The sequence below is a fragment of the Cimex lectularius genome, unplaced genomic scaffold, assembly GCF_000648675.2.
Source record: "Cimex lectularius strain Harlan isolate CLEC.00 unplaced genomic scaffold, Clec_2.1 scaffold74, whole genome shotgun sequence".
Lineage (NCBI taxonomy): Eukaryota > Metazoa > Arthropoda > Insecta > Hemiptera > Cimicidae > Cimex > Cimex lectularius.
This window is the reverse complement of record NW_019392795.1, coordinates 766438-867980: the sequence shown is the minus strand read 5'-3', so window position 1 is coordinate 867980 and position 101543 is coordinate 766438. Positions and strand designations below refer to the sequence as shown.

General features: G+C 33.8%; 5 protein-coding genes across 6 annotated transcripts in view; 4 read left to right on the top strand and 1 right to left on the bottom strand.

Annotated features, from left to right (window-relative positions):
- Nucleotides 1-2938: 2938 nt before the first annotated feature.
- Nucleotides 2939-7274, top strand: LOC112127283 (eukaryotic translation initiation factor 4E-like). Of its 2 annotated transcripts, none has more exons than XM_024227986.1 (5): nucleotides 2939-3346; nucleotides 5844-6010; nucleotides 6095-6272; nucleotides 6787-6923; nucleotides 7004-7274. In XM_024227986.1, the coding sequence occupies exons 1-5, from the start codon at nucleotides 3323-3325 to the stop codon at nucleotides 7119-7121; spliced, it is 624 nt and encodes a 207-aa protein (XP_024083754.1). In that variant the 5' UTR covers nucleotides 2939-3322; the 3' UTR covers nucleotides 7122-7274. The 2 variants fall into 2 exon arrangements, with proteins under 2 accessions (XP_024083754.1, XP_024083753.1); XM_024227985.1 differs by lacking the exon at nucleotides 2939-3346 and adding an exon at nucleotides 3382-3628.
- Nucleotides 7275-17683: 10409 nt separating this feature from the next.
- Nucleotides 17684-43088, top strand: LOC106667476 (sensory neuron membrane protein 1-like). The gene is made up of 9 exons (XM_014395437.1): nucleotides 17684-17969; nucleotides 22826-22983; nucleotides 23047-23194; nucleotides 23253-23510; nucleotides 32085-32302; nucleotides 41731-41894; nucleotides 41950-42068; nucleotides 42125-42250; nucleotides 42308-43088. The coding sequence occupies exons 1-9, from the start codon at nucleotides 17712-17714 to the stop codon at nucleotides 42803-42805; spliced, it is 1947 nt and encodes a 648-aa protein (XP_014250923.1). The 5' UTR covers nucleotides 17684-17711; the 3' UTR covers nucleotides 42806-43088.
- A 3421-nt stretch (nucleotides 43089-46509) lies between these two features.
- Nucleotides 46510-67729, top strand: LOC106667607 (sensory neuron membrane protein 1-like). The gene is made up of 9 exons (XM_014395660.1): nucleotides 46510-46621; nucleotides 59058-59215; nucleotides 59274-59421; nucleotides 59527-59781; nucleotides 59845-60059; nucleotides 62070-62236; nucleotides 63220-63338; nucleotides 63397-63522; nucleotides 67364-67729. Exons 1-9 carry the CDS (start codon nucleotides 46514-46516, stop codon nucleotides 67574-67576), a joined length of 1509 nt encoding a protein of 502 aa, XP_014251146.1. The 5' UTR covers nucleotides 46510-46513; the 3' UTR covers nucleotides 67577-67729.
- Nucleotides 67730-68898: 1169 nt separating this feature from the next.
- On the bottom strand, nucleotides 68899-87611 carry LOC106667475 (pinopsin-like). The gene is made up of 7 exons (XM_014395436.2): nucleotides 87533-87611; nucleotides 82465-82611; nucleotides 76278-76437; nucleotides 75775-75970; nucleotides 74503-74635; nucleotides 72146-72373; nucleotides 68899-69326 (listed from the first exon to the last, which is right to left on the bottom strand). The coding sequence occupies exons 2-7, from the start codon at nucleotides 82588-82590 to the stop codon at nucleotides 69147-69149; spliced, it is 1023 nt and encodes a 340-aa protein (XP_014250922.1). The 5' UTR covers nucleotides 82591-82611; nucleotides 87533-87611; the 3' UTR covers nucleotides 68899-69146.
- An 8071-nt stretch (nucleotides 87612-95682) lies between these two features.
- Nucleotides 95683-101543, top strand: part of LOC106667639 (armadillo repeat-containing protein 2) — a 6970-nt gene continuing 1109 nt past the window's right edge. Inside the window, exons 1-12 of the mRNA XM_014395715.2 lie at nucleotides 95683-95894; nucleotides 96245-96446; nucleotides 96501-96649; nucleotides 97292-97331; nucleotides 97454-97878; nucleotides 97950-98137; nucleotides 100316-100418; nucleotides 100478-100650; nucleotides 100726-100922; nucleotides 100974-101142; nucleotides 101235-101393; nucleotides 101450-101543. The exon at nucleotides 101450-101543 is cut by the window's right edge and continues 29 nt beyond it. Coding sequence (XP_014251201.1) covers nucleotides 96250-96446; nucleotides 96501-96649; nucleotides 97292-97331; nucleotides 97454-97878; nucleotides 97950-98137; nucleotides 100316-100418; nucleotides 100478-100650; nucleotides 100726-100922; nucleotides 100974-101142; nucleotides 101235-101393; nucleotides 101450-101543 — 1894 coding nt within the window. The 5' untranslated portion in view covers nucleotides 95683-95894; nucleotides 96245-96249. The remainder of the gene's footprint in view (nucleotides 95895-96244; nucleotides 96447-96500; nucleotides 96650-97291; nucleotides 97332-97453; nucleotides 97879-97949; nucleotides 98138-100315; nucleotides 100419-100477; nucleotides 100651-100725; nucleotides 100923-100973; nucleotides 101143-101234; nucleotides 101394-101449) is intronic.

Genomic DNA, 101543 nt, shown 5'->3' with positions numbered 1-101543 from the left:
TAATCAATTAATTGCAAGATATGAAGTTCAACTTATGTAATACTATTATATTTTGTTATTTTCCCAATTGAACGTAAATAAATGATTCAATTGTTGTAAATATATGTGTATTTTATTAGTTTTACTGCTTAAATCAAATTTAATATGGAAGACCAAGTCAATACTTTTTTTAAAATCACTAACAACTTCTTTAAATTGTTTGGCAGTGTTGAATTAATAATTTGCTTGAATGTTTGAAGAAACTCATCCTTTATACATTCTTATTGTCTTTCCTTTCTCATTTATGCCTTTGTCTTGGTCTCTCTCTCTCTCTCTCTCTCTCTCTCTCTCTCTCTCTCTCGCTCTCTCTCTCTCTCTCTCTTTCTCCTACGTGTCATTTTTTTCAGTCCTTTCTCTCTCTATCTCCTTTTTATTCCTATTATATATTTTCTTTTCGACTCACCATTTTCCTTTCTTTTTTCTTTTGTTCTCTTATCCGTTTATGACTTCCTTTCACTTTTGTTATACCTAAGCCCTTTCCAATTGTGCTGTCAATCACTGATGTATTTGTAATATACAATTCGGACAAATGAATTCTAAAAATCGAAAAATAAAAAAGCTATATTTAAAATAAAATATTATGTTTAGACAACTTCATTTTCATTTTTCAGCTAAAGACTTTTATTTACATCAACTGTGACTTAATAACATTGAAACAGAGTATGTTTTGTATGAACATATTTAAAAAAGTCTGTGTACACTTTTAACAAATATATTTTATTGAGTATCAATTAATCAATCCGCTGCGAATTCGTTCCAAACGAACTTGGTCATTTAGCCATCCTCAATTGTGTAAAAACCATAGTTATAATAATACAGCAAAAATGACGAAGAGGATTACAATTAACGTGGTATATTTCAAACAGTATAAATTACTTTACTGAAATATATTTTATTAAGTATCAATAAAAAATTATTTTTGGCTAACAATTGCCTGAAAACGTTATAAGTTTTATGGTCAATATTAATCAATGTGCTGTGGTGACTACGTCAAAAACTGACGTGCGACGCCGTTGCGGTTATTGCGATTGGGAAAAAACATAATTATATTAGTACAGCGAAGATAATGAACATAATAAACCTATATCGTGCTATAATTCAAGGAATATGGATTTCTTTAGTCAAAAATATTTTATTAAGTTTTGATAATAATAAAAAATATTTTGGCCAACCGGCCTGGAACGAAGTCATCACTTTTATGGTCAATATTGATCAATCTGCTGTAACTGAATATTAATCATAGCAAAACATGTTTTTGTGAACCGCGTAGTAATCAGTTTTAAGGACAATATTGATTTTTATTTTATGATCCAAAACGGACGTGTGACGCCGTTACGGTTACTGTAATTGTCAACAAAGTATAATAACATAATAAAACTAAATCGTGCTATATTTCAATGAATTTGAATTTCTTAGTCAACAATATTTTATTGTTTTGATAATAATAAAATGTGTTTTGACCAACCCACCTGGAGCGAAATCATCATTTTTATGGTCAATATTGATCAATCTGCTGTGACTACTGCTAAAACGAACAAAGATAAGAAAGGAATGAAAAATATCGAGGTATATTTAAAAGAATAGTTTTTTTGTAATTATATTTTATTAAGAATTATTAATAACAAAATATATTTTTGTTAACTCCGTGAACCACAGTCATAAGTTATATAGACAATATTGATCAATTTTGCTATGTAAATGTCCAAATCGGACGTAATGAAGCATCTAGTATTCCTTAATTGTTGAAAAACGTAATATAATCTAATAACAAAATTTTAAATAAAATATTACTTTATTCAAATAAATAATTTTATTAAGTTTTGATAATAATAAAAAATATTTTGGCCCACCGGCCTGGAGCTAAATCATCAACTTTTTAGTCAATATTGACCAAACTGCTGATTAAGCATCAATAATAATGAAATGTGACGTCCTGGATCCATTATTATCAATTTTATGTCAATATTAATCTATCTGCTTTGACAACGTCCTAAACGAACAAAGATTCGAAAAGAACAAAAATATTAACATATTTATATTTCAAAGAATATGCATTTTTATATCAATATATTTTATTAATCATAGCGGAACATGTTTTTGTGAACCGCCTTGTGATCAGTTTTAAGGTCAATATTGTTCAATTTTTCTGTTAGTATGTCCTTTTTGGACAACGAACCCATTTAGCCATCCTTAATTGTAGAAAAACATAATTATGTATTTTGCACATAAAACAAAGCGAAAAAAAACCGTAAATATAAAATATAATGAATTACTTTATTGAAATATATTTCATTAATTAACAATAAAAATGAAATGTGTTTTGGGCATCCGGCCTGAAGCCAAATCATCAGTTTTAAGGTCAATATTGATCAATTTTGCTGTTAATATGTCCTTTTTGGACATTGAAACCATTTCGCCATCCCTAATTGTAGAAAAACGTAATTATGTATAATACACAGAACAAAGCGACAAAAAAACCCGGTAAATATCGAATAAAATGATTGAAATATATTTCATTAATTAACAAAAATGAAACGTGTTTTGGGCAACCGGATTGGTGCCAAATCATCAGTTTTTGTGAACCACGTAGTAATCAGTTTTAAGGTCAATATTGATCAATTTTACGATCCAAAAGGACGTGTGACGCCGTTACGGTTCCTGTTAATTGTGAAAAAAAGCAGAATTACATAATACAACTAGATCGTGCTATATTTCAAAGAATTTGAATTTCTTTAGTCAAAAATATTTTATTATTCTGTAAACATATTACAAAATGTGTTTTGGTCAACCGGTCTGGAGCGAAATCATCACTTTTATGGTCAATATTGATCAACCCGCTGTGGCTACGTCCAAAACGGACGTGATGACGCAATTTTTATAACCCTAATTTTGCATGGTTTTCAACTCCAGATGAGTGAAAAACCACTTGCTTATATGACATTTTCATAAAATCGAATTTGAAAATCCTTTTAAAAAAATGGATTTTCCGAAGTTCCGTCTGAAACTTTGTAAAACGTCGACTCGAAAGTACTTGCGGACTTATTAAAGAAGGCACTGTGTAGACTTCGCCTACTTTGATCGCTCAGCCCGACCACCAAACGTACGTCCGGGTCGAGAGAACTCGTCAGGAAATTTTTTTCGTTTTTCTTCCCCTTTTTTTCCGTTTTTTCAGGATCGCGTCTTCAAAATCGCGGCCGGAATTTCCTTTCGTTCACCGGCATTTTCCCCCCTGTCTTATCGGTTAATTTCAAGGCGGACCTTTTACGAACAAAGCGAAGGAAACATGGCAGGGAATAAAATTGAAGAGGTAATCCTTTAAATCCATTATTTTTAGCTTAGGGTTTTATTTTTCTATGGAGTGAAAGGTGGATTAGTCGGTGAGACCCTTTTTTAACGTCTTACCTACCTGCCGGCTTATAAATAAGACCCCGATCCATCCGCCCACATGTTTACTTTTTCACCGGACTTACTATTCTCAACATCTCTCCCAGGCCGCTTTTAGCATTTGTTTTTACGTTGTGTACAAAATTCTAAGTATAACGACAAATACACTACACCAAAAATGACTTCGTCCAAATTCGAAAATCAGGTATGAGGTTTTCATCAATATTTACTAATCTTAAAACTTCTCTTCGGTCTGGTTTCGTTGACATATGGAGACAGAAACACAGCTCTGAAACAACTTTTATTTAAACTTTAAATTGATTTTCAATCTACATCTTGAAAGTATTCAACTTTTAACATCCCTCCAATTTAGCCGGATTAGACGTTTATTCCAATTTCTCTTGTTATTCAGCTATTGCTAACCCACGTTTGACATGTGTTTACTGAAAATCTCAAACGTTTCTCTAATAAACCGTATCCAAAAGTAAAATTTGATTTTGAAAACTGTTCAAATTCATGTGGGGACTAACGCTGAAACATGGAACAGTTTGCCTGATTTATTTTAAAGTTTCAGGGCTCAAAAAACCACAGAATCTTAAAGTTGCACAATCTTATTTTTTTCTTAAAAGCTTTCAATTAATAAAAAACTAATTTCTTTTTCTTTATTTGTTTAAATCATTGTCAGTTTTTAAGTTTCAATTCAGCTTGTCCAAAGTGGACCATGATCTGATCAGCTCAGTTCATGTCATTTCATCATCTTGCAATCAATTTATACAGAAAGACAGTTAAAATTTATCCAATATTTAGTCACTCTAGTTAATAGGAGGCCAATTTCTTGTCTTTGACATAAAAATCCACATCAAATTTACGAAATAACTGTAACTTGTATTGTGTATTGTGGCTCCACTTTCCAAAATGAATCAGGATTCATGATCCGCTGTTCATCTCAATCCGTGTCATTTCCATCTTACAATTAATTATCTAGAAAAACCCTTATAATATAAGCTAATTTTAAGTCATGTTAAATAAGAGGCAAAAGGCTTGTCTTTAACATAAAAATCCAAATCAAATGCAATAAATAATTGTAACTAGTATTTTGTATTGTTGGAATGGCTCCACTGTTCACAATGAAACAGGATATCACTGTTCGGCTCAGTCGTTGGTAGTTCTTACCTTTAATTTATTTACAAAAAGAAACAATTTTAAAGCTACTCAATCTTATTTCCTCCCAAAAGAAAAATCAATTTATTATTTTTTTTAAATCATTGTGAGTAAGAAGTTTGTTCTTATGTTTCAATTCAGCTTGCCAAATTGGACCATGATTCCTCAGCTCAGACCATGTCATTTCATCATCTTGCAATCACTTTATATAGAAAAACACTTAAAATTTAACCAATTTTTAGTCACTAGTTAAATAGGAGGCCAATTTCTAAATTGACCAAATAACTAACTTCTGTTTTGTATTGTTGTAAAGGCTCTATTGTCCCAAATGAATCAAGATTCATGATCTGCTGTTCAGCTCAGTACATGTCATTTCCATCTTACAATAAATTTATCTAGAAAAACCCTTATAATATACGCTAATTTTAAGTCAATCATGTCAAATAGGAGGCAAAAAGCTTGCCTTTAACATAAAAACCTACATTAAATTGACTAAATAACTGTAATTTGTATTTTGTATTGTTGGAATGGCTCCACTGTCCAAAATGAATCAGGATTCATGATCTGCTGTTCAGCTCAGTCCATGTCATTTCCATCTTACAATAAATTTATCTTGAAAAACCCGTATAATATATGCTAATTTTAAGTCAGTCATGTCAAATATGAAGCAAGTGGCATACATAAATACCTACATTAAATTGACTAAATAACTGTAACGTGTATTTTGTATTGTTGGAATGGCTCCGCTGTCCAAAATGAATCAAGATTGTACTGTCTGACTCAGTTGTCTACTCAATCTTATTTTCTCCCAAAAGAAAAACCAATTTCTTTTTCTTTATTTGTTTAAATCATTCTGAGCAGTAAGCTTGTTTTTATGTTTCTGTTCAGCTTGTCAAAATTGGACCATGATGTACTGATCAGCACAGTCCATGTTATTTCCATCAATTTATCAAGAAAAACCCTTTTATTATTACAGTAGTAATACTTTCTGATCTACCCTTGCTAGTCACACATGGGGCTCATGTTTCTTATAGCATGTAGTATACTATATCTCTTATAGCCAATGATACTTTAAAATGGCATATAATATAATGCTAGATATCATAGAAGTTTGCCCCTTTCATGTCCGTTATTTTAGACCTGTAGAAAGGGGAGACCACGGTGGCCAAATGGTTAGGGGTGTTGATTCTTACTTTTAGATTGTTCATCTTAACTTAAAACTAAATATATGTATGCTTAATTAACATCTCTTTTTCCAGGATACTGAAAAAACTTCAAAAGAAACCACTGACAAAGAAATCCAACACATAAAGCACCCATTACAGAACAGTTGGTCCCTTTGGTACTACGATAATGACAGGAAAAAATCCTGGCTCGAAAATTTAAAAGAGATCACCAGCTTTGCGACGGTTGAAGACTTCTGGAGGTTAGCGGGACAGTTCAAATTAACAGCCAGACTTTTATATCTGGGCGATTTTAATCTTATTAAATTTTTCTTTTTCTTTTACAGCATTTATAACCATATTAAGCCAGCGAGTGAGCTGAAGATTAGCAATGATTATTATCTATTCAAAACTGGCATAAGCCCAACGTGGGAAGACAAAGCGAATGAGCATGGCGGCAGATGGGTTATGAGCATAGACAAAAAACAGAGAGATTATGAATTAGATAGTATCTGGCTTGAAGTGGTGAGTTGAGATTTAAATTTTTATACTTCATATAATTTATACATAGACTCGGCTTTTAAGTTTATTTTACAAGGGAGTTATATAGCAGATTTTTCTTCTTCTAACGCTTGGATCATATTCCGTAATTTTTATTTTATTACTTTTTAGCATTTTTTTAAAATTAATTTCTTTTCACTGTGTTCATAAATACTGTTTAATTGTTCAAGATCAAGTAACTTTTCATTTCTGAGTGAAAATTGTACAATAAATTAGTAAATAATGGAAGATCTGTTGTGTTTGAGTAATTTATTCTGTGTTAACTGTATTATTTTGATTGATAATTGTGTGTTTGATAATAAGAGTCTTTACAAAGGATAAAAAGGAGATAAGATGGTCTAGATAAAATATTTTTTATTGCAAGTCTTTCTGCAGTATCAAAAACTCACTTTCTTTTGAAATGTTCAGCTCTTTCAGTCAACATAAAAAAATGCATATTTCTACCTTTTTTATCACATTATTCTTGTTTGATTTTTAGATGCTCTGTCTAATCGGCGAATCTTTCGAAGAGCATACAGATGAAATTTGTGGCGCCACTGTCAATATAAGGGCGAAAGTAGATAGAATTAGCGTATGGACTGCACATTCGGATAAACCGACTGCAATGGCGATAGGGTGAGTCTCGTCATTCCTAATTCGCAACGTCTATCATTATTAACAGTTTTATTTAATATTTGTTTTTCTTGTTTTTCTAGGAGGATATTGAAAGACAGGCTAAATCTCAATGGGAAACAGTTAACATTCAGCGTCCATCCAGAAGCTGTAACCAAAAGTGGGGCAACAGGGTCCAAGAACATCAGCTATGTTATATAAAACAACAAACTATTAGGTACTATTTTGAAATAAGAAAACAATTGGAGAATGTGAAAAAGGTGAAAGAATCACGATATATATATGTACTATATATAGATTGTTATATTATTACCAAAACAGTTCAATATTATACACTGTATATAATTTGTTTTATTCCTTTCTTTTTTTGTTCGTGCATTTACCTGATTAATGGTTTTTGTTGCAAATTAAGTTAAATTGGTAATTAATTTATGAATAATTTGGCTTTTCTTAGCCAATTTCCTGCGTCAACTTTTTTTTCTGATTCAGTTAAATTTTTCTCCTGGTTCACATACTAATAATGAACTTTAAAACACTTTCTCTTTGTTTTCTTTAAACAAAAAACAATTAAAAACTTGAATTTTATTATTATTTATATATGAACTAACATTTGAGTGAGAAAACAAATCACTCAGAACACTTTGCAACTTGATATTTTTCTTATTGAATAAAATATGTTTTAGCATTAACATAACTTTGTTTTACTTATGTTACTTGCCAGATTGCATAGTATAATTTTGTGAAGTAATTTGTTTTCCTTATTAGTGACAAATGATCTTTTCTGGTATAAAAGAAAAAAATGTTAAAAAAATTGGGTTGTGTTCATTATTTATACTTATTAATTAGGTTTTTTACATACATAAAAACATATTAGATATGATAAATTGTGTACATTGTCTTTGTTGCTTTGTGAAAAAAATGTAAATAAAATGAAAATATATTTAAAAAATGAGGGTTTTTGATATTTTATTAAAATTAACATAATTACCATTTATTCCAATTTTTATAGTTGTTCTAATTAATTTTTGCATGGTGAAAATTATTTGAGTCACAATGACACTTTTCTGGGTCGATTATTTTTTCCCATCCTACAGTAGCCTCGCTGTTCCATACAAATAGACTGTTTCTAGAGTGAAACTGCCTAGATGCTTGAACACAGAGGTCTTTTTTTTCCCCTTCAGGGTCACTGGTGACCAAATTCTCCCTTTAACCTTTTTGATACTAGGGTGAGATATCTTTCTAGTCCTTCCATGCTCCCTTGGCCTAGTGACAAGTTATCTTGTCCTCGCGGTTGGCCATTAAGGAGCTGTAACGTGAAATGGCATCTATTAAGCTGGGAACACACCCGATGCTCCCCGACGCCTTGCCATGTTTTGGTAGGGTGTGCACATCTATGCGACGTCAAGCACCTGCCACGTACAGTCACACAGCGTGTGTATCACAATCGCAATGCCTCTTTTGTTCTTCATTCATTATTTTGAGCAAAACCATCTAATAAATCGTAAGTTAAATTTTATGAGTACAACCATGTAATAAATTGTTAGTTAATTTAATTGTTAATAATAATTTAATTGTTTTAATAAAGTTATTCCGGTGTTTTGATAAATTTTCTGCCTAACCATCATATTTAAATAATTTTTGTAAAAACTCAAGAATTTTTGATCTCGTTTAATTTGGGTTATATTAAAATAAAAATAAAATAAAATAAATTAATATAACGACAAAATCACATATGCATAGTTTGAAATATACTACAAAAAATGGGTGTCCTGTTCTGATGCTACTCGACGAAAATGGTGTAATTTTATGAGCAAAACCATGAAATGAATTGTTAGTTAAATTTTATGAGCAAAACCATGTAATAAATAGTTAGTTAAATTCATATCAAAAAAATAGTATTCTGGTGTTTTGATCAATTTTCTACCAAACCATTAAAATTATTAAAAAAAAATAAAAACATGAATTTTTGATCAAGGTTAATTTAGTTTATATTAAAATAAGTATGTTGTAATTAATATAAAGGCAATAATACATTTAGTTTGAATAAAAGTATGAGTGTCCGGTTCTTTTGTCTTCGACTGTACTCTACGCAACCCGACGAAAATCTGGACAGTGGGGATCGCAGAGCGTGGAGTAGAGTAGCATAGCATAGCATTGGGCAGATGTGCACGGGGGTAGTACAATTTTATGGAAAAATGGACTTTGGAATTGCATCGGGTAAGTGTGTTCCTGGCTTTAGGCTGAGGTTGTATCTAATGATTAACAAACATGGTAGTGAATAAAGACCTCAGACACCTTCTTTCTGTCATCATCAAAGACTCGGCAGCTGTATAGCCCCCCAGCCTAATTTATTTTGTATTTGTATTATGTGTTGAATTTCAAAGTATTTGCTTTGAATCATTTGCCATTTTTATATTGAACCAATTCCGATCAACTTTTGACAGTACATTCATTGTTTTTTTTTTTTTTTTTTTTTTTGTAAGTATGTCGGGTTCGAATGCAGGGCTGCTGGATTCGAACCCGGGACCTTTACCTTACAGTGATGAGCGCCGTGTCAAAGACTAAACCTTGCGGCCACCGTCGCCCCCATTCCTTGGTTATTGTAAACTTTACAATGGAAGAAAGTAAATATTAGGAGAAGAACCAAAACAAATATATATTTATTGGGTTGTACAGAAAATAATGCAGGTTTATGTTTATAAAATAACAATTAAATGACACTAATTAAACAATTAAACGTTTTTTGTTAATTAAAATGCTCTCCATCACAATCATTACACTTCTCCCAACATGATGACAACTTCTCTACATTTTCTATGCATTTTTGACTTGATCAATAAATTTTTTTATGTTGGAAAAGTCCAGGTGTCTGAAAAAAATGGTAGTCGTAGGTGAGAGGTCTGGAAAATAGGAGGGTGAGGCAGAACCTTAAAACCAAGTTCCAACAGTTTTCGTGTTTTGTGCGTTGTCGTGTAACAGTATTGGCCTTTTGATTGACCAGAGACGGCTTCAATAATCCCAATTTCTGGTGCATTGCTTCAATTTGAGAGCGATACATTTTGGTATCGATTGTTTCTCCAGGATTCAGGAAGCTGTAGTAAATCAGAACAAATGAAGCCCAATAAAGAGTCACCAACACCTTTTTTTGATGAGTTGGGGGCTTTGGAAAATGTAGTGTTGCTTCTTTGTCGAGCCAATGTCCCGAACGTCTGCTGTTATTGTAGAGAAACCACTTTTCATCACAAATAATTCTATCCAGAAATATTATTAGAAATAATATTCGGCAAAGAAGCGTTGTGCAAACATTTTTGGCAGTCGTTTAATCCATGAGGAACCAAATTTTCAATTTTTTTCTTCTGTACAATTAGAATAAGCCTATTAATCTATTTTATTAGCATGAATGGAGGGCTTATTCTCAATTGTATTAAGGTGGTCATTCATTCAATGCTAACTGAAAGATTCTCTGCAATTGTTCTGGGATTTCTTCAACCAAACTCGCAGAACATCATCTATGGAAGAATCTTTCCATGACCTTTGTCTTCAAGGCTAACGTCTCCCTCTCAAAATTGTGTAAACAATTTCTGACTGGTGCTCTCACTCACATTGCCATTGCCCCAGACTTCATTAATATTTCTGGCCTTTGGGCACCGTTTTAAAAAGTTTAAACTTTTAAAAAAATTTGTTAAAAAAATAAGACAACTTAGAAAAATAACTCCCAAGTAATGAAATGCTACAAGTTTAAACAAACATTGTTTGGATGAGGATTAAAATGTTGACATTTGTATAAAAGAATAATCCATCAAATATAAACAGTTTATTATATAGAAGGTTGAATGAAAGAAAACATAAAAACTTGCATATGTAAAAAATATATATTAAATAAATATATATAAATAAGGAAAATTAATCCTGTGTCTTCTTTTTTAATGTCTAGCCATACTAGACCATTAGGTAGTCACATGTGGCCAGAGGTCTAATCATTGTATACATCCATTTATACCCCATGTTTTACTACAAAATCTTTCGAAAAAATAACTCCAAGGGATCAAGTACTCTGGGGTAGTGTAAATGGATTGTTGTGAGTGAATCTATTTTATTAGCACGAATGGAGGGCTTATTCTCAAATATCCTGAGGAATATCGAGCACTCTGGGGTAGTATGAATCCTAACCGGACAATCAAATTTTATCTTGTTTCTATTTTATGTGCATTTGTTATAAACCATTGCTCCACCACACCACGCTTTTGGCAACTTGAAATGACGCTTTCCTACCTTTATACCAAGCATAATTGATCATTTAATGTTTTATTGTTACCATAACATTTTTATTGCTAGTGTCTACCATAATTAGTTTATAATCATCACAGTCATAATTAGACATCAATTGACCAAATTACTTCTTTCAATTAATTATTCTTTGTGTGTAAGGTCTTGGTAAAATGAAAAAGTTAGTGTCACAAGCGGGATTCGAAGGTCTGAAGGTCATCCTGCTCGTGACATTAACTTTTTCATTTCAACCAAGACCTTACATACAAAGAATTATCCAATTATGTACTAAAACACAATTCCTTTTTCCACTAGTTTTGGGCTAAAGTTGAATTTCTTTTGTATGGTCTTTTTTATCTGTTTTTCCTTCATTATTGAAATCTAAATGTTTATTTTATAATAGAAACACTATTTTGCTTTTATGTTCTATAACTGAACACTCGAATTTGAATGAAATAAACTTGAATGTATTTCATGAAAACAAACGACATTTACCTTCTGTATTGATCCCCGATTCATATTTTATCTTTAAACAATGTTGGCATTGACATTTTTGTATAATTTACACTGAGTGTCATAAAGCTACGTAACAAAAGTTGAACAAAACTTTATTAATTTGTAATAAACTATTAATCAAAATAGCTATTTTGTAAAAAAAGGCTACTAGCATGGAATTGTTTTTTCCGAAGTAAAGTCAATTTTATGTTCTGTTAGTAATTAAAACAAGCCGTTTAGGACTGGAAAAGGGCTTGGATAATTTGTTCTAACCCTGACCATTAAACTTTTCAAAAGCAATTCAGAACCACCACTCTGCCTAAGGACTCGTTTTCTGAGTAGGATCTTTTTTTTCCTCTCCACTTGTACTGTAAAGAAAAGGTCAGGGAGAAAACAGGTGAATATGGACGATTCATTTTTAAATACTACAATTAAACACAATTGATATGACATATTCTTACAAAGAAGCTAAAAAAAAAAAAAAAACTTGAAAAATTAAACAGAAGCAAACTGTTTATCAATAACACCGGGTGGTTGATGTAAGAACATATTACTTATTTCTTATACATAATGGCCTGTAATTTCCTCTCAGTACTGTGTTTATTTAATCTGCCCTTGGGCTAGTGATATTTTTTGTGGGTGTACAAACAGGATCGATGCCCTTGTAAATTTGTTTTACGTAAAAAATTTGTAATATGATCGAGACAATGATTATTTGAGATTGTGAGATGCGGTATGGTGTGACGTAGGTTTTAGAAAAACGTTTTCTTTATCGTGCAACGTTTCAATCTTTATTTAGATCATGATCTTTATTGTTGGCATGATAAAGAAAATGTTTTTCTAAAACCTCATCTCACGATCTCCAAATAATCATTAACTAATGGTCACTAAACACCACATATATTTCGATGTTAACAAATGTATACGTACTTCTATAATCAAACTGGAGCTGTAATTTTCGTTAAAAGGTGTTAGAGAAACAGATGGTATATTATTATCAATTATAATTTGCTTGATTCACTCAAGAGTAAAACTTACGAAATCTTGGACAATTGGCTGAAATATTTGAAAGTTCTCAACAGAGGAAAAACAAAAGAAACCAAGCAAACAATTAAATGTGTAATTTATACTTTAGACATTAATTTAATTATCTTCTTGTTGTTGGTAGTTGTTAAATAAATATAAAATAAATTACAAACATTTTAACACTTAAACTTAGTAAAAATTGTTAAATAATGACATATTTTTAACTACATATTTCGGTAAATATTCGGCTATGCTGAGTAGGTGTGGAGATTCAAGGAATTTTGAAAAGTGGAAAGAGTGTGGTTTTTTATTAAGGAAATCATTTGTTCTGCCGAACAATACTCCAACATAATTTTTTTTGTAACAACATAAATTATACAACATCAAAGAGAAAGAATACAGTTCACCTTGAGCCCAAGTTCCTTCAGCGTATACGGTTCACTTCCTACACGTACAGATCACCTTGAGAATGACCTCGACAATTTTCCTTACAATGACCCTCAATCCTGGACCTGTACAGATTTCTTGGCTTAGTAGCAGAAGAGATCATCAGGTTGGGTATGTTGGCTGCTGATTGGAAAAATCATAACAATCAGGAGTCGGCTTATTATCGGTCACTTGAGGAAAACATAGCATGTCAACTGGAAACAATACTGGTTTATCATCCATCAGCATGTAAGAATTTTATAGTGGTGCATGAACTACATACTACTATGTATGTGCAGGATGTAATAATTATGCTATTGAAAAATTTATTCATAGGAGACGGTTTGTGTAACGGGACCCATTTGATAGCAAGAAAAATTGATAGGATGACATTACAATGCGAAATATTAACTGGGAACAAAAAGGGAGATATTGTGAACATCCCTATAGTATGATTAGAGAATGAGGTGATACCGAAATGTGCTTTGAAACGGTTGCAATTACGTCTAATCAATTGCTATGATTATAAATAAATCAAAAGGACAAAGCTCTCAGAAAATAGGTTTGATTATAAATTCAAAAAACAATATTAACACTTGGACAATTGTATGTACCCCTGCTTAGGACAAAGATGGACATTAAAATATAATGCAAAATAAAAGAAAAATGCATAGCTAATATTTTCCATGATGCGTTGGAGTAGTGTTTGTTGTATTTTTCCTAGAATTAAGAGTCGTGGGAAAAATAAGTTTTTGAGCTTATTTATTTGGAGTTGTTCTTTGAGGGATTTGACTTATTTTTGAAAAAATGTGATAATATTTGCTTCATGGCAACTAGGGCCTGCTAGCTTTTTCTGGGCGGAGCCCCCTAGTTTCATTTAAAACAGTCAAAGAAAGATGAAGATTAAAAGCTTTGCATGAAAACCTTTTTGGCAGGCGCAATGCAGTGATGCAGATTTTCTCTTTTTGGTGAAGTATCCATCTCCAGGCAGGCCCGTAAAAATAAAAATAATTGTATACATGAAAACCGAGTAAGAAATGGCAATATCTTCAGTGGAACCTTAGACCGGGTCATAAAGGTGGAATAATTTACTTGAAATACAAGAACTTTGTAATCAAAGGGTTTCTGAGAAAAAACCTGCTTTTAGAATAGAATATTTTTGCATTCCAACTATGTACAATTATATAAAAAAGGGAGATCTTTTAGCCATATAAAATACTAAAAATCCATTTTACCATGAATAAATGCTAACTATGTTCTAAGTTTCGAACTAATAAATTATTGTGGTTTGGCACAGAACAATATAGATAACAAATATAATATTTTTCCGATCGTATTTTGCCCATATTTGCAACGTCTGAGAACACAAAACTTTGTTGTCATCGATTAAATATTTGTTCGAAATTAAACTTTGGATAGACTATATAAATTATAATTTTTTAAATTAATTTCTGATTTTTTGCCGTAGGTATTTTAGCCTTTTGGTATTAATAAATGGTATTAATAAACGTTGAGAGATCTTTGACATGTTATTTGCCGTTCAATGCTGCCTAGATTGGGAAAATTTGGTTAAATGAATGGTCATGAAAAATTAAAATTCTCTTGTCGACAAGTATTAATTTTTGCTAAGAAAAACGGCGCCGCAATTATACAGTTCTTACATGTCAAAATGCTGTGAAGGTTTAGTATCAGGTCGCGCCGTTAACTGTGGGGTAATGGTATTCTAAAAATATATTTTATATATATTTTGGTATAATAAAATACTAAAAATTCAAAGTACCGTGAATAAAATCTTTACAATTTTATAATTTCTCAAACTAATAAATTATTGTGGTATGGCAGAATAATATATGTATAAAAAATATTTTTGAAAAGAGTGGGGATGTTTTGAACGTATAAAATGTTAAAAAATTCAATGAAACGTGAATCAAACTCTTATAATTTTCTAATTTTCAAAGTTTATGGATCGGCTAAATATTCCAATATTGAAAGATTACAAAGTTTTCAATCCAAAATTTTAAGACTAATTATTTCTGCCTCTTTTTACATAAACAATAACACACTTCACCGAGGTCTTCACTTGCCAAAAGTTTTTTCATCCATCAAAACATATTAAAGAAGTTTTTATAGTAAATTACAAAATCACACTTTCACATAAATACTATCACACTATCCCACAATTACCACGTCTACGTAGAAGAAAATATGGATAAGAGACCTCTTAAATGATTAAAATCATTTTATTAATCCATAGCAACTGTCAATGGGTAGCTTTCTCTATAACACCATTAATGCCACAAACTTTATAAATTATCAAATCCGCTGGTTGTATATAATACATGTACGGTTGTAGATACAAATGAATGAAGTAAAAAAATCAAGTAGTAAATTATTGCCGTATGGTAGAACAATAACCATAATATTTTTGAGAAGAGGTGGGATTTTTTCACCATATACAATTCTACAAATCCAGTTAACCCTGAATTAAACGTTTATAGTTTTTTTAATTTTCAAACTAATAAATTATTGTTGTATGACAGAACAATATAGATAATAAATATAATATTTTTCCGAACATATTTTGCCCGTATTTGCAACCTGAGCAGACAAAACATTGTAGTTGTCGATTAAATATTTTTTCGAAATTAAACTTTTGATACACTATATAAATTGTAATTTTTTAATTTTAATTTTATTTCCGATTTATTGCCTTTTGTAATGGCATTAATAAATGGTATTAATAAATGTTGAGAGATCTTTGACTTGTTATTTGCCGTTCGATACTGCCTGGATGGAGACAATTTGGCTAAAACTGACGTGGTTTAATACGAAAGGGATAAAATCTCTATTTTGAGGCTGGCGTGAAATAAAAATTCCCTTGCAGACAAGTATTAATTTTTTGGTAAGAAAAACGGCGCCGCAATTCTACAGTTCTTACATACCAAGATGCTGTGATGGTTTAGTATCCGGTCGCGCCGTTAACCGTTGGCATTTTTTGACAATATAAAATATTAAAAATCCAGTGTACCGTGAATCAAACCATTATATTTTTCTAATTTCCCAAACTAATAATAATTATTATGGTATGGCAGAATAATATAGATAAAAAAATATTTTTGTAAGGTTGTTTGGACGTATAAAATGTTAAAAAATTCAATGAACCGTGAATTTAGCTCTTATAATGTTCTAATTTTCAAAATAATAAGTTATTGTCATATGAAAGAACAATACAGATAATTAAAATACTAAAAATCCATTTAACCGTGAATTAAAAGCTTACTATTTTCTAAGTTTCGAACTAATAAATTATTGTGGAATAGCAGAACAATATAGAAAATAAATATAACATTTTTCCGAACATATTTTACCCATATTTGCAGCGTCTGAGAACACACAACTTTGTCGTCGTCGATTAAATATATTTGTTATGTAATATTATGTTATGTTATATATTTGTTATTTTTGTTTGAAAGTAAACTTTGAATATATTATGTACATTATAATACAATTAATTAAGGTTTTTAGTTGAGATAAAAAAGTCAATGGCACGAGCGGGATTCGAACCCACGATCTTCGGCTAGATGCGCCACTGCTCTACCACTTGAGCTATCGTGACTTCGATCCACTCGGACACTGACTTCCCATCTCAACCACACCTTTTGAATTTTCCGTCCTTTTTGCTGATTGAATTTAATAAGTACATTATAATTTTTTAAAATTTAATTTCTGATTTAGCCGGAGGGATTTTAGCTTTTTGTAATGTTATTAATAAATGTTGAGAGACTGACAGGTTATTTGCCTTCGATTCTGCCTGGATCGAGAAAATTTAGTGAAAACTGACTTGGTTTAGAACAAAAGAGATCGCATCTCTGTTTAGAGGATGACGTAAAGGAATTGGTTAAATTTCGACCAGCACCGGCAAACTCAGAGGGACAAAGTTTGTTTGAAAGAGTTTTATCGATTTGTTAAAACTGTTTGTTAAGTACGTTACAAATATTAAAATATTTTGCTGAAAAATATCAATTTTTTTTAAGCAGTACAATTAGTTTAAGTAAAATTAAATTTGATTGGGAAAAGTCCAAATGGTTGTTATGTGTAATTGGAGACTGCATACGCTCTTCGTTATCAGAGGAGTTTTTTTTTGAAAATTTTTTGAGAAAAATCGGTTGTGAAATCTGATTGTCCCTCTAGCGAGCTGATGAAATGTTGACAGTTGGATCGATATTAAACAAATCCCGGTCCTCCTGATCTCGCTTCTGGCTGCCGTCGATGTTATTTAATCTTTAACCCTTTGGGTGAACTTGGCTGGCAGTAATGTTTTCATTTACAGGCAATTATTAAAGAGTTTACAAGTTTATATTGCGCAAAAAATTGAAATTTTGTCAATGAATAGTGATGATTGTTTTGAAAATAGGCTATAAGTGTGAGAAAGGTGTTGCATAAATTCTAAATAAGAGGTGGGGACTGTCACGTCATGACGACTATCATTATCGACACACGTGTGTTTCAGATTGTCCCCCATAAATGATAAATGGCCCTATTGGCCGAGATTGACGAGTCATACGTCGCCTCCCGAGAATGTCGGATCGTCGGGGATCAAAGGTTCCGTCGCGGTTCTCGCACCCGGGCACCGGGATGACGAGCAAGATGAGCAAAAAAATTACAGACGATTTCCCGCAGTTGGCCAATTTAATGGAAAGAGTGAAACAAGTGCCGGACCAGATCAGCGAGGCACCTCCCGCCAAATTTGGCAAATTTGGTGCCGGGCTCATTCTTGGAGGGATTGGGTTCGGTTGGGTAGCACTGCCCTACATCATATCCTTCGCTGTTCAACAGGTTCAATTAAACAATTATTTTCAAAAATTAATTTGCTTTAAAAACAATTTAAAGCAATATATATAAATTTAAATAAAGAATATCTTATGCATTCAAACGGAACTACAAATATTCATTAAACCAAACCAAATCGAATGCCAATAAAAAGCTATCCTTCGGGTTGCCGGTTATGGCAAAAAAAAAATCATTTAATTCCCTAATTTCGTGGTCCGCTTGACCAATTAATATATTACAATTAATTAAGGTTTTTTGAGATAAAAAAGTCAATGGCACGAGCGGGATTCGAACCCACGATCTTCGGCTAGATACGCCGCTGCCCTACCACTTGAGCTATCATGACCTCAATCCACTCGGACACTAACTTCCCATCTCAAGGAGCGAAAATTCAAAAGGTGGGGTTGAGATGAGAAGTTAGTGTCCGAGTGGATCGAGGTCACGATAGCTCAAGTGGTAGAGCAGCGGCGTATCTAGCCGAAGATCGTGGGTTCGAATCCCGCTCGTGCCATTGACTTTTTTATCTCAACTAAAAACCTTAATTAATTGTAAATTAATTAATTTGTTCGCCTCAGCCTCAAACCACAAGAGAAATCCTTATTTAACGTTTAGTAATTGAGACTTTGTCTAAAATAGTAAAAAAATGTTAATTGCTAAGGAAAATGAAAAAAATCATGGACAGTTAAAATTTGTTTTAGATTTTTAATTAACATTTCTATATCGCGTATTTCCTCCTTTTTACTTAATAACATCTCGAAGACGCCTCAGCATACTTTTACCAGTCTGGAAATGTCTTTTTCCTAGAGGTTAGCCCATTTTTCACGAAGAGACCTTTCACGATCAGGAAGTGATGGACGTGCTCTTATTCGTCTTTTGAGATTATCCAATAAATGTTCAATGAGGTTCAATCCTGGAGAAGGGGCTGGCCAGGCTAAGACCCTGATGTTATGCTGTTGAAGGTTTGTAATATGCGAGCGAAATGTGGACGGGCATCATCGTGCATTAGAATAGGATTGTCGCTGATTTCTTTAAGAATAGGCAACGCATGTTGTGCCAAAATTTCATCCACATAGCGAGTGGCCGTCAAGGACCCTTCACGAATAACAAAAACTCTGTGCGACTCTCCCAGATGCGACCATCACTGAGCTACGTTGAAAAGGTTGGCTCTGGGAAAATTACAAGCATCGTACTTTCATTTCGCCTTCTCCACTTTTTCAAGCCCATCTGGAGAACGTAGAGCAAATCTACACTCATCTGTAAAAAATATACATCAGACCAATTGAACGAAGACCAATGGCTGTGTTTTCGAGCAAATGCGAGGCGTGCAACTCCGCGTGTTTTGGTCAATTCTGGTCCTCTTCAGAATTCAAATGAGACGGAATAAACATTTGAAATTCCGTAAAAAGAAAACATTGAAATTTTTTTATCCTTGTTTTGGATTAAAGATTAAGTGTGTTTACCTCTAATTGGTATTCCGAATTAAAACATAGCATAAACAAATATTTATTGGTAAAAACAATGAAACAAATTAAGGGCAGAATATCCTTTTATAGAGAAAATGAAAAAAAAAACCAGTTGCGTGGATTTTTTGCCTGTCAGTATGTTGAAAAACAAAATGAACCGTGAATTACCTTTTATAATTTTCAAACTAATAGATTATTTTAGTATGGTAGAACAATATAGATAATGAATATAATACTTTTTAAAACAAATATTGAAAGAACAAAAAACTTTTTTGTCGTCGATTAGTTATTTGTTTGAAATTAAATTTGTTGAAATCGTGTGGAGCGGTCAAGAATGAAGTAGTTTAGAAAAACACCTTTTTCATTTTTTTACCGACGTTTCGGTCTTTATTCGGGTCATAATTGTTTTAATTAATTTTCCATTTATACCCGGAGAGATTTTAGCCTTTTGCAATGGTATTAATAAACTTGCGATCCCTGACAGGTTATTTGCAGTTAGGTAATGTCTGGATTGAGAAAATTTTGTTACAACTGACGTGGTTTAATACGAAAGGGATTAAATCTCTATTTTGAGGATGTCGTGAAATAAAAATTCCCTTGCCGACAAGTATTAATTTATTGCTAAGGAAAACGGCGCCGCAATTATACAGTTCGTACATACCAAGATGCTGTGATGGTTTAGTATCCGGTCGCGCCGTTAACCGTTGGCATTTTTTGGCAATATAAAATATTAAAAATCCAGTGTACCGTGAATCAAACCTTTATATTTTTCTAATTTCCAAAACTAATAATAATTATTGTGGTATAGCAGAATAATATATATAAAATTTTTTTTTGTTGAAAAGAGTGGGGATGTTTTGTATTAAATGTTAAAAAATTCAATGAAACGTGAATCAAACTCTTATAATTTTCTAATTTTCAGTTTATGGATCGGCTAAATATTCCAATATTGAAAGATTTCAAAGTTTTCAATCCAAAATTTTAAGACTAATTATTTCTGCCTCTTTTTACGAATAACACAATAACACACTTAACAGAGATCTTCAATTGCCAACAGTTTTATCATCCATCAAAACATATTACAGAAGTTTCCATAGTAAATTAGAAAATCATAAAACTTTGTTGCTGTCGTTTAAATATTTCTGTGAAATTAAACTTTGAATACACTATATAAATTATAATTTTGTAATTAATTTCGGATTTATTACCGGAGAGATTTTACCCTTTTGGTATTAATGAATGCTAAAAGATCCTTGACAGTTATTTGCCGTTTGATACTGCATGGTTTGAGAAAAATATAATTAAAACTGACATGGTTTATTACGAAAGATATTGCATCTTTGTTTTGAGGTAGATATGAAGGAATTGGTTAAATTCATCATCAGCGGCACACTTAAAGAAATAATGTATGTTAAAAAGACTGCTATCGATTTATGTAAATTATTTGTCGAGTACGTTAAAAATATTAAAATATTTAGCTGAAAAACATTAATTTCTTTGAAAAAATATAGTTAATTTAAGTAAAAATGAAATTTGATTGGGAAAAAGTCCAACTTGATTCGGAAAAAGGACAATTCTTTTTGAAAATAGCCTAATTCGGTCAGGTAAAAATTAAAGTTGATTTGAAGTGGAAAAGTTAAATTTCATTAGGCAAAAATACAATTTGATTATGAAAATCTAATTCCGTTTAGTCAAAAAGTCAAATTTTATTAGGGAAAAATTGAATTTTATAGAAAAAGTTTAATTAGATTTGGTAAAAATAAAATTTGATTAGGTAAAACTTAAATTTGAATTGGAAAGCTATCTCTTTTATTTAAAAAATTCAGTTTGGTTTCAAAAACAAAACGAAACCACTTTCATTTGCAAAAAGTGCAAATTGTTTTAGAAAGATCTTATTTATTTAAAAAAAATTGTTTAGACGTGTTGAGAAAAATAATTTGATTAAGGGTTAGTCGAATTTGGTTTCGAAGTTATAATTTTAATTTGAAACAATTAAATTTATTTGAAAAAAAAAGAGTGAAAAAAATGATATTTGTTTGGAAAACACTCCCCATGTTTTGAAAATTAACATTATTAATTTGATAATTTCTTTGAAACATTAAATAAAATATAATATAATAAAAATCAATTAAAAAGCAAATAATAAATATAATAAATAAAAATTAAAAATATAATAAAAATCATTATATTCGTAAAAAGTCCAATTAAATTAATAAAAAGTTCAATTGCTTAGGGAATTGTTTAATTTGATTAAAGTTAAATTTGGTTTAAAGTTATTATTTTAATTTGGTTTGGAAAAAAGCTTAATTTGATTAAATAATATATGTGTGTGCTTTGCCATATTTTTGATCTAAGCAAGATGGGCTCAACTCTGAATTCCAATTATTAGAACAGAGCTCTAGAGGTCTTGATCAGATCGGATTACAAATGAATCAGATTCCTTTTTATAATTGAAATTAATCAAATTTCAAAACTATTTTAATAAATCAACAAGAAAATAATAATAAAAGTAAATTAAATGTATTTTCCTTTTCTTCAAAAATTCTTGTTTTTAATTTAAGCAAACAGTAATTTTATCTCACAACAGATTTGCTGTCTGCAAAATTACTGTATAAAGGGTGAAAAGTACAGTTTTAAGGCAATCCAGTAGTAAACTAAGACTTTTCTTCTGCAATTTTTTTATGATCCTATTCTTTAGCCCTCTCATTCAAGAATAAATTAGATCTGATATAATCTAAAAGTGAAGATTCTTTTTTTTTTTTTTTTTTTTCAAACACTGTAAGACTAATCGTGAAGTATAAATCACAAAGTTCTCCCTATGAAATAATAAAATAAAGGGTCTACATGTCTATATGTTTTTTCAAATTTTCTCTTGTCTTGTCGACTTGATTTGAGTTGGTCCAACAGCGTTTTTCTTTTCGAAATTATAAAAGAGGGTATTATGTATTGAACGAACTGGTTTAATTCCTTTTGCTTTACCTAATAGCACGGAGGTATAAAGTTTCTTTCCGTCGGTATTATTGATTTGTAAAAATTATTTCTCAAATCCGCATAAAAATATTGAATCTGTTTAAAATGTTAAAATATAAAGCTTGGCCAACAAGGAAATTGGTTTGTAATTGACCTCTGGTTTTAATATAATATATTGATCATTATATCAATAAGAAAATGTTGACAGTTATTGAAAAAAAGGTTTAAAAAATAGTGGACCATTTGTAATTAAAAAGTTCAAACGGGGTTTACGTACATATGCTCGATATTTGTCTGATTAAATTACTACTTTATAATGTTTTTATGATGGTAATTTTTTCATATTTTTCAGAGTGGTTTTGTACTAAAATTGTCCGGTTTTGTTGTAATTTTTATTTTGCCTTATGACAATAGCGAAATGTGTTGTAGATCGTCCACCTTGAGGAGGGCTCCGACATCAGAAAAATTTGGAATAACATACCTCAGGCTTTCGATTTTAAAATTTGGGTGTTTAACATCACAAACCCCGACGAAGTGCAAAAAGGCGGGATACCGGTTGTGGCCGAAATCGGCCCTTATTATTACAAGTAGGCGTGTCTTTTTTCATTAACCAATTTAAAAGGGAATTATGATTTTTGTTTTGTTTTCAGGGAGTGGAAAGGAAAGGTTGACCTCGTGGATGATTTTGAAGAAGACACGATAACATATTCTAATAAAAACACATGGTATTTTATGGAAAAGGAGAGCTATCCTTTAACAGGAGAGGAAATCGTCACAATCCCTCATGTGCCACTTTTCGTAAGTCTTCTGACTTTTAATCATTCGAAATTTAATCTAAAAGCGATTATATTTTCAGAGCATGCTGCTTATCGCCGAAGCGGATTTTCCAGCACCCATGTTGACGGTGATCAACGCAGCGATTCCAAAGATATTCGGAAAACTGAAGAACGTGTTTATGAAAGCCAAGGTTCGCGAGCTCTTGTTCGACGGGATATACATCGACTGCAGAGCGAGAGACGTCGTCGGAAGGACGGTCTGCGTCGCTTTGAAGCAGAACAGTAGGCCCTTAGTCAAACTGCCCAACAATCAATATCTATTTTCAGTTTTTGGGGTTGTAAGTTTAATATTTTTTATGCTTCAAGAGTTTTTTAGTTTATTACCAAAAGAATAATTTACATAATTTACAAGAATTGACTTACAAAAGTTGATAATAGTTAAACTTCAATGTCTGAAACTAAGGGAGCAGTAGTATTACAACTCAGGGATGGAAAAAAATAGTTATTTTTGGTGAGCTTATTTGTCAAAGTTCATTAACAATGTGACGTTTGGCTTTTGCTGAATAAAGCTCAGGTAGAAAGAAGTAAAGGGTGATCGAACTGCTGACACCAGTTGATTCTGATTTATCACCAGACGAAACTTTCACCAGACATTGATCAAGTCCTTTTTTTAGTTTTGACTTTTAAAGACTCTTATTTTTTATCTTGACATTTTTATTCGCTTATTATCACAGTTAATATAAGTTCACTGTTGATTGAGATGTCTTTAGTGTATCAGCTGAAATTACCATTAAGAAAATTTTTATAATTTCTTCAAATTGATGCCGGATGAATCGATCACGTGGTTTTGGGCTTGAATTGACTTTGGCGTAAAGTCATATTTGTTTCGCGTTTGTTTTCTTCGAATGTTTTCGTAGTCATGCTCCATCGCATTTGTTTAAGGTTTCTATTTGTAGGGCGGTCCGTTTGTTTTAGTTTTGGATAGAAACAGTTATTGCAACTCTATTTGCAAAGTTTAGAGATAAGCTTTGTCTGTGTTATCGTATGAAACATGAATAAACCATCACTAGAGATACATTATGTTTAAAACTATGAATACTTTCAAACAGTAAATTGAGACTGGATGAATAATATTTATTCCTTTATTCAATTAATCAAAATAATTATATTACCCAAAATAAAATTATCTTGTCGATAAATATCAAGTTTTGCTATGAAATACGGCGCAACAATCAACAGTTTTTACATGTCAAGTTGTTGCGCTGGTTTAGTATCCAGTCGCGCCGTGAACAGTGGGCATCTTTTGGCCATAAAAATATTAAAAAATCAAATGAACCGTGAATTAAACCCTTATAATTTTCTAATTTTCAAACTAATAATTTATTGTGGTTTGGCTGAACAATATAGATAATAATTATAAATTGTTTTAGAACAGTGGGTGTATTTTGCCCATATAAAACTTTAAAAAAATCTAGTGAACCGAAAAATAAACACTTACAATTTTGCAATTTTCATTGTAAAAAACGAACGCACGTATGGTAACAACAATATATCGAGTGGTAAAATAAGTCCGAAGGGTTTTCTGACGGTGAACTACTTACAGATGGTGCTTCGTCCTAAAGCATGCTGTATGTATTACTTGTCAATCCAATGATGATGTTATTTCAAATATATTCTTTTTGCCGTTTTATTAAGTATACGATAAGTGGATAATAGATATATATATTTATTTATACAATGAATGCTACCTTTGACCAGGAAGAATTAATGTAAAAGCGGGCTGTTTTTATATTTCACAGGACTCCTTGCAGTCACTAAAAAGTGCACAAGGAGAAAAAAGAAATTACCCATCCTTTATGAATTTTTCTAAAAGCCGATAATTTTCCAATAATCCATAACCCATGGACCAAAGGTTTCCCGTAGATATAGGAGAACGTGTGGGAAAAAATAAAAATAGACCAACTATGAAATACGCGGAAAAAAACGCTCATGACAAACATTTGAGATTTATTTAACTTTGAACATGTTTGATACACTTGGTGATTAAAGCATTAAAAACTTTATGGTTGACTACATGGAAATGTAACACTGCAACAGTAATAAAAAAATGTCTCGAGCAAAAGTTGGACGTTTTGTATTATTCATAAGCAAAGATGTTCTTTCTTCCACCACATTGATTTATCTGGTTTGTCTCGTAAAAATTATAAGTTAAGAAAAAACATGATAATACTATAAAACATAGTACAACAACTGAGAGGAACATGAAGTATCCATTTTTCACAACAGTAAATTAAAATTTTCATCATTCCATAAATTCATTAAAAATCTAAAAAAAATATCGCTAGTTTTGTTTTGCTTTATGAGTAGAAGTACCTATTAAAAAATATACCTATTCAATTTTTCAACCTGGCCTATCAAACCCGATTTATTATACGATTTTTCCTAAAAAAAAGTTTGCTAATTCCTAATTTACACCCTTCAACGTATTATAGCGATTAAAAAGAAAAAAACGTAATAAAAGAAAATTGACTTCAGTGACCAAAATGTTTGATAACGACCACCTATTAACGTTCATCACCCCGCAGACAATATGGAGAAATCACACCAAATCTGATTCGTTAAATCTATTGAGAAATAATATGAATAATATATTGTTGTACTACATTTTGTATTTTTATACTTCTGCCGTGAATTGTAATTGGTCGGTTCTTATGTGGTTTATGTTCTTGTTGACGTCTACTATGGCAAGTATGTCATCAACGTATCTGTACATCTGTGGGGTCAGTTTCGGCATGATTTCGCGGAAGAATTTATTACCAAAGTTTTGTAAAAATACTTCTTCGATTATGACTGAAGTTTGGGTATTCCAAGTCCGTCTTTCGGTTTGTGTACTTTTAAGTTGATTTTTCATCAAGTATTGAGCAGTAATTTAAGTCCGTATCTTTTTCGATAATTTGATTTTATTCCACTTTATTTGGAAGCAATACTTAACCATTATTGTATGCACACTCTGAAAAGGAATTAATTTACGGCGCCCAACCGTGGATTTTATAAACAAAATGATTGTTAAGAAGTCGTCAGTTTTTAAAAAAAATTTACGTTTATTTGATCGTTGAAGTCGCAAATATATTTGTATTGGACAAACGAGAAATCAGAGGGATGGAAGAAAGAACGTAAATACTTGAAGAACAATATGAAACGTCCAACTTTTACCTATGATCAATCTTTTTATTACTGTGATAGACATAAATCAAAATTGTTACATTTCCACGTTTTTAATGTTAAACCTTTTAATATTTTAATCACTAAGTGTACCAAACATATGAAAAGTTAAATCAATTTCAAACGTTTACCACAGGCGGTTCTTTTTCAGCATATTTCATAGTTGTTCTCTTTTTTTTGCCCACTCACTCTGAGGAAGACAAATAACTTTCGGACCACGGGTGAATTATTTGTTTTTAAAATTATGAAGAGTATTCTATACGTTTTTATGGATCCTTTGGCTGCAAAGATTTCGTAAAGGATGGTGTTCGGGCGCGTCTACGTCACCGAAGCGCCCGATTTGCGACGTAGATTGTACCCCTCTATCTACAACCCCTATTTTCTAGAAATCCCCCAATCGTCATATACTTCCCTCCTTTTTCCTCCAAACCTCATCCCTTCCAGCCCTCTCGGGCGCTCTCTCTTCTCCGCCAGCTCTCGGAGCGAGCACACGTCCTATCCGCCCTATCCCGCTAAAGTGTTGCGCCATAGCAATTTGAGTCCGTGTAAGATCGTCGCTTCTTAAAGTTTTCCTCACCCGCGAATCCCCAAGGATTCTCACGCAAATCGCCAAACGATCTTCACCTCCGCCTGCGTCCCATCTCACGACCGCATGGTCCGCAAATCTATCATCGCCATTTTCCCTTAATATATCATCTCCTTCTTCCATCTACCATCATTATAATCCCGCGAACGCAACATCCTCCATTATCCCACGAAGACTCCATCATCTCACTGGCTACTAACTGGATTGCATCGTCTCATCCTCACCGCTACCGGATTACATCATCCATCATCATCATCACCAACGACGCTGCAGGAGCCAGGTCGGTATACCGGCCTAATCATCGCCAAACAACGCACGATATCGCCAAGGAGACCTTCACCACTTCCCGGTCTCCATCGCCTTCAGACCGTCATCGCCTTCACATCTCCAATACGATTATCTGCCATTTTGTAAGCCATAGAAACTTCATTAAACAGTGAGTCTTCAATTATCCTTTCGTTCATTATTCATTCCTAAAACCTTAAAGTTAACCATTCCTAAACTAACACCCCTCTTAAAATCGGGAATCTTCAATTCCCGTTGGTGCCGAAACAATCCTCTTATTAATTTCGTTTCCTCTCTCCCGGTGGTGTTCGTCGGCGCCATTTAAAACTTGGCTGCTGGCGAACAGATGGGTTATATATTTTCTCCCTCTTTGTGCTCTTTTTATATTAAGCTGCAAAGGGGTCATCCTTTGTTGGTTTCCTCTTTACTGCAAAATATAGAAACATACCGCTTATTCTTTGATTTTTCCTGATTTTATACTATATATTGTACTAAATATGCTACTAGCGGGGCCGCGGTAGCCGAGTGGTTAAGGCGTCAGACTCTCGGCTAGTAGATCCCGCGGTCGTGGGTTCGATCCCCACCGTCACCTCTGGACTTTTTCTGACGCCTGAGAGGACCGGTGGCCGCAATTGAAAGAAATTGTCACGGCACTCATCAATGGAAGGAGCGGGATCAGATCTCAGCCACTCTGAATTTGGTCCCAACCCCCTTAAAAAATGAGTTTCTTTGATGGAAGAACACCGGGGGCTGAAAATTCACACTTGTGTTGCGAGCCCCAAAAAATGGAGCCGGGGATAAAGTACAATAAGCTGTACAGGGAACTACTCCAGTTCCTGGTATCCATTTAAAAAAAAAATAATAATGCTACTAAACAACCCACACATTCAGTTTCTTAGACGCTCTCCATCACATCATCTTCATTGTTGGATTGGCAATTAGTAGTAACAGGAACGTCCTATTTTACTGAAATGCAGATAATGCTGGAATGCTCAGTGGCTTGTATTTGGGTTGTCCATCTGGACGGACGCAAATGAAGACTCTTTTACATCCGGAAAATATCGATATGTTAATCAACCTTGTAAAAAATTTTCCGTCGATACCATGGCAACCGCGACGTTGAAAGGACCCCAAGCTACCTGTTAAAAAACTGTGGTGCACTTATTCGCAAAAGATAAATTCCTTGACGAATAGGTACTCACGGTGTGCTGTAGGTATGGAATGGTCCCCAATTCGTCAAAGAGCGTAGTATGCCAAATTGCCCTGAAATTTTACATCTGCACCTACATCATCCCTTAACTGTTCGAAGTAATGTTATTATTTTGCTTCGTTCTATTATATTTCTGGCCTAGTTTTAAAGTAGAAAAGCAAACTTCGTATGAGGTTATATACAGATACACGTTTTTCTTAGGTTCTACACCCGTTTTGCTCTTGAGATTCTGCTTGTCTTGCTGTTTGAGTCGTTGTTGATGAGGTTAATTTTTACCCAAATCAAGACGCAGGTAATTTTGATTTTTGCTCGGTTTGATTCGTGTTTTTTGGACTTTCAATATCAATATACGCCACCTGCTAAGGGCTGTGTTGAAATTTCTTTGGTGACACTCTTTGATAATTAATTGATAGCCATTTTCTAACGATTTCTTATTCTTGTGTGCCTCTCAATAATTATGAAGTGGTTGTCGAGAAAAGCCAAATATTTTACTCCTTTTTATAACAATAATTTTAAAACCCAATCAAACACTAATTTAAAAAAATAGGTCCTAATTCTTGTGGACACTGGGTATTTTTCTTCTGACTCAAAATTAGTCATAATTTCATAGTTATTTTTGTATTGGAAACCTTACATGTTGGTGTGGCCCTTCGGATCGTCTCGAATTTTATTTTACCGAACTGAAATAAAACCAAAACTTAAAATTTACTCTTCTGTGAAAAGATAAAAACAAATCAAATAAAAATAAACGAAACAAACTTATTGCATGCAAACTCATAACAAAATAAGATAAAAGAATAAAGTAAATTGAAAATTGTTTACAAAAGCGAAATTTTTTCAATCCCAATACTTGTTTTATATATCATATATATACAATGTATAAACATATATACAAAGTATATATGTTTATAATTTTGAGTTAATTAATTAGTGGTAAGAGCAAATATATATAGTCAAGGTATGCAAGGCATTACAAACTGATCGGGATCTCAAGGACCTCTGAATTACGTGGGATAGGATCAATCATATCAACTCCCCCTCCCCCATAATGATTGTTGGGCAAAAATTATTCATGTCTAATGATTAATGATTGATCACTCAAACCGTTAGTCATGATTGGTAGTAAGTGACTAATTAGTCTCCATATGTGATTGATGGCTAGTAATTAAATACTAGGCATGACTAATTTAGTCACAATATAATTAGTCATGACTAAATTTCGATAAATCATGTTCAAATGGGTGCTCAAAAAATGAAAAATACACAACTTCATCATTTAAAAAAAAAATTCTAACATAAATTTATTTCATCAAAACGAAAATCCTTCAACACCTTATTTAACAAAAATCAATCTTCCAATTATAAGTAAAACTACGTCGTTATGAAAAGCCAAAAAATAATGATAATAATAATAAAATAAAATAAATCTTAGAACAAGCTACGCTTTGAAAAGTAAATATGTTTACATAACCGATTAATGGAAAAAATATTTCTTTGAATTAAAATTTATTCCACTTGAAAGGAGAGATTTTTACATTATTTGGAAAATACACCATCTAGGGGTCTTGACTGTAATAAGATAGACATGTAGAATAATTATGTAACTTTGGTTTTCGTTTATGATAACACTTTTGAAGGTTGGCCTTGAGCACGACTCTCATCTCAAAATTTTTATCCGGAGTCTGTTGGATTTGGAACAAAATCTAACTAATTCAATCATGATTAACAATTTTGATTGAAGTTTAATCATGATTGAATTAGTCATGGGTAAATTAATCATTGTATGATTTAGTCATACCTCATGATTGAATTAATCATGACTAAATCATATATTGATTAATTTACTCATGACTAATTCAATCATGATTAAACTTCAATCAAAATTCTTAATCATGATTGAATTAGTTAGATTTTGCCCTTCTCTGGTTTATAGATCATCTTCGGCCAACGCGCGACAATATAAAACTTTATTGATTGGATATAACTGAAATCAAAGCTCTCATGAACGATCGAAATACCACGAATCAATAAATTATCGATGGCATAATAATAAAATGCCCATTAATGATTCTCGTGTTAAATAAATTAAAATAATCAATCCATCCAAAAGAAAAAAACCCGTTTCGATAATTATCAAGTATTGCCGAGAAACACGGCACTATGATTATATAGTTCATACATGTCAAGAAATCGTCCAGGTTTAGCATTCTATCGCGCCGTGAATACGTATATTTTGGCCACATAAAACATTAGAAAAACTCCAATCATATTTTTCATTTTCCAAGTAGTCAAGGAACAAAAATTCTCACGAAAGATCTTATCACCAGAAACCAATAAATAATCATCGATGGAATAACGAAAATATCCAGTACCACTGCAATGCCCTCATTTTGAAGAAGCTCTTATTGAAAGCCTTTAATCTCAACCCATCTTTTGTTGTTTCATTCTCTCAAAGAATTTTTTTAAATATCTTGGAGAAGCTGTACAATAATTTATAGACAGTTTTATCTATTTATTTAATTAAAACTGCTATTCTTAGTAAACGTTGCTATTCTTATTCTTTTTAAGTTTTGCGATAGAAATGTATTAATTGTTAGAATTCTTCGGTTAATCTTTTGTTACTAATACTTTTTCCTTATCTACCTCATCTCCGTACCTAGTGGGGGGATTAAAGCTTAAAGCTAGATTATATTTTTAAAAATCCGACCTATCCTAGTAGGTTTTCTCTTCGTTGGTTACACTTTTTCCGTATAATTATTACTACAATAGATAAAGAAACAGTTAATAGCAAAGAAGATCTATGAGGACTATATTTCCTTAACAAAATATGACAGTTTATGTTGGCTTAATCAAAAATCAAGCCGTTGGCTAGATGGCGCACTACAGTTTTTAATATATCGAAGTTACCCTTTGTTTGAATAAGGAGTCGGGGCCAAACTTATTGATAGAGGAGCTGAAGTGTTGCCCGTCGTACTAAAAAAATTACTAAACTAACTGAAGTCAAAGTACATGTGTTTGACGTCCATATTAAAGGCTGAAGACAAATGTTTGCTTTTTGAACCGGTCGAGGAATTTGATGAAATTATTATTGGAATTTGGGTTATCCGAAAATATTTTTCCGATGGTTTTGTGTTAGCCTAATTTTTGTTGTATTATCCAATCTCGTAATTTGTCAATTTTATTTACGAGGAAATTCATTCTTCAAGCAGTCTCTTTCAAGCTTCCGGGGCTAGAATTTTATCTTATAAACTGCTATCTTGCTTTGGAGAACAAGGTCGATGTCTGGAGCGGAAGCTCGAACTTGAAGGACGTGGGTAGAAGCTGCCCTACAAGATTTAGTCAGATTTGATCGGTTTTATAAAGTTTTACTTTTCTAATTTCTGTTTTTAAATGAAACTCTCGTTGATACATTATTTATGAATATTTTGATCTAGTAAACTGCTGGATATTGTAAAAAAACAAAGCTTATTCTTTGTTTCAAAACAGAATTCAATGATTTTGATGCTTATTTATTTAAAAAAATTGATATTCTTCTCATTTTGAAGGTCAATTTATGCTTTTGTAAAATATCTTTATACTTTTTCAATGTCTTTTAAATAACGTTTACAGAAAAATGCAACCCCTGAGGACGTCAGGATCACCGTAAAACGAGGAGTCAAGGATTCCAAACAGATCGGCAGTGTCGTCAAGTTGAACGGCAAGAGTGAAAACTCAGTTTGGCTAGGAGAAGAGTGCAACAAACTCACCGGGACAGATTCGACGATATTCCCTCCATTCAGAGGACCTGACAACATGAGCATAATCGCCTATTCGCCTGAAATATGCAGGTACTTTGTCATATTTTGACGATGATGTTAAATGTCAAATTTCTCCCAATTTCGTCATTACGCTGATTACACTCATGTCCTACTAGCAACCTCTTCTCAACCGTGATCTTCATTCCCCCAACCAATGGTCAAGAAATAACGGCATTTTTTAAACCCTAAAAAATCCCAGTCTTTATTAATTTCAAATAGACTCTAGTAGTATAGATTGCCTATCCCCTCCTCATATCAACGGCTCTCCTATTAATTTTTGTCCTAAAGTTAAAAATCTCGCCTTTATTGTTAACTGCAATCTTATATGACATAACCATGTGAGCTCCATCATTAAAAATATCCACTCAAGCCGCCATTCTCTTCGACGCCTAAGCTTTTTCATTCCACTGACTAAAAAAACTCAAGTTCTCCTTATTAATCCCTAATTATTCCTTTATTCTCTTACTGTAATGATATTTTTTCACTTTTCTTAGACTTCAATCTGCTCATTGCTTTCAAATTGCTTATCATTCCTGTATTAGATACTCTGATGATCTTAAACAAACCATATTTCATATTACATTAATGCCTTCAGCAACCCTTCTAAACATTTGTAAACGTAGAGATTTATATATTTAAAATTAAATCAGATATGTGTGGTGATTAGTGACCGTTAATCGATATTTATTTAGAAATCGTGAGATGCGGTCTGGTGTGATGTAGGTTTCAGAAGAACATTTTCTTATCGTGCCAACGTTTCGATCTTTATTGAGATCATCTTCAGGGCCTGGGATTTACAAACATTGTTTACATATAACAATTACATTTTGGATGTGGAAAAGTGAATTTATACAATGCAAAATATATTTTTTATATATTCAATCAAAGTATTTCTACTCAACACTCAAACACTCAAAGTGTTTGTCTTCTGTGTAATTGTGCCATTCTTGCGTGTCGTGTTGAGAGTGCCAGTGAGATTTTGCTGTTTTATGTTTCCAAACGTTGGATTTTGAAGGGGTGGGGAAGGATGTCGGTATAGAAATGACATTTTTGTATAAGGCGTCGGCTTCTTTGAGGTGAAAAGAGCCGACGAAGGGAAAAAATGTGTTGGTAATGGTTCGGCCAGATTATCCCTTCAGGATTATATAGAAAGGGATAAATAGGAAAAGGAAAGCTAAATTGTTGGGAAATTAGACTATGTGAAAAATATTTGATGTGTGGAATGTAATGTGATGATATAGGTATGTTATTAATGATATTGGCGTAGCTGCGACTGAGTTTACATGTATCTGTTCTGTAATTGATGCTGTGTTTATCTCTGTTGATATAAACCATTTCTAAGAAATTACGTTTATGTTTGTTTTGTTCTGTGAAATGGCACAATTACACAGAAGACAAACACTTTGAGTGAGTAGAAATACTTTGATTGAATATAAAAAATATATTTTGCATTGAATAAATTCACATTTTAACATCCAAAATGTAATTGTTATATGTAAACAATGTTTGTAAATCCCAGGCCCTGAAGATGATCTCAATAAAGATCGAAACGTTGGCACGATAAAGAAAATGTTTTTCTGAAACCTACATCACACCAGACCGCATCTCACGATTTCTAAATAAATATTAAATCAGATAAATGTCCTCAATGTCAATTATTTTCCCTTATTCCTTGTCCAAACGCCCAAGCCTCCAACACCCCTCTTTAACTTTAGAATTATCCTTCAGAATTGCAGCAAGACTGTGTAATTTGCTTCCATGGAAAGTACGTTCTTCTTCATTGCTGGCTTGTTTTAAAGTCCATGGCATCTGAATTTTTAAAAACGACATAATCCATCACCTTTTCTTACCTCTTCCTTTTCTTTTTTTCGTTTCCTTTCCTTCTCTTTCTGTTTTTCTTTCCTAATGTAGTTTCATTGTTTGATTATAAATAATTAATATATTAAATAAGTATTATTATTTTTATTAATTTTTATGGGCGTTTTAACGGCTGAGGTCACACCCTAACATTTAAACCTTACATATTTGGTATATCCCTTCTGAGTGCTATAAAGCCCTGACTCCAAAATTCACTCATAAATTAATCTATTGCCATCCAAGGCATTAATTTATCTTTTTAAAATATTTAATTTGGAAGGCCAAATGTATGCACAAATCCGTTTCAAATTATAATTTATTCCTGTTATTGTTCTATAATTTAAACATTTCTCATAATAAAGCCTATCATGGATTAGCCCGATGTGACCTATTCGCAATCTAGAGAGAATCACAAGTTCTTTTCTCTCAAGTTCTTCAGTTGATCACCTTGCCGCCCAATGTCGTTTGATAATGTTTTTAACATAAACGACTATATCATCTGGGTGAAGAGGAAATTGATCTGTTCTTTGTGGATGGTTTGCAACGTTCCTTGCCTGTTGATCAGCTTTTTCATTTTTAGAAATGCCGACATGACTAGGAACCCAAACGAATACCACATGTTTGTTAAGTGTTCTGATTTCATAGAGATATTTGTGAATTTCTAAGATGTATGGGTCAACCGAGAAATTATTTTTGATGGCTTCGAGACTACTTTTCGAATCAGAGCAAATAATGGCATTCCTTGCGATTCCTTTATAATGCTCAATGATCTTCTGATTGCATGAAGTTCAGCTGTATATACGATAGCCTCATTCGATTGACACCAGGAAATATCCCACACCGTACACCAATTTAATTTTTGGACCCATCGGTATAAAAAACTTTATAATTGGGATAGCTATTTAAAATTCGCAAGAATTCTGCCTTGATCATCAGAGAAGGTTTCTCTTTTGTTCAATAAGGCCAGATCTTTGATAATTGTGGCAGTAGGTAATGACCACGGTGGAATATCTAGCAATTTAAAACATTCTAATTAATTAAGGTTTTTAGTTGAGATAAAAAAGTCAATGGCACGAGCGGGATTCGAACCTACGATCTTCGGCTTGATACGCCGCTGCTCTACCACTTGAGCTATCGTGACCTCGATCCACTCGGACACCAACTTCCAATCTCAACCGCACCTTTTGAATTTTCCCTCCTTTTTGTCATTTTTCAAATGTCGTGTAATCGGATTGGATTCTCGACGACAAATGAAAAGGCCACGGAGAGCTTTAGTGGAGTGTACTTCATTCCAAATCTTTAATTCACTAATTTCGTGGTCCGCTTGACCAATTAATATATTCTAATTAATTAAGGTTTTTAGTTGAGACCAAATTCACGAAATTAGTGAATTTAATGATTTGGAATGAAGTGTACTTCACTCAAGCTCTCCGTGGTCTTTTCATTTGTCGTCAAGAATCCAATCCGATTACACGACATTTGAAAAATGGCAAAAAGGAGGGAAAATTCAAAAGGTGCGGTTGAGATGGGAAGTTGGTGTCCGAGTAGATCGAGGTCACGATAGCTCAAGTGGTAGAGCAGCGGCGTATCAAGCCGAAGATCGTGGGTTCGAATCCCGCTCGTGCCATTGACTTTTTATCTCAACTAAAAACCTTAATTAATTAGAATATATTAACTGGTCAAGCGGACCACGAAATTAGTGAATTTACAAATTTAAAACCTTCAACCACCGGCAAGGTATTCCCTCCTAATCTCAACATTTCAGTACCGCAGATTCCCAAAGGTTTGTCCTAGTTCTTAGGAACGAATACATATACAAGGGTTACGGAAAACTGAAGGAAATAGACGGAGAGGCTTAGAACAAAGTCTAGCAACAAAACTAAGAATTGCCTCCTCCCTGAAAAGATCCGGAGGAAGGACACCGGCATCATTGCAGATACTAAATAAAGGGCATGTTCTAAACGCCCCTGTTGCAATCCTGATAGCTTGGTAATAAATCCTATCAAGCGGTTTTAAAGTTGATATTCGCACTGAAGAGTAACCTGCTGCTCCATATCGAAACTTTGCTCCTAAGTTCATGCTGAATATTCTTAAAAGAATGTCTCTATTCGCTCCCCAATTATAATTAGCGAGAAATCTCATCAGGCCTAGTATTTTCCTTCCTGAATTAGACAATTGGGCTATTTGAGATTTCCATCGAAGGGCTTTGTCGAAAGAAACGCCCAAATATTTGACAACGAATAAGCTCATCGTTATCATTTTATTCTTCCATTCAAACACTATAAATACACTATAATGCTACTTAACAATAATAATAAAACAAAATCACAATAACTCTTCTTTTTCTTTATGCTCTTTTTTTTTTGAGGGGTCTATTTTTCCTTATTTAAATTGCGATTTTGGGAATTGTAGCTTGCAATACTAAACGACTAAATTTCTTTCCGCTCCGGCAGGCTCAAAAATTCCTGAAAAAAAGAAAGATATCTTGCACGCAGAACTCTCATTCAAGAAGACAAACCTTCAAAGGTGTAAGAATTTAGGAAAAGGCCAAAATCTCATTATAAATTTCAATAAATTTAAGAAAGCTAAAAAATGCTCTTAGCAACAATCACTGGGGACTAGTAACTCCTTTAAATCACTCGAATATTATTATTATTATTATTGCTGTTATTATTATGTTTATAAAACTGAATTTTTTTTCTAATATAAGCACATGTAAGGGGGCATAAAGCCCTATTTGTACTTTTAAAATAAATAAATACATATGTAATGAACGACGGCTTAGGAAAGCAAAACAGGATTAAACGCGTCATAAATATTAAAAAACACACAGATCGAATTTTTGCAGATCTAATACCCAATTGAATATTAATTTTACCTCTAATATATTATAATTTGGGGACTGCGGTGGCTGAGTGGTCAACGTGATTGACTCTCGCAACTCTTCCTCCTAAAAAAAAGTACGCAAAGTTCATAAGGCCGTTTAAAAAGAGAATTGTATCTCGGGAAATTACTTACATTCAGAATATGCAGCAAAACTATAGGTTTTTAATGATTATTCGGAAATCGTGAGATGCGGTCTGGTGTGATGTAGGTATCAGAAAAACATTTTCTTTATCGTGCCAACGACACAATTACACAGAAAACACTTTGAGTGAGTAGAAATACTTTGAACGAATATAAAAAATATATTTTGCATTGTATAAATTCACTTTTCCACATCCTAAATGTATTTGTTAAATGTAAACATTGTTTGTAAATCCCAGGCCCTGAAGATGATCTCAATAAAGATCGAAACGTTGGCACGATAAAGAAAATATTTTTCAGAAACCTACATCATACCAGACCGCATCTCACGATTTCTGAATAATCATCGACTAACGGTCACTAATCACCACACACATAGGTTTTTATTTGAAAAAAAAAAGTTGAACGAGGTATCTTTTGTATCTGCGGTAGAAAAAGGGTTTTTAAATAGAAACAAATCCCTTACAGTAAATAAAAGGGGATTATAATTTAATTTTTCTTTAACTTGCTTTGTTCCAATAAGGGAGGCTGGAATGAAAAGGTACACGCTATTTATAAATTTTTTTTTTTTCAAGTAACAGTGACCAAGGTAATATATATACAAAATTAAAATCAAGAGTGGAGAAAACACCCATCGGTATTACTGCAATGTTACAATAATATTGTTTGTTTAATTGATACGTGTGTCATTATCAGTTTCACTATCATCATCATCTCTCCGAGAGATCGGCCATTGTCTCTTTAGTCGACGGGGAAAGTTTGAGTGGATTCGTCGGGATGCGAGGTTTCTGATGTGCTGATTTACGTTAGTTGTGAGGTTTTTATGGAATTTACGGTAACGGGAACGGATTTACATCTTGTATGTGTAGTTTGGTTCGATACATAAAATGGAGCATCCAGTATTTTCCGTAATATTAAATATTGAGGAGTTTGAATGCGGTGGATGTTGGAATGTTTGGTTGAACCCCACACTTCCAGTCCAAAGTCCAAATCGCCTTAAACCAGCCTTTTATTTTTGAGAGGTAAATTAGAACGTTTGTCAAGAAGTCGTGCAAGAACTGTATATCGTGTCATAACCTCCTGACGTTTCAGTGTGAGGATTCCACGTCAAGCGTTTGTCGATGTACAGTCCGAGGTACCGCACGTTGTCCGCAGTTGGGAGAGGAATATTTTTTAAGAAAACAGGGGGGGGGAATCTTTTTACGAAGAGTGAAGGTAATGCGGGTGGATTTGTCTGTGTTAAATTTTATTCTTTGCTTTTTACACCAAGACTCTAGTAGTATGAGGTTTTGTTGGAGGTTTCGAGTGGAAATGACAAGGTCGGAGTTACGAGAGAGAATTGCCGTTTCGTCTGCAAATGCGAATGTGAGGTTTCGGGATGAGATGGCATGTCAGCTGTGAAAACCTGGTAGAGTGTAGGGGCCAGAACGCTACCCTGAGGAACACCAGCATGGATAGGAAAATATGCAAGGAAAAATTAAAGTTGAAATGTGACATGACCCAGAAATAATGACCCCCATTTTTTTAATACAAATAGTATAAACTGTCATTACAGTTAGCATTAATATTTTTCAGGCTACACGGTTCGACGAGACGGGTCGTCCGTGCATGAATAAATCCTGAGCGACGGTTCTCAAGCTATGATTGAAAATCGTTAGAAGCTTTATAAAAAAATCAATCCGCCACCTTATAATAAATTCATCGTTGATACACGAGTCCTTAGACTTGGCCCGACTCCCGCCCTTTTGCAACAGACTGAAAAACGTCTAACGAGAATAAACTGCGACCTCTTTTCTGCATCATTTCCCCCCCAACGTAGCCCTGTCGAATATTAACTAGACTTTTTCACCTTAAATTTGTGGCAATAAAAAAAAATCATTCGTGAAAATTTAATCATACTTGATTAAAAAAATCAACTCTATCGAACATATCGGTATTTAGTAGGAATACAATCCATCGATTCTGTGTTATAAAAAATCTTTTGCCGTAGAGCATTACCAGAGCTTTTAGTACGTCGTCTTTTTTATTAGATTTCCTTTGATTATGTGTACCCTTTCTTGCAAAGCTAATATGATTATCTATAAAAAATATTTAATTTATGATCAACTAATTATATATGCACATATTAAATTAGCTTCATTAAAAATATTACATCAAATAAAACGAGCCGAATACAAAAATGTATCTACACAATGAAGGATATTACATACGTTTTAGCAGCCATTTGAATAAAAGAACCCCTTTAAACAGCATTTTTTTAAATTAATGAAACAGTAATTATAACCTAATATGTAAAGGATGTTTTATATAATCAACTTTGTACCATTTTTGAAAAAAAAAGTTTTTAAATTTGTTTAAAAATAATTCATAACGTACGTGCTTCGGGAACGTCAATGCCATATAAGCTCTGTAAATAAACCTTAAATATTTATAACACATCTTATAAATTATGACTTGGCATGTCGTTTTTTTTTTAAATGGAAAATATTTTTCTCAAAGAACTGTAATAAAACTGTACATTAATTAATTATATATTAGACTTGTACGTTAGTGTAGGTTTAGGATTTTTAGCCCAAAATTGGCCAAAATGTGTGGTGATTAGTGACCGTTTGTCGATGATTATTCAGAAATCGTGCGATGCGGTCTGGTGTGATGTAGGTTTGAGAAAAACATTTTCTTTATCGTGCCAACGTTTCGATCTTTATTGACATCATCTTCAGAAAGATACATCACAGACCGCATCTCACGATTTCTGAATAGTTAGCCAAAATATTTTCCTATAGTGTTGCTCTTCGGGAAATAATATACGTTATTTTCAAAAATCAATAAACTTCATTCACTTTCTTAATGTCTTAGTTATTTTACTTGTAGTACAGTGGATGTAGAAATGGATAAAGAATCCTTTTCTTCTTCGGCGCGACGAAAGGAGCATCGGTAATTGAATTGGGCCTAATTTTAAATCAAATTATCAAGCTCGCCATACCTTGACCCTCTCCCCCGGTTTGAAAACCATCAATTTTCAACTTCCTTGTCGCCGTTTATTGAAAGAAGGATCGATCATCCTTTTGCATTTCAATATTTGAGGAATAATCGTTGTTGGCAACGCTTAAAAACAAAAACGATTGAACTTATTATCATTTAAGTTGAACTGACCCAATTTTGGGTCTATTTGCAATGATAATTACTTGATCGTTGAAACAACGCAGTTGCAAAAAAAAAAATTAGGAAATCTCTTTTTAATCAAGGTCGAAGGGTTCCTTTGGAAACCGTATTGTTTCGAATTTAAATATTATTTTAAAAAATGAAGATTTGAGGAGATCTAACATTAGGGAACTTTGTTCTTGAATTATGGAAGAAAATAAATCCAGTTTGCTGGGTTAAAAAATACAAGGAACTGAAGAAGGTGGTTGGAAGTGAGTATCTAACATATTAATTATTTATTAGGTAGTAATTTATTCAATGAAATTCACTCTGGAATTTGTTCTAACTTTATGGTTGTTTTTTGGTCTTTTTTAAACAATAGAAGACAAAAGTAAAACAAACAAAAAAATTAAAAAGAAGAAGGCTTTGTCTTTAATTAAAAAAAAAAAGTAAAAGTCGTTTTTTTACTGCATGGTATAACTTTTTCTGTCAAATTAACACTTTTTTGTATCAAAATTCTTTCCAATTTCAAATTAACCATTTTTTTACCTTCAAATTAACAGTTTTTTACTTCATATTATATTAACATTTTAATTTCAAATTAGAGATGGTATGAACTACAAATAAGCATGTAAAGTAAAATTCCTGTTTATGATCGTTTTTATTTTTTGTAATAATAAATAATCGGGCTCTTAAAAGACCGTATGGAAATTAATTACGATTACAATTAAAAATTATGTAAAATTAAATAATAAAGTAAAGAATTTTGCTTTTATATAATAGTACATTTAAAAACAAAACAAATTTAAATATATAAATATATCAGTAATTTTAATTGAAATTAATTTTTATAAAGTTTTTCAAAAACGCATAGTTTTTAACTTCAAATTAATTAATTAAAAATTAAGAATTTTTCAATGAAAATTAATTTCAAATTAGACTTTTTTAATCCCAATTAGCTTTTTTCACTTTAAATTTTTTCAAACTGCATAAACCTAGAAGATGATATAAAATGTAAGCAGGTAAAGTGATATTCATTAAAAGCACAATTATTTAATGTTTAAAAAAAATTTAATCAGAAGTAATTATTAGTATTTTTTAATAAATGTTATATTCTTTTATTGATACTGATGGTAATTATTGTTATTGATTTTCATGTTTGTAAGTGACCCATTATTTTATATTTAAAAAATCTAAAATCAAAATAATAATAATGATTTGCTTTTGTACCGTATTTTAGTTTTGATTGTAATTAATTTTCATATCATTGTCTAAGAGCCAAATCATTAAATATTACATAAAAAGACCAAATATGCTGGCATTTTATTTTACGTGGTTTACGTTTTAATGCTTTAATTTTCATTTAATTAAAAATGGTTAATTTGTGGGGAAAAACTATAGGTAAATTAATAGCATGTCAAATTTGATTTAAGGAGCTTGTATGGTAGATATGAAAAAGAGGGAGAGTACAAGGGAATCAAGGGCCACATCTACACTGTCAACCTAGGGGATATGATTAACAATCCGAAAGAAAGTTGCTACTGCCCGCGAACTGGATGTTTGAAGAAAGGAGTTACCGATCTTACGAAGTGCCAAGGTGAGTTGAAAACTCAATTTTCCTAGTTTGTGTTACTTTAATTGAAAATTGATAGGAGCACCGCTGGTGGGTTCGCTTCCGCATTTTTACCTCGGGGACGAGAGTTATCAGAAAGGCGTTGTCGGCCTACGACCAGAGAAGTCAGAGCACGAAATCACTTTCATGATGGAACCTGTAAGAAAATTTAAAATTTTTGTGTCAGAATTGGAATTTATTTTTAATGGTTTCAGATAAGCGGGACGCCGCTTGTTGCGAAAAAGAGGCTGCAGTTTAACCTACCGGTGCATTCCGTGAGGCATGTCAACCTCACGAGAAAACTCAAGTCTACCCTGATACCAATTTTCTGGGTGGAAGAGGTAGTCTCTTTTGTTTTCAAACACAGACTTAAAAATAATTTAAAAATTTAATTTAAGGGGTTGGAATTGGAAGGGGAATTGATGAATTTCCTTGAAGCGAATCTTCTGACCAGTCTGCGCCTTGCTGACGGAGTCAAGTGGACGCTGATCGTTGTCGGAAGTGGCCTCTGCATTGGTGGGATCGTCCAGAGGCAGAGGAAAAAGACGAAGAAGAACCCCAGGGTATCGCCTTCGCCCAACAATAGTCAGGCGGAGCTGGTCCGCTCCGTTTCGCCGATGAGCCTCAACGCAGGCCTGCTTAACAGCCTTAAGTCGTCGACTGAGATGCTCTTGCCGTCCGAGCACCCTCACATACCATCGCCGCCGATGCAGCCGGTCGACGTTTACACCTTTTCGGAAAGGCTCTACGAACGGCTTTCGCCCAATGCTCCTCCCCTTGAAAAATCTCATTCGAGGTTGTCGGTCGTCAAGGAAGACGAGAAGCCGCCGAGCCGAACAGACGAAAAAGAAGAAAGCACAGCCAACCAACCGCACGGCGAATCACCACATATGTGAACACTGCTCAGCAGGCTTTCCTCATTTTTTCATTCCACAGAATTATTATCTTTTTTACAAACTATATAGTCTCTAGAAATATATAAATTATCTTGATGTGGTTGATATATGGCCTTAATATTATAATAATAAAATATCAGGGATAATGTACATTTGGAAGAAAGAAATAACCCAGTTCCTTTATCAAGCTTTTCAGGAATCCACTTCAGCAGGACTTAAAAATATTTTTAATGTATTGCATGGTTAATTCAAACATAAACGGTTCCTATAAATCATTAGAAATAGTAGTCTTTTTTTCAATCCGCATTACCCATACTATTTTATGTACAATATTTTATGCAATTGTGTAATTGTTTATTAACATAATATATTATTTTAATTGTAAACACTGTTTTTGTTTTTCTAACAACTCATGATTACATCATGAATCACAATGGTATTCTCCTTGTTCCAACAGATGTTTAAAACTTTTTGTTGGATTCGTGAGGAGCGGTGAAGAATGAGGTAGTTTAGAAAAATACCTTTCTCGTTTTTTGTCAACGTTTCGACCTTTTTTCCTGTCATCTTGAAAACATATGTTGATTGGAAAAAAAAATACAATACTATAATATAAAATTTGAATCAAGTATTTCATACTCACATAATTCTATTGTTGTGGTGTCATATTGGCTTTGTGTGAAAGTGTTGTGAAACGTGAATTTGTATTCTGCAGTTTTTGGGTGGGGGACGCGGTAAATCTGGGAAGTTTTCTTTGATCATAGACGGTTATATTTAACTCAAAGGAAGTCGAGAATGGGGTTTTCTGGATTGGGTTTGTGATTCGGAGATATTCAGTATTAAAAAGGAAGTTAATTGTTAAGCAGTAAAACAAAGGAAAGACAAATATAAAAATAAAGTTTAACTGTTTATTTGCTTTATGATGTTGGTGTAACTAGGGCTGAGTTTGCATGTATTTGTTCGGTAATTAATGCTGTGCATGTATCTGTTAATTTAAACCGTTTCTAGAAAGTTGAGTTTGTATTTGTTTTTCTTTTTTTCAGTGTTTAGTATTTCTATTTTGTCGAAATCAAAGTTGTTTAATTCCCTAATTTTCGTAGTCCGCTTGACCAATTAATATCTTTCAATTAATTAGGGTTTTCAGTTGAGATAAAAAAGTCAGTGTCACGAGCGGGATTCGAACCCATGACCTTCGGCTTGATATGCCGCTACTGTACCACCTGAGCTATCGAGACTTCGATCCACTCGGACATCAACTTCCCATCTCAACCCCACCTTTTGAATTTTCCCTCTTTTTTGCCATTTTTCAAATGTCGTGGAATCTATTCGTTTCTCGGCGACAAATAAAATGACCACGGAGAGCTTTAGTGAAGGTATACTTCATTTTAACTTATTAAATTCACTAGTTTTCGTGGTCCGCTTGACCAATTAATATCTTTCAATTAATTAAGGTTTTTAGTTGAGATAAAACATTAAGTGTCACGAGCGGGATTCGAACCCACGATCTTCTTGCGTTAGTTTTCAAAATGCTTGGTGTCCTACAGTCATAGATGTGTTTTTTTCCGTTTTTCCAGATATTGCGAGATAATTCCAATTATGTTGTTGGAAAGTTCTTTTTATAAATTATATCGGCCGTTGGTGTTGTGTCTCTGACGTTGAAAAAAAGTGTATGTACTGTAACAGTTTCAAACAAAACCAATGTGACACCACAAGAGTAGCACTACACTTTATGTGAGTACGAAATACTTGGTTCAAAGCTTATATTTACATCTGTACTGTGTTCCAATCAACAAATGCTTTGTAATTCACCCAGGCTTTGAAGATGACACGAATAAAAGTCGAAACGCCGGAAAAAAATGAAAATTGCGTTTTTCTACACTACCTCTATCTTAACCACCGTCACTAAAAAACACACAGTTGTTTTAAAGTTGCTTTAATGCAAACATAAACAGTGTGTGAGAGCGGGTGTGTGTGTGTGTGTGTGTGTGTGTGTGTGTGAGTGAGAGAGAGAGAGAGAGAGAGAGAGAGAGAGAGAGAGAGAGAGAGAGATCAAAGTGAAACATTTCTCACCAAGTATTCAACAATTCCATAAACGCCGGATGATTTTTAGCATCGTCATGAGAAAATTTTAACAGAAAATACAAAAACGTTACTTCCGATAAACAATTGCTTAAATTATATTAACAATATTGCTTGTAACTTCAAAAGCAGTCGCTTGACACTTCGTATTAGCTGATTCCAATAAAAAAGTTACCACATGAAAATAATTGTACCAACTAAAACTAAATTACGTATTATTTAACAGCTTTCAGAAAAAAATTCAGGTACACAGATTTTACACCGAGATAAAAAAAAACGTAACCACAAAAATATATATTTCTCACAGCTTCTGATAAGCAAATTACTTTAAGAAATATTAGTTCATTGAAAAACAAACTAACTTATTACGAAATTTTTTTTTTAAATAACTAACTTACTTCTAAGAAACAATCATAAGAAAAAAGTATATTAAAGTAAGTCTCTACAATTTATTCTTTATTGTTCTACATTAAATTTTGAAACGTTTAAACTAGGGATTTCAGGATTTTATTTTTCTTAACAAATATATCAAATATACTTACTTGTGTCCAAGGATGTAATGAAAAAGCTAGTTAATAATTTCCGTTGATTGCCGGATATTCTTTTTATCGATTTTTCAGGCGATTGTGGCAAAGTACCAACTTAATAGTTTAAAAATATAAAATGGGACTTTTAAAGGTTTGTTTTAAGATAACTTTTAAACGAGCCTGTAATTCAGGGACGGTCTTAGGCTCTGTCTAGATTGGTATAGCGGGGAGTGCTTCGGATAACAGCTTTGCGATGTTTGCCGTATGAAAGCCTATTCAGTTCCCTTCTACTGCACCTTATCACACAAATACTTCATTTTTCGTGGCAAAAAATTAATCAACGGAAAAAGAAAAGTATCTTTATAAAAATAAGTCAAGACAAAATTCGTTTGTTCTCTTATGAAAACCTATTTAGGTCGCCTCTAAGGACAAAAGCTTCCTTTTTCGAGGCAAAAAATTAATTACCTGAAAAAACTATCTTTATAAAATATGCCAAGACAAAATTCGTTCGTTCTCCTACGGACTCAATTTGAATAGTAAGACACAGATTTTGAATTTGTATTATAAGACAAACATGTCTGAAACACTGAAGTATGAAAATCAATTAGATCTTCACTGAAATCTACCATTACGGTGACAAAGGACCTTTTCGTTAATTCGGAGAAAATAATTTAATTAGAAGCTGAAAGTAAGCAGAATTTATTTGTGGGTTTGAAACAAACGAACTTTGAATTACAGAGGGAGAATTTATGCATTACATTAGGTAACTTTGAATCTCAAGTGACAAACAAAATTTCAAACTAAATTTGACTCGATTGTGTATAAGAGTAGGAAAAAAAACTTTCGACCAGTTTGTTTTTGTAATCGATACGAAAAATCTCTTATTATCCATAAAGAGCTCTTTGGCAAATGACACAGAAACGACATGAATTATAAATGATATCCTTCTATTTTAAAAGAAGGAAAGAGGACGGCGAGAAGGAAAGGAGAGGCGGTATTTGATAATTTAACGTTGCCGAGCAAGGGCAATCGGTTAGGAGGAGGTTAGCAGTTAACCTTATGAATAGCCAATAACACCCACTTCAGTTGACAATCCGTCTTCACCATGAAAGCACCAATGAAATTGGGAGTCGCCGGGGTCATAGTTTTCCTCGTCGGCACTGTCGTCGGATTCTGGGGTTTTTATAAATTCCTCTATTATAAAATCGGACAAGTGAGTATTCGAAATCGGCCGAGGTGATGGATTAGTTGAAAATAACTGATTCAACGATTTAAAAACAAGTTGCAATTTTTGTAAAAAGGGTTAAGTTTTATATCTGGATCTTAGCAATGTCCCATGCGTGAAAACAATACGCCGTTTTACCTTCATTTCGTTTTATTTCCAGAAAAAAATCCCATTATATTTTGTTTCAGCTCTGCTGAGTAATTTTAAATTAATAGTTAAACCTTACACCTAAAAAGTCCCATTATTACATTTCATATTTCAATATTAGTACATATCTATTTTATCTAGAGTAATAAAATAAATCCAAATAGTATTAAATGAGATTAAACATATAAAAAATTACAAAAGCTAAAAGGCGCTTCGAGTAAAGAAGATAACTAGTTAAGTAAACTATTAAGTACAAATATCGCAAATAAATAAATAAATTTTTGAGAAGGATTAACCAGGCACAATTTTTTTTGTCTGTGATGCGGCGTTCTTCTAAAAAATTCATAATTTCTCTGGTTTTCGCCAAAATTCAAGAATATCACAACCGTCGGAAAGCAAAAATATTCCTTTTTAAGGCTATTTTAACATTATTTAGATTTTACATAATTACAAGTGAGGAAAATAAAGAAATAAACAAAAACACTTTAAATGTTATATTTTATATTTCCAGTTCTGATTTATCTACAGAGGCCAAAGATATTGCATTGCGTGTAGTTCAGAGGGTTCTTAATCATTGTTAAGTACTCCGGTAGACAGGTAGAACTTTACTAAGTTATCGAAATTTTTGTGTTTTTCGAATAAAAATCAGCGACAAGCGGAAGTCGAAATTGTTGAGAGAAATAATATTTTTTGATTTTCTCAAACATTTGTATCCAGGTGTTTTTAAAGGGGAAAAAACCGCATATCAATTTTGTGTATTGATAAAAAAATATTTGAACCTACTTTGTTAAGACGTTTTGTATGGGTATTTTCGTCGGACACTGAATAGAGCATCGAGATTTTTCTGAGGATTATGATTGGAATTCTGAGAATTGTAATGTTTGGCTGAATCCAATATTTCCAGACCGTAAATATCGTTTCGGAAGACTATTTTCTCGAGAAAAATACTAAGAATTATAAGAGAAAAACAAAAGAAATAAAAGCGAGGCTCATCTTCCGCCAGTTCGAGATTGGAAAGTAAAAGAGAAAAAAAAGATAATGCGTGATGAGATTTAATAAAAATAAATGAAATTAAAATTACTCTGATGAAAAGCAGATTAGGATGGTCTGTGGTTAGGGGATGATGAGGATTACCAGATACGGCTGTTTTCTTTTGTATTTCCTTCATCAGCCTGCTTGAACGTGATGGCGAATGAATTTTCGTTTCTTCCTTACTCACGGATACTACTTAAGTGTAAATGCGGCAGGAGTAATAAACGTGAAGAAACAAAATCAAATTAGAATATTGACCACACTGGGTATATACATATTTTATATTACATTATACATACATTACATTTATATTACATTTTATACGTTCAAAACATCCCCACTCTTTTCAACAATATTTTTGTTATTATCTATATTGTTCTACCACAAGACAATAATTTATTAGTTTTAGAAATTATAAAGGTTTGATTCACGGTACATTGGATTTTTAATATTTTTTATTGCCAAAGTATGCCCACGGGTAACGGCGCAACCTGATACTAAACCACCACAACATCTTGATATGTAAGAACAGTATAATTGCGGCGCCGTGTTCCTTAGCAAAAATTAATACTTGCTGACTAGGGAATTTTATTATTTCACATCGGCCTCAAAATAGAGATTTAATCCCTATCGTATAAGTTTTAACCAAATTTTCTCAATCAATGCAGTATCGAACGGCAAATAACCTGCCAAGGATCTCTCAACATTTATTAACACCAATAGGCTAAAATCCCTCAGGCAATAAATCGGAAATTAATTTAAAAAATTATTATTTATATAGTGTATCCAAAGTTTAATTTCAAAAAAATATTTCATCGACCACTACCAAGTTTTTGTTCTCAGCCACGGCAAATATGGGCAAAATATGTTCGGAAATATGTTATATTTATTACCTATATTGTTCTGCTGTACCACAATAATTTATTAGTCTGAAAATTAGAAAATTAGAAAATTATAAGCGTTTAATTCACAGTTAAGTGGTTTTTTGTATTTTATATGGCCAAAACATCCATACACTCTCAAAAATATTATTGTTATTATATATATTGTTCTTCGCCACGACAATAATTATTATTAGTTTTGGAAATTAGAAAACTATAAAGGTTTAGTTGACGGTTTGTTGGATAATTTCATATCTTGTATGGCTAAAATATTCCTACTGTTAACGGCGCGACCGGATGCTAAACCATCACAGCATCTAGACTTACATGAACTGTATAATTGCGGCGCCGTTTTTCTTAGCAAAAATTAATACTTGTCGGTAAGGGATTTTATTAGTTCACGTCAGCCTCAAAATAGAGATTTAATCTCTTTCGTACAAACCACGTCAGTTTTAACCAAATTTTCTCAATCCAGGCAGTATTATACGGCTCGATTTTATTAGTACCATTAAAAAAAGGCTTAAATCACTCCGGCAATAAGTCGAAAATTAATTTAAAAAATTATAACTGATAAAGTGTATACAAAGTTTAATTTCAAACAAACACTGAAACGACAACGACAAAGTTTTGTGTTCTCAGACGGTGCAAATATGTTTTGATGGATGAAAAAACTGTTGGCAAGTGAAGATCTCGGTGAAGTGTGTTATTGTTTACGTAAAAAGAGGGAGAAACAATTGGTCTTAAAATTTTGGATTGAAAACTTTGTAATCTTTCAATATTGGAATATTTAGCCGATCCATAAACTGAAAATTAGAAAATTGTAAGAGTTTAATTCACGTTTCATTGAATTTTTTTAACATTTTATACGTCCAAAACATCCCCACTCTTTTCAAAAATATTTTTTTTATATATATTATTCTGCCATACCACAATAATTATTATTAGTTTTGGAAATTAGAAAAATATAAAGGTTTGATTCAAGGTACTCTGGATTTTTAATATTTTATATTGGAAAAAAATGCCCACGGTTAACGGCGCGACCGGATACTAAACCATCTCAGCATCTTGATATGTAAGAACTGTATAATTGCGGCGCCGTTTTTCTTAGCAAAAAATTAATACTTGACGGCAAGGGAATTTTATTTTTTCACGTCATCCTCAAAATAGAGATTTAATCTCTTTCGTACAAAGCACGTCAGTTTTAAGCAAATTTTCTCAATCCAGGCAGTATTATACGGCTCGATTTTTATTAGTACCATTACAAAAGGCTTAAATCCCTCCGGCAATAAATCGAAAATTAATTAAAAAATTATAATTGATATAGTGTATACAAAGTTTAACTTCAAACAAACACTGAAACGATAACAACAAAGTTTTGTGTTCTCAGACGCTGGAAATATGGGCAAAATATGATCGGAAAAGTATTATATATTATCTATATTGTTCTGCCATACCATAATAATTTATTAGTTTGAAATTAGAAACTTGAACGCATTTAATTAAAGGTTAAATGGATTTTTTTTATTTTATATGGCTAAACCATCTCCACTCTTCTGAAAAATATTATGGTTATTGACTATTTGGAGATCGTGAATGCGGTCCAGATCTCATCTCACGATCTCCAAATTATCATTAAGTAACAGTCATTGAATATCATACATTATAGTGATTATCTGTATTGTTCTGTATTGTCGGCAATAATTTATTACTTTGAAAATTAGAAAATAATAAGAGTTTAATTCACATTTCATTGAGTTTTTAATATTTTATATGGCCAAAACATTCCTACTCTTCTCAAATAAATTATTGTTATTATCTATATTATTCTACCACACGACAATAATGCATTAGTTTTGGAAATTAGAAAACTATAAAGTTCACGGTTCGTTGGATAATTTCATATCTTGTATGGCTAAAATATTCCTTCTGTTAACGGCGCGCCCTGATGCTAAACCATCACAACATCTTGATATGTAAGAACTGTATAATTGCGGCGCCGTTTTTCTTGACAATAATTAATACTTGTCGATAAAAGAATTCGGTCACGTCAGCCTCAAAACAGAGACTTGATAAGAGTTTATTATAAGTGTTTAATTCACGGTATATATATATATATATACATACACACAAAAAGAACGGGCGAGAGATGGTGTGATTTCGATTGCAGTAGTAATTAAAGGTTTCGAGTGACACCCTTGTATCGTTGTGTCAGGTCAAAGGACCGAGCGGTTCGGCGGTTCGGGGATGGGGTGAGATGTCAGCTGTGTACACATAAAATAATTCGTTCTCGTCAGCCTCAAAACAGAGAGTTGATAAGGGTTTATTATAAGTGTTTAATTCACGGTATAGGAAAGACGCCGATTCTTCAATGACTCGGCGAGGTAACTGCGAGGAATTATTAGGCAGTAGGTATAGGAAAGTGTAAATGGTAAAGAGAAGGGAAGCAAGTATGTTACCCTGCAGGACAACATCAAAAATTGGGGGGCTATGGTGATAATAGAACGTAAATATTTAAAAAATAATAATAAAATATATGGAGATACATGTGGTGCTACAGTATCAAAATAAAAAAGATCTATGGTCAGACGTTCGTTTTTTATCATTTAAAAAAAATAAATAACCAATCTAATTGTAATTTTTCTGATTGCTAAAGGATTAAATAATAAAATAATTATTAAAATAATTTTAAACTAGTCGATATTGTGTAATAAACGCTGATGATTCTTTATGAAGGATCCAGGACGTGATTCGTTCTAAAGTAACTTTTCTAATTGATGTTTTAACGAATTTCATCTATTTTATAGAATCGTCTGATAGCTAGAATATTAAACAAACCAGTAATTATTTAAACTATTTCAAAATTCTGATATCAATCTTGACGATCCCATTTTAAACGATTCAGGACGTGACCAGTGCTATGGTAGATTTCCAATTTGCTTTTTTAACGAATTCTATGGTTCGCAGATCATTTCAATCAGTTACAGGCCGAATGGTAGCAAAACACAAATTTGAACTTTTAACAGGCATATAAACTCCTTTGTGAAAATTAACGCTTAGATTTTTAAATTAAAGTGTAATTACTTGGGATAAAATATATAAAATAGATGGAAATGATGATGGATGTTTCGTCAAAAGACATAAACTCAAAGAAGCTCGGGCATATAATATTAATTCTGGTTTATTTGAGAGAAAACACGTGAACCAGGCCTAACAGTTTTAAACGACTTAGCAAAAACAAATACAACAATGTTTATTAAGTCCTTTTATTAAAGGAACTTTTTAATAATAGGATTTATTCAACCAGACACAGATGTAGAGACGTTATTGAAAGTAATAAATTTAGCAGAGAGAGGAGAAGAGTGAACTCGTGTAAATTTTCTCACGGTTTGTCAAGAACAATGTTGATCTTTTACCAGACGAACTATACGGCTAAAAAATATTTGTGTAATTGAATCGAAATAATTGACCATCTGACAAAAGTAAGCAAACGAACATTCGCTCATCAGCATAGCATATAAGTAAAAAGCATGCTCTCGTAAGCATTTGTATTAATTTTTGTACTATTTTCTTTCGTATCGATTTATAACAGACCTATAAAAAACTTTAAAACAGTCAGTTTGACAGTAATTTAAAATTTAAAGTTGAGGTCTCATTTTCAATAAGAACCATTCGATTTTCGATCCCGGAACGAATCTTTTTTAAAAAGCTCGAGGGTTTTTTCTGAAATCTAAAAAAAGTTTTCGGAGAATTAAATTGTCATAATTATGTAGTATAATATGTTCTGCCTTCGGCTGTTATTGTTTTTCATTTCCTCTAAACCTTTTTCATCAAGGCTCGTAAACTTATTTTTCCTCCCAATCCTCAAAGGTGGGAGCCTTTATTTATATCATCATCCAGGTTCTTCAAACAGCTAATAAACAATATTTTTCAGAATAACTGTACCAGCAAGTGATATGGCTTGAAGAGCTGAACTGTTTGCCTGGGTTCGAACTTCTACATTTTCCAAGCCGAGGTTTCGGTGGAGGGCTCAATTTTTGTCGTAGCCTGGTGCATTTACTGTATCTCAGTACGCTAGTCTCAGACGTATGATGGTTATTCTTACATACCCCGATCAATATTGGACTATTGGGCGAGCTCCTTTATTGTCAAGAGATATAAGTTAATTTTTTTATCCAAATCTCAAAGCTTTGTTTAGAGCTCCAAGCTCCAGCTTCAGATTTAGGCTTTTCCTCAAGCAGTAGCAATATCAGCCTGCATATCAAGAGAGGAAGATTCATTGTTTCCTCTCCTTCTTGGAAATATCTGCTCGGGTTTGTTTCTGCTACTCCGAGTTTGTATATATATGCCTCAGGTCTAGTTAGCAGTCCCATACCATTCTAGTATCATCTTCGCGGTTAGTTTCTGCGATGATTCTTTGAAAAAGTTTTTTCCGTGCCCCTGTCCTAGGATACATAAACCGAGGAGGTTCTTAACCCATTGTTAATTGGATTTACAGTTTTGGAAATTTCGTATGCCGCAAATGGTTCAGCCAAATGTAATAATAATACTAATAATAATTGCTTTATTAAAAGAAAATTAACCTTTTCGTTTTATTAAAGAACAAAAGCATTATGGACTTGGATCTTCCGATCCGTCTGCCAGAGATCATGGTTTACAAATACATATGCAGTTTAGAGAAGAGAGAGGGAAGAAAAGAAAAAAGAGAAAAAATATACAAAAATAAAATAAAATAAAATACAAAATACAAAAATACAAAGTATACCTAAACATGCAAAATAAAAAATAAAATAAACAAGCGAACTAGTATTAAAAATGAAGCCTACACCCAAAATTTTGATGGCTTAACAACAAAGAAAGAATAAAGTTTAAAAATTAAATTCTTGAATCAATTTGTGTCCGTAGCTCCAATCATATTTAGCATACAGATTCAAGCTCCGAGAATTTGAGCCACTCAAAACCGCAATAGCTCACTTCTTGGGAGAGTAAAACAACCAAGGTATAAAACCGAATCTCACCCAAAATCGAGCAACCGCCAAAAAGTGAAACACAGTCTCGACGGAACGAGAATTGCATTAGAAGCATATACCCAAGTTACCTCTCGTCCACATAGCTGAAATTACATGTAAAACCTCACATCTCAGCTTAAATGTGCTTAGTTCACGCAAGGAAAGACCGTCAAAATTAGGCTTCTGGGAATCAAACATGGGTGAAACTTCTAATTCCTTGTAGAGAGACTGGTGTGTAGATGTTTGAATCCGTAGTAAGTAATCTTCCCGATGCTGAGAGGCAATCTTGGAGAGAAGAGTCGAAAAATGAACCAACTACGGATGTTCTCAAGGGTCAATGAGAAGACTTAAATAAAAATTTCCAATGAGCAAACCAATGGGAATTAGACTTAATTATTTCCAGTGCTGTGATTCTTGAAAACCTTGTGTTCGAGGAAAGCATCACTTTTGTTATGAAAGAGAAATGAAGCTTAAGTGTATAAACAAACACCAAGTTAGTTGCGGTTTTCAAATGCATAAGGTAGTTTGGGGTACTCAAGGGCAACGTGAATAATTTACATATGAAGTAACGTTGCACTTTTTCTATTCCCTCAAACCTCTGATACCCCCAAACTTGACAGCCGTAACACATCCCCGCGCGAGATACAGCATTAAACACACTAAATTTTGCTTTAATAGGGACATATTCTTGCGCAATAATAGGGCTCACCGTTATGTATCCTCATCGAACTATTCCAAATTATCGGCGTCCTCGTTGCCTCTCAGCCCTGATGAAACGAGGGTAATTTTGTCGTTTCCAATGTCTGGAACTTAATGCAATCCCAAACGACTATGGATTTCACTACCGATGAAGTACTTGAGAGGCGCCTGGCTGACCGAGTAAGATAGTTATTCTTTTATTGGTAACACCTAGCCATTTGATCTCCCTAGTACAATGTTCACTAAACAGTAGACTGTTCTCAAGGTTTTGATAAATTTTAGACCTTGGTTTAATTCCATAAATACCTGCTCCTGACCCATAATCGCCCTTTGAGCCATCTGTAAGCCAGATGATCGACATTAACTGTAATCCATTTTCCAAGTCTGCTCTATTGGGTGTTTTGGTTTGAAATCTCTTGTCTAAATTAAATTTTGGGATCATAGCTCGACAGGCTTCTCTAAAAACTCAGCTTGAAGTTTGAACGAATTGCTTTTTATGCGGAAGGTTATTGGTGCCAAGCACACATGAATTGTTGTTTTAGTCTCTTCCTATATGAAGATATATTGTCGGTAGATTTAGGATTTTCAGCGAAGCAGTGTAGATCGTTTTTAATGCTACAGTAATGCCCAGGCTAGCCTTATAACCGTCCTGAGGATTCTGACAACTCTCAGCGGTATCGTTTCCGCCCACCTAACCACCGATCTTTAAGTTATTGTGTTTCTAACAACTGCTGACTGTAATCATAGTTTGAAAATGTATGGATCTAGTCCCAAGCTTTTCTCACAAATTTTTGTCCAAACGGTTGGTTTTGTAGGCACAGCCAAGGCCGCCATATGCCATTGAGGACTTGTTGCTAAAGTCAGTGGTATCGTCTGCGACGATTTCGCCAATTTTGAAATTGGATTTTTCCTATGGCGTTGTTGTCCACTTATTGGGAGTTGTCTCGCCCTTGAGAATCGTCTTTTGAAGAAACAATCTTCTGAGGTGCGATGTGGGGCCGAAGGTATGGAAGAAAGAGGGGATGCAAGATAAACAAACTCCTCAGCCGAGGTGATGAGGCGTTTGTGATATATATGCCAATCAGAGGTCCAACTAATAAGAAGTTCAACTGTCCAACAAGAAGGGATTTTTGTGGCCATCTTGGAACGGCAAAACGGGGACCCTGGAAAATTCAAGCCTACACAAGGTGCCTTTTTTTTTGGAAGATACATTTTAATCTTTTGTGTGTGTCAAAGCCAGTAATTCCGAAATTATAATTTTTCATGAAATTTAAAAGATTTTGTTTTAGAAAATAAATACTTTTTCCCTTTACTCAAAAGTGTACATTTTTTATTTTTTTTAAAGATCATTTCTAATTTCGTTATAATTTTTATTTTATTATACATTCTCTTTTCTTTTAGTTTGATTTTTATTAACCATTATTTTAACAACCCTACATAGTTAGGCACATATGTGAAGGCAGTTTTAGTGGGCAGTCTTTCTCTATAAGTTTTAAAAAGAAAAACCAATTCTCTAGCTGAAACTGACCATCACACGTCATTGGTTATTTTATACGGTTATTTATACGGCGAGTAGCTTTCCAGTTGTCTTCAGGATGAATATTTCCTATGGGTAGTTGGTTGGTGGAAGAGTAGGTCCAAGGCTTCTTCGAATTGTTCCTCACCATTTAGTTGTCATTTTAGAGTTGGGGAACGTTACTTTTGTCATTGTTTAGTTTAAGCTTAATTAAGCTTTGGATATCATTTTCCAGAGAAATCTCTTCCTCTGTAAAGATCGCTATAAGTACAACTTATTTAAGCTTTATAAAAAGCACGACATTCTTGCATTTGAATACATGTTTTTTTAGAGTGTGTTAAGTGCAATTGTGCGTTAAGCGTGCCGTGTGTGGGTAGAAACGAGAGTGAGAGGATAGAAAAAGTCCAGTTTCTTTTTTAAAAAGTTCTTCTCACACCCGTATCTTTTTCTTTATGTAATGAAAATACCTTTGTTTCCGGAAAAGAAGGCTTTTTGGTGTGCAGTTATGAAGGGCGAATTATCTAAACTCACTACAGAAATAAATTCTTGGAAACTAGCCTTTTTTTTCTTCAAGTGCTTGCTCAAAACTCTGGTATTTGGGTCTTATCAATGGTAGAGCTGATAGTCGTCTGAATCCAAAGTTGAGGTCGTGTATTATTCTTTGCTCTTATAATTTTATTAATAAGGAAAAAGAAATAGACAATAAAAATCAAATCATGTGCAATCGATTAATTAAGATTAATCCATCCAAGAAATTTTGTGTTTGTTTTCTTGTGTATTTTTATAGAAATATCGGACAAGGCCGAAATTAAATACTCTGGTTAATCGATAAAATGCCAATTAATAATAATATTTTAATTGGAAAAAATTTGAATATATTCTGCCTGAATTGATTAAATACACGCGAACTCTTAGAAAAACTAAACTTTTCTACTTTATGCGAAGAACAATAGTCAGAATTTTTTTGATATATCCGGACGACAAATATGTAAATGTTCGTTATTTTGAATTATATTTTATTTTTTTATTGCAGCTTTCACACAAAAAGGGGAAATCTACTTCCACTCAATTAGCACAAATTATAATTTATCTGTGAAATATCTATCCTCAGATAACGAGCGTCACTCCAGTCATAAAGATCATTAAACGATTTAGGTCCATAGCCGTTTATTTCTTCAATAACATGAGTCAAATTAGGAAGAATTATAGAAAATTTCGAAGGGATAGTATTAAAAAATTGGGTTTCCTTTTTACAATTTGATTGGTCGATTTTTATACGGTGTATCTCAACATTTATATATACTACAATTAATTAAGGTTTTTAGTTGAGATGAAAAAAAGGTAATGGCACGAGCGGGATTCGAACCCACGATCTTCGGCTAGATACGCCGCTGCTCTACCACTTGAGCTATCGTGACCTCGATCCACTCGGACATCAACTTCCTATCTCAACCCCACCTTATGAGTTTTCCCTCTAGCCGAAGATCGTGGGTTCGAATCCCACTCGTGCCATTTACTTTTTTTCATCTCAACTAAAAACCTTAATTAATTGTAATGTATTAATTGGTCAAGCGGTCCACGAAATTAGTGAATTTATATTTATTTTTCAATTTTTGACGTTCCGCCCGTTACATTTGATTAATTGAAATGTATATTTTAAAGACAACTATATATTTTTTACATGAAGCAAGGAAAAAGAGCCAAAACGGACCTTTTTCTCTTTCAATTAATTTAAATTAATTTTAACGGTCGTTACTGACCAATGATCGTTTCGTTTTGGTCTACTTCACTGATTTCTTCAGGGCAAAATGATCGGTAACGACCAAACTACAGTCATCACTGAGCAGACGCGCACAATGTTCTATTTCAACTAAGAAGGTTTATGATTTTTTAAACGGCGTATTGAACGAAATGTTATAAATTGCAGTTTTAAATGTGACAAAAAAATATTTAAAGCTCTTAATAATTCACAGGGTATTTTAAGAAATTTGGAGACATTTGGGAAAAAAAAACAGTGCGGTGTTTTTCCGCAGGTTGAAGCCTTATTTGCCTGACAGATTATCACCTAATAAATTCGTATTTAAAGGGAAGAACGTTCTTGGTGAAATATATATAAAAAAAATATTTCGTCCTCTAAATCCATACTTGATGTCTCTCAGTTTTCTGACGACATATCCATCCTCAAGGAAAAAGAATCATACGAAAAGACACACAGTAAAAAGAGCTGGACGAAGCAGTATATGAGAATTTCATTGCCTCAGTAATGCTCAGGCTAGCTAGTCTCTGGGCAATACTGGTCCTGACCGCTATCAGCTGAATTGTCTTCGTAATAAATAAATAAAATAAAAACTGACCTTCAGACGGACCATGAGGTATATCTTTTTTTTTTTTTTTATAAAAGATATATATATATAAAAGAATAAAAACATATACTTTGGAGTGGAGTACAAACATAAATAATGATAATGATTACGATGATCAGGATGACCTCATCAACGGGTTTTATCACCCCCCACACGGGTTATATTTTTACAATATCAGAGCCGTCATTTTTACATATAAAAACACTGGATTTTAATAGTAATAATTTTGTGTGAAATCACTTACTTAACAGTTACTTTTAAATTAAATTCTTCTTTATAGTCAGGCCTTGATGATGCTGAATCATAACAACAAAAGCTTGAAATAAAACAGTTTTTTCAATTTTTTCCAAGTTTATTTCTAATGTTTTGATTAAAAAATAGAGATTAGATATCTAATTCATTAAGGTGTTTTACTTTGTTTCAAGGAGACCGACGTTAAAAATAATTTAAAATAAATTTGTAAAACTTTTGCCTCTTTCAAGAATGAAACGATTAACTTTGCATTTTGTCGTGTCCTGAAGAAGAAAATAGAACAGGCAGAGGTAATTTTGTAATATTTATGAAATTTGGGCTTTACCAAACATACTATATTCAGTGTGTCTGTCTAAACAAAGCTTGGCGTGGCTTCCTTGAATTAATCATATTGATTGTCAGTACTGGTTGGTTTCTGTAAAGATGTATTTTCCGGGTGCAGTTGTCAGTGCATATTGTCAATGTTGTGACTTGGGCCATTTTTTCTTAATCGATATTTGACTGATGCGTGAAACGTTTTCCTTCCAGAGTGTAGCGTTGTCGAAAGACAGCGAGATGAGGAAGACCTGGTCAAAGATGCCACTAGCCCTCGAGTTCAAGGTACACATCTTCAACGTGACAAACCCAGACGAAGCGCACGATGGAGCGAAGCCGAATGTGAAAGAGATCGGCCCGTATTTTTTCGAGTCAGTAGTCCAAAAACAACCTTGAAGTAAAAATAAAATATACAGTACCTTGTTCCAGAGAATGGAAAGAGAAGGTGAATCTTGAAGACGACAACACCGACGACACGGTCTCTTTCAACATGAAGGCGAAGTGGATCTTCAGACCTGATCTCTCCGGCGGGCTTACAGGAGAAGAAGTAGTCTTCATTCCACATCCTGCCCTTTTGGTACGTTTTTATATTTAAACTTTCTCCAAAATGTACTTCAAGTTCAAAAAGTATTTTTTCTTACAATGTTTCTTGAGAAATTATAGTGACATTTTCTTCTTCCAGAGTATGGTATTAACTGCTGAAAAAGAAAAACCTGGCGCGCTGCCGATGCTAGCGAAGGCGCTTCCTCCTCTTTTCAATTTCCCCTCGACCGTGTTTGTTCCCGTCAAAGCGATGGACATCCTGTTCAGGGGGATTCCGATAAACTGCACCTCGACTGAATTCGGCCCGAAAGCCGTTTGCACGATGATTAGGCAGAATCCCAGGGGTATGATACCCGACGGGAAGAACATATTTCTCTTTTCATTTTTTGGAGCGGTACGGGACCAATGAAAAAATAAATCATTAGGAAAAAATGTTATTTAAATTATTTTTTCGTAGAAGAACAACACTCCTGAAGCGGGGAGATTCACCGTTCATAGGGGCGTGAGGAATCCGAAGGAAGTCGGCATGATGGTCAAGTTCAACGGCAAGACGGAGCAGAACGTCTGGTCAGGGCCGGAATGTAACGCTCTCAAAGGGACAGATTCGACCATCTTTCCGCCATTTTTGTCAAAAGATGAAGAAGCACTGTCCTTCGCCCCAGATCTATGCAGGTGAAATCAACAAAACAAAAGATCAGATACCGTGTCGATAAGGATGTAAGCAGGGCGAGGAGCGTTGAGGCTGCCGTGGTTTTGAGAATTAACTGAAAACATTTTGTAGCAACTTTGTTTTATTACTCTTCAAAATCTCACTATTCTATTTTTAACACTCGATGTCAAATGTCAGAATACATAACAAACGAGATGGTTAGGAATGATTTGACAAATCGATAAAGAGAAAGAATGTTCTCACCAGTGAACTATAGTATTTTAAAATTCCAGGAAATTAGCAAAAAAGTGAATCATGTACAGGTCGAATGTGGAAAAATTGACCAGCTTAGCTACAATTCAATATTTAACAATCGTCTCCATAACCACTTCCAACCAGAAAATTCGATCTTCTTAGCCACACCTGAATATTTAAAATAACCAAATTACCCACGCCCACCCAACAAATTCCATCAACTTAGCCACACCTAAGGTTAAAATTAATTTAGTCTCGCCCATTCAGCAAATGCAAGGTAGCACATTTGATCTACCTAGCCACGCCTAAATGTTTAAAATTAATCAAATTAGCCACGCCCAACCAACAAATTCAATCAACTTAGCCACACCTAAGGTTAAAATTAATTAAGTTAGTCTCGCCCATTCAGCAAATGCGATCAGCTTAGCCATCCTCAATATTTAAAATCAACTTCTATAGCCAAGCCCAACTAGCAAATTTGATCTACCTAGCCACGCCTAAATGTTTAAAATTAATCAAATTAGCCACGCCCACCTAGCAAATCCGATCAACTTAGCCACACTAAATGTTTAAAATCGAGTAAATTAGTCTCGCCTACCCAGCAAATTAGATCAGCTTATCCACACCTAAATATTTAGGATTAGCTTCCATAGCCAAGCCCAAATAACAAATTTGATCTATTTAGCCACGCCTAAATGTTTAAATTAATAATATTAGCCACACTCAAGTATTCGAAATAGACCAGCTAACCACGCCCGCTAAATTAATTAGATCAACCGAGTCACTCCCAAATAATAATGAATTGACTGAATTTTGAATGGAACTCCTAAACATTTAAAATTAATCACTGTAGCCACATGCAACCTCAAAGCGGTTTATCTTATCCACGACTTACGAGCAACTTCGTACAGATAGCCATGAATAAAAAATTAAAACTGACCACCTAAAAACATCCAAACAGTCAAACCGATCAACTTAGTCATATAAAAAAAGATCAAATCCTCTCGCTTATTATAATGCCGATTTAATAAAAAATTGACCAGAAACGACTACCGACTTAATGGGATTTTTTGTTGTTTTTTATTTTTATTACTATAATTAAGTAAAGGCTAGGGGGGTTCATTTTGATCCATATTATTCAAATTGTAGGGACGTTAAATTCATTAACATTACATTCAAACTGTTTGAAATGATTTAATGAAACCGTTGTTTTTTTTCCAAGTTTGTTCCATCCTGAATACCTTGTAAATAAACTGAATTATTAAATAGAAAAATTAAAATCAAGCTAAGCGATTCAAATATTCCAATATTGTCTTTTTGTTGTATGGAATTATTTGTATATATTTACATAAAATAGTAGCTTTATTTACGATCTAAAATGTGACAACGGTTCATTACCAATTAATCAATGGTTATCAATTACAGGTAGTGGTTTTCCACTGCCATACAAATTAATAATTCATGTTCAACAGAGCAATAACAACACCCCTTTTCATTCGTGTATTCCAGCCAGGTCGTCATTCTCTGGAAAATGAAAGTCCTGTTTGAACACCTTCGGACCAAAACTTGAAAAGGAAATTAATTATTGCTTCACTCATTTGAAATTGTGTGAAAACTTAGAGACATGACTTTTTGTTACAAAATTTAAGTCCCAGAATTTAATTTATTCTCAAGTCAATACAAAAAAATACGCCTTGATTTATCTCAAATTTTGTTTTATTTTAAGTTCTTTTTTGCTTTCTATTTGCCCATATTTTTTTAAACCTTATTGTTTATAGGTCAATTGGAGCCAGGTACCAGCACCCGACCGTTTACAAAGGGATACCTGGGAATTTTTACACAGCCACCCTCGGCGACATGTCGGCAAACGAAGATGAAAAGTGTTTTTGTCCTAGTCCGACCACTTGTTTAAAAAAAGGAGCTTTTGACATTTACAAATGCGCTGGTGAGCTATGTTTGTTTTGTACAATTTAATTGAAGTACCTCCAGGTAGATGTAATAATATAATCATAAGAGTGACTGTATTTATTTATCTTTATGAACTCACATAGAATAAAAGTTCGTTTTACTCTTTAAATTTAATGATTTGTGTTTTTAAAATAACTGAGTCTAGAGTAAGGTGATAAAAGTCAAATATATCAACATTGGGATTTTTTTTTCATAATAACGACTTAAAATATATTATTTTCTTTGCTTTTAACAAGTTAAAGCATTATATCCATTATTTTTAGTGGCCTAATTGACCAAATTACTTCTTTCAATTAATTATTATTTTTGTGTAAGGTCTTGGTTGAGATGAAAAAGTTAGTGTCACGAGCGGGATTCGAACCCACTACCCTCGGCTGCCGGTGAGTGAAGGTCGTGGGTTCGAATTCCACTCGTGACACTTTTTTCATTTATGTCAATTAATTAAGTTTTTTAGTTGAGATGAAAAAAAGTTAATGGCACGAGAGGGATTCGAACCCACGACCTTCGGCTAGATACGCCGCTGCTCTACCACTTGAGCTATCGTGACCTCGATCCACTCGGACATCAACTCCCCATCTCAACCACACCTTATGAGTTTTCCCTCCTTTTGCCATTTTTCAAATGTCGTGTAATCGGTTTGGATTCTGAACTATGGGGAGTAGATGTCCGAGTGGGTCGAGGTCACGGTAGCTCAGGTGGTAGAGCAGCGGCGTATCTAGCCGAAGGTCGTGGGTTCGAATCCCTCTCGTGCCATTAACTTTTTTTCATCTCAACTAAAAACCTTAATTAATTGTCATGTATTAATTGGTCAAGCGGACCACGAAAGTAGTGAATTAATGAATTTTTCATTTATGTTTTTCACATAAAAAACATAATTAATTAAAATACTGTATTAAACTAAATTTTAAATTTTGTATCATTTTATTTTATGAGGTTGTTTTATTTTTTTTTTAAACCTAGGAGCGCCGATCATTCTCACACTTCCTCATTTTTACGAGGCGGACCCGAGCTACCTGGACGAAATCGACGGCCTCCACCCTCAGGCCGAGAAGCACCAGATCTTCATCAACTTTGAACCGGTCGGTCTTTCACCCGGGTTGAAAATTTAACACCTTAATATAAATCATTATCTTACAGATAACAGGAACACCCCTCGGCGCAAGAAAAAGGCTCCAGTTCAATATAGGAATACACGCGATTAAAAAAGTACCGTTGATGAAGAGCCTACCAACAGCCCTTGTACCTATGTTTTGGGTCGAAGAGGTAATAAAAAAATAAAGAAACTACCATACATTAAACAGCATATTCATTACATAATTAGTGTAAATATTTAATTATTAACAGAGCGAGAAATGTATTGTGACAAGGTACAATAGATGTAATCAACCATGCCCTTTTATATGTGAGAGGACACGCACAACCTATTGTGCTCGGAACCTTCGGGCGATATAACAAATTAAACTCAACTTTCTTTCACCAAAATCTTTCTTGTGTAAACGAAAAGGGTGCTCTTTGCTTTATTTAAATTTTTTATATCAACCCTTGGGGTCCTTAAAAAATATTGTAAGCATGTCGAGTTCGAATCGGGATTTGAATCCGGGACTTTTACCTTATAAGCGACGTGCCAATGTCGTTGCGGCCACCGACGCCCCTTGTATTTAGTTGCAGTAATTTTAGTATAAATTACACTTTCCATTCAAATGTTTTCTTATTCTCTCAGGAAAGCATAGGTTATTTATTCAGTTATTCAAAGAAAAGGTATGCACTCATTAGATTTGACTCCCAGGACGATTGGACGGATCGCGCGCCACATATGCTGACTCGATGGCAATTCCTGCAAAAATGCGTGGCAGATATCTGGAAAAAATGGCGACCGGAGTATCTGACCACTCTACAGCAACGTACGAAATGGCAACGGCAGACCGACAACATGGCTCTTGGAACGCTTGTTGTTATGCGTGACGCACAAGCACATCCCTTATCATGGCCTGTCGGACGCATCATTGAGCAGTACCCCGGTAAGGATGGGGTGGTACGAGTTGTGCGCATAAAAAACGCCCTCAGGAGAATATACGCGTCCGGTTACACGTCTATCTCCTCTGCTCCCTGAACCCTGAATCTTTCCAATCTTGTTGTCTCTTTTCTCTTAGTAAAATTTGGTGGGCGGTATGTTTACGGCGGAGAGAATTTTATTCATTTTTTTAAAAATGTGTTTATTTGTTCAAATATCCATGGAGACGAAAAACAAAAAAAGGGTCTCGGGGTCCAGCTGGCCAGTTAGTATTGGAGAGTGGATGAACGCGTTTGTCTAATTCTTTTTGATCTCGATTTGTAATCGAAGTTACAATTTACGAGTACCCCGCCGGATTACGAAGTTATTTGTTTTCTCTTCGCCCGCTCATCGTTGTGGAATCACGTCGCCTGCAATTCTTCATCGCACATCATTTGCTGTTCACAGGTCAGATTTTTCCTTTCGGCTGCTCACGTCTTCTAATAAGACTTTAATTTGAAGTGTTTGTTCTCATAATTGTTAAGTACTGTGAAAAACATTTAAAACCAAGTTTCTTGTATAGTTTGATTAATTTTCTGTAATAAGTCTGTCACTATTCTCTTTAATCTATTGACCCTGGCCAGGTCACTTTGTTGTTCAACTTATGTAAATTAAATTAACTTTATCGCCCAATGTATGTATATCATATTAATTTAATTTAGTTTAATTTAATCTATATTTCTTCATATCGCGTCCTGATTCTGTCAGGGAGTCAACGTGAAGGGACAGGTTCCTGCGAACTAGCAAAGGTAAGGAGTGTTGCTGCCAATTAAGGATAGCCCCTTCTTCCAACACATTTTGGAAATCATATGGTATCTAGTTGCAGTACTTTTAGTATAAATTATACTTTCCATTCAAATGTTTTCTTATTCTCTCAGGAAAGCATAGGTTATTTATTCAGTTATTCAAAGAAAAGGTATGCACTCATTAGATTTAACTCCCAGGACACAGAAATCATATGGTATCTAGTTGCAGTACTGTTACAATATAACTTTCCATTCGAACGATGAACTTATTGCTGCTATCAAATATTTCAAACCAGTTTGTTAATTAATCAAAAAGCCAACCAAACTGAGTTTTAGACATAACGAAAGGTCCGAAGAGCAATAGTAATAGTGAAAATCGATCACTTCCAGAATAATCTATGAGAAAGCTTATTCGTATTCAGATCGTATTCTGCACATAAGTTGAACTGTAAATTATCCACACTGGCTTATGGCCTGAAATTGAGGTCTTCTGAGCTATATTTTATTAATTGGTCATCTTAATTTACAAGTTGTTTTTATTTCCTTTATTCTTTAGCATCCAGGTCAGAAAGACTTTATTATCCATCGGTATTCAATGTTTGGTTATTTTTATTTTCTTACAATTGAAAATAGAAGGAAGAGTTTTGGTTTTGTATTCTTGGAAATTGGTGTTTTATATTCCTTCATCCGTAAATTTACGAGTTTTGTGGTTGAACTAACAAATTACATCTGTGAGGTTTCGTGGTCCGATTGATCAAATAAATTGTTTTCAATTAATTAAGGCTTTGGTTGAGATGAAAAAGTCAGTGTCACGAACGGGATTCGAACCCACGACCTTCAGCTAAATACGCCGCTACTCTACTAGTTGAGCTATCGTGACTTCGATCCACTCGGACACTAACTTCCTATCTCAACCACACCTTTTGAATTTTCTCTCCTTTTTGTCATTTTTGACTCTCGGCGACAAATGAAATGGCCACGGAGAGCTTTAGTGAAGTATACTTCATTTTACATATTACATTTGTGAGGTTTCGTGGTCCGATTGATCAAATAAATTCAAATAGATAGAGCTGCGGCGTATTTAGCCGAAGGTCGTGGGTTCGAATCCCGCTCGTCACACTGACTTTTTTATCTCAACCAAAGCCTTAATAAATTGATAACAAATTATAGTTGTTTAGATGATTCAATGAAGAGGTCGATTTTGAGAGGTCATTAGATTTTCAGAAATGCATATGCAGTATTTTTACGTATTTTGGATTTGACCGGTTCTTCTATGATTATATTATTCGGCATTAGTCAAGGGAAATGTTGAGCTAAAATATGGTGATTTTGGGTTGTGAGACACCTCTGCCATCTTTTGTATGCTGATGCTTGGTTCTAACCTCACGCCAGCCAGCAATCGTAATGTTGGGTTTGACAAAATCCCTGCCACCTTTTGTATCTGGTTGTGTCCTATATATTATATATTATGCAGGGTGGGCGACCAAGACCCGAGGGGTTAAATGCCTGATCGTACCCCATCCCTAAAAGGTCCGGGACTTGGTCGGCTCACGTGTCCTGAATAAATCTCTTGGACCTGTTCACAAACCCCAAGATTTTGGACCATTTAATCTCGGGGAGTGATTTGGTGATGCCCTCTTCTTCAAAGATTTCAAATCTAGACCTAGTGTACCTATCACATTCTGCGAGGTGGTGCCTTGGTTGTGACCTAACCCTTGCCGCCAGTTGTATGACCACACCAGTGCTACCAATGTAAGGTGATCCCCAAAGAAATCTGATTGTGGTGTTTTAATTACTCGGTGCATTTTTGATGAATGTTCCGAAGAAATAATTATGACGGTGATGAGAAGAAGAAAGCCTGGTGTTTGTTATTCCCCAAATGCTTGAATCGATCGTTCTTTTAAGAAATGGTTCAATTTTTTCCCGGGTATTATTTGTACTAATGGTTATGTTCCCACTGAGCGGTATAGGGGCGGTTTCTTCCTTCTCGTTGAATAACCTACAAATAGAGTAATTGAATATCCATGTTGTGTAGTAGTTTTCTCCGATATAGCCCTATCATTTCCCTGACTTTTGCCTGCTGTCCTTTAACTAACTGTAGCAATGTTTTTGCCAGTTCTTTAACTATGAGTTTATTAACTGTGGCACCTATTTCGTCTATTTTCCTTCTATTCAACAGATCGATTCTGAGATGGAAAAGTTTATTCGATCCCAAAAATAGGTTTTAGGGCTACGGTTGGTCTTGCAGGTCAATGGCAAATTCCAAGGAGATGAAATATGGAAGGAAATAATTATTGTTAAATTTCAGGGCTTGGAGTTGAACCAGGATTTCATCGACATACTCGACGCGAACCTGTTCCGCACCCTGAGGATAATCGGAGTAGCTAAATGGGTCATCACAATATTAGGTCTGATCCTGATCGGCGCAGGCGTTTTACTCCATTTCTACAGGCAGAAGGGCAGTGCAGAAGAGAACACAAAAAATGTCAACGTGTCGTCCGTCACCCCTAAAAAATACTGACTAGTCCAACACAATTTCACGTTGTTTGCAACTGAAATATAGTTTTGTATATTTTTTCGTATTCTCTCGCAAAGTTTTGTGGAAAGGAGAACAAACTTTGCGAGGTGTTTGTTGACTGTATTGAAATTTTAGAATAAAATTGTTATTTCCTTACATTTCTTTTTTCATGAAATTTTCCAGTTGGGTAAAAGAAAAACTACGAAAAATATATCACATTCTATTTAACATACAAAGAACTTAAGATTTTACATAGATATAAAAAATCACAAATAAATATATGAAGTATAAAAAATAAATAATTAAAAATTTTAATAAAGAATGAGACAATTATGGTATAAATTGTGCACACTGGAAAAAAGAAATTTGACAGTATTCCAGGGTGTAACAGATAATTTACACTCTAAAGAAACCTTTCAAGAATTACAAAACAATATCCGTTATTTTTTCAAAAATAAATTGTTCTGACATTATTTCCAGACGTTCTGTTCCAAAAAAATAAATTCAAAAGCTGTAAAAAATAAATTCTGTCCATGAAAAATTTTCTATTAAATCTTTATGGTTGAATGAAATTTAATGGGTCCGTCTACTCTCGCTTTCAATATGTTATTAAAACTGAAAAAAGGCAAAAGGAGGGAAAACTCATAAGGTGGGGTTGAGATGGGGAGTTGATGTCCGAGTGGATCGAGGTCATGATAGCAGCAGCGGCGTATCTAGCCGAAGGTCGTGGGTTCGAATCCCTCTCGTGCCATTAACTTTTTTTCATCTCAACTAAAAACCTTAATTAATTGTTATTAAAACTATATATCACTTATGTCAGCCAAGATGCAAAAAAGGATCAAGAGAAAGACATATGCGGGAAAGGGCGGACCCAATAACCGCCACATAAAACAGAATGTTGTATTAAAAAAGATTAGTTTTGTAAATGGAGCAAGAGTCATCAATGATGTCTCAGAAATGGAAAGCATGATTAAGCTCTCTCTCATTGTTATGATTAAAACTAATGTTCTATTATGTGTTTAATTGATCTCTTATCAATCAATAATCTATGAAATTTTGTTGCGTGAGATTTACTGAGACCGTCTAGTCTCGCTAATTGCTTCCATTTTTCAAAATATTTCGTGGAACTTTACATAACTATATGAAACAATTTATCAAATCATGAGCATTGAATGCTAAAAGAATTGATAAATTTAAAAAAATCAGCTGGTTTTTGAATAAAATAAAATAGTATAAATGTAAACATATTTTCTTACACATGCCGTTTTCAATCATAAAAATAGAATTTTCGAATTTTAAAAATGCATTTTAAAAATCTAGTGTCATATTTTTATTAGCAACAATTTTTAAAATAGTAATTTACAGCTAAAGAACACACAGGAAAACGATGTGTTACGAGTAAATTTTTTAATAGGGTGTTTTTATTTTTTGAAATAAGACGATTTCCACGTTATTTAGTTTTTTTTCCGATCACATATATTGCCAAATACAACAAGTTTACATAAAATACATATTCTTTCCTAAAAAGAACATTTTATTATCCTAGATTGAATTATTGACATTAACACAGTTTTCAGATGTTGGTTTCGCCGTTGTTCTTGTCCGAGACTGAAGCCCTAGTGTACTTCGTCTGGGTGACGTCCCCAAGCCGGTACTTACTGGGACTTAGCGCGCTCACTCCGGTGGTCGCCCTCTCCATTGAGAATTCCTCCGTTGACCTCATACACAAAAGTTTCTTCCAGGACTGTTTAAACTGAGAAAAATAGTTTAATTTTGTAATTTCGGACGATTCCTAATTTAAAAAATTCCACAAGAAAAAAACTCCTTAGCGTTAATATATTTGGACTCTTTCATTTCCAGTTCTAAAATATTGACTGTTTTTTGACGGCCTGACGGACATGAGCATGTTCAAGCTTTTAATAATTTGAAATCCTTTCTTGTGAAGCGATAAATCTCAGTTACCTTTTGTGTAATAGCCTTAGGTTATCTTTTTTATTAAAGCCTCATTGTTTGCCTTCAATTCCAGAGAAAAATGACTTTCTCTAAAACCACCTCTGGCAACACCTTTTATTATTTTACAACATAAAAAACATAGACAAATTCTTCACCATTTGTACTGATTAAAAAAAAATATAGCCTGTTTAATGAAAGGAATCAATGCTATTTATAAAACTATCTAAGGAAAACTTTGCAAATCACATATAAATAATATAAAAAAAATATTTTTGCCGTTTGAAAACGAAAATGACAAAAAGAGTCTATGGTATTTATGAAACTATTAAACTTCATTAAAATGATGAAAAATTTACTTGACCAAATTTGTCCAACTACTATCCAGCTTCTTCAGACATCGTAAAAATTTAAATTAATATTTTGACCAATTTGAGAAAAATAGTCTATGCTATTTATGAATCGATTTTCAAGTGAACTTTAACAAAGTATTTTAAAAATATACTTTGTCTAATTTGGTCAAAATCTTTCACAGTTCTATCGCCATTTGTAAAGATTTTTTTAAACAATATTTTGCCTAGTTTATCGGGGTTAAAGTTAAGTATAAAAGCATTTTACGACCTCACAGTACCAATATTGATTTACTGTGAAATCTTTAGAGGCGGCCGTGTGTTAAAATTTGTGCTATTTATGAAACTATCTTCAAGTAAACTTATACCACCATGCTAAAAATACATTTCACCAAATTTGACCAATCACTTGGACAGATCATTCATAATTTGTAAAGATTAAAAAAAATGTTTGGATGGTTTGATGAGAAGCATTTATGATAATTATAAACAGATAAACTTTGTAAAAGCGCGTTAAAAATTCATTAGGCCAACGACCTTAAAATATCCCCAGACAGTTCTTATGCCTTGACGGAACTATTTTAAGTTTTAAAAATTAAAAATTTATAATAATAATTAAACGGGGACCGTGGTAGCCGAGTGGTTAGCATGAGAGACTCTCACGCCGCGGTCGTGGGTTCGATTCCCACCGTCGCCTCTGGCCCTTTTTTCACAAAAACCCCCCCCAAATTTGAACACACATATACGAATTGTCACATGGCTAATATGCATAGTTCATAACGCCAAAAAAAAAAAATTAAATCTTGCTTTTAATAAATAAATAACTGTTACGTGTAGGGCATAACTAGTTGAAAATATAATTAATAACATGTCAGCAAACATGATACTAAAGTTTACCGGTCATGTCCGATAAGGGAGAAATCGACATGATTTTCTGTTAAAACCGATAAACCCATACAGACGGCCTGATATGACAGCATTGATTTACTTGATTTAGAACAATAATTTATATTGAATTCATTTGTATAGACAATTGGTAAAATGAAAAAGAATACTTTTGTTTTAAAAATTCATCATGCTTACAATTTATGTTTTCATAAATGTTCCACTATTCTTCAAATTAATTGTTTTTGCTTTTTATTGTAAATATAAGACTGTTATCAATTTCTTTCATTATAATGAAACCTTTTTTCTTGTCCATTCAAAATCCGGCAGGTTCTAAGGCCGATGAACTACAACGGAGGAAAGCTAATAATCTTAAAATTTGCCCCTTAATAGAATAAAAAAAAACGATCCTTTCCCGGTTTATTATTGTAGGTTTTAATGTTTGAAAACAAGCAACATATATGTCATAAAATATATAACTCTTTAATTACGAGAAATGTAAGTAAAATGAGAAAATTAGTGGAATTACAGGGAGGACATGATTAAATTTTCTCTTTCACAAAGAAAATCCCAATTGGGCAACTTTTTCACCAATGTTTATCCTTATAAAAATAATTAAATAATAATATTATTATAAGAAAAACATGCATTTCTCGGTAGTAACAAATAGGAAAGATTTCTAGGACGTTATGACGGCCATTACAGAAATTATTTAAACAGCATTGCAAAAATAATCAGTGTTTAAACATTAATCGGGGTTTTGCTTCTGAAAGGTTTTTTTAATCTGTTTAAAATGTTAGCTTTGGTCGTTTTTTGACCTATGTACATTTGAAACGGATGGTAAAGCGAGTGATTTGGCTTTCAGTAATATCAGGAGGAATATATATTCAAACTGCCAACTTGAGAAGAGAGAGAGAGAGGCTGAGAGAAGAATGATGAAAATAAGTCACAAGTAAGAAAGAAAGAGAGAGAGAGAGAGAGAGAGAGAGAGAGAGAGAGAGAGAGAGAGAGAGAGAGANGAGAGACAGATGCAGAGAGAAAGAGAGAGAGAGAGAGAGAGAGAGAGAGAGAGAGAGAGAGAGAGAGACAGACAGACAGACAGACAGACAGACAGACAGACAGATGCAGAGAGAGAGAGAGAGAGGGAGGGAGAGAGAGATTAACATCTGACATTGTGTACAACTTTTATACACCCGCTCATTCAGGTTTACATCTAATTTCAGTAGCATTAGGAGGATGTCGATAAAAACCGAACATGGCAACAGAGGCCCCTGGAAAAGTCCACATCCTCCCAACTTCCCGGGGACCAATTGCCCTTTGTGTACAACTAATTCGATGAGAGTATAGCAGCTACTCTAGAATAAATCCGTGAAAATATATACGTTACCTGTGTGTTGAGTCCTACGTAGATGAAAGGGTTGTAGCAAATACTCGTCTTTGCGAAAACGGCCGGAACAGTCGCCAGGGCAGGGCTGACCTCCAGGTCGAGGAATGCGACGATGAGGGCGAATATGGCGTACGGAGTCCAGGCGATGAGGAAAGCTAGGATCATCACTGCTATCATCAAAACCACCCTCGATTCCGCCTTGCTCACCCCTCCCATGGCCAGAGAACTCTGCCGAAAGAGAACTACATAAAAACGATATGATAATAAACAGTGGTCATTGCTCATCAGTATTTGTAACTCATTTGTTGTCACATGTTATGACTTTAGTTAAGATTTGTGTGTTAAAACATTTTTGGCTTCCTTGTTTAAATCTTTATTCATTTAAAAAAAAAAATTTTAACTTTTCTTCTTCAGGTGTACTGTTAATTAGTTATGTAAATCTTCGAGAGTGAAACAATAGTAATCTAAGTCAAATATTAATTAACTTGTTGAAAGGTGAAGGGGTATTGTATCGGCACCGTTTGGATTCAGGCTCGATCGACTCTCCCTTTGGTGGTCGATTATTCGCGGGTATTGTATACTAACTCTTGGAGTTCATTAAGCCCCGATTGGTGCTTAAAATCCCCCCCCCCCGTAAGACATCTTAGAAAACTGTCCATGATTCACAGGGCCAAGCAGTGCCAAAGGGGATTTTAATTTTCTCCCAAAAGTTAAAGTTGTCCTGTTATAAAGAGGAATCGTTACATGGGATTAAAAGTTTAGCATTTAAAAAGAAATCTTATCAACAGTGAACTTGCTACAAATGGCACTCTTAGTAAATCCGGGATTTCCTTAATGCTTATACAATATTCTAAGGTAATCCTACTTTTACTTTTACCAAAAGCCAGAATTATTCTTTAGCCTGCTTATAACCCTGATTTTGTACAATATAAAAAGTCTTTACTCCAATGATATCTATTTTGAAGTGACATCATTTTGAAAACTACTACTTCGACTCAAAACCAAACTTACATCCAGGTTCAAAATTAAGCAAGAGCGGTAAATAATAAAGTACTTATGCTATGGTAATACATAAAAACTATATGTTTTAATACTTTAAGCCTTCTACAGATGACAGTGCTATTTAACCTCAGTTTTACCCAACGGCTAGAGTTTTAAAAATTAACTTTCATCAACACGGAAAAAGCATTAATGGAACAATACCTGAGGAAATTCAGTAAAAGTGGTTCTAAAGTAGGTTTGTCTAAGTTGACTTTATTGGGCTTGGCTTACTTTGTCGATAATCACGTTTGGGAGGTGGCTACGTTAGCAGAATTTATTGGTTGGGTGTGTCTTACATGGTTCGTTTTACCATTGGGGTGGGTATGTCATTCGACTATACTAGCTGGATGTGGCTAATTTAGTTTGAGTTCATCTTTGAACATGGCTAATACAACTAAATTTTAATTTATAGTGTAGCTAATTTCTATCTTAACGTGGAAAGCGTGGCTGTCTTGTTTTATGTTACTTAGGCTTAATTCGCTAAATTTATTAACGGGGCGTGGCCAACGTGAACCATGTACACCTTTGGGCGTGGCTAAGTCATTGGGCGTTGCTAATTTTACCTATGCACATATTTGGACGTGGCTAACTTTGTACACCTTTGGTCGTGGCTAATTCAGCAGATTATACGGACTTGTTCAGAGTTTGTTTTGTTAATCCAATTTATTGGTTGGGTATGTCTTACATGGTTAGTTTTACCATTGGGGTGGGTATGTGATTCGACTATACTAGCTGGATGTGGCTAATTTAGTCTGATTTATCTTTGAACATGGCTAATACAGTTAAAATTTTAATTTTTGGTATAGCTAATTTCTAACAGCGTGGAAGACGTGGCTGTCTTGTTTTATGTTACTTAGAGGCTTAATTCGCTAAATTTATTAACTGGGCGTGGCCAACGTGAACCATGTACACCTTTGGGCGTTGCTAATTTGACCTATGCACATATTTGGGCGTGGTTAACTTGACACATGTACACCTTTGGGCGTGGCTAATTCAGCAGATTATATGAACTTGTTCAGAGTTTGTTTTGTTAATACTGGGTTTGGAATTAAAATTTTTTAAATGACGTTTTGTAAAATCTTTTAGCTCTAAATATTATGCATTATTTTGTTTTTATATTTCTGAACGCCGATTAAAAGTTCTTGGTGTTTAACATTTATTTTTTCATTTATTCCAGTCTGATATTTTCTCCACCAAGCATACTCACATGTTTGGATCTGATGTTTTAATTTTGGAGAATGTCTTGATATAAGTAACATTTGATTTATGTGTAAATATTTGTTTTTATCTTACATGAGATCGTATGAATTCCATACCTTTTTCATAGTCCTAATAATGTTTATGTACGAAAAGCAAATGACGAAGAGTGGAATGAAAAATCCCAAGACGAACAAGTAAATTATGTAGGAGGTTGAATTGTGACCCCTCGTCTCCCAATTGACGGAACAGCTGAAAATTTAAAGAAATCTTTTTACCAAAATTATTGAATAAATAGTAAATCCAGTGTTAAATTATTTCTCTTCGTATTGGATGTAAGTACAAACCAAATAGCTGCAATGAATTTCAATCATTTCAAAGCCATTTGGATAAAACAAAAATAATATGACATTTTTTTGACAGAGCAGTTGGGTCAATTCATGTTAGATTGTGAATGGCCATGTTTAAATCAAGATAAATGAAAACAAATGGTGATTTTTTTGTGTGTGGATCAATCGTAAAATTCACAACTCTTAATGGATTGATTCTTGTTTGAAAAGCATAAAAGGCAACACGTCTTACTTCCTCCAGGCTGGATTTACCAAAGAAAAAGAGACGTTTTCAATGTTCACGAACAAAATTGTCACTGTTAATTATTATCAATCAGCAATATAATTAAATAATTTGAAAATTGTCATTGTAATTAAAACCAATCCAATCAGATTTATTATAAACTGCAATTATTTGATTTTTGTAATTAAAACATGAAAAATCATAACTTTTACTTTCAAAAATACAGTTTAAATATGTTAAATTATTTGAAGTAAAAGAAAGACATGTAAGAATTGTTGAAAAATTAAAATTTGGGAGAAATGAATAGAACAGAAATGATTTTTCTGCTAGACAATACTTGCTCAAGAATTTTTCCATAAAAATATGTTAATTAATATCGAATAAAGTAATAATAAAGTCTTTAAAAAACGTTCTTTTTACAGTTTGAAACTTTTAAAGTCGGGAAAACTTCTTAAATTATAATTTTAAACATAGGTTATCAGGTAAACTCAACCATGTGCTTTTTGATCATTGGTTTATAAATGTAATAAGCTTTCTTTCCATTTTCCCTCTTAAAATGTCTAATGTTGACAGTAACAAGCATGTCGCATTTCATTTTCCAGCGGGATGACTTTCAGAGATAAGAATTCCATCTGCACCAGTACAGACTTTATGTTACACTTCTTTAAAAAAAATACTGTTTTTCTAAATTAATATTATGGAATATTTCAATAATAGCTAGATAGAAGTTTGCTGATATTTGAAAAGGTTGGCTTAAAGAAGTAATTAAAAATCAAAGATTGAGATATCTCTATCATGGTTCAACTGAAACCAGTTACCTGAGATTGGCCGCTTCTGGGCCGTATTCACCCCAACCCAGGAGGGGTGGAACTGTCACAAACCCTGCATAAATCCAGATCCCGCCGACGAGGGAAATTGCAGCCCTGCTGCTCAAAGCGCACCTGTTCAGTGGACGGCTGACCATCAAGTACCGCTCCAGAGCGAGTACTGTCAACGTACTTATTGACCCAATACCTGCAAAAGTGCGGAATATATCACTATTGACTTCCCGGAGAAAACGTTTCTGGAATATATTCAATTAACTGTCCAACAAAGAATTCTTTCTTCTTTAAGAGTTCCTCTGTTGAGTAGAAAAATTATTGTATATTGGGACTTTATTCTGAACAATATTTTGCTTCAATCAGCATTTCAAAAAGTTGTAAAATGATCTTTAGTAAAAAAAACCTTTTGAATAATAATTAATTTCCCTAATACACAATTGAATGCGATAAAAATTCAAAATTTTTAAATTAAGCCTCTTCAACTTTACAACGTTTCTTACCTAAAAGCGCCATGAAAAATCCATAAGCGATGCACATGGCATGGCCGAATATCCATTGCATCGCAATCGCCGAGGAGAGGGTAAACGGATTCCCGAGAATTGAGACCGTGAAATCGGATATGATCAAATTGAACAATATATAGTTCAGAGGAGTCCAGAGCTGAAACGAAAAGTATAAAGATAAACAATCCATTTCTCACAACACAAATTATGTAAGAAATACGACGCATTATATACATAGTGTGTTAAGAAAGAAATAACGTAAAAATTCGTTTCTTGTTTAGATATTACCTCTGCAAGAGTGTGAATCTGGTTTAACATTGTTTATTTAGAAGGACTAAAAAGACACAAGTCATTATACATTTTTCGTTTAATATTTTTTACAATTATTAAACTCTGGTAGTGCTTTTTCCGGTTACCAGCTTGCCAGGAAAACGCTGTTTTCCCTTTGATCTCGTGAATTAGTGTAACCAGTCTAGCAGCATATATCCTTAAATCTCAGAGACTTGAAAAACTATGGCAGAATACTATTGCACTGATTATTAATTGGTAGTGTCTGGACAGTTGCAGTTGTTGGATACGAAATTAAAGGGTCCACCCAGTCAACAAAACCCCCACCCCATCCTCTACCACAGACTACCGTCCTATTTCCATCTTATCAAACCTGTCCAAGCCCCTAGAAAGATTAGTCCAAGCACAATTCTCCAAGCACCTTGAACAGTCCCACCTTCTCAATCCCCCCAAACAGGCTTCCGCCAAGGCTATTCCACTCAATCAATAATAAAAATTACCAGTGACCTCCACTTAGCAATGGACCAACGGAAAGTTACTATACTTGTCCTTCTTGATTTTTCTAAAGCTTCGATGCTGTCCCTCTTCTCTCCTCTCTAAACTCGAATCTTTTTCCTTCTCCACCAGCACCATCCGTTGATTCCACGCTACCAAGCTGTCTCCCTTCCCAATGGCCTTACCTCCTCCTTCCTCCCACTAAAATCTGGTGTGCCCCAAGGCTCTAGCACCTCTCCTAGCTAGGACTCCATCCAGTCATGTAACTATCACCTATATGCCGATGACTCCCAAATTATCCTTCCACCCTTCCGATCTTCATTCAGCCATTCTCAAAATCCAAAAAGACAAAAGAAGACAAAACTCCATCAACGAATGGGCACATAAAAATTCCCTAGTCCTCAATCCGTCCAAATCCACCGCCATAATTATCGGGTCCAGGCAACTCCTTAATTCCCTCCCAAGGATCATGCTAAATAACCATCTCATTCCCTTCTGCTCTTCGGTTAAAAACCTAGGAGTAGTCTTTGATCAAAACCTTTCCTGGCATCCTTACATTTCCCAAATTTCCCGCCATTGTATTGCCTCCCTCAGCCTATTTCGTCTGCCCTGCTTCTTTTACCACCCGCAAACTCCTTGTATCTTCCCTTATACTTCCCTTATTCGATTATCGCTGTGTGGCATACGGCAGTCTCTTGGAGGGGGGAACGCGCGATTGAAGCGTATTATGAATTGCTGCGTAAGATTCGTGTTCGGCACCCCACGGGGGTCCCGGGTGTCGGGGTTGTATTCCCAACTTTCCTGGCTCTTCCCCTCCTTCCGTGCACAGTATTTCCTAGGTTGCTTTTCCAGTTCATCCACAATCGTCGTCCTCCTTACATCACCCAATCTCTCTAATTCAACTCCTCACATCACACTCGTAACACCCGCTTATCTCCAATCGACCTTATCCTTCCGCAACATACAACCCATACCTTCGAAAGGACCTTTTTGATCCAAGCCCCTAAATCCTTTTTATTCGTCACGCTGCCTCCTTTTCCTCCTTTAAATCCCATCTATATAATCACCTTCTCTCCCTCCAAGCAGAGAGCTTACGTTAATATTTGATATTTTCGTTTAATATTCTTGTAATTTTCTCTTCTGGTCTGCCTTACTGGTATACATTGTGCCAAGATTTCTTTCTCGTTTTACTTTTAATTTCATAGAAGGGACTTCCTTTATTTATTTCATTCTTAGGGGACACCAGTTCCAGAATAAAGTTACTTTTGTTCTTCTTCTTTTTGAACGACTGGTGGCAATGGTGTGAAAACCACGAATATGCTCATAGCACTGGTTTCACAATCCTATTTTCCGAGGTGGTAACGTTTTGATCTCAACCCAAAATTCCCACTCAGATGGTGAATCACAATCCAATACTCTCATACAACTAGTGGAGCAGTGAGATTAGTGGCAGAGCTGCCAGCATTGAGGTACATTACAATATCCTCTGACAGTTGGTAATTGGGGTCAGATCGTAATCCATCATCTTCACCCAATAGCTAGAAGTATTAGGTTGTAAACCAAATTTCCCTTACAATTGCAAGCATGACATTAAAACCCATCATCAACCTCCTCGTACAGTTGATTCCATACAACCCTACATCATTATATCATTGGTGACAGGGAATAACCCAGCATTTAATTCAATTCTGGCAATCTTAGAGCGACTCAACGTTTTCATACAATTACTGGTGGCTTTGAGGTTAGATCCCAACACATCATATACCTAGTGGCAGTGGTGGATCACAACCCAAGATCATCACAAATTGCTGATAGCTGCAAGGTTAGAACCCAACACCTCATACAATTGGTGGAAGTGGTTGGATCACAACCCAAGATCTGTACGCTGACGCATAGGTGACAGCGATGGGATTACAAGCTTACAATGTAATAGCTGGCAGTGGTTGGATCACAATACAACATCTTACAATTGCTTGTATCAGTGAGGTTAGAACCTACATCATCATAAAACTGGTAGCAGTGATGGGAATATTCACAACTCAACATCCCATGCTATCGTGGCGGTGGTGTAGTGACAACCCAGCATCCCCATATGCTTGTGGTGAGCTGTTAAGTTAGATCCCAAGATCCTCATACAACTGGCGGCAGTGGGGTGGATAACAACCCATCTTCTTACAATTGCTGTCTGTGAAGTTAGAACCCAAGATCATCATGGGAAGGTGCCCATGGTGTATACAGTAACTCATACATTTGTTCGTCTATACTTGAAAGGGCCATTAATTGGTTTAACCACCAAACTGTAGATATAAGGATGACTAAGGAATAACACCTTTCGTGTGGCTATGGTTAAAAAAACCGACAATCTCTTTCAAGCGTAAGATTCATTAGTAAGTATGAATTCCATCCCAAACAATGACTCGAATGCTTAACGATAAAGGAAAAGCGGACCAAACCTACAATTCTACTAAAATCTACATCAAATGTTAACAAATCCACTTTTAAACCAATTATTTCAGAGTGAGAAGGAAACAGAGAAACGTCAAATAAGAGCGCGGGCGTTCTAACCGAAACAATGACCCGTTGTCTAAATTATTAAACTCGTCAACCTCTTCAGTAGAAACAATTTTAAATTGCGTGTAGGGAGTTGGCCATTTTTAATGAAACAATCGCAACGTTGGACTTAAAATTGTGGGTGTTCTTCTAGATACGGCAACTCTTCCATGAAGTTCAACAAACACGAGTCGAAAAGACAGAGGGATAGAGTTAACCAAGAACCATAAATGATAGATTGAAAAATGAAGATCAAATTGTTTGGAAGGCTCAGCCTATAAGACTACAAATGTCGGAACTTTTCTGCAACTCAAACAGATACAAGAGCTTATACCTCTTTCTACTTGGCCTCACTCTAAAAACTGCCAACGGCAAAAGTTTCACAGACGTGTATAACATGGTGTAAAAGGCAATAAAAAAGTTTTTTTTATCTTGAACTATAGCAATGGGCCTACGGTGTGTTCATGGAATATTTGAATTGTTTTCATTGTTTTCTCCCAGCGGCTTGGTTCATCTGTATTTTTACGTGAGGACTTAAACCATTTATTTTGCCAGTTTGGTTAAATTTTTAAGCTCAAAAATTAATAGTTAAATAAATAAGAGGTCGGCTAGTTTCATCTTTATCGATCCAAATCTTGTCTACTAATAGTTTTAAATTTTTTTCTATAATGACAAAATTATATTGTAAAGAATTCATCTAAAAATGTATTGTAGAAACCAAGAATATCAACGAATATATATAGAATCGTTTCGATTTCTCTTTCTCTGAAACACTTCTAAGCTTAATTTTCCAATAGTTCAGGGATAATTAAGCCCGCCTTTTTATTTATTTCTCTTCTTTTTTTGTGGTTAAGGGCTGTGGTTGTATTTATTGGCTTGAAAGCCTGGTGGTCTATCTAACTCTCAGGTAGACGAATAATACTAGAAATCCAATAAAATAATTAATTTATAATTAAGTTATATTATTTTATATGTTATAAGCATCAACACGCACTGACTCATACGCTTGCGTATGAATACACGCATATTTAAATTTATAGACAAATGGCAGCCCTGCCCAAGTCGTGTACCATGCAGCACCAATACAAAGCGGAGTTCCTTGAACTCCGCTCTCAGTATCCCGGATGTAAGACCGTCTTCACGGACGGCTCTAAGACCGGGGCGGGTGTGGCATGCGGGATGTACACGCTTGAGGAGAGCTCCTCCCACTCACTCCCTAGAGAGTGCAGTGTGTACCCCGCCGAGTTATACGCGATTTGGCACGCAATGCTGAGGGTGTCGGGCATGAGGGACGAAACTGTTCTCATCTGCACTGACTCCATCAGCGCGGTGAGAGCCCTGAGAGACCTCTATTCACGGGATCCACTGGTCGGCAAAATCCAATTAAAATATGCGGACGTTGTGCGCGCCGGGAAAAGGGTGGTTTTAGCCTGGATTCCAGGACACGTCGGACTGGAGGGGAACGAGAGAGCGGACCTGGCCGCGAAAACGGGTACTCTCGTTCCTTAAAGTGACGATGTTGAGACCACCCCGATTCGGCCTGACGACGTTAAGAGAATAGTGAAAAATATGATAGACAAGTGGAAGCGTCGTTGGGCCGCCTCGACTGACGCGTTGGTGTCCGTTAAGCCGACGGTCGACCGGTGGAGCCCGGAGGGGATATCTCGAAGGGAAAGCGTTGTCCTGACCCGCCTGCGGATAGGCCACACATGTGCGACCCATGGGACCTGTTGGTTTGCGCGAGTCGACCTAGATGCCCAGCATGTCAAATAGACAGACTCACGGTGTCGCACGTGTTGGAGGGGTGTCGCAGCTTGGCCCTGTATAGGGACCGAAATGGAAAACCGCCGGGTTATAGAAGAATGCTCGAGCATGGCAGCGAATTCAAGGACAAACATTTTAGGTTTCTAACAGATATTGGGATTATGGGTTGTATATAGAGGGGTATTTATTTTATAGGTTTAAGTTTAGATTTAGTTTCTGGTAGAATAGAAGTATGTTGGGCGGCGGTGCAGCATATTATTTCAAGGCTCCACCGCTGCTCCGGTAAACCGGGTCGGGGCGGAATATCGAGTACCCTCCGACCCGGATTCTAGACAGAGGATATGCATGTGTGATTGGGTTTGTATATAATAGTATGTATGTATTTATTGTATGAGTGAGAGTGAGAATGACTAGTTTTAGGGAACGTAAGGGCGCCGAAATGACCAAAAAGTCGATGCCGACCAGAGTCCAACCTCGGAGTCGCTTATGCACCAAGGTGGGTGACTCCCCCTGATCTATCAGGGAGAGGCCAGAGGCCTCCTAGGAGGTCTCGCAATTCTAATTCTAATTCTATAGACAAATGGAGTACACACTGGTGAAAAACTTGAATATTTATCAGGCTGATCAGAACAAAGAATAAAATAATAACCAGTTACAAAACAGAGTCAGAAATCATTAGATAGATAAATAGATAAATTTCTTCATTGATTTTTCATACAGTACACAATAAGAATCAGAAACATTATACTCAGACGTACTTTTCACATTTCATTAGGACCCTTTTCGAAGATTTGAAACTTGAAACTTTGTTCACACACCACCCTCTCACCCCACCAGATGAATTAAGGCCAAGTTCAAAACAAGCACTAATGGAATAAATTAATTATATTATATTAATTTAATTCACTAATTCGTCTTTTCAGTTTCGATCATTCTGAGTATGGACACATCGCGATATTTTCGATATGCTGGGTAACAAATATTTTAAAATTTAACCGAAAATTTTTATTTTAAAAAAATTATAACCTAGGGTGGTTCATAAGTCTTATAGTTCTTTAATAATATTGTTTAATTATAGAATAATTACCCTTTGATCACGGCACATCATAACAATGACTATAAGGTTGGCGAAAAATCCGACAAATCCAATTATAAATAGGATGACACTGGCCAAAACATAGGCACCAGGGGTCATCAGCATCTTCTCTTCCATCGCTCATCACTCCTGGAAAAACTACGACAGAAAAATTAAATAGACAAATAAAAGAAGTTGTTGTTTTTATTTAGAATTAAAATTATAATAGTTGTGGGAGTAGTAGTAGCAAGAATTTATGTAAATGAACTAATAGAAAAAGTCTTAAACACAACAAACGCGAGAGTAAAATTTCTTAAAAAAATATATGGATGACACTGTAATAATTGTGTATATATATGACAGAGATGTCCTATTAAAAGATTTTAATCATTGACATAAAACTTTAGAAAAAGAGAACAATAAAAAGCTGCCATTGCTAGATTTAGTACTAATAATAAATGCGAACCAAAAACTAACAATTAACGTTTATAAAAAAACCTAATATGTTCACAACTTACATTAAACTATTTTTCGATACATCCATTAGTACAAAGTATAATATTATATCAAATGTGGTTAAAAAAGTATGAATCGAGCGAAACACCTTTTCACAAATGTAACCTGAATGGAATTAACCATTAAAAATAATTACCCAAAAACAGTCTTACAAAAAAAGTCTGATTGAAAGAGCTATAAAACAACAACGGAAGACCATTTAATGATAAATATAAAAAACAAAATTATAACGATTTTTGTCATTTTCGAAAAACTCGAGGGCATTTGAAAAGGCAAAATTTTTATGAAAAAATATTTTTTGATTTTTTTCAAAAATTTGTTTTTCTGACTTTTTCTGTATGTATTTCAAAGTTAACAAAGTTTTGTATATCAGACGATTTGCTTTTTGTTTTTTAATTTAAGATAATAAAATCAAATCAGGATCGTATTAAATGTGTGTAGATGAAAAAAGTTACAAAAATAAAAATACCCTTTCATTAATGTACAAAAAAAAATTGTTTTTGAAAAACCCGATTCATATTCGTTTTATGGACCAAAAAATCTTTTAAATACAAATTTTAACAAACAAAAAATAAAAATTTTTTACCCTGGATTAGTCGAAAGATCAGTGTTCCACTTAAAAATTCATCTCCTCTGAATTTTCTCCAAAATCCAAATTATGATTATTTGTTTTGTAATATTTAGATTCTGTGTCACTATAAGTGAGAAAAATAAGGACTAAATCAACAAAAGCTTATTATAAGTTTTATTTTAAACATTCCGTCCTGATTTATTATGTGTATGATAAACTTGTGTCAATACATATAGTTTATAAAGTTCAAAATTTTTATAATGTTTCTTGGTGGAATTGCTTTAAAATTATGACTATTTTTGTGATTTTTGCAAAAGAATAGTAGAAATATGGAAAAAGAGCAAACTATTTTGTGATTTTCTTAAAAATCTTTCCTCGGAGTGTTTTTTGGATGTATACAAAGAATATCAACTTTGTTCCTTGTAAAAAAATATTTCAACGTAGCAAACTGGATCAAAATTATATTTGTTAACTCACCATAACATTGGTGTCGTAGATAATGAAATGCACAAACTGCAAGTGATTATAAAATCGAAATTAAAAGTTTAACATTTTGTACAGGCTTGGAAATCTTCTTGAATGAGAAAGTCGCTAATGTTTTTTTTTTCTTTTAAAGAACAACCGTATGAAATTACAAACAGGGGCACAAGGCCGGCGCGCACACAATGTCCATTTTTACTTTCATAAATTGTTTTCTCATAAACTCCCAGAAATTTTCTTCTTTTGGGATGTGTTAGAACCATTCAGGCCAACGTGCTTTTCACTTATTTTATTTAAGTGATCGATTTCGGGGCCATCCGCCTCACTTCATCAGCCTCGAGTTTTTATAGTGTAGAGGTTTACATAATTTTACAAAACAGCCACAGTTAAATGTCTAAAAAATATAATTAAATTACGTTAAAATTTCTTGGTCACCCAACTACTTTCTGATCCGGAAACATAAAAAGAGATAGGTTTTCCCCTAGGTTACATACTTCCAACCAGTGGCTGTATGTATATTTGCTAATTGATGTTTTTTTTTTGTATTCTAATAATTTTGTTTTGTATTTTATACTTAATTTTAAATTTAATATTTTTCGTTTTATGTATTAATTATTTTTATAGCAATAAGTTTTTTGTTTTTTACATTTTTATTTATTACATTATTTTTATACATTGTTAAAATATTTTTATTATTTATATTTGTTTTTATCTTGTATATTTATGTTATTTTTTCTATGCTTATGTAGATACTCTACAAGCAATTAATTTTTGCTGATTATTCCCTCTGCCTAATATTTTACTTTCTCAAAATTTATATTGGGTCTTGTATATTTTTTATTTTCTTATTGGCTTAACTTTTATTTTTTAAATTATTTTTATGTTGGCTAATTGTTTTGTATAGGAATTGTACAGTTTTCCCATTGTATGCTTTCTAACATGAACATTTTGTTTTATACATCACTTTACTATTTTTAAGTTTTTCAATAGTATTTTACGGGAAGCAAAATTCTATATACCTTTTCCCCGATGTATGAATAGAAAATATAATTTTTACATATTTTCTCTTGTTCGCTTATTTTTAATATTTTTTTTTTAATCCTTTGAATATATATCAGACCCACAAATTGGGGAAGTTTTTCTTTTACTTTATCTTGTTACTACTCCACCAATCCATATAATCTCTAATCCACAGGATTAGAATCTTTTAATTTACACGTAATGCCATAAATCCAGCCTCCGAAAAACAATCAGAGATATAAAATAAAAATGTTTTTCTTGATTTCACCCATTATTTTCTAACTTATAATAGCATAAAAGTATGACATTGTTAACATTGAAAGTAGAGAAATTCAGCTTTTCACCAGTTGTAATAAAATCTTTAAATTTGAATAAAATTCAAAGGAGTTATGAACTTTTCAGGTGAAACACCTAAATTCGACGGCGAATCCAGACCGAAAGTTTTCATTCTTTGTTTTCTGTGAAAATTTACAATCAAGGGCTTTAAACTATGCTTAAGGACGTCGGTGGCCGCAACGGTTTAGGCGTTGACACGGCGCTCATCACTGTAAGGTGAAGGTCCCGGGTTCGAATCCAGCGGCCCTGCATTCGAACCCGACATACTTACAAATGGGCTTTTTTTTTCAAAAATACCGTCACCCTGAGGGTTTATATGACCTCTGCTGTTGCGAAGCCTCGTTAAAAAAATTTTTTTTTCTTAAACTTTCAAATTCATAAAGTATCGATACATAATCGGTACACTTGTAAATAAAAGTAAATATTGCAATAGAAAACAGCGTATTTTCACATAACAAATTCTATGAAATTAAAAAATAAAACTAAAAAAGTTAAGACTATTGAAAACATATTCCCCTCGTAAAAAACTATGCTTAAAACAAATCCGATTTTTTTTTTAATTTCGTCCACATTACTGAAAGGTCGTTTTGTTTTTGTAACTTTTATACAGTTAATTTCATTCACATCAGGATTCGTTACGGGTGTCGTTCCAGAACGATTTTTTTAAGGAATTTTTTTTTTATGTCAAAAAGTTTTCGTATCTCGGGAGAGTACGAGTCCGTACCGCAACGAACGTCTTCATACAATCATGACCATTATTTTCTTAACCTTACTAATAAAAATTAATCAATTTATACATAACAACCTTGAAATATATCAATAATAAAGAAAAGAAATTTATTTAAAAAAAAAATTTAAACATGCTTACAATTGTCCATTATGTTTTGACCTAGCATCACAAAAAGATTGCTTCTTTTCATCATTAATCTGATATACCCTTGATTCGCAATATTTTCTATAAAACCTTTTCCTCGCCGTTGTCACGCTTAAGCTGCATATTATGTTCATCTTGATATTACTTCTTTTTCTGGTAATACTCTGCCAGTATATATCGGTCCCATGCAAAGTTTTTTCTTACTTTTAATCCTGTATGATTTGTTTCCTAAGCTTTCATAAGTTTAACATAAATAGAAAAGTTTTTGATGAAATTCGGTTAAACTTTAACTTCGTTTTATAAAATGTGTACGTCAACGAAGTAAAAATAAATAAATTTTGTACTGTAAAAAAATTTCTGTTTGAAGATCTAAAAAACACTTTTACGCAACAGGCTTTTCATATATTAAAAAAAATATCTTGCATTTCGTTCTTTCTAAACAAGCTTAACTTTTAACAGCGTATTCTCAATGTCGATCAAATCCGAAAAGCATGTGGGAGGGAAATAAATAGAATAAATACGAGAATACTTTTTTACGCTGAAAACGGGGTTTTATATATTTCAAACAATTTATATTGCGAGTAATTACTTCAGAGTCAAGTTGAACGGACGGAAGTCCAAATAGGATATAAAACCATTTTGAATATCAAAATTGGTCAATAAATCAATTAAAAAATTTCCTTAGAAAGTTTTGTTTAAAAAAATGAAGTTTAAACAGTTGGCATATTTGTCGAAAAATCCAAGAATTTTATTAGAAATAACTGAAAGGATTTAAGTTGATAATACTAAATCAACTAGTTTTCGTGATCCGCTTGTCCAATTAATATCTTTCAATTAATTAAGGTTTTTAGTTGAGACAAAAACCTTAATTAATTAAGTTGATAATACTATTCTTCTCTAAAGTCTATTTAAAACGGGGGATTTAAAAAAAATTATTTAAACATTTGGGCACTTATAAAAAAGAAACGATAAACTTTTATCTTCGATTGTTCTTGTCCAAGAAAGAAAATAAAATAAATATCTATCTCTTAGGAAAATAGCTGTAAATTTGCAATATTTCAGCAAAAAATGGTGGATAGAATATTAAGATTAGTTTTACCATGTGTCATAGGGACAAAATTGAAAACTAATCAAAATTATATTTTCTAAACATTGACTAGTTACTTAGTTACTGGAGAAAAAAATTATAATTGAAGTTCTTTAAACAAAACTTGATACAAGTACATTTTTAATTATGCCCAGAAAAATGTTTAATTGAAAAATAAACCATCAAGTCGTTTTACCTCGTGTCAGCTTAGGGTCACGTGTTGGTAAAAGTACACGTGTCTCATCAGAACCGGCTCACGTACTCGGAGGGTTCGGATGCTGGGCGAGAACTGGCCCGTTTTCACCCAACAGTCCCTTATATCCAACCCCTCCCTTCGCCAATCCGGGCGGATAGTCCAAATTCGGCATCATAATCCTCGGCTAAGGCCCGTGGAAATAATATCTAACCCCCTTAACGAAGCAGGATTAATTATTTCCTACTCCCCTCTCGATGAGCCGCAAATATTTTTAAATTATGATTTTAGCTAAGGGGCAGCTGAGCCGTTTTAATTTCAATAACAAAAGCCGATAAAGAAACGTTACCAGGCTTAAAAATAGAAAAACATTCTTTGAATATAGTTTTTAAAAAATTAGGTTATGCTTCTATAATTATTAGTTATAATTATTATGCTTCTACAAGTCTCATCTCTCTAAAAAAAAATTTTGCAGGGGCATCCGACAGCTAGGTCATTTCAGCCCTAGCGGAACTACTCAATACACAGTCACACCAATAAATACATTCACACCTATACAAGGTGGCCCCAATCGATTCAGCCACACTTCCAGATCTTTCCCCGGTAGATAATTTTCATTTTTAATTTTTTTAATTTCTCCGATAAGCCCCCTCCTTGAGAGTGTGAGGGAACCACTAAAGCTCCTCTTCCGCCACACTTGGCCACCGACCATCAACGAACTCGTTAAAGAAAAGAGGACGTTTGAGGTCCTCAAGCCTGTTAGCCGAGCTATAGTGGATAGAGTACCTGACTAGTTTTTCTTTCTTTCTTTTTTCTTCTTTTTCTTCCTATGATACTTGTTAGATCGTTACCTGAACTTTTAATTCCGGGCTGGTTATTCCTTGTACCCATAATTGTTATTTATTTATTAAAATATTGTATTTATTAGAAAGTGTATTCAAAAGGATTAACCAGCAAGGGGGAGACCTATTAGATTAGATAAATTAATAATAAGAAAAATATTTCCCTTCTTCCTTGGGTCTTCCCTTTCAGGGCAAGGTCGAAGGAAGATGTTAGGCAAAATAAGATCTCCTAAACTTGCATCCCATTTGAATTAGTTTAGTGGCCGTGGTCCGCCGGTATGGGGTCTCCCATAGGTACGGCGGGGAGGTGGATGGGAAATAAAAAATTAAAAAAATAGGAAATTGAACACTGAGTAAAAAAGGTCCTATGAACCTGTGTCCGCAAACCCTTCAGTTCCGAGCTACAGGCAAAAAACCATGAAAAACCACGTTTTTTTACCTTATTCGTGAAATTGTTAGTAAACCGTTAGCCTGACCGTAAAACAGCTCTAAACAACATCTGTAGAGGATTAATTGTTGCGTCAAATGAGATTAAAACCAGCCTGATCGGCCGAAAATTTCATTTTTGTCGATTTTCCGAAGTTAGGAGGTGAAAAGGTACACAAAATTCACAATTTCTGCATTTTTATCGAAAATTCACAACTTGAACACCCTATCAAAAAGTTCACCGTTAGATTTTTTGTGCATTATTTCATTCAGAAGGGGGTACCCATCAGAAAAAAGTAACATTCGAATTGGGTGAAAAACAGTAAATTACCCAAAATTCGAATGTTTCATGAATCAGACTGGGGTTGGTCTAATGTGATGGAGAATTCGATCGCCAACAAACGAGGTTTGTAACGGAAATTTTTTTGATAGGGTGTTTAAGTTGTGAATTTTCGATAATAATGTCAGAAATGGTGAATTTTGTGTACCCCTTCACCTCCTAACTTCGAAAAATCGCCAAAAATGAAATTTTTGGCCGATCAGGCTGGTTTTAATCTCATTCGACGCAACAATTAATCCTCTATAGATGTTTCGAGCTGTTTTACGGTCAGGCTAACGGTTTACTAACAATTTCACGAATAAGGTCAAAAAACGTGGTTTTTCATGGTGTTTTGCCTAGCTCGGAACTGAAGGGTTTGCGGACACAGGTTCATAGGATCTTTTTTACTCAGCGTTCAATTTCCTAGAAGATCTGGAAGTGTGGCTGAATCGATTGGGGCCACCCTGTATACATTCAGCCCCTCCCCATTCACACCAATAAATACATTCACTCTTACAAGTCCCAGAAACACAAAACACATAATTTACCTTCTATATACAATAAAAAAATTCCCAATTCTCTTAAAAATCAGAACAGGGGACCCTGAAACTCGCTGCTGGGTCCGAGAAACCCTTTTAAATCTGGGGCATGCCTACTCGCGTCCTGTAGGGAGCCACGACACGTTTCGATTATGTGGGACAAATCGAGCAACCTTTCTCTGCATAAGGGACACCTGGGGGATTGGACCACTAGCAAGTGCCCATGTGTCAACCGCGTACCTATTCTTAATCTGGCAAGAACTATTCCTTCTTTACGGCTCAGATTCTCGGGGGGCTGAAAAATTATTATTCTTTACCTAGCACCTAGAAAAATATTGGAGTTAACGAAGGACAGAATAAAAGCAATCATACAATCATAATAATTTTATACATGTTTTAGCTAAACTCAATAAATTGCTCACGTTAAATATCCACGATTGTTCAGAAAAAACGGATGTATATGATAAAAGATCTAATTGTAAGTTGTATGCTTTATCTGAAACACGTTGCCGAAATTCGACAATGCATGAAAAGTTTGATCTTTTTATAAATAACGGAGGTGGGGTGAATATTTCGATTCACCTTTTATAAAGGATGATTCTACTCATACATTTAGAAAAACATTTAATTGAAAAAAAAAGCTATCAAGTCGTTTTACCTCGTGTAAATTTAGGGGTTGCGTTTTCCTTTACAACAGGTGGTTTGAACTTTTTCTAATATTCTTCTTGAGCTTCTTCGGAGATTAATGACTAAGATGATCAAATCCTTTTTAGACTATTAAAAGAATTATTTGGTTAGAAATATACAACGTACCAACCAAGAAGCTTCCAGGGCTTGGCAAATAAAGATACTACTGTTCAGTTACAGACTAATTAGCCTTCTTATAATAAGCCTTAATATTACGGCTCCTTCCAAAATTGATAAATTAAATTTCCCTCTAATCCTGGATTCTCAATTTGTGTTACGTACTCCAAAATTTCACGAAGTCGAAACCATTTTGAAACATTTGAGCAAAAAAATAATGTGTCTTTCCGGAGAAGGAAAAGGATTTTGACGAATTTTTCCGCTCTCTGTAATTTAAAGCCTTATTTGTCTGATACATCTCCTTATTTAGTGTACTTAAAGGGAAGGACGTTCTCGATGAAAAAATAAACGATTTCGCCGTCCAAACTCATACTTGGCATCAGGGTAGTTTGATCCGTGAGCTCAGTTTGTGATCGTTACATTCACAAAGAAAAGACAATAGGCTCGCAGCAAAGTTAAAAAGAGCAGAACGAGAGAAATAAATAAAGAGATGAACACACTAAAGTCGGCGGTCGTTGTGTTTACTCTTCCTAGACATATTTGCACTAATAACCTGTCTGTTTCTCAATAAGAGCTTGAATGTGGAGTACATATATAAAACCTTGCCACAAAGTCAGGCAGAGAATTTACCAAGTTGAAGCAATTTTTCGGAAATACGTCGCCGTTATCTCTCAACAAAAAACCGTCAGGACTTTCTTTCTTTATTTCTCCGTTCCTTGGCCCGTTTTATGTGCTCTATCAAAGATTTATATTCTTTGGCATCACGCTCTGCCTAATGGCTTTTTACCTCTTCCCCTGCCAAGGATTTGTAAAGTAGGTGTATTTCTACCTGTCCAGGATGGACCTATTGGAGGAGCTTTGGTCGGAATATAGGGGAGGGTGAGATTTTTTTCCAAGTTAATTGACATATTTCTGTGTTATGTTTCAGGTACATGTAGGGTTCTTGATGCAGCATCTGACTTTGCAGTACTAAGAGTACCATCTTATATGAATAAATAAATACAATAAATATTATATACATTGCTAAATTTATAAAAATAAATATATACATAATAATTTAATAATAGATTATTTAACTTTTTGTTTTTTATTCTTCAGGTACTTACGGAGGTGCATCTATGTCACTGTATTCAGGCACTTGGCAACCTTTTTTGTGCATTATTTTTAAAACATATTTTTGAATTGTCTTGAGGTGTCTTTTTGATTGCTACTGTTTTGCTAATTTGGAAACTATAGGTATTCGGTTTTTCCCTGATATTTTCTAGTTTCACAATCTAAGAAAACATGTAGGGGTGTTTCATCACTATAATCACATTGGCATTGTGGAGATGGGTTTAGGTTGAAATAATTAAGTTATATTATCATATTATATGGCTTTACGGCGTACTCCGGTGATTGACCTATCATCAGACCTATAAGGGGGCTAAGTGGAAGAAACACAAGAGAATCCAGGTGTCATATAATATAACTTTGAGAATTATCACAGAAGCTCTGTGGTACCTGAGCAACCTAACTTTAATTTGGTTGTTACACATAATCCTGGTCCTCCTATCCTCAATGTGTTGGTCAGTCAAGTGAAAACTCTAAAGATGGAAAATATAATAGGCAGTCTAGGATCACCACAACGACCAAATTACAGGATCATCCCACAGACCACACAAGAAATTACTATTTAATGTAAGGCTAAGTACTATTCATCATTTTAGTTGTGAAAGAAGCGCACACTACTTTAATTTAAAAAAGAACAACATTGATAACATTAGACAAAAAGACGAACCCTGAGTACAACGAACCTGATATTTTAGCATGGATTAAAGGGTGTGAAAATAGTAATGAGCATTATTGAAGTTGGCAATAACAATGGATATGAAATTGAAGGTTAGGATTTCAATATTATGACATGGAGGCATGAACATGCATTTCCCATTTTAACCTGGCTGATCCTATTACAAGTGAGGGAAAAGTCGAGAAGAAAATGTAAAATAAATTGTTTAAAACTTGACATTTTAGATACAATTTTCTTGTACACACATATTGTTTTGCCATACTGCTGAAACCCTGCACAAGTGACCCACTTGTAGAGAAAGGTTTCTCTGTGTGTCACATTTGGTGAAGGAGTGCTGTGCTTTGGCCCCTTTCGGGGAGCGAGTAGGCATGACACCCATCATAGACAGTCCTTCAGCAAGACATTGAGTTGTTGGGTCCCCTGTTCTGATTTTTAAGGGAAACGGGTGTTTCCATGTCTGTAAATATCATATGTAAATGTTTATATCTACAGTGTATATGTACATATTTATTTGTTTGTGTATATAATTGTCTGAATGAGTGATGTTCTGATAGTGGAATGTCAAGTGGTCCATCAGCCGCCAGAGCGCATTGGAGGTTGATATGACTTCATTGTCGGTAGCCTCCCATTAATTTTTTTAAAATTAAAATTAAATTAATCTAGTACTACCACTAATTATTCCAGTATGTTTCTTATACTGCTACATATTTCCAAAATACTTTCTATACTACTATCATCATCAATACTGGAACTATTACTAATCACTTTTTCACTCAAGCCTACTAATATCACCTAGCACTAATCCATTAATTATTGTCAATTCTAGCTATTACAATTAGTAATATAAGTAGTAGCTTAAAGGAATTACTGCTAGAACTCCTGATATTACTGCTATTTAGTATTAATCTACAGCTGGATCAACATATGCAAGATAGGTTAAGTTATACACTTAGGCAAAAGTCTGACTTCAATAGGATCAACAACTGAATAAAATGACACAGTGTAAATTTCAACACCTTAGTGGGAAAAGTTGGAGACTAAAACCAAAGATGTCCCTATGGTTATACACAGTGGTTGTTCGACCCATGATAGTCTATGGATCAGTGGTTTCCTGGGCAAAGATATTACAACTAAAAGTAGACAGGATCCTAAGTACTGCTCAGAGACAATACTTTAACATCACTGGGGGATAATCCCCCCTGAAGCCCTGGAAGTCCTTCTGAATAGATAGTTTCAGGGGAGTTTCTGGCAGACAGGATCTGTTGATGCCATGAGATGATAGGTGAGTCAAGCATTGGCATTTATGGAACTAAACCAAGGACTAGAATTCATATAAGCCTTGGGCAATATGCCACTGTCTTTCAAGCAGAGACTACTGCTATTTAGTATTAATCTTCTGCTGGATCAACATATGCAAGATAGGTTAAGTTATGCACTTAGGCAAAATTCTAACTTCAATAGGATCAACAACTGAATAAAATGACACAGAGTGTAAATTTCAAAACCTTTGTGGGAAAAGTTGGAGACTAAAACCAAAGATGTCCCTATGGCTATACACGGTGGTAGACAGTACTTTAACATCACTGGGGGGATAATCCCCCCCCCCCATGAAGCCCTGGAAGTCCTTCTGAAGTTTCAGGGGAGTTTCTGGCAGACAGGATCTGTTGATGCCATGAGATGATAGATGAGTCAGGAGCTGGTATTTATGGAACTAAACCAAGGACTAGAATTCATATAAGCCTTGGGCAATATGCCACTGTCTTTCAAGCAGAGACTGGCTATTGAATACTGACAATAATGATCACGGTGCGCAGGCCAAATGCTTTTCTAACCTCATCGAACTCCATTAGTAAATCTTGTTGGTAAATTAGCCACCTAAAATCTCACTACTCCTGATACTACTATCATAATTACTCATACTGTTATTCATTATCCACCATTATCGGTATTACTACAGTGCCATTAGTACCTAAAAATCTTGCTGTAAATTAACCATCTAACTACCTAAAATTTTATCTTTCCAAGTACTACTATCATAATTATATTGTTGTTATAAATAGCTGTAACATTACTATCAATTTTTGTTCCACAACTATATTATTACTATGCCATTAGTACCTACTAACATTGTTGGTAAATTAGCCATCTAGATGCATAAAATCTCATCAGTTCTGTACTACCATCATAATTACTCGTATTATTGTTATCAATAGTTGTTATATTACTAACAATTCATTATCTGCCATTACTATACCATTAGTACCTACTAATCTTGTGTATAAATACTTATTACTCCTTCTATTTATAATATATTCTGCTGCTGAACTGACTTTTTACCATTTTTCTACTGCTATTCTTTTTCTTCTGCTATTACTTTAAATATTGGCTACAATTTCTTATTTATTATTAGTAATAATCCTACTATGTTTTTACTGCGTTAATGCTGCGACCTCTATTATTATTCTGCTAGGTATGTTTTACTAACTGAAACTTGTACAAGGACCATGTGTTTAATGATGTATTAATTGGTCAGCATTAACTTTTGCCTCAAGTGTCCCACATTTGATCAATCAATTCGTCACAGTGTGGAGAGGTGTCAATCAATCAGGACGGCGTTAGTTAAAGCTTCTCGTTTGTTAGTTGAAGACGCTTTCTATTGTTATGTCTAGTTCCTGAGGAGGTGCTGATTCCAAAACTTTCAGCCATCAGATTTGTTGATAGATTATTTATAACATTGTTTGATACTGTTGACTATTTTTTTTCTTTTATGCACTGCAGGTTCAGTAAACATACTTCTTAAAAGCAATAGAAGAAATTTTATTTTTTCTCTGATTAAAAAAAAATCAATTCTTCATTGTTTTAAATAAATATTTTTATAATATTTTTGAAATAAATGATGGGAATGCAATCTAGGACTGCGAGAAAGGAATATTATTTATAATATAATAAATAAAAATTTACATTTTGCATTGTAGGGAAATAACAAGCGGCTTAAAGGGAGTGGGTTTGATTTAATCAATTAGTACGTTTTCTCTCAATTCCCTTAATATTGAAAAGGCACAAAGGTTTTCATTCTTTTAGCAGTTAATTAGGAAAAAATCCAAATCTTTTTTAAATCTGATTTAATAAACTCGGTCCTTTTGAGAAGAATTCACCTGTTATAAACACTTTTACCTCTGCTTTCTTTTTAAATCTTGGCTAAATGATGTTAATCCTTTCTGATTTGGTTTTGTTTAAATAACAAACATTTATGAGTGTTTGAACATTACTTTTGTTCAAGTTTATTTGTTTAAATCTTAAAAGAGCTTTTATTTTTGTTTTTACATGAGTAAATGTGTGGTTCAAAAGTTAATATTTCTCATATTTTTTGTGTTTGTAACAATAATTTGAATTAGAAGTTTATTTTTTAAATTGGTTTTCTTTAAAATAGATTCCACATATGAAATAACATGTGGATAATATGTTTGTTTAGTATTGTTTACTATTGTAGAAATTTTTTTTTAATCACATTTTGTTTTTAGTTGGACAAAAGGCGTCAATTTAGGTCGAGTTTAAGTTTTAAAGTAATTATGAAGTCTTAATCTGTTCCAAAGGCTTGAGCTTGAGGAAAATAAAACCAAGAGTGTCTCCAATATTGATTAGCTAAAAGGTAAACTTGCCACCCAAAGGAGAACAACCCTGAAATTGGTATCCCTATGACAACCCCAAATAAACATTGTATGAATACAAAGATCCACGAGAGTACGGGAAGCATATTGTGAAACATTGGGATGTTTTTAGAACGCGAAGTTTCATAAGCACCTTCAAATTAAAAAATGGGGCTTGAACAATTTTATATATGGATCATGTAATCATATTCATTTTTACGTAATGCTGATGTAAGCATGTAATAGCTTTTCGCTCAGTATGCAGAAAGGATAACGCATTGAAATTCTTTTAACTATTTTTGTGTTTTTTGTTGTTTAAAGATTGCATATAATGTTGAGTGTTTGTAATCAGGTGCGATGATGGAACCACAGCGAGCTTTCTATAGGCCTCCCAGCTGCCTTTTAAAGACAAGTGCTGAAATAATAAGTGAAGCGAGGGCGGAAATGGCGACAAAGCCTGTCAACACGAAAAGACCCTTTACGCCCAGAGAGAGGCAAAGGACACTCTTCGGATCGCTAAAAGCCGGAACTAGTCGCCCACCTAGTTCAATTAGGTATACCAAAACAAATAAAAACAGACAATACAATCACTGATATTTTGTTTTTAGCTTGAGACAGGTTGAGTTTCAGGATGTTGAAAATAACGTGAAACTACCACCGTTGCGCAGCACGAGCAGCGTTTTCAAAGTGCCGAACCGTCTGCCACCCTGGAGGCTACCAGACTTTCCGTCGAGGGTCTCCTCGTCATTAAGCAACTGTAAGCTCCCAGTTGAGATAGTCGAGGTGTTATTACAGATAATTGGAAGTAATAAAGTTTCATGATAAAAACTTTCGTTGTTTTCTTTTTCTTTTTGTTATTCAATGTAATTCAATTTTTAAAATGTGAACGTTAGACTTGTACGGAAATTGAATTATCATGGAACTTTGTTTTAATAATATATTTTCCTGGTATACCTCATAGGACTAACAGCCCCTTTACCATCAAGCAATAAACCACTCTTCTTCTCCTTTTAGCTTTTCTAAACCTAAGAAAACACTAAAAATAATTAATATCATAAATTACTTCAGGTATTCCTTAAAATCAAAATATTTACAGTAAAATGTATACATTTTTTTAAAGTCAACCTTGGTCAATAATTTATAATTCAATGGCAAATATATTGTGAGATATTGTGTTGAAGCAAGTTAATGGACTTGTAATTTAATCATCTCTGATATCCTGGTCTTGTTATGTCTGACAGACTAACCAAATCAGAGCAAATAGGCAGGCTAGATCAGAGACAATAAAAATATTTTTGTTTTTAAATCATTTAAACTATGATGTTTTCACTAAACAAGTATCACTTTATTTTATTAATTGAAATTATACTTGATTTTTTTTTTTTTTTTTTTTTTAAAGTGCCAGAGGAGGTAGAAGTTGAACCACCAACTGACATAAGGTAATAATAAAAAATAAAAAAATAGCTTTAAAAATGGAGGAGTACATAATACACATATTCTATAATTCAGTCTAATTCTAACCAATAACTGGTAAAACTTAATGAAGTTTTGTTAATTAAAGGTGGTCTGAGATTCTTCGGCAGACACACAGCAGCCCGCAGGAGAGGACGGATTTCACCGAGAAGGTCCCTAGGCCTCGGAACCTTTCTGCGCTTACCTCCTCTTGGTACCAGAGGGAGAAAGCGAGCCTAAAAAATAAGAACTACTTGCGCAGGAAACACAGCAATTTTAAAGGTCTCGCTCCAAGGAACGACTCGATCAAAGAGTCGGACGAGAATGACGATGTGCAAACGCTTACGATCAATCATCCAAATAAATGCGTCAACTACTTTAAAACCCCGTCTATACAACCGCTGTTGAAAAGCAAATCGAGCACTGATATTGTAGAAGACAATAGGATCAATGAGAAGAAAGATGTTGAAAAACCAGTCGAAACAGTAACAATTATCGACCTTATAAACAAAATAAATGCACTGCACGATAATTGTAAGTAAATTGTTATTTTCTTAAATAAATCACTTAAACAATAAATTATTTATTTTTACAATAAAATACAGGCGGGAAAGAAAATTCTCTCGAGCAAGAAGTTACACCGATTCTAACTGAGCTCTACCCTAAAGTACAGAGCGAGATGACACATAAAGGAAGCAACAAAGTACAAAGTCTGATTTTAAAATCACTTTATAAATATGTAGAAAATGCTAGTGACCCTCTGCTCTTGCAAATATCAAAAATCATACTGGCTGTAAGTTATTTTAATATAATTCACCTTGTATTTACTTGTTTATTGATTTATATAAACTCGACTTGGCACACATCTCACATACATACACAAACATACAGGTTAAAATAAAATATTACTAATCTAATGAGAGTCGATGGGGTACTGAATATTCCACAATCAGCCCTCTCGCGTTACATTCACGCTTATAAATACATTCAATTTTAATATGCATGAACATATCTATCCATACTACAGTAAAGCAGCCCTGTTTCATATAAAAAGTACAAACAGGGTCCCCAAATCCTTGCTCAAGCACAATTCTCATATCAAGTGGCATTCCTTCCCATGGTGGCCAAGGAATGGTATACTTCAATCAAGTAGGACACATCAACCTTTCTCTAAATGTCCGACACGTACACAGGACTTTGGCCCAAGAGCATCTTCTAATTTATAGTTTCATGTACAGTGTTTAACATACCAAAGTAGTAATGACTAAACTTGAAACAAACTAAAGGCTAAAGTATGCTACAACTGTTCCCTATTGTTGTTATTATAATTCTATCACTAGTATTACCATTCATTCTTCTATTATCTTACAAATTTATTTCTTCTACTATTTCTACTTCTACCATTAATTTTTTGCTCCTGCACATGTTGCTCCTAAAACTACTACTTATTATTCATAATAATTTAATTGCTAATTAAGTTACTATTTTGTTTTTCAAATACTGTTCTGTTTCTATTTTGCACAGTAGACTAATATTGGTTATGGTACATTAGGTGAAAAAAGAGGCTGACTCATTTTAACCTTTAACTCCTACTACTATGAACTACCATTTTATATTATGACTGATATAGTACCTACAAATGTTACTAATCCTCTAGATACAACTACTATTTGTTACTTCTACCTTGAATTCTTCTATGATTATTACAATTATTATTCCGCTTCTATTATCTACAGAAGATACTTAACCTCATGCCACTATCATTTTGTTTCTATTTTGCACAACAGACCAATTATTGGTTGGAGTGTGATTGGCCAAAACGAAGCAGACTCCTTTTTTACCTTTAAGAGCTACAATCACTACCTATATTTTTTAGTTTATTAGTACTAGTGTACAGTACCTACAAATATTACTACTACTGCTTCTTTACTATTAGATACCACTATTATATAATTAATACCATATTCTTCTTATCTACAATGCTACTCTGCTACTCTTTTGTTTTTCAGCTACTGTTCAGTTTCTGTTTTGCACCATAGGCTAATATTTGTTGCACTAGGTTGTAAACAGGCCTTTTAATCTTTAACTTTTAATCAATACTATTACTAACACTGTTGTTCAATTACTACTAAAACAGTACCTACAATTTACAACTTGCAATCATATTGCTACTATTACTACCATAGTATAGTATGGTATTGTTATTAGTATTACTATACCATGAATTCTTCTATTATTACTACAATTATTATTCCACTTCTAATATCTACAGATGATAATTAACCTCATACCGCTATCATTTTGTTTCTATTTTGCACAACAGACCAATATTGGTTGGATTGTGATTGGCCAAAACGAAGCAGACTTTTTTACCTTTACGAGCTACTATCACTACTTATATTTTTTATTAGTATTAGTGTACAAATATTACTACTGCTTCTTTATTATTAGGTACCACTGTTATATAACTACTACCATGAATTCTTCTTATCTACAATGCTTGTACTCATGCTGCTACTGTTTTGTTTTTCAGCTACTGTTCAGATTCTATTTTGCACCATAGGCTAATATTTGTTACACAGGCCTTTTAACCTTTAACTTTTAATCAATACTATTACTAACGCTGTTGTTTCAAATACTACTAAAATAGTACCTACAATGTTACAACTTGAGGTCATATTGCTACTATTACTGCTCTACTACCATGAATTCTTCTATTATTGTTAAAATTATCATTTGCATTTTACTTTCTACTGCTGTTACCACTAATATTACTTCTTTTGTTAATTATGGTCAGATACATACCGGTCTGCCTATTCAAAGCTAATTTGTGAAGTTATATCTGTAAAACTGGTTTGTTTATCCAGTGAGAATGGGCAGACAAGGAAGAACTGAGGAGTTCAAAGTATTTTATAGATTTCAACGTGTCTCAAAGTTTTAGATTGAATTTTTTTTTCAATTTACATTTCAGCTCAGAGTCAAAGGTCCGAATTTGTCCTCGGTAACAAAATTGATATTCAAAGTTTCAAGGAGCGATAAAAATGACAGTTTGTTCCTCGAGGGAGATTTATTAGGTGATTTAAACTAATTGTATCCTTTTTTTTATAGATTTATTTATTATATTATATTGCAGAGCTGTTTGTCGAGTCTTTGGGTAGGGCAAGTCCCATCGATGATGCTGAAGCTTGCATTTACGGCTATGGAGCTCTGAAGTTCCTCACGATGAACCAACAACTCCTCCTAGTCGCCCTCCGATTGGGAATTTTAGATTTGATGGTCTTGCATCTCAAAATTGTAAATAACGCTGTAAGTTGGTTGAATTATGATGACTGTCGATGATCAGTTTTTAATGAATTTTTAAAAAATATTATTATTGATCAGAGGCTAGAGTTGTTAGCAATACCAGAACAAACGAGCCACGCTATGTTCCAATTAACTGGGACATTGAGGAATGTGGCCAGTGAGGAGATCACTTTAAGCCATTTTGTTAAAACAGGAGCGATCGGACAGCTTTGTACATCAATGGAGTTATTTTCAGCTGATCTTGACTTAGTGAGCAACCTTGCCAGGACGATAAGGTAAATTAGTAAAGTAAAATTAAAAGGATCACGCTAATCATTTTTTTATAGCATTTTGTCCACACACAACGAGTGCTGCGATTCCATCATTATGCACGAAAACAGCTTCCGTTCAATAATCAAAATATTCAACAAGTATCCTGGAAGGCAAGACATAATAGTGAGATTCGCCTACGCTCTTGGGAACATCATTGCTAAAAGTGAATCAGCCAGATACAAGGTATATAAATTTTTAAATTTATTAATTTATTCATTTTATAATCAATATTTTGTGCTTTTTGCTAATAATTTATGTTTTATGTGCTTTTGTAGCTTTATAAAGAGCCTGGATCTATGACGGCGATTTTGAACATTTTAGAGAATTATCTTGATAAAGATCTAGAACAAATGAAAAAAAGTGGGTTGAACAGCTTGAAACAAAACAGCCCCGAATGGGCTTCTGACGGTTCCATCGAAGATGTCATAATCAAGGTAATCAAAACATTTTGGACTTTTTATATTATTTACCCTCTGACAAAAATGTACAGATGATAAGAATAGTTGCGAACATGAGCATGAATTATGATGTTGGAATCGGAATGACATGCGTGAGCTACATTTACGATGACACCAATAACGACG

What these genes read in the sequence shown, in the direction of transcription:
- LOC112127283 (XM_024227985.1), top strand. Translation starts at nt 3,602, where the DNA reads ATGACTTCGTCCAAATTCGAAAATCAG. An exon ending in CGTCCAAATTCGAAAATCAG is followed by an intron (nt 3,629 to 5,843) that starts GTATGAGGTTTT and finishes CTCTTTTTCCAG; the next exon opens with GATACTGAAAAAACTTCAAA. An exon ending in ATAGTATCTGGCTTGAAGTG is followed by an intron (nt 6,273 to 6,786) that starts GTGAGTTGAGAT and finishes TTTGATTTTTAG; the next exon opens with ATGCTCTGTCTAATCGGCGA.
- LOC106667476 (XM_014395437.1), top strand. Translation starts at nt 17,712, where the DNA reads ATGTCGGATCGTCGGGGATCAAAGGTTCCGTCGCGGTTCTCGCACCCG. An exon ending in TATTTTCAGTTTTTGGGGTT is followed by an intron (nt 23,511 to 32,084) that starts GTAAGTTTAATA and finishes TAACGTTTACAG; the next exon opens with AAAAATGCAACCCCTGAGGA. An exon ending in CAATTTTCTGGGTGGAAGAG is followed by an intron (nt 42,251 to 42,307) that starts GTAGTCTCTTTT and finishes ATTTAATTTAAG; the next exon opens with GGGTTGGAATTGGAAGGGGA.
- LOC106667607 (XM_014395660.1), top strand. Translation starts at nt 46,514, where the DNA reads ATGAAAGCACCAATGAAATTGGGAGTCGCCGGGGTCATAGTTTTCCTC. An exon ending in TCTATTATAAAATCGGACAA is followed by an intron (nt 46,622 to 59,057) that starts GTGAGTATTCGA and finishes TTTTCCTTCCAG; the next exon opens with AGTGTAGCGTTGTCGAAAGA. An exon ending in TTCCACATCCTGCCCTTTTG is followed by an intron (nt 59,422 to 59,526) that starts GTACGTTTTTAT and finishes TTCTTCTTCCAG; the next exon opens with AGTATGGTATTAACTGCTGA.
- LOC106667475 (XM_014395436.2), bottom strand. Translation starts at nt 82,590, where the DNA reads ATGGAAGAGAAGATGCTGATGACCCCTGGTGCCTATGTTTTGGCCAGT. An exon ending in TGATGTGCCGTGATCAAAGG is followed by an intron (nt 76,438 to 82,464) that starts GTAATTATTCTA and finishes TTTTCGTTTCAG; the next exon opens with CTCTGGACTCCTCTGAACTA. An exon ending in ATTTTTCATGGCGCTTTTAG is followed by an intron (nt 75,971 to 76,277) that starts GTAAGAAACGTT and finishes GCACTTTTGCAG; the next exon opens with GTATTGGGTCAATAAGTACG.